The sequence below is a fragment of the Pongo pygmaeus genome, chromosome 1 (assembly GCF_028885625.2).
Source record: "Pongo pygmaeus isolate AG05252 chromosome 1, NHGRI_mPonPyg2-v2.0_pri, whole genome shotgun sequence".
In the NCBI taxonomy this organism is placed as follows: domain Eukaryota; kingdom Metazoa; phylum Chordata; class Mammalia; order Primates; family Hominidae; genus Pongo; species Pongo pygmaeus.
The window spans coordinates 98962974-99084869 of NC_072373.2; the positions used below are offsets into that span (position 1 = coordinate 98962974).

The 121896-nt window shown below is 44.0% G+C and overlaps 3 protein-coding genes across 11 annotated transcripts; 2 read left to right on the forward strand and 1 right to left on the reverse strand.

Annotated features, from left to right (window-relative positions):
- The first annotated feature begins 26481 nt into the window (after window positions 1-26481).
- Window positions 26482-83115, forward strand: POGZ (pogo transposable element derived with ZNF domain). 8 transcript variants are annotated; one of them, XM_063663422.1, is made up of 19 exons: window positions 26482-26849; window positions 43732-43856; window positions 44857-45015; window positions 55104-55279; window positions 56231-56339; window positions 57542-57832; window positions 57914-58132; window positions 60911-61017; window positions 61688-62025; window positions 62423-62577; window positions 73495-73595; window positions 74118-74264; window positions 77064-77198; window positions 77311-77483; window positions 77649-77789; window positions 78567-78623; window positions 78839-78951; window positions 79233-79257; window positions 79388-83115. In XM_063663422.1, the coding sequence occupies exons 2-19, from the start codon at window positions 43733-43735 to the stop codon at window positions 81048-81050; spliced, it is 4233 nt and encodes a 1410-aa protein (XP_063519492.1). In that variant the 5' UTR covers window positions 26482-26849; window position 43732; the 3' UTR covers window positions 81051-83115. The 8 variants fall into 8 exon arrangements, with proteins under 8 accessions (XP_063519492.1, XP_063519501.1, XP_063519502.1 ...); XM_063663431.1 differs by having other exon boundaries at window positions 57941-58132; XM_063663429.1 differs by lacking the exon at window positions 26482-26849 and adding an exon at window positions 31074-31919.
- Window positions 83116-83900: 785 nt separating this feature from the next.
- PSMB4 (proteasome 20S subunit beta 4) lies at window positions 83901-87079 on the reverse strand. Its single transcript, XM_054473999.2, has 7 exons — window positions 86110-87079; window positions 85649-85855; window positions 85245-85391; window positions 84988-85069; window positions 84478-84594; window positions 84203-84291; window positions 83901-84020 (listed from the first exon to the last, which is right to left on the reverse strand). Exons 1-7 carry the CDS (start codon window positions 86247-86249, stop codon window positions 84008-84010), a joined length of 795 nt encoding a protein of 264 aa, XP_054329974.1. The 5' UTR covers window positions 86250-87079; the 3' UTR covers window positions 83901-84007.
- A 26138-nt stretch (window positions 87080-113217) lies between these two features.
- Window positions 113218-121677, forward strand: SELENBP1 (selenium binding protein 1). Of its 2 annotated transcripts, XM_054474001.2 has the most exons (12): window positions 113218-113372; window positions 116201-116257; window positions 116416-116528; window positions 116782-116967; window positions 117653-117773; window positions 119064-119246; window positions 119515-119693; window positions 120123-120201; window positions 120285-120406; window positions 120688-120780; window positions 120937-121055; window positions 121276-121677. In XM_054474001.2, the coding sequence occupies exons 1-12, from the start codon at window positions 113369-113371 to the stop codon at window positions 121436-121438; spliced, it is 1419 nt and encodes a 472-aa protein (XP_054329976.1). In that variant the 5' UTR covers window positions 113218-113368; the 3' UTR covers window positions 121439-121677. The 2 variants fall into 2 exon arrangements, with proteins under 2 accessions (XP_054329976.1, XP_054329975.1); XM_054474000.2 differs by lacking the exon at window positions 113218-113372 and having other exon boundaries at window positions 116056-116257.
- Window positions 121678-121896: the final 219 nt, after the last annotated feature.

Below are 121896 nucleotides of genomic sequence, written 5' to 3' on the forward strand. Positions count from 1 at the left end.
GCTCCCATTAGTCAGTGAATTGACGTGGGATGACGATGATAAAAAGCAGAAACAACTGCTACAGCCAAAAAGAGCCTAAGAAGACACTATGAATAAATATAATGTGGTGTATCCTGGATGGGATCCTGGAATAGAAAAAGGATATGAAATTTAAAACTAAGGAAATCTGATAAAGTATGGTCTTCAGTTAATAATAATGTGTCATTATTGGTTCATTAACTGTGACAAATGTACCACACTAATGTAAGATGTTAATAATAGGAGAAACTGGTCAGACACGGTGGCTTACACCTGTAATCCCAGCACTTTGGGAGGCTGAGATGGGTGGATCACCTGAGGTCAGGAGTTCAAGACCAGGCTGCTCAACATGGTGAAACAATGTCTCTACTAAAAATACAAAAATTAGCCAGGCGTGGTGGCGGGTGCCTGTGATCCCAGCTACTTGGGAAGCTGAGGCAGGAGAATTGCTTGAATCTGGGAGGCGGAGGTTGCATTTAGCCGAGATTGCACCATTCCACTCCAACCTGAGAAACAAGAGAAAACCCCATCTAAAAACAAAAACAAAGTAACAGGAGAAACTGGGTTCTGGGTATATGAGAACCCTATGGACTATCTGTGCAACTTTTCTGTAAATCTGAAACTTTTTTTTTTTTTTTTTTTTTTTAGACAGAGTCTCTGTCACCCAGGCTGGAGTGCAGTGGCGTGATCTTGGCTCAGTGCAACTTCCACCTCCCAGGTTCAAGCAATTCTCCTGCCTCAGCCTCCCAAGTAGCTGAGTTTACAGATGTGCATCACCACACCTGGCTAATTTTTGCATTTTTAGTAGAGATGGGATTTCACCATGTTGACCAGGCTGGTCTCAGACTCTTGACCTCAGGTGATCCACCTGCCTCGGCCTGCCAAAGTGCTGGGATTACAGGCGTGAGCTGCCTGAAACTATTCTTTTTTTTTTTTGAGACGCAGTTTCACTCTTGTTGCCCAGGCTGGAGTGCAATGGCGCGATCTCAGCTCACTGCAACCTCCACCTCCCAGGTTCAAGCGATTCTCCTGCCTCAGCCTCCCGAGTAGCTGGGATTACAGGTGCACACCACCACAGCCGGCTAATTTTTTGTATTTTTAGTAGAGACGGGGTTTCACCATGACCAGGCTGGTCTTGAACTCCTGACCTCAGGTGATCCTCCCGCCTTGGCCTCCCAGAGTGCTGGGATTACAGGTGTGAGCCACCATGCCCAGCCCTGAAACTATTCTTAAATCATTCATTAAAGCCTGCAGTCACGATGGCCCACTCCTGTAGTCCCAGCTACTTGGGAAGCTGAGGCAGGACCATCCCTCGAACACCAGTGTTCCAGGCTGTAGTGAGCTATTAGCATGACTGTGAATAGCCACTGCACTCCACGCTGGGCAACATAGTGAGACCCTGTCTCTAAAAATAAATAAATAAATAAGCAATAAACACTAATGAATTATTGATTCTGAAACTTTGGCTCCCTAAACTCACCAGGAAGAACCTATCACTGGGAGGATCCCTGCTGGAGAAGCCTGGTAAGGACACTACTATTATTCCCTAGAAACCTTGGGGTTCCTTTTGATGACTTCCTCTCCCACGTCCTCTATATCTAAGCTGTCATTAAGGGCTGTTGATTGAAATTTAAAATATCCTTCATCTACAGTTTTCAGTTTATAAAACTAAAAGCTTACTTTCTTTTTTTTTTTTTTTTTTTTGAGATGGAGTCTCGCTCTGTCGCCCAGGCTGGAGTGCAGTGATGCGATCTCGGCTCACTGTAACGTCTGCCTCCCAGGTTCAAGTGATTATCCTGCCTCAGCCTCCCAAATAGCTGAGATTACAGGCGTGTGCCACCGCACCCAGCTAATTTTTTGTATTTTTAGTAGAGATGGGGTTTCCCTATGTTGGCAAGGCTGGTCTTGAACTCCTGACCTCAAGTGATCTGCTTGCCTCAGCCTCCCAAAGTGCTGGGATTACAGGCATGAGCCACCACGCCTGGCCTAAAAGCTTTATTTCTGTATAGGGAAAAATGCTGCAAATAAAATCAAAAGATTCATAAGTCATGGGTGTTATTTATAATTCATATGATAAGCATAGGGCTAATTGCATTAATTTAGATAAAGAAATATTAGGGCCAGGCTTAGTGGCTCACATCTATAATCCCTATGCTCCAGGAGGTCAAGGAGCTCAAGACCAGCCTGGGCAACATAGTGAGACCCCGTCTCTACAAAATAAAATGTTTTTAATAAGCTGGCATAGTGGTGAGCACCTGTAGTTCTAGCTACTTGGAAGGCTGAACTGGGAGGATCACTTGAACCCAGAACTTGAGGTTACAGTGAGCTATAACTGCATCACTGCACTCCAGCCTGGGCAACAGAGCAAGACCGTCTCCAAAAATAAAAATGAAAAAAGAAATAGTAAAGACAAACAACCTAATAAGGAAATGAACAAAGGATAAAAACAGGCAGTTCACAAAAAGAAAACAAGAAAATGACCAAATACATAGGGAAAATGTTCACACATACTAAATAGATGCAAATTAAATAGATGTAAATTATAGGCCGGGGGCAGTGGCTCAAGCCTGTAACCCCAGCACTTTGGGAGGCTGAGGCAGGAGGATCACTTGAACCCAGGAGTTCAAGACCAGCCTGGGCAACATAGCAAGACTCTATAAAAAGTTTTAAAATTAGCTGGATATGGTGATGCATACCTGTAGTCCCAGCTACTTGGGAGGCTGAGGTGGGAGGCTCCCTTGAGCCTGGAAGGTCAAGGCTGCAGTGAACGTGCCACTGCACTCCAGCCTGGGAGACAGACAAAGACCCTGCCTCAAAACAAAAAACAAAAAATTAAAATGACTACAAGATATCATTTTTTGCCTATCAGACTAGCAAATTTTTTAAGGTTTGGAAATTCCTGGAGTTGACAACCTGTGAGAAAATAGGCATTCTCAAATATTCTTTATAGGAGCAAAAATCAGTACAAACTTTTTGGAGAGCAACTATGCAGTAACTATTATTTGAAATACAATTATCAGCCAGGCACGGTGGCTCAGACCTATAATCTCAGCACTTTGGGAGGCTGAGGTGGGCAGATCACGAGGTCAAGAGATCGAGACCATCATAGCCAACTTGGTGAAACTCCGTGTCTACTAAAAATACAAAAATTAGCCGGGCATGGTGGCGGGCACCTGTAATCCCAGGTACTCAGGAGGCTGAGGCAGGAGAATCACTTGAACCCGGGAGATGGAGCTTGCCGTGAACTGAGATAGCGCCACTGCACTCCAGCCTGGACAACAGAGTGAGACTCCATCTCAAAAACAAACAAACAAACAAAACAAAACAAAAAAGCAGATATTCTGGCTAGGCTCAGTGGCTCACGCCTGTAATCCTAGGACTTTGGGAGGCCAAAGCAGGTGGATTGCTTGAGCTCAGGAGTTGGAGATCAGCTTGGGCAATGTGGCGAAACCCTGCCTCTACAAAAAATCTAAAAATTAGCCAAGTGTGGTGGCATGCACTTGTAGTCCCAGCTACTCAGGAGGCTGAGGTAGGAGGATCACTTGAGCCTGGAAGGTTGAGGCTGCAGTGAGCAAAGATCACACCACTATACTCCACCCTGGGTGACAAAGTGAGACCCTGCCCAAAAAAAAAAAAAAAAAGAAAGAAAGGAGGGAAGGAAGAAAGAAAGAAAGAAAAGAAAAGAAAAGAAAAGAAAAGAGGGAGGGAGGTAAGGGAGGAAGGAAGGAGGGAGGGAGGGAAAAAGGAAGGAAGGAAGGAGAGAGAGAAAGGAAGGAAGGAAGGAAGGAGAGAGAGAAAGGAAGGAAGGAAGGAAAAAAATGAAAGAATACTCAAGGTGCTTTCATGGTCATCCACAGACATGCAGAGAGCTGCAAAAGAAATTCTGCTGGGACTACAGGCACGTGCCACAACACCTGGCTAATTTTTGTATTTTTTGTAGAGATGGGATTTTGCCATGTAGCCCAGGCTGGCCTTGAACTCCTGGACTCAAGCAATCCATTCACTTCGGCCTTCCAAAGTACTGGGATTACAAGTGTGAGCCACTGTGACCACCCCAAACTTCCCTTTCATCATGTCATTTCCCTCTGAAAAATCTCAACAATTCTCCATTGCCTATTACAGCAAATCTAGCTTTCAAAGTCTTACATAATCAGGTCTCCACCTATGTCTCCCTACTCTCCAATTCCAGTCCTATTGGCTAGCATTCCTTCTCACTCTCCACCTTATCTGGCCCCAGCCATGCCAGTTGCTGCCTCCATACTTTTGCCTGTTGATCCTCAGATATGGGCCACACCTCTGTGGCTACTCAAATCCTACCAATTGTTCAGCTTCACTACTTCAGTGAAACCCTTCTTGATTTCTTTTTTTCTATAATTTTTTCCAATTATAAATTCTTATGAGGCTAAACCACAAGATGAATGTTTCACTTATATGTTACTTATAAATTATAACTGTAAATTTATAATTGTTTTGTATATATTTATTTAAAAGCACTTAAGCACTTACTATTACTATTTTAATTACTTTACAAATATTACCTCATTTGATTTTCATAATGACCTTACGAAGTATTATCATTTCCATTTTAAGTGAGGAAATCAAAGTGCAGAGATGTTAAGTAACTTGCCCAAGGTCATACAGTAAGTAGCAGGATTCACACTCTGACAGCGTGACTCTAGAATCATGCTCATAGTCATGCATGTAATAAGAATATACAATTCTGCCTTTTGATTGCTCAAATGGATTAATTATATGATGAGGTCCTTGGGAGGGGACTCCCATTTCTTCTCTTGAGAGCCTCATATCATGTATTTAAAAGTCTTATCAACTGCCTGGAGTTTTCTAGGTTTCATTTTCATGGGAGGCTGATACTTCTAGCTCTGGGAATGGACTTGCAATTAGGATGCTGGGCATTAAGCCAAGCATGGTTCCCTCGAATTTGCTAGCTGTCTCCTTTCTATTTGAATCCCCCATCTTTCTTCCATAGATGGGCCATGCCAAGCCCTTTGCTGACTTTAGTCCTCCCCTCTGGCTTCCCTCACTGATTGCCAGGAGCTCACAGTGAGTCTATGGCCACGAGAGGGCGAGATGGACCTCAGTGCCTCCATTGGGAAGACTCACCCAGTTACACAAGAGCAAAAGGCAGTATTTCATTTACCCATCCCAGCTCTAGTCCCTCCACCCTGCAGTTGACCCACATTGAGTCCTTCCCAGGTACAATGGGGAAATGCACAGTTTTAAAAGTCAGACGGCTCTGGGTTTGAATCTTGGCCCTACCACTTACTATGTCACCACTTAAATTACTAAAGCTTTCTGAGCTATAACAGGCCTCTGAATATGATTGTGTTATTGCAAATACAATAATGGCTAACACTGAGCACTTACCATGTGGCAAACACAATTCTGAATACTTTACCTACATGAACTTGTCCAATCTTCACAGCTCTAGAGGAGATGCTATATTGTCTTCATTTTACAGATGGGGAAATTGAGGCACAGAAAGGTGAAGTAACTTACCTAATGACACATAGCTAGTAAGGTGTAATCTGGCCAATTTTTGTAGAACTGTCATGAAGATAAAAAGAAGTATATGTATAAAATACCTAAAATATGGAGGTACTCTGTTAATATTCCCCTTGTATTAATTAGGATTTGGTTTGGCTTCATAAAACAGAAAATTTGGCTGGGCACGGGGGCTCATGCTTGTAATCCCAGCACTTTGGGAGGCTGAGGCAGGTGAATCACCTGAGGTCAGGAGTTCAAGACCAGCCTGACCAACATGGTGAAACCCCATCTCCACAAAAAAAAAAAAATAGCTGGGCATGGTGGTATACACCTGTTGTCCCAGCCACAGGGGAGGCCGAGGCAGAAGGAGCCCTTGAGCCCAGGTGGTCAAAACTGTTCGCACCACTCTACTCCAGCTTATATTTCTCGCCATTAGACTATGAGTAAATGAGGCCTGAGAACATTTTCTTTTTTTTTCTTTTTTTTTTTGAGACAGAGTCTCACCCTGCTGCCCAGGCTGGAGTGCAATGGTGTGATCTCAGCTCACTGCAACCTCCACCTCCCAGGTTCAAGCAATTCTCGTACCTCAGCCTCCCGAATAGCTGGGATTACAGGCACACCACCATGCTCAGCTAATTTTTTGTATTTTTAGTAGAGAAGGAATTTCGCCATTTTGCCCAGGCTGGCCTTGAACTCCTGAGCTCAGACAATCCGCCTGCCTTGGCCTCCCAAAGTGCTAGGATTACAGGCGTGAGCCACCGTGCCCAGCCTGAGGACATGTTTTTATTGGTGTGTCTCAAGTGTGTCATGTGGTTTCTGGCCAATAATTGATACTCAGTGAATAGTTGTCAGGTAATAAATGAATTGTTTTCAACTTTTAGACTATCAGGAGAGTAGAGACTCTCTTTCTTGTCTATCCCCTGTCTAACAATAAAAGGTTTGAGAAAGGCCAGCGCAGTGGCTCACGCCTGTAATCTCAGCACTTTGGGAGGCCGAGACAGGCCCAAACTCCTGGGCCCAAGTGATCCTCCCGCCTCAGCCTCCCAAAGTGCTGGGATTACAGGCATGATCCACTGTGCCCAGCCTAGAGATAGCTATTCTTTACCCAACAATTATGATGCTTGTGGGGGAAGGGGTGCTTCACCAAACAAAGGAGAATCAAGAAAGTTCACAAATGAAGAAACATTAAATGGAGAGCTAAAAGACTAGTGGGAATAAACCCAGTGAGGACTCACAAGTCCAAGGCAAGGAAGCGTGGCAGTGTATGGAGTGCTAAGGGGGTGGTGAGGAGGTCTGCAAGACTAGGGCATGGAATGCCCATGGCACAGTGGGGAGGCGAGGCCCAGGAGGTGGCAAGGGACTAGATTGTGAATGGTCTTACACGCTTTCTATAACAAAAGTTTAACTCAATCCTGTAAGTGATATGGAACTATTGAAGAGTAACATGGTGAGAGTCACAGGCTAGATGGAGGTGGAGGATGTGAAGTTAGCGGTAGGGACCCCTGTTATGAGGCTACTTTGATGCTTAAGTAGGAAATGGTAAACTAAGGCATGGTGGGGAGGATAGAAAGAAAAGCCAGAATGTGAGAGAAATGAGCACAGTAAATACAGACAACATTTGTCCTCCTGGCTTTTGCAGCCAAAGCCCTCTGGATGGTAACTAACGCCAGCAGCTGGCAGTCTTCTCCAGGCTGGATGAAAGTAGCACGGATATACCTCCTGCAGCTCAACCTCCCCTTGGGCACTTAGTCCTCTCTCTTCCATTTCACACATTATGCTGTGCTTGTGAGTGTGCAAGCTCAGCATGCCACAGACTTCTAGCGTTCACCAACGTCTGTGTTCTTCTCTTTTCCCATTTCATATAGCTAGATCACATTTCCAGTTTCTGCTATAGTTAGATGTGACCATGAGATTGAGTTCTAGCAGAATATGAAAGAATGTAACATATACTAGTGCTTCTCAAACCGTATGTGGTGAGGAACAAGATTTTTTTCCTTGTAATGCATTATGGGCCAACATTTTTGTAAAATACGCCAAAAATTAGTTACTGGAACTACAAAATAAAATAAAGACACTAAAAAACAAAGCCCAAATTGCTTTTTCAATTTTTTTTTTTTTTAGACAGGGTCTCGCTCTGTCACCCAGGCTGGAGTGTAGTGGCGTGATCTCAGCTTACTGCAACCTCTGCCTCCCAGGCTCAAGCCTCTGGAGTAGCTGGGACTATAGGCATGTGCCACCATGCCTGGCTAATTATTATTATTATTTTTTTTTGAGACAGAGTCTCGCTCTGTCGCTCAGGTTGGAGTGCAATGGTGTGATCTTGGCTCATTGTTTTTTTTTTGTTTTTTTTTTGTTTTTTTTTTGTTTTTTGAGATGGAGTTTCACTCTGTCACCCAGGCTGGAGTGCAGTGGCACGATCTTGGCTCACTGCAGCCTCCAGCCTCCGGGTTCAAATGATTCTCCTTCCTCAGCCTCCTGAGTAGCTGGGACTACAGGTGCCTGCCACCGTGCCCAGCTAATTTTTTGTATTTTTTTTTTTAGTAGAGACGGGGTTTCACCATCTTGGCAAGGCTGGTCTTGAACTCCTGACCTCGTGATCCACCTGCCTCAGCCTCCCAAAGTGCTGGGATTACAGGCATGAGCCACTGTGCCCGGCCAGTCTTGACTCATTGTAACCTCTGCTTCCCTTGTTCAAGCCATTCTCCTGCCTCACCCTCCCAAGTAGCTGGGATTACAGGTGCTTGCCACCATGCCCGGCTAATTTTTGTATTTTTAGTAGAGACTGGGTTTCACCATGCTGGTCAGGCTGGTCTCTAACTTCCTGAACTCAAGCAACGCACCAGCCTCAGCCTCCCAAAGTGCTGGGATTACAGGCATGAACCACCGCGCCTGGTCAGAGCCACCGTGCCCAGCCAAAATGTTTATATTTTTTGTAGAGATGGGGTTTTGCCATGTTGTCCAGGCTGGTCTTGAATTCCTGAGCTCAGGTGATCTGCCCTCCTTGGCCTCCCAACGTGCTAGGATTACAAGCGTGAGCCACTGCACCCAACCAAGAATTTTTAGTGAAGAATTTCCGAAATTGAGACTTTGGTAGAAGAGAAATCAAGGTAGCAGGGCCCTGTCCCACTGGCCAGATGGCTTTGGTGACCAAGAAGACCTAAACTCCTGATAGCCATCTCCTCCTATCCAGTAGTAGCAGGATACTTAGCAGGACTGGGGTTAAACCTTCCTTGCCTTCAAGTTTGTTCTCTCCAATATTAGCAGGTCCAACTTAGTCTTCAGTGATTTGAAATAGCATCTCTGACATCCTTTTTCAGAAACAGTAATGGGGGAAATATTTTGGACCAAGCTGAGGTACTGTCCATAGGAAAGTAAGAAATTTTTTCCAACTAAGGCAGGCCTGAATCAATTGCTTTTTTTTTTTTTTTTCTTTTTTTGCCTGCTCCCCTTTTTTTTATTTTTAAAGTCAGGGTCTCATCATGTTTCTCAGGCTGGCCTTGAATTCCTGGGCTTAATCAATCCTCTTGCCTCGGCCTCCCAAAGTGTTGGGATTACAGGTGTGACCCACCATGCCCATCCAATCAACTGCTTTTAAATAAAATTGTAAAATGGTGCAGAATTAGATAGAAACAATGTTGAAAATCCTATAATTTAGAACAGTAAAAACTGTCTTTTGATTATCTGACTTTTTTTTTTGAGAAAGAGTCTCGTTCTGTCACCCAGGCTGGAGTGGAGTGGTGCAATCTTGGCTCACTGCAACCTCCACATCCTGGATTCAAAAGATTCTCCTGCTTTAGTATCCCAAGTAGCTGGGATTACAGGTGCCTGTCACCACGCCCAGCTAATTTTCGTATTTTTAATAGAGATGGGGTTTTCACCATGTTGGCCAGGTTGGTCTCAAACTCCTGACCTTAGGTGATCTACCCGCCTCAGCCTCCCAAAGTGCTGGGATTACAAGCATGAGCCACCACACCTAGTCAAGATTACCTGACTTTTTAAGCTGAATGATGAAGAATCATAAACAGAGAAAAAGAAAAAAGGAAATTTAATTGACTTTTTACATTACCATAGGGGAAAAAATTACCCTGTTTACAGATTTGGTTCTGTGGCCAGATCATATTTAAGGGAAGAGTTAATTAATTAATTTATTTATTTATTTATTTATTTATTTGAGTTGGAGTCTCACTCTGTCGCCCAGGCTGCAGTGCAGTGATGCAGTCTCGGCTCACTGCAACCTCTGCCTCCCAGGTTCAAGCAATTCTCCTGCCTCAGCCTCCTGAGTAGCTGGGATTACAGGCACCCACCACCACGCCCGGCTAATTTTTGTATTTTTAGGAGGGACGGGGTTTCACCATATTGGCCAGGCTGGTCTCTTGGCCAGGCTGGTCTCGAACTCCTGACCTTGTGATTTACCCACCTCAGCCTCCCAAAGTGCTGGGATTATAGGCATGAGCCACCACGCCCGGTGGGAAGAATTATTTAATATAATGTTCTCTTAGTCCCTGCTTTTCAAGTTGTACTTAATTTCCAGGCCCCTTCCAAGAAAAAGGTGATGAATTTTGGGTAAGGTGGTTGCCCTCAACTCTTAAAATTGTCAATGCTGTTCTCTGTGCTGCTCCTGTCTTTTCCTCTGATTGCACTGTTTGTTAACACAGTTTGAAACATTTCATCTATCATGTTTGCCTCATTTCTGGGGGTTCTGAATCAGAGTCTTTTAGTGTTGATTCCTGAGAACTAAAGGTCTTTTAAATTCTTGTTGTCTTCTTAATATCAGGGCATCTATTTCCTTTGTCATAAAAACTTTATGACCCTTTACCAATGGTGAGTTCAATTTTTTTTCCTTATATTCTTATAGTCCGAAGGCAGCAAGTTCAGTTTTTTATGTTTTTTAAAAATATAAAATGTTAATTGTAAAAAAAAAAAAGAAAATTAAGCCATATATATAAAGTCTCACTCTGACACCCAGGCTGGAGTACAGTGGCGTGATCTCAGCTCACTGCAACCTCCACCTCCCGGGATCACTGTCTCAGCCTCTTTAGTAGCTGGGATTACGGGTGGCTGCCACCATGCCCAGCTAATTTTTGTAATTTTAGTAGAGACGAGGTTTCACCATGTTGGCCAAGCTGGTCTCGAACTCCTGGCCTCAAGGGATCTGCCTGCCTCGGCCTTCTAAAGTGCTGGGATTACAGGCATGAGCCACCGCACCCAGCCCCAATTTTTAAATTTTAGATTCAACAGACAATTACTGTATCAAAATTGCTATAAAACTTTTTTTTTTTTTGAGATGAAGTTTTGATATTGTTGCCCAGTCTAGAGTACAGTGGCGTGATCTTGGCTCACTGCAACCTGCGTCTCCTGGGTTCAAAGCGACTCTCCTGCCTCAGCCTCCTGAGTACCTGGTACTACAGGCACACACCACCATGCCCAACTAATTTTGTATTTTTAGTAGAGACGGGGTTTCACCATGTTGGCCAAGCTGGTCTTGAACGCCTGACCTCAAGTGATCCGCCTGCCTCGGCCTCCCAAAGTGCTGGGATTACAGGCGTGAGCCACCACGCCTGGCCCCAGATTGCTATAAAGCTTTCTAAAGGTTTACTTTCCATTTCTATTCTTACATTGTCAAGTACCAGTAACAAACTATTTGCAAACCAACACCAATCTGTGGAGCCCATTTCGAGGGATATACCCTACTTCTAGGCCCATAAAAGTTTCCCACATATGCTCTTCCATGCCTTTTGCATGGCAGGCCTTCATATCCTGAATTCCTGAAATAGCTGTATGGAGGAGAAGTGCCCTGCCACCCAAAGGGCAAGAAATAAATGTCTATTGTATCTGAGTCATTATTCTTTTTTCTTGTTTCTTTTTTTAGAAACAGAGTCTTGCTCTGTCACCTAGACTGGAGTGCAGTGGCACGCTCTCAGCTCACTGTAACCTCAACCTCCTGGGTTCAAGTGATTCTCCTGCCTCAGCTTCCCGAGTAGCTGGGATTACGGGTGCCAGCCACCATGCCAGCTATTTTTTTTGGATTTTTAGTAGAGACGGGGGTTTCACCATGCTGGCCAGGCTGGTTTCAAACTCCTGACCTCAAGTGATCCTCCCACTTTGGCTTCCCAAAGTGCTGGGATTACAGGCGTGAGCCACCATGCCTGGGCAAGCCATTATTCTTATTTGGGTCTATTTGTTATAGCAATTAGTCTACCCTAACTAATATAACATGCTGCTACTGTTTCTTTCACAAGAGTAATTCTATTCAGAAAGAGCTCAGTAAATCTCTGAAGTGAGAGATTAAGAACAAGCTGTTGGAATGGAATGTGGTAAACAGGCTCTGGATGTTCACAGAGCAATGGTCAAAGCTAGGAAAAATGTTTCAGCATGGGTGGCACCTTAATACTAAAGTGTTTCTGTAGTTGGTTTAAGTCTGCAGAGTCTCATTTCAAGATGAGATTCCATTTGGGAAAACATTGGAAGGCTTCTCTTAGATTAAAATGGTACAGAAGAAGATGTATATGGAGCTGTCTTGTATGCAGTATCTGCTCAACAAATGTTAGTGGATTCTGAATGTGAATGCCCAAGCCTTACCGGAGGGAGGCCCTCCCTTGGGCCAGACCTGGGATTGGGGGAGGGGGGGCAGGGGGGGGTCTTTTCTCCAGAGACATATTTTCTAGGCTAAAATCCTCCCTCATTTGTTTTGTATTGGTGCTACTGTGCCTTGGCAGCAAGAAGTCCTTCTTGAATTGTAACTTCCTTTCTTCCTTCTGTAATTTCAGGATGTCTCCTTGCTCTCAGCGGAGGTAGAAGGAGTGCTGGCACCTGGCAGAGTTGTCTATGTCAGAGACAGAAACAGAAAGATGAGTACACAGAGGGTCATAAATCCACCTTCTCAGAACTAAAAGGAAACAGCCCATATGGCTAGATTGGCTGTTTTTTCAAGGAAGAGAACTGGTCCTCCAAAGGAAATGTGTTAAGTTAAGGAAACTGCTTGCTCTCAGCACTTCCAAAAGTTTATTTAATTAGGTATTTCATTTATTTATTGACCTCCATAGACACTGAATAATTAACTTGCCTCACTGCTCTACTGCCAGGAGGCAGAAATTTGCCTCAGAGAGGAAGGGCTGTGGTGAGAGCCTGGGTTCTTCTGACTTGTTTCAAATCACCACCACATGACCCTTTCTAAGTGACTGCACCATTTTCTCCCTATAAAATGTGAAGGGGATTGTTTTCCTCCTTCTGGGAAACTATATGCATTTTTCTAAAGAAGCTCTCCAACCTACAAAAAAAGTTAACTGAAGACCATGCTGAAGTAAAAAGTATCTTAATTTAATCCTGATAAAAGGTCAAGTTTTTTTGTTTTTGTTTTTGTTTTTTGACAGAGTCTCACTCTGTCACTCAGGCTGGAGTGCAGTGGTGTGATCTTGGCTCACTGCAACCTCTGTCTCCCAGGTTCAAGTGATTCTCCTGCCTCAGCCTCCTCAGTAGCTAGGACTACAGGTGTGCACCACCACACCTGGCTAATTTTTGTATTTTTAGTGGAGATGGGTTTTCACCATGTCGGCCAGGCCAGTGTGGTCTTGAACTCCTGACCTCAAGTGATCCACCCACCTTGGCCTCCCAAAGTGCTGGAATTATAGGTGTGACCCACCGTGCCTGGCCAAGCTCTTTTTATTATTTTTATTTTTATTTATGTATTTATTTATTTTGAAATGGAGTCTCGCTCTTGTCCCCCAGGCTGGAGTGCAATGGTGCAATCTCGGCTCACTGCAACCACCACCTCCTGGGTTCAAGCTATTCTCCTGCCTCAGCCTCTTGAGTAGCTGAGATTACAGGCCCCTGCCACCACGCCTGGCTAATTTTTGTATTTTAAGTAGAGACAGGTTTTCACCATGCTGGCCAGGCTGGTCTCGAACTCCTGACCTCAGGTGATCCGCCCACCTTGGCCTCCCAAAGTGCTGGGATTACAGGCGTGAGCCACAGTGCCCGGTGCTCTTTTGATTTTTAAATGAAGAACTTGGAACTCAGAAGTAAATAATTAAAGAATGAATTCCTAAATCTATTTAAATTCTATATTAAAATAAACTAAAGCAGGAAGGAGAGAAAGTAAAGATGGAAGAAAAAAATGGAAAGCAAGTGAGAAGGAAGAAAGAAAAAAGAAATTCAGATGATAAGAGACTGATAGGTGATAAGAGGAAGGAGCTGGGGAGGAAAGTAAGAGGCAGAAAAAAGAGAGTGAAAGGAAGAAACGAGGAGAACTAAACTCAGTGAGCAGAACTTTTGGGCTGGGCGCTTTATGTACATCATCTCACATTTGTCCAATGTGTTCATCATATATTTAAGGTTTTAAACAGAGGAATGACCTGATCTGATGGGCGTTTTTAAAAGTTCACTTTATCTGCAAACAGGGGCAGGGATAGATGCAGGTAGACAATTTCGGAAGCTGTTGTGCAAGTCTAGGAGAGAGATAATCTGGCTTAGATTAGAGTCGTGGCAGGCAGGATGCAGAGAAGCAGAGAGAAATATGAGATTTTAGGAGGAAAAACTGGAGGAACTAAGCCCCTTTTATATGCTTTCATTGTATGATGAGTGTACTTTTCTCATCACAGCCTTTATTACATTTAATTAAAATTATCTAGTCTGGGTAACATGATGAAAACCTATCTCTATAAAAATTAGTTGGACATGGTGGTGCCCGCCTGTAGTCCTAGCTGCTGGGGTGAGGAGTTGGGGAGGTTAGGTGGGAGGATTGCTTGAGCCCAGGAGGTGGAGGCTGCACTAAGCCTCTGCACTCCGGCCTGGGAGAGTGAGAATTTGTCTCAAATAAAAATAAAAAAAAAGAAATTATCTGTTTACCTGTTTACAAATTACACATCTGTATTTCTCTCTAGACATGGACTGCCCAGTATGGTAACCATTAATCACATGTAGTTTTTGAGTACCTGAAATGTGGCTAGTGCAATGTGAGATTTGCTGTAAGTAAATTCGAGAAACTTAATTCAAAACAAAGAATGTAAAATAATTTCTTAATAATTTCTAGTGGCTCACGCCTGTAATCCCTGCACTTCGGGAGGCCAAGGCAGGTGGATCGCGTGAGTCCAGGAGTTGGAGACCATTCTGGGCAACATGGGAAATCCCGTCTCTACAAAAAATTAGCTGGTGGCAAATGCCTGTGGTCTCAGCTACTCAGGAGGCTGAGGTGGGAGGAGCATCTGAGCCCAGAAGGTTGAGGGTGCAGTGAACCATGATTGTGTTACTGCACTCCAGCCTGGGTGACAGAGTGAGACCCTGTCTCAAGAAAAAAACAAAAAACACCAAAAAACAACAATAAAACTATATTAATTACATATTAGGATAATATTTTAGATATATTTTTAGATATATTTGGTGAAATAAACTATATTAATATTATTAACATTAATTTTATCCATTTCTTTTTAATTTTTTAATGTGGCTACTAGAAAATTTTAAATTATATATGTGGCTCTCATTACATTCCTATGGAATGGCACTGTTACAGACTATAAGAACTGAGGAAACTCTTAACACCTTGTACTCAATAAATACACATTAAGTGAATAAATAAATTGCACTGTACTCAATAAGTACACATTAAGTGAATAAATAAATTGCAATCAGCCAGGGCACATTCAATTTCTGACTACAGGTATACATTAATGATATCTTTTCACTTCAATGTTGCTATTTTCATAAAACAGAATGTACTTTCTGTACCAGCTAGACTCAAACATTCCCCAAAATCTGGCCAAAAATTTTAGAGTACTTCCACAATTCATCTACAAATGTCTCTACAGGGATATTTGTTTTCTTATAGATATAGTTCACTTTCAGATAAGTTACTTGCTCTAGAAATGGCGTGGCATAGATATAGCATGATAACTGAGAACCATCTTAAGGCGTGCATTCTAAAAGCAAAAGCTAAAACGTGAAACAATACCTACACATCAAAATCAGTGAAGCTCTTCCAAAATTGTGACTTCATTTTCACCAAATAGTTCCACACCTCGTGAAAGTCTGTGCTTCTACTGAGCTCATGGTGCTTAAGCAAAAGGAAATAAGTCCAGTGCCTGGCTGACTCAGTTGTCACGGCCAGTTCTCATCTGAACACCTGCATGTCTTAGAACACATCAGCACTGCTCTCGTATTACTCTCCTGCAGCTTTACATATCCTGTGCTCAGCTATCACATCACATCAGTAAGAAAGTACACACTTAGAGTCAGTAGGGGTCTGGCATGTTGTATCTCTCCGAACCCTGTTAATTAATTCTCTAAAGTCTTCAATCTAAGGAAACAGCTCAGTAAATCTCTTCAACAAGTTTCCACCATTTAGCCGTCTGACAGCATTAAAATAAACTAGATCTTCATGTTCTGCTTCAGCCTTTTCCAAGCATACTAAAAACTGAATATGGCCAAGGGCAGACACACAAGAAACCCAGCCTCAATGCCTCCATCAAATCATGTGATTTGCAGAGCTCCCAGCACACATTTTCCTAATGAATGATGTAATGGAAGCTGGGGCCCCCTAATCGCTTTTGACGTGAATAACTTGAATAACATGTAGAAGTCTTTCTTCCCATGATCTGTGTCAAGTGAGCTTAGCTTTTCCATACTTAGACAAACTTCTGAAGTTCCATCTTGACAAGAGGTTAGGCCCTACTAGCTAATTAGGCACACTTTTTCCCCTGAAAATTTTAAGCGGTCCACAATCCAAGGTCAAGGGAGCCTGCATCTGGTAAAAGGGCTGCAGGAGGGACACTTCCACACAAAGCTTCACTGATGAAATCACTGTGCTAGTGTCCCCATCCTGGTCTTTTCTCTGTGTATACCACAGTATGGGACATGGCACCTTCATTCATTCAACCAATACTTCTTAGTGTTCGCCATGTGCAAAGCCCTTTGGAAGATATCAAGATAAATAATACTAACAGCTATCATTTAATGAGCCTCTTACATCCTAGATCCTTTTAAATGCACAACACCAAAAGGAGATTAACTCCCTTTCGCTGAAGAATAAAACTGGGTCCCTATATTTAAGGAGTTTATATTTACAAAGATTTCTGATATATAGCATGGTACAGACTATGTGTATATGAAATCCTAACTGCTGTTTGTAATGAAATTAACAAGTACATCAGATTGTTTAATTTGCAGTACTCAACAGCATTCTGATCTAAGCACTTCCCAAATGTTTTTTGACAAGGCCAACTAGGAGACAGTGACAGGTTGTTTTCTATCTACACTAAGAACACAGCAAAAAAATACTTAACATGCATGCGCAATAGAGCAAAATTTCCTAAATCTTAATAAAGAGAAGCTCGTAAATTACTTGCCACTGAAATTTTTTAAATAATCTGAATTAAACCTGGGCTGAGCTAGGTATAATTTTACCCACTTGAAGCAGGGACAGCATGTGTTAGAATGAAGTAAAACAAAAACTCCAAGTCATCACCTACAGAAATGTTCATCACTCACCAGGGTGATGTTTTGGGGAGTAGGCCTCCATTTAGCAAAATTACTAGCACACCAAAATCTTATTCTGGTGTCAAGTGAGACCACAAGCCAGAGCCTGGGAGCCTGATCTTGGACCCTGTTAAAATGTTATTTACATCTAAATTAATTTGAGAGAGAAAAAGAAAGTCGGAAAAACTATATTTTAAATATCACATTTTTTTTTCCTCCAGGTCACTTCATTTTCTGCACTCCTACTATGGCTCCCTGAACTCAGTCTGAGGCCAAGAGATCATGATGACAAAAGAGAAACGATCAATAAGAAAAGGCGGCTCCTGAAAACCCAAGCCCAGGCGAGGGTTCAGGAGACCTCGAATCCCACCCTCCGGAGCCTCGCCGCTCCCTCCCGGGTTGCGGGCGCCAGCAGAGGAGCGCAGGGCGGACACTGCCCTTTTCTGGACTTCGGGGCTCTTCACCGCCACTTCCCAGTGTCTCCTGCCGCCCCGCGGCCTCCACACCAACGCGCCGCAGGCCCCCGCGCCTTCGCGGCTCCAGCTGTCCCTTCCCGGTATACCCACCCACCCGCACGTCCAACGCCCTTTTTTCCCCCCCGAAAAGTTTCTAGACGGTAGGGACTATTTTCTTCTAATGTAACCTTCCACCAAACTGGAGGGAAAAGTTACCCGAGGCCAGAGAAGGGCTGGGGACGTGGGAGGGACTCACAAGAGCCCTGGTTCTAAAAACAGAGGTCTCTTTCCATGAAAGTGAGTAACTGGGCCCCCAAGCCAGAGTTTTGTTTGTTGGATTAATTGGTCAAGGTGCACGTTGAAGCTAAATATCTTAAATGGAGATTTTTTAAAAATGGATATAAAATAGACTCCACTAGACAAATGGTTCTTGTCTTCAGACCTTGCAGTTCTTTCTATTGATTCTCATGTTATCTGTCCCTCCCTACTCCGGGCTCCCACGTCATGAGGTTCACGTATAGGGAAATCCAGGTCACTTGAGAATGATGACTTCATAAACCCTAGAGGAAGAAGTCAAATCTAGAAACTGCTCTTTGAGGCAGTTTGCTGAATTCTGTTCTGTATTCTGGAAAGGTAAGCTAACCCGCAGAAATAGTTAATGATTGGGATAATCCACTAGACCTTCTTTTTCAAACTGTGGGTGGCAACATCAGTTTGACAAGCAGTATTAAGAAGGAAGGAGAGGACGGAATGAAGGAAGAAAGGGCTGGGCACAGTGGCCCAAACTGTAATCCCTGTGCTTTGGGAGGCCGAGGCAGGGCGATCACTTGAGGCCCCAGGTTGGAGACCAGACTGGGCAACATAGGGAGATCCCATCTCTACAAATAAAAATAAAATTAGCCGGGTGTGGTGGTGCACTTCTGTGGTCCCAGCTACTCCAGAGTCTGAGGCAGGAGGATTGCATGAGCCCAGGAGTTCGAGGCTGCAGTGAGGCATGTTTTATAAGCCACTGCACTCCAGCCTGGGCAACAGAGCAAGACACTGTCTCAAAAAAAAAAAAAAAAAAAAGGTTGTAATAAGAGAATAGAAAGCTATCACGTAGTGAATATCAGTAGTCTTTCATGCAATCTGAATCATGAAAAAGTACTGTGTGTTTGTGTGTAGCTAGTCAAGATGTAGAAAATGCTTGTTACTGTGGGTGGCTGTCAAAAAATGTTTAAAAACCACTGTGCTAGGCAGTGGAAATTTTTAAGGATGCTTAGATTGGAAAGGTTGAAAAGTCATCTAATTTATTCCTCTATACTTAGTATTTCATTTTAAGAATAGTACAGACTTTAATTACCTTTCTTGCTTATCATCTCATCTCAACATTTCCTACTAGTGATTTGTGAATAATTTGTCTCTTTAAAGCTATTATTTCAGTAAAGAAAGCTATAACTTAAAATACAAAGGCAATTCTGCCAAGTTCCCTTTTTTTCTATGGCTCTTCTATCCTGTCCCCTGGGCAGTGGACATATTACAAATGTGCCTGAAAAATCTGCCTCCAGCGGAGTCCCAGAGAAATCTGAGTTGCTGGAATATCATGTCATCAGATACCCCCATGGATCTATTTTACTTTATTTTAAAATTTGAATTTTTATTTGTCTTTTTTCCCCTTATTATTTATTTCTAAAATTTTATCCACCCATATAGGTTATATGAAAGCCTGAAGGTCTTTTTTGTTTTGTTTTGTTTTGTTTTGAGATGGAGTCTTGCTCTGTTGCCCAGGCTGGAGTGCAGTGGTGCAATCTCAGCTCACTGCAACCTCTGCGTCCTGGGTTCAAGCAATTCTCCTGTCTCAGACTCCTTAGTAGCTGGGATTACAGGCGCACACCACCACGCCCGGCTAATTTTTGTATTTTCAGTAAAGATGGGGTTTCACCATTTTGGTCAAGCTGTTCTTGTTTTTGTATTTTTAGTAGAGACGGGATTTCGCCATAATGGCCACGCTAGTCTTGAACTCCTGACCTCAAGTGATCCACCCACCTCGGCCTCCCAAAGTGCTGGGATTACAGGTGTGATCCACCGTGACTGGCCAGAAGCATCTCGTCCACTGGGGTTCAGGAACAAGCCCAGAAACAGGATTCAAGTCTGAACGTGCTTGCAAAATGTTGTGTATATGTATAAATGTGCATTTTTCTGGGGGAGATAATTCATAGCTTTTATAGAGATTTTTGAGGGGGTCATGATGCAGAAAAGTTTAAGACTGACTTTTCTAGGCTAGGAATAAGATCTCTGAATAGGAGAAACAGAGATCAGAGCCTGCCAGGGAGCAAAGTGCGTAGGAAAGAGAAAACTTGTATTCACACCTGATGCACAGCACTTATACACACAGCTACATTTACGTGAAAACTGAGAAATGAAAATTATTTCCTGGATGAACGAAAGTTAAATCATTTCCTCCTATAAAATGATTTTAAACTGGTGAATCGTGGCACTCTCACATTGTCAGTTTTTATTACCTTTATGTTTCAGGTAACAGAAAAGGCATTAAAAATGGATGATCTTTTGCTGTCATGGGAGATGGCCCCTTTGCCACCTCTAACTCCTGTTGTACATATTCAGTAATAAGAGAAGACCCAAACGGACCTGACCACTTATCTACACCAGAAACCTTTAAAAAATTTAATCCTGGCCAACATAATGAAACCCCATCTCTACTAAAAATACAAAAATTAGCCGGGCATGGTGGCGGGCACCTGTAATATCAGCTACTCGGGAGGCTGAGGCAGGAGAATCACTTGAACCCAGGAGGCGGAGGCTGCAGTGAGCCGAGATCGGACCACTGCACTCCAGCCTGGGCAACAAAGCAAGACTGTCTCAAAAAAAAAAAAAAAATTAATTCTGAATGATACCTCAGTCTTCTCATCTCTAAAACAATGATATTAATCCTCATGTCCTTCAAAAAAATGAATTGGAAAAGCTATTTACAGTCCACAGTTGCATTCTGAAAATTATCCATGACTATAATAAAATATAAACACTGTTAAATTTAAAAAGAATGTATGCTAGAGGAAAAGGAACTTTTTATTACATTTTACTCTGCAATCCACGATCAGGAACAAGTCATATATCAAGCATGTCTATAAAATAGTCCAATTTATTTTGCCATGAAGCTTTGTGGAGTCAATTTAATTACTTGATAATCATACCTGATCAACTCCATAGCAACAACCTAGATTAGAGAAGTATAGCTTTGCTTCTGGGTATCTCTTTAAAATATTAATTTAATTCAAAGTTAAACTAAATCATTACCTCCTAGGAAACCATGCAGCAACTCACAGTGAGGTCTTGATGACGATAACATTGCTGCTCATGCATTTCTTATGAAATATATTTTGAAGACAGAGATCTTAATTGCTTCTTACTGAAAGCTAATGAGGAATTCTTCCTTTAGAAACCCAGTCTGAGAACTTCCTCAGGCTTTTTCTCACCTCCTGTGTCTCCACGAAAGTCCCTAACTCTTCTAAACATAAGAAGGTAGCAAATAATATTCCTAAATAAAATCCAGCCACAGCTGTTAACTCCCCCATTTTTTTATTTGACATTGGTCAAATGTAAATCTCCACTTGCCCTTTATTTCATGGCAATTTGCCTGTCAACTTAAGTACCTCAATGTTTTCCTTTCCACCACACATGCTGACTTACACACATGCTGAATCCCAGGCTCAGTGCAATCAGCTATCCATCTTTTCCACCTGGGAGCTGCTTAGATGGTAAAAATGTCTGTTTCTCTCTTACGTTTTCCGAAATGAGTAGCTCTCTTTGAGGTCCCAGCTTTGACAATCCTAAGTGTGCATTACAGAGAGTGGGATACCCATTTCTGTGTGGTTTTTTTTTTTTTTTTTTTTTTTTTTTTTGAGATGAAGTCTCTCACTGTGGCCCGGGATGCTATGCAGTGGTGTGATCTCGGCTTGCTGCAGCCTTCGCTTCCCAGGTTCAAGTGATTCTCCTGTCTCAGCCTCCCAGGTAGCTGGGATTACAGGCATGCACCACCACACCCAGCTAATTTTTTGTATTTTTAGTAGAGATGTGGTTTCACTATTTTGGTCAGGCTGGTCTGAAACTCCTGACCTTGTGATCTGCCCTCCTCAGCCTCCCGAAGTGTTGGGATTACAGGTGTGAGCCATCGTGTTTGGCTGTTACCCATTTCTTAAAGAAATCTGGCATTATCTCCAACAAAGCTTATTTCTGCCTGGACTAACCTCACCATCTGAGCCTCCCTACTCCCCGCTCAAACACATACCAATCAACCTCACGCTAAACCTGAACAGTAAGTGATTAGGTCTGCATTTTAGCAAAATGATGCCACCGAGGGCATCCATGACTCAATGCTTTTGAAGACATGCTGAAATCATTTGTCTCTCTTCTTTGACATTCTCCAAGCTACAGGTGGTTCCAATTTTCTTTTGTGTGTTTTGTTGTTGTTGTTGTTTGTTTGTTTGTTTTTTGATGGAGTTTCACTCTTCTTGCCCAGGCTGGAGTGCAATGGTGCAATCCTGGCTCACTGCAACCTCCACCTCCTGGATTCAAGTGATTCTCCTGCTTCAGCCTCCCAAATAGCTGGGATTACAGGCGCATGCCACCATGCCTGGCTAATTTTTTGTATTTTTAGTAGAGATGGGGTTTCACCATCTACTAAAGACCTTTGGCCAGGCTGGTCTTGAACTCCTGACCTCAGGTGATCTGCCTGCCTCGGCCTCCCAAAGTGCTGGGATTACTGGCATGAGCCACCGTGCCCAGACCCAATTTTCAACTCATGGCAGAAACCGTAAGCCAAGGAAGCAAATAAGTATTTCCATAAACTGTAGAAAAGAAACACTCTCCAGCTATGTAACTGAAAAGCTCAGCTTGGGACATCCATTAACCTTTAACTTTCTTTCTTAGAAAAAGTTTCTAAGTTGGCTACTGAAGACTGGGATAATTTTTAGGAGTACCACTATTAGGGTCCAATTTCTTCAACATATCAGACTGGATTGGCTTTCAGATTCTTCCCCAGTATGTTATAGAGGCACATACGAGTTGATTTCTAAGGATCTGATTCAGGTTATTTGTCCTACTACTTGGGTTTCCCATCATCATCAAGATGGTTCAAACCATTATCCAGATGGTCCAAAAGAGAGACCAAAGCTATCAGTTCTGTTACTTCACTCTGGAAACCTGTGTTTTAGCTGAAGAGAGCAAAATGTTCCAACACTGTCCAAATTAATATGGGCATTCTCTCTTTAGCACAGGGAATACGTTTCTGGAAATAGAAGTGTTAACTGTATAGTGTCTTTTGAAGTGCTGCACCAGTGTTGTAAGGTGGCAGTTTCCTTGAAATCCTCTGAAGGTATAAAATGTCTTTGCTCATCATTTCCATTTTTTTTTTTTTTTTGAGACAGAGTCTCACTCTGTCACCCAGCCTGGAGTGAAGTGGTGTGATCTCGGCTCACTGCAACCTCCACCTCCCGGGTTCAAGCGATTCTTCTGCCTCAGCCTCCTGAGTAGCTGGGACTACAGGCATGTGCCACCATGCCTGGCTAATTTGTATGTTTTTAGTAGAGATGGGGTTTCACTATGTTGGCCAGGCTGGTCTCAAACTCCTGATCTTGTAATCCACCCACTTCGGCCTCCCAAAGTGCTGGGATTACAGGCATGAGCCACCACGCCTGGCCAGGATAGCTTTTACAACGTCAAAAGACACTCCATTCCCTAATTGCCTGTTGATCTTTACCCTCTGTTTCCTCACCCATTTCCTCAAAGTTACCTCCAGATCCTGCAAAACTCTGACTTTTACATTCAGCATGATAGTCTTTCTCTATTTCTTGGTGGCAGGCACAGCACCATCACTCATTTTGTTGGGCATTATGGGTCAAAACTGTCTCCCAGGGCACAAACTAAATGACAGAAAAATAGGTTAGAGAGGAGTAAATAACACACCACAGAACTCAATCACCTGAAGCAGCAGCTTCACAACTCCCATCCTGGTCCAAGCTACCATCATCTCTCGCCTGGATTACTGCAATAGCCTTCTATCTGGTCTCACTGCATCTGCCCTTGCCTCTACTAGTTATTCTTCACAAGCAGCCACAGTGATCCTTTAAAAACGTGAGTCAGGCCGTGTCACTACTTGGTTTATGATCCTCCAGCAGCTTCATTTTCACTACAGGTAAAACCTAAACTTTGCTTCACTTTCTTCGGGTCTTTGCCCAAATGTCACCTTAACAAGGACTTCTTCAACCACCCCACATAAAATAGCAATTTCTCCACCCCCATGTCTGCACCACACTCCTAATTCCCCTATCCTGCCCTTTACCCTTCATAGCACCTATCACCATTTCATATAATCCATATTTATTTACATAATGTATATCAGATTGCATTTTCCAAGATGGCCACAACAAGATTTCCCTTTCCGCACACTTTCTTACAATGTGACATTTCCACTATTCCCGTTGAGAGTTGGGGATCTATGCTCTCCATCCTGCAACTGTAATCGAAGTAACACTATGTGACCTCTGAGACTAGGTCACGATCTCTGTCCGGTCCTTTTGGGGCACTCAGTCTTGGAACTCAGCCACTATGATATCAGGAAGCCCAGGCTACACGGAGAAGCCACTTGTAAATGGTCTGCCAACAACCCCAGCTGCGGTCCAAGCCAACAGTCGACCTCAACTTCCAGACATGTAAGGAAGCTTTTGAAATTACTTCAGCCCTAGCCACTGCATACGAGACTCCAAGTGAGAACTGTTTAGCTGAACCTAATTACCTCCCAGAACCATGAGAGATAATGAAATTGTTGTTTTAGGCCACTAAGTTCGGGGTCATTTGTTATTTAACAATAGATAATAGAACAATTTGTTTATGTGTATATTTTATGTCTCTTTCCCTCTAGATTGTAAATCCCATAAATTCAGGTATTTGTTGTTGTTGTTGCTGCTGTATTCCCAGCACCTAAAACAGTGCCTAGTACATGTACTCAATAATTTTTTTTTTTTTTTTTTTTGAGACAGGATCTTGCTCTGTCCCTCCCAGGCTAGAGTGCAGCAGTGTCATCATAGCTCACTGCAGTCTCAAACTCCTGGCCTCAAGTGATCCTCCCAAGTCTTCCAAGTAGCTAGGAATACCACAACCAGCTAATGAAAAAAAATTTTTTGGGCCGGGCACGGTGGCTTACTCCTGTAATCCCAGCGCTTTGGGAGACGGGGGCGGGCGGATCACGAGGTCAGGAGTTTGAGACCAGCCTGCTTGGTGAAACCCCATCTCTACTAAAAATACAAAAAATTAGCCAGGCATCGTGGCGCGCGCCTGTAGTCCCAGCTACTCAGGAGGCTGAGGCAGGAGAATTGCTTGAACCCAGCAGGCGGAGGTTGCAGTGAGCCGAGATCGCGCCACTTCACTCCAGCCTGGGCGACAGAGTGAGACTCTGTTTAAAAAAAAATTTTTTTTTTTTTTTGTAGAGATGGGATGCTGCTAAGTTGCCCAGGCTGGCCTCAGACTGCTGTGATCCTCCTCCCTTGGCCTTCCAAAGTGTTGGGATTACAGGTGTTAGCCACCATGCCCAGCCCCCAATAAATATTTATTGAATGAATGAATGGATGCATGATCCATTTTCAATAAAGCATGCTAATGGTTATTGGTCAACGGTATATGGCATAGTCTGCGCTAGATCTCACTGGCTGGGAGAATAAATTGACAGAGATGGGAAAATATGTTGGAATTTTTCAAAGGTTAATAACAATATACATAATGTAAATATAACATATAAAATGAATTATAGTAATTACACGACAGCATAAAATAGGATTTGAGTTTCATGTAGTCTTTTGGTGATTGATCCCATAATCCTAATATGGGCTTCTCCAGATCAGGTCTGGAAAGTCTTCCCAAGTATTTTCAGAAGGATTAGTGATTCTTCTCATTCAAATAATGAAGTCCTTCCTAAGCATCCTACACTAGTGGAAATCACTCACATGGTTTTGGTATGAAATGGAATGAAACTGGGTGGTGGCAGTGTGTGTGTGTGTGTGTGCACATGTGCACACTCACACGGACAGGTGCATACAATTTGGAATGCCTACTTCCACTGCCTATTGTCAGTCTGGTGGTTTAAATGAAGTGTGTATATAAAGAGCATGAATAAACATAGTTCTGGATTTCCCCTTTCTGCACCAAGTACCTTGATTTCACATTTGGTTTGAAGCAAATATTTGTGTATTGCTTAAATAGCAAACATTTTCAAATATTCAAGGAAAATATTACATTTTTATAATCTCAGAAAGCAATAAAGGACAAAATTTCTTAGCTACCTGAAAAGAGGTAGTTTTTGTTTGGGGAAGAATAAACAGGTGGATGGTTGTTTGAGTGGACTAACCAATTTCTTTGAGCCAACCCATCTCAGCCTTGATTGGAGCAAAAAGCATAAGGATGTGGAGCGTGTGGTTTCTTAGAACTGGGGATCTCTGCTGAATCTACTCACAATGGGAGCAAAGCAGTTTCCATCACAATAATCGCTTTAACAATCGTGTGCCACTTCCTTCCAGGATCCAGAAGGGCTTGAGGATCAAAATGGCTTTTAAAAGTTCTTCACTTAAACAAGGCCACAGCCACAAGGCTACTTGGCCGAGTGTCTCTTGAGAAAGAGTGAGTGCCATTTTGTTCTTTGTTCCAATGACAGTTGTTGGTGCCACTGGGCCTCACCACCTGGCCTGTGTCATGAAGTCTCCCTCTTGACTGGGTCTAAGCCTTGAGTGGAAAGTGGGGGAGCCTCCCAACACTTCCTTGGAAACTCTAGGCAAGTAAATTGGGGAATATTTTCTTTGGGAGTCTCATTTTTTCACCAAAATTTAGATATAGCTTCTGAAGCTAATTATTCTTTTTTCATTATAAAAAATGTTTTCCTTTATTTATTTATTTGCAGGCCCAGCCAAACTTGACTAGAAAAGAAGCCCGGGTAGGAGTTTGGATGAGCCCATGACGCGAAGCGCGCTCCGACCAATTGGGAGGCCGTGAAAAAGGGGAGGGCGGAAGTGACGAGCCGTATCCCTCCGCGGGGCGAGAGGGTCGGTGGGGGGAGTCGGCGTCTCTCTCCCCCGCGCCAGCTCCCGTACACGGAGCCGCATTCCTTGGCCCCCCCACCCCCTCCCTCGGGGCCCCCCCCGCCCCCCTCGGGAAAAAAATCCACCCCAAATCACTCGAACCCGAGGGAGGCTTCCTTTCACCCTTGGGGAGACGAGCTTTCAACGGTTACCTCTTCTTCGCCTCCCCCCAAGCCCCCGTCCCCTCCCCTGCTCCCACCCCCTTCTGGCGCCGGGTGTAAGGTCCCTTTAAGGCGACGGCGCCTTCCTTGGGTCAGACTACCGGCGGCGACGACCACGGGAGGTGAGTGAGCGAGCGAGCCTTCTCTCTCCCCACCCCCTGCTCCCGGGGGTTCCGTTATCTTTTCGCTCGGCGAGCCGTTCAGAGGCGAGACAATGAGAGGGGGATGGGGCCGGTACGCGCAGGGGTGGGGGCGGGGGGCCGGCGGTGCGCGCCCCCGCCCACCGCGAGTGGCGGCGCGGCCCGCGGCAGGGGCGGCCGCGGGGTAGGGCGCGCGAGCGCGAGTGTGTGTGCGTGCGCCCCGGGCCGCGAGAGCCGCGCGAAGGGCCGGTGGCGGAGGCCCCTGCCTACCGGCTGGCCGGCCGCCCCCGCCCCCCGGCGCCCGCCGCGGCGCGCGCGCGCGCACTCGCGCCCCACGGCCCCGCACACAGCCCGACGTCCACACGCACGCTCGGCGCGAGGCGTCTCGGAGGAGTGGGCGGCGCGGGCGCGGGCGGTGGCCCGCTGGGGAAGGGGCGGGGGCGCGGGCGGCGGCGAGACGGCGGGGCGCGGCGGGAGGGGCCGGCGAGGGGGCGAGGCCGTGCGGCGGAGGGGGCGGGCGGCGGCGGCGGCGGCGGAGCGGCCCCTGGGGGTGGGGGTGCGCGGCGCTCCCCGCCCCGTCCCCGCTCCGAGGAGTGGGGCGCTCGCTTTGAGCGGGAGGAGGAAAATAAGTGATTGCTGAGCCGATCCCTTATGTAATTTCTGCTTGGTCTAATAGTACATCCTAAGCCTCAGTGCACTGCAGCTAGTTTACGAAATCTCCTCCCTCGGTCCCCAAATTTCTTTTGGGATGGCGCCGTGATTTATAAAATGGAATGGGGCGGGGAATCTATTTTCTGGTGATTATGTCCTGCCGCGGTGGGCGCCATGTTTATCCCGGGGACTATTTTCTTTAGATTCTTGGCACCTTTTGCAAAGGAGTACTGTCATTGATCTACTTGCTTTCCGTCTTTCTGCGTGTTGTTCTTATTTCCTTCCTCTCCAGATGGGGGATTCTCCCAAACTGCTAGTAGCACTTGTCTTAGACATTCTTAGTTCAGAAAAAGGTAGTGCTGATGAGTCCTCAGAGTCATTTAGTGGCCAGTCTCATTTTCGAAATGGAAACTAAGATGCAGTTGGAGACGGCGTAGCCCGTCCTCCAAGCCCGTAGACACCTCTTACCGTAGCTCAAAACTCCACAGAAATGGGGTTTTACTTTTTTTTTTTTTTTGAGACGAAGTTTCACTCTTGTCGCCCAGGCTGGTGTGCAGTGGCACGGTCTCTGCTCACTGCAACCTCCGCCTGTCGGGTTCCAGTGATTCTCCTGCCTCAGCCTTCCTAATAGCTGGGATTACAGGCATGTGCCACCACGCCCGGCTAATTTTTGTATTTTTAGTAGGGACGAGGTTTCACCATGTTGGCCAGGCTGGTCTTGAACGGCTGACCTCAGGTGATCCGCCTGCCTTGGCCTCCCAAAGTGCTGGGATTACAGGCGTGAGCCACCGCGCTCCTGGCCAGGGTTTTACTTCTGTAGGCATTTACCCAACTAGAGGAAAGGGAAACAGAGGGGGCAGGGAGGGCTGCTCTTTGGCAAACGATTTATTTTGAGACACCATTGTTCAGGGTCTGAGAGCTTGAACTGTGAATTCGAACTGTTAGCACAATCGTTCTCAACTTCGGGGTGCATAAAAAGTAACTTGAAGGTGGTTAAACGTACAATTTGGGGGGCCTCATCCCCCAAATGAATGGAGCAGAGGGGGGGGTTGTCATCTTTGCATTTTCAAATGAGCAGTCCTGCGGCTGAGACTGATTAATGTAACCACTACATTGAAAATTACTGGTCTGACATAAAAGTGTTCAAGATGTTGAAACAAGTGACACCTTGTGCCCTTGATTTCATTCCCTTTTCCATAGCTGTGTTGGTGGTGTATCTCAAACTAAAGGAGGTAACGGAATGGACTCTTGGGACGAACGTGATTTAGAGTTTCCACTCCCATCTTGAACTAGTGGCATAATGTAGGAAAGCAGTTCTCAAAGTGTGGACAGATGACCCATGGGGATCTCCTCTTACCCTTTCAGGGGAGCCTCAAGGTCATAACTATTTTCAAAATAATAGTAAGATGCTATTTGTTGTTTTCACTGATACACTGATGGTTCGAAAGCAAGGCTGGGTAAAACTACTGGCGGTACCTTAGCACAAAGCAAGTCGGTGGCACCAAACTACTTACTTGAGAATGCCCTTGAAGCAGTAAAATTCATTATTCTGTTTTTATTTTTTTGAGACGGAGTTTTGCTCTGTCGCCCAGGGTGGAGTGCAGTGGCACTATCTCGGCTCACTGCAATCTCTTCCTCCCTGGTTGTATTTTTAGTAGAGACGGTGTTTCGCCATGTTGGCCAGGCTGGTCTCGAACTCCTGACCTCAGGCGATCCACCTGCCTCGGCCTCCCAAAGTGCTGGGATTACAGGCATGAGCCACCGTGCCCGGCCTATTATTATTAAGTCTTAGCTTTTGACTACATGTCTTTTTAATTTTTAAGAATTTGTGATGAAATAAACATGGATAAAGCATTTGTGCTGCCTACGGAGGTGTGATTGTTGTCATGAGGGAAAAGCATTTGTGAGATTGGATTGTGAGTGGCTTATTTCATGGAGTAGCATTTTTACTTGAAAGAACGACTGGTAGACTATGGTTTTTCACACTTAGTATTTGGCGGATTTCTTGAAAATGAAGTGAGCTTGTCACTTTTAGGAAAACAATTGACAGTATTTATTACCAGTGATAAAATTTGGGTGAAAATTAGAATTTTTAAAAAGTTGACAGCTGGAGTTTGACAGCTTCCTAGTACTTAAAAGACTTTCCTTATGATATCAGTGGTTAAGGACTGCAATATTTAAAAATGTTGTATAATGAAATATGTTATTTGGAAGATGGGCATAACTTAGTAAATCTATATTTTGCAAATGACCAATGCATGATGTTGCAAAATCAAGCAAAGGTAAAAGATCTTTTGAAAATACCAGATAAAGCAATGGATTTGAACAGTAAAAAAGTGAATTGATGTGGTTTCAGATTCCAAAATGTTACTATCCTTTAAGAAACTACTATTTGGCCTAGCGTGGTGGCTCACTCCTGTAATCCCAGCACTTTGGGAGGCCAAGGCGGAAGGATCGTGTGAGCTCAGGAGTTGGAGTTGAGCCTGGTCAACATAGTGAGACCCTGTCTCTATTTATTAAAAAAAAAAAAAAAAAAAAGAAACTACCATTTGTTGAGTTTTAGTATTTACCAAACACAGTTATCTGAAAAGGTTATTAAAATACTTCTCCCTTTTCCCACTAGATTTTCATTATATACTTAACCGAAACGACATATAGCAACAGACTGAATGCAGAAGTAACTGTGAGAATCCAACCATCTTTTATCAACTTAGACATAAAAGAGATTTGCAAAATGCAAAACAGCGTTACTTTTCTCACTTTTTGGAGGGAAAGTATTTTTTGTTGAAATGTTATTTATGTTAACTTGTAATGGGCTAGTCCTAAAATACATTGATAAATATTAAATTTTAAAATTTTGAATGTGGTAAATGTGGAAAGATAAAATTCACATAAACAAAAGATCTTTGGCGTCTTCAATAATTTTAAGAGTCAAAAAAATGAGAATCATTCGGTCAGTCCTATGTTTCTGCTCTTTACATCATTCATATCTAACTCCCTTGAGGAACTTTGGGAGAATTTATAAATAGTTGAAATTGATGGAAGAGGCAGTGACCTGGGGAAGAATTCTAAAGCAAAAGCTTGCTTTGAATCCTAACTGGGATATTTACTAACTGTAACCTTGAGGAAGTTGCTCTAAACCACTGTTTTGACCTTATCTGTAAAATACAAACTTTAGAGCTGGTTGATTACAAATCCTACAGCTGGTTAATGCCTTTGTCATAATATCAATATGGTAACATTTTGATAGATTCTTTGGTATTCTTGTTTGTGGTATTAAGCCATATCCACAAAAACTTGTCTTTTTTTTTTTGAAGTGGAGTCTCGCTGTATTGCCCAGGCTGGAGTGTAATGGCGCAATCTCGGCTCACTGCACCCTCTGCCTCCCGGGTTCAAGCGATTCTCCCCCTTCAGCTTCCTCAGTAGCTGGGATTACAGGCACGCGCCACCACACCTGGGTAATTTTTGTATTTTTCTAGAGATGGGGTTTCACCATGTTGGTCAGGCTGGTCTCAAACTCCTGACCTCTTGATCCACCCGCCTTGGCCTCCCAAAGTGCTGGGATTACAGGTGTGAGCCACCGCGCCCAACTGAAAAACATATTTTTATATGTAACCAAGGGGAGGAGAGCAGAAGAGAGACACTAACCTATTGCTAGGTTTTAGCAGAGTTAAAAGAAATTGAAAGCATAGAAATGGAATTTAGGCAACACACAACTGTCATCGAAGAAAAGCTTTCCATCATAGTATAGATATTTTTCTTGGGAAAGGGACTCCTGAATATTGAACCCCTTTAAAAAAGAGAACTTGTTGCTTACTTTACTTGTTTTAGTAAAGAGCACAGAACTAAATATTTGGGTGTTTCTTGATACAGGATTGGCTACCAGACAAGAAGAAAGTATTTTGAGTTTGGAAATTTTAGGTTATTAAGACTACTTAAAACTCTTATGATTCTTACACGTGAGGTACAACAACAGTTAGATGTTGTGAGGGACAAAATGGGCTGTGCAAAAGATTGGATAAATAAAAGCTTATTACATGTTTAACTATAGTTTTATACACAGATTAAGTATTCAGCCCTATAGGTTTTCTGGTATTAGTCCTTTTTAGAGCCAAAAATTGAGGTAACTTGAAAACATAATTACCAGTTATGTTGAGGATTATCATTGTTTATTTTTCACCCTGGAACAAGAAAGTGGTATTCTTAAAATGTTTGTTTTCTATAAAATATTTTTCCTGTTCCAAATGTTCTTTTTATGTTGATTTTTGGGCAGGTATGTACTGGCAGTAAATTGAAAACGTTAGATACCAAATTCTTCATTTCTGAATTCTTCATTCTTCATTTGTGGACTTTACAGCTATGAAAGAACAAGACAAAGGAATTCAGAGCCTCAAGAACCAAGTATGTCAGGATAGTTGTAGAAAACAGATCTTTTTCTCATTTTCTTTGAGATGAAGATAGGCAACATTTGCTGCCCATTAAATACCTTAAAAGTATATAGGTGTATCTGCGGGATTCTTTTTGCTGCTTTTAAATAGTACATTGTTTTAAAAGATCTGTTGTTATCTTGCCTTTACAATTATATAGACTTTTATTGACCAGCTGATCATATAGGGCCTTAGTATAAAGTAGACTACCATATTCGCCAGGATTTAAGAAATAATCCCCTTCCCTCCAGGAGGGTATCTATCTGGTACTCCCATATTATGGATTGAAGGATGAGACAAGAAACTGAGTATTGCTAATAGTTCTGTGTGAGCCTGCAGTGTTAAGTAAAACCTATTGAGTGCACAAAAAAATAATGTTACAATTACTACAAAATAGAGAAACCACCTAGGTTACCAAGATGTCAAATAATGGATTAATGGAAGAAAGTAATGTACCTCCTTAGTAGCCTACATAATCCACCTTAATTTGTTATTTGTTATTTAACTATTTTGCTATGTCTTAAGAAATGTATATTAAGTGAAAATGGATGCATAAAAATAAAAAAAGAGAAATGTATATACAAGGTACATGAAAATTGGTCCTGGGAATAAATCAAGAAATTCAGCCAACAAGGCTACCAGTTATTTAGCAAATACCAAAGAGATACGGCAGAATGTAGCAGTACAGAATATCACAGCTAAGATATGAGTAGGTAGTTCCACTCCCTTCTACCCCACCTCAGTTTTTATTAAAATTTCACGCATGTGAAAAGGGGGAAAGAGGCTGGGCGCAGCGGCTCGCACCTGTAACCGAAGCACTTTGGGGGGCCAAGGTGGGCGGATCACGAGGTCAGGAGTTCAAGACCAGCCTGACCAACATGGTGAAACCCGTCTCTACTAAAAATACAAAAATTAGCCAGGCATTGTGGCGCATGCCTGTAATCCCAGCTACTCTGGAGGCTGAGGCAGGAAAATCGCTCGAACCTGGGAGGCGGAGGTTGCAGTGAGCCAAGATCACTCCAGCCTGGGCAACTGAGGGAGACTCCGTCACAAAAAAAAAAAGAAAAAAGAAAAGGGTGAAAGAATTCTGCAAGGAACACTTTAACTATCCACCACCTAGACAGAATGATGTTTTTTTTTTAAGACAGTCTCGCCCTGTTTCCTAGACTAGAGTGCAGTGGCGCCATCGGCTCACTGCAACCTCTGCCTCCCGGATTCAAGCGATTATCCTGCCTCAGCCTCCCGAGTAGCTGGGACTACAGGCACCAGCCACCACGCACGGCTAATTTTTGTATTTTTAGTAGAGACGAGGTTTCACTGTGTTGGCCAGGCTGGTCTCGGACTCCTGTCCTTGTGATCCACCTGCATCGGCCTCCCAAAGTGCTGGGATTACAGGCGTAAGCCACTGCACCTGGTGACAGGATAATTTTTAATGTTTTGGCACATGCCAAATATTTTTTGAAAGTTGGCATACTAGTATCTATAAGAAAATATCAAAATAGCCCACCTGTAGTGACAACTACTTGGGAGACTGAGGCAGGAGGATCACCTGAGCCCAGGAGGTTGAGGCTGCAATAAGCCATGATTGTGCCACTGCATTCCAGCCTGGGGGATAGAATGACACCCTGTCTCAAAAAAAAAGCCAAATATCTATGTATTTGCTTAACCCCTTGAAAGTCACTCTAAAGATATTTCTATTAAATATTTTGTGCATTTCCTAGGAATAAATACATTCTCCTACATGAATATAATATGATTATACTTTCTTTTTAAAAATTTTTTAGAGGGATCAGTTCTGTTTCCCAGATTGGTCTTGAACTCCTGGCCTTAAGTAATCCTACCACTTCGGCCTGCCACCACGCCCGGCCATCACTGACTTTACTTTTTTTTTTTTTTTTTTTGAGACGGAGTTTCACTCTTGTTGCCCAGGCTGGAGTGCAATTGCACCATCTCGGCTCACTGCAACCTCCACCTCCCGGGTTCAAGCGATTCTCCTGTCTCAGCCTCCCGAGTAGCTGGGATTACAGGTGCCCACCACCACGCCCGGCTAATTTTTGTATTTTTAGTAGAGACTGGGTTTCATCATATTGGTCAGGCTGGTCTCGAACTCCTGATCTCAGGTGATCCACCTGCCTTGGCCTCCTGAAGTGCTGTGATTACAGGCATGAGCCACCGCATCCAGCCGAACATTGACATTTTTAAAGAGACTATATTAGTTTTATAGAATGTTCCATATTCTGCATTTGATTATTTCCTTCTAGAGTGTCCCACCTTCTGGATTTATCTCATTCTTTCTTTGTGGTGATACTTAATTTGTTCTTTTATTGCTGTATTTCTTGTAAACGCAAAGTTATATTTAAATAATGGATTTGGGCCGGGTGCGGTGCCTCACATCTGTAATCCCAGCACTTTGGGAGACTGAGGCAGGTGGATCACCTGAGGTCAGGAGTTCAAGACCAGCCTGACCAACATGATGAAACCCGATCTCTACTAAAAGTACAAAATTAACCAGGCATGGTAACGCACGCCTGTAATTACAGTTCCTTGAGAGGCTGAAGCAAGAGAATCGCTTGAACCCAGGAGGTGAAGGTTGCAGTGAGCTGAGATTGCGCCATTAGGCTCCAGCCTGGGCTACAAGAGTGAAACTCCATCTCAAAAAATTAAAAAAAAAAAAAAAGTTAAATTAAAATAAATAAATAATTGATTTGATTCAGGTTAAATATTATTGTCAGTAATACTTCATATATTGTTTTTGGTTTTTCTTGTTTATTTGTTTGCAAAAAAATGCCATAGACAAAACAGCTGCTAACTAATGTGAATTATTAGTCAATAGTTTATTGGTTAATGTTTTTCTTTTTTTTTTCCCCTTTGAGACAGTCTCCTGCCTCAGCCTCCCGAGTAGCTGAGATTACAGGCGTGTGCCACCACACCTGGCTAATTTTTGTATTTTTTTTTTTCAGTAGAGACGGGGTTTCACCACGTCTCTGGTCACGGTCATGGCCAGGCTGGTTTCAAACTCCTGACCTCAAGTGATCCACCCACCTCGGCCTCCCAAAGTGCTGGGATTACAGGCATGAGCCACTGCACCAGGCCTGGCTAATGTTTTTCTATTTAAACATATTAAGATCCTAACCTTTGGCTTTTGAGATACAGAGCTACTGTAACTTTTAAGTTCAACCATAAATAAGATTTTTGAGGAAGAACATAGAAATAGGTTTCCATTTTGTCACTTTGAGGCACTGCTCTCTGCAAAAATGATTTGGAAGTTGAAGAAGCTAGAAGAGTTTATATGTAGCAAAAGTAACCTGTAGAGGAATTGTAAAGGGGCCACAACTAGAAAAAATTTAGAACTGGGGAGGCTGGGCATGACTGCTCATGCCTGTAAAACCCAGCACTTTGGGAGACCAAGGCAAGCAGATCACTTGAGTCCAGAAGTTCAAGACCAGCCTGGGCAATATGGCAAAACTCTATAGAAAATACAAAAATTAACCAGGCGTGGTAGCACATGCCTGTAGTCCCAGCTACTTGGGGGGCTGAGACAGGAGGATTGCTTGAGCCCAGGAGGTCCAGGCTGCAGTGAGTTGAGATCACGCCACTGTACTACAGCCCAGGCGACAAAGACCCTGTGACCTAAAAGTTGTCAGATGAATATGAAGATAAAATCAAGTTCCTGGCTGGGTGCTGTGGCTCATACTTGTAATCCTAGCACTTTGGGGAGGCCAAGGAGGGTGGATCACCTGAAGTCAGGAGTTCAAGACCAGCCTGGCCAATATGGTGAAAACCCATCTCTACTAAAAATACAAAAACTAGCCGGCCGTGGTGGCGGGCACCCGTAGTCCCAGCTACTTGGGAGACTGAAACAGGAGAATTACTTGTACCCGGTAGGTGGAGGTTGCAGTGAGCCGAGATCGTGCCTCTGCACTCCAGCCTGGGCGACAGAGCAAGACTCCGTCTCAAAAAAAAAAAAAAAAAAATCAAGTTTCACAGGTAGGTGATTATAGGATGAAACAGACTAGGTATATATGGGTTTTATAAAATTTTTTTTAATGTATAAGATATAACCATTTGAATAATTCATAAGAACCTTGTTCTGCTCTGTTGCAGAGTTTTTGAGATGGAGTCTCGCAGTGTCTCCCAGGCTGGAGTGCAGTGGTGCAGTCTGCAAGCTGCATCTCCCAGGTTCATGCCATTCTCCTGCCTCAGCCTCCCGAGTAGCTGGGATTACAGGCGCCCGCCACCACGCCTGGCCAATTTTTTGTATTTTTAATAGAGACGGGGTTTCACCGTGTTAGCCAGGATGGTCTTGATCTCCTGACCTCATGATCTGCCCGCCTCGGCCTCCCAAAGTGTTGGGATTACAGGCGTGAGCCACTGTGCCTGGCCTGAGAGGACAAATATTTTTAAAAAGAAATGATAGTTCTTTATGTATAGAATGTGGGATGATTTTTAAAAATTGCCCTCGTTTTCAGAACGTGTATTCAGTTTGATCAGTGATTTTCAGTCTTGGCACTATTGACATTTAGGGTCAGATAATCTCCAGGCTATCCTATGCATTGTAGGATGTTTTGTAGCACTCCTGGCCACTACCCACTAGATAGGTCAGTAACACCTCTCCTCACCCCCACCCTGGTTGTGACTACCAAAAATGTCTCTAGACATTGCCAAATGCCCTCTGGGGGGCAAACTTGACCTCTGATAAAATTCACTGTCAGTTATGAAGATTCCTTAATTATTTATTTATGTCTTTTATGAACTAGGGTTCCCTTTATGTAAGCTAGGTACAGGTGTCGAATGAATCCCTTCTGCAGATGTAGTGTATAGCTTGGGCGGTGCCTGATATATGTTGGAGAACACTGGAATATGATGAAATATTTTAGCACTATTGGGAATTTAATTGAAGCTTAGAAATGAGCTCTTGTTTTGAAAGTAAAGGTGTAGGCTTTCTGCTGTATCTAAATCTCTGTTTTCCACCTCTGCCACTACCCCCTCATGCATTTGCTTGAAAAAGATCCTTACTAGCTTAGGAATAGTTGAGAATTTTGTTTGAAATGTTTGACATGATCTGTCTATATCTTGTGTTCAAGGAAAGATAGTTTTGCTTGCATGTTTGTTTGTTTTTGAGAACAGGGTCTTGCACTCCAACAGGGTCTTGCCCAGGTTGGAGTGCAGTGGCTCGATCACAGCTCACTTCAGCCTCCACCTCCTGGACTTAAAGAGATTCTCCCACCTCAGCCTGTTGAGTAGCTGGGACTACAGATGTGCATGCCACCAACACCCTGCTAATTTTTCTATTTTTTATAGAGATGAGATTTCACCAAGTTGCCCAGGCTGGTCTCGAACCTCTGGGCTCAAACAATTAGGGCTCAAGCAGTTCTCCCACCTCAGCCTCCTGAAGTGGTGGGATTACAGGCAAAGAAAAGATAGTCTGGAAAAGTTACTTGCTAAAAGGCTTGATTAAACGAAATGTGTCCTCTTTGTTAGCCTTTGATTGTTTGATTATATTTTTCTTAAAATGTATCTTTTTAAAATAATTTTTAAAAAATTTTAATAGAGATGAGGTTTCTCTATGTTGCACAAGCTGGTCTCGAACTCCTGAACTCAGGTGATCCTCTCGCCTCAGCCTCCCGAAGTGCTAGGATTACAGATGTGAGCCACCACACCCGGCCAAAATTTCTTAACTACATATAAATTCTCTTAATGATTTAGGTATTTTGTTAGGGGAATACATACAGTCAGGATAGGATAAGAGGGGAAGTAATGGGTGGTTTAATAAATATATGACAAACATTTCAAGTAAAAATTTCAGGAGAAAGATTTTTTTTTAGGTTTCTAAGAAATATATTTGTGGATGTGGAATTTTTCTGTCAGATGACGTTAAGAGCAAAGTTGAAGATAACTAATACTTGGGGATTCATAGGGAGGTAATTTTTTATTTAAAATGAGCGAGAAGGACCCTAGCCTTTTATTGTGGTCTTGGAAACTCATTCCCCACCAGTATCATTCCTTGAAGAAATGGTTGGTTCTAGGTCTGGGGCAGGAAATGTATGAGATGAGCTGAAACATCTTGACTATCAGCAAAGATTTTATGAAACGATACTAGGGTTGTGTCAGAAGGACTCAGCAGCCAACTGAAGACGTTCCCACTGGCCAAAATAGGACACATTGAGTATCTCTAAAGATAACTGCATGGATCAAAACACATCAAAAGCTGGGCACAGTGGCTCATACCTGTAATCCCAGCACTTTGGGAATCCGAGGCAGGTGTGTTGCTTGAGTCCAGGAGTTTGAGACCAGCCTGGGAAACGTGGTAAGACCCCCTCTCTATAAAAAAAAAAAATACAAAAAATTAGCCAGACATGGTGGCTCTTGGTTATCCCAAGAGTTAGTTAGCTCTTTGTCCGAAGAGTTACTCAAGAGGTTGAGGTGGGAGGATTGCTTGAGCCTGGGAGGTCGAGGTTGCAGTGAGCTGAGATTGTGCCACTGTACTGCAGCCTGGATGACACCACATCTTACCAAAAAAAAAAAAAAGAGAGAAAAAAGAAATTGGGATGGTGACTAGATATTTGATATTAAGGGATTATCAAATTTTTAGGCATGTAATGGCAATACAATTTTTTTGTTTTTAAGATGGAGTCTTACTCTTGTCCAAGCTGGAGTGCAGTGGCGCAATCTTGGTTCACTGCAACCTCCGCCTCCTGGGTTCAAGCAATTCTCCAGTCTCAGCCTCCTGAGTAGCTGGAATTACACACCTGGCTAATTTTTGTATTTTTAGTAGAGACAGGGTTTCACCATGTTGGCCAGGCTGGTCTCAAACTCCTCACCTCATGTGATCCGCCCGCCTTAGCCTCCCAAAGTGCTAGGATTACAGGCTTGAGCCACCGCACCCAGCCATGCAATTTTTTTAAACTATAGTCTTTAAAGTCCTTGTCTTTTAGAGCTACATACAAAAATATTTATGAATATGATGTTTTAGAGATTTGTTTCAATATAATACAGAGAAGTGGGGGCATAAATGAAGGAATCCATTTTGAGTTGATAATTTTTGAAACTGAGTGACGAATACATGTCTTAACTTTTTTATTCAGTTAAAATTTGTATCTCATTAAAATTAGCAGAAAAAGAACCACTACAATTTTGATTCAGAGACTCGTAGTTGTAGTATGAAAATTTGCCTCTTCACTTGGTTGCAGTATGATTCCCAAATTTACTGCCCATCCAAGTTTTCCTTTTTTTTTTTTTTGAGACGGAGTCTTGCTCTGTCGCCCAGGCTAGAGTGCAGTGGCATGATCTCAGCTCACTGCAACCTCCACCTCTCGGGTTCAAGCGATTCTCCTGCCTCAGTCTCCTGAGTAGCTGGGATTACAGGCATGTGCCACCACACCTGGCTAATTTTTGTATTTTTAGTAGAGATGGGGTTTCACTGTGTTGGCCAGGCTAGTCTCGAACTCTCAACCTCAGGTGATCCCCCCAACCCCAGCCTCCCAAAGTGTTGGGATTACAGGCGTGAGCCACCGCGCCCGGCCGTTTTCCTCTTGATGTAGCACTGTATTCACTATGGGCTGGCTTTTAATATCTGAAATTCACATTTTTATTTGGCAGTTTTGAAATAAATAATGAGAAATTAAAATGCCCCTTAAGGATTACATTTCAACATAATTTTTTTAGTGTGATAAGTATCCAGTCCTTCATAGCAAGAAATTAGGGAAGAGGGAATAAAATTCGTTGTTTTTTTTTTTTTTTCCCCTCATGAGGAAGATTTGGTATGGAAGGAGGTTAAATGTGTGGAACGATAGTTTGGGAAGATGTTTTTTTTTTTTTTTGAGGAGGGCACATTTTCAGAATCTGGATATACATGTTAACACTACATATTTAGTAATTCCTGTTTTCTTTGTTCAAAAATAGTTGAAAGGGTGTCCTTGCCATGATCGGGGCTAAAAAAAAAAAAAAGTTGAAGGGAGACTGTATGCCATGGATCACTTGAAAGACCACAGAGAATGGTGGTGTTTCTTGAGAATCTTGGTAGAAATATTAAATACTGCATTTTATTATGTTAGTATAAGATTTCCTTTTGATAACTAGAAAACTACAAGAAGGATCTAAATTTGTATTTTCTATTTTTGGTTTGCTGAGTATTTACATTAGGTTGATATCTCTGTTGTATCATATTTTTGACCCTGAGTTATAGATGCTGAAAGTGAAAGGAATTGATCACATCCTGAGATAGCAGAGTGTAGGTCAGAATCAAGGACAGTTTTGAAAAATTTGGCTTCAGTGTCTTTCAGAGATGCTTTGTGTATAGGTCTGTGAAATATGTTCAATCAGCAGACCTAATATTTTCTGAGTTGACAAGCCTTATTAGCTAACTCCATCTTCTATGTTGTTAAAAAAAAAAAAACATGAAAAATATTTCCCCATAAGTTGGATTTTCTTTTTTTTCTTTCATTTTTTTTTCTTTTTTTTTTTTTTTGAGACAGAGTCTGGCTTCTGCTGCCCAGGCTGGAGTGCAGTGGCGTGATCTTGGCTCACTGCAACCTCTGCCTCCTGGGTTCAAGCGATTCTCCTGCCTCAGCTTCCTGAGTAACTAGGATTACAGGCATGTGCCAGCACGTCCGGCTAATTTTTGTATTTTTAGTAGAGGTGGGGTTTCACCATGTTGGCCAGGCTGGTCTGGAACTCCTGACCTCAGATGATCCGTCGGCATCCCAAAGTGTTGAGATTACAGATGTGAGCCACTGTGTCTGGCCAAGTTGGATTTTCTTTTCATTTTGAGTCTTTTAATTTACATTGGATATCTTGGCAGTACTCATACCTAAGGAGAAGAGATATTTTTCTCACTTGATTAAAAAGTAGTTAGGACATAAACATCTTTCTTTGCCGTCTTTTCAGATCTACCCTTTTCGGTTATTTCCATTTGGTTTTTATTTTATTTTGTAGGGATGGGGTATTGCTCTCCAGCTCTCCAGCTCAGGCTGGAGTGCAGTGGCACCACTGCAGTTACTGTAACCTCGAGCTCACTGTAACCTCGAACTCCTGGGCTCAAGTGATCCTCGATCCTCCTACCTCATCCTCCCTAGTAGCTGGGACCACTGGTGTGTGCCGCACACCTGGCTAATTTTTAAAAAAATTTTGTAGAGATGGAGTCTTGCTATGCTACCCAAGCTGGAGTTCTTTCCATTTCTCTCAAAAGGTCAAATGGAAGAAATTTCAATATTCTTATTAAAATTCATTGCTTTATAAAATAAAGAACTGAAACTCTTAAGGTATTATAAATACTTAAGATAAAAGAACACCCTTTTGGATATGCTATTAAAATAACCACAGGCATGACATTGAAAACCAAAATTTGTATTCTGATAGCTCTTCATATTCCAAAGCAAAGTTTTCATATGTATGGAGAGTTTGCTTGTAAGTGGTCAGGACAAAAGTAGGTCCTTGAAAACCATCGGCAGAGGTTATTATCCGCAGTTTATATTCATTCTGCTGGGTGTTGGATATTTGCACATTAATTATCTGTTGACTCTAAGCTCTCAAAGTTATACAGCAAAGAACAATGGAATAAAATCAAGTATTTAAGGAAAAAGTTTTTGAAAATATCATATTTTGTAGTGGAATTAGACTGGAAAACAAAGGCATGTGTTGTCTTTGTCTCAAAGAATACCTGTGATACGGATTTGATTTCTTTTTAATTCAGTTTCTGGCTTAGTATTGTCTTCATATAATTAAGCCTGAAAATAAGAGAATTTAAGTAAGTTGATCCCTTAGCTCTTTTTCTTTCCTCACCCCCTTTGTGGCTTTGGTTTAGAAAGACAGAAATAATTAAAATAGAAGATTAAAGACCAGTTAGAATCCAGTTAAGCACTTTACCCATTAAAACCTAGACTGCCCCTGGCTATAGCTGACTCACTGGGGCACTGCAAGATTATTTTCAATTTTCAAGGGAAACAATGCCATCTGTTGGGCATCTTGCAAACTGCTACTGTCAGGTTGTATGGCCCTAACTAAATACTCAATAAACAGAATGGTTAGGTTGGTTGTTTGGTTTTGGTTTTCGCTTATGGATATAGCAGCAGAATTACTAAGACACTAAGGACACTTAGAGCCTTTGCAGTAAAGGCTTTGTTTGAACATTGAGCAGTAATAGTACTCCCGTTCCAACACAAAGAAACTGACCCTTAGTAAACTGTTATTGGAGGGCAGAATAGCAATAACTCTTTGTTTGCAATGCAGAGATACAGACTTTATTTATTTATTTTTATTTTATTTTATTTTTTTTTGAGGTGGAGTTTTGCTGTTGTTGCCCAGGCTGGAGTGCAGTGGCATGAATTGTGGCTCATTGCAACCTCCACTTCCCATGTGCAAGTGATTCTCCAGCCTCAGCCTCCCGAGTAGCTGGGATTACAGGCATGCACCACCACGCCCGGCTAATTTTGTATTTTTAGTAGAGATGGGGTTTCTCCATGTTGGTCAGGCTGATCTCGAACTCCCGATCTCAGGTGATCCGACCTCAGGTGATCCACCCACCTTGGCCTCCCAAAGTGCTGGGATTACAGCGTGAGCCACTGCACCCGGCTCAGACTTTAATTTTTTAAAGGGACATGTAATTTAGGCAGTGTTTTCAAATTAAGGGTTGACTCCAAAATCATAGTGGAATGGCCTCCAGGATTTCCTAGACTAGACGTACAAGGTAGTAGTAGGACTGGGACTAGAGTGTGACAAGTGAGGTTCTCATCTTAGATGCAAAATTTAAAGGAGTACAGAGAGGTTCAGTAATCATAATAAATGCATTTTAATGCATCATTTTGAAAGATCAATATTAATGCAGAACAATCCGTAATGAACAGAATATCTATTTTAAATAAAGACTGAATGCGATCCTGCGCTTGCTTGACTCGCCTCACTGTCCTCATCCTAACCCTGGCCCTGGGTATTACACATTAAACTTTTTGTTGTTGTTGTTGTTTATGAGATGGAGTCTCTATTGCCCAGGCTGGAGTGCAGTAGTGCCATCTTGGCTCACTGCAACCTCTGCTGCCTGGGGTTCAAGCAGTTCTCCCTGCCTCAGCCTCCCAAGTAGCTGGGATTACAGGCACCTGCCAGCGTGCCCGGCTAATTGTTGTGTTTTTAGTAGAGATGGGGTTTCACCATCTTGGCCAGGCTGGTCTTGAACTCCTGACCTCGTGATCCACCCACTTCAGCCTACCAAAATGCCGGGATTACAAGCATAAGCCACTGTGCCTGGCCTAAACTTTTATAATCCTAATTTTTTTTTTTTTTTTTTTTTGAGACAGAGTCTCACTCCGTCCCCCAGGCTGGAGTGCAGTGCTGTGATCTCGACTCCCTGCAACCTCCGCCTCCTGGATTCAAATGATTCTCGTGCCTCAGCCTCCCAAGTAGCTGGAATTACAGGGGCGCACTGCCATGCCTGGCTAATTTTTGTATTTTGAGTAGAGACAGAGTTTTGCCATGTTGGCCAGTCTGGTTCTCTAACTCCCAACCTCAGGTGATCCACCTCCCTCGGCTTCCCAAAATGTTGGGATTACAGGCGGGAGCCACAATGCCCGGCCTGTAACCCTAATTATTAAATAATTTGCTGTGGAATGGATTCTAATATTCAATAATAAAAGTTGTAATTCTGAACCTTTGGAAATGGAGGAAGGCTAGAGGATATGATAAAGGAGCCCAAGGAGGTAGGTTACCAATGGAGTCAAAGTTCTGATTTCATATTTGGTATAAAGCAATATCTCCTATTTTTAGGCCCATATCTTATTTGAATGTTTTTCTTGTAGCATGGCGGACACCGACCTGTTCATGGAATGTGAGGAGGAGGAGTTGGAGCCATGGCAGAAAATCAGTGATGTCATTGAGGACTCTGTAGTTGAAGATTATAATTCAGTGGATAAAACTACCACAGGTAACAAAAGCTCTTCTGATCTTAGATGGTTTAAATAAATTAAATTGAGTGGTATTTTGGTTAACAAAGTGTGAGATGGAAAAGGACTTTAAGAATCCAGGGAGACCTCATTGTGGCACTCACTGGTGCTACCTTTTTTCCCATGCTCTAGTCTGTGAAAACCTCAGTTTCCTCATCCATATAGCTAGAAACTATATATTTAATTCATCGAAAACATTGGAAGGTTGGATTAACCAGTGTTTATCAAATATCTAGCAGTCTTCTTACTAAAAGATGTATGAACAAGAATTCAAAGTGGTGGTGTGTGTGTGTGTGTCAGTGCTCATTTATGTACCCAGTCAAAAATAGGTTCCCATAGTCTTGTTTTTTTGTTTTATTTTGTTTTACTTGAACTTGGTTTCCTTTGTGAGTGGAGTAGAAATTGCCTTGTGTCTGCCTTCATTGACAGTTTACAAATTTAGGCTTGTTAGCTTTTCTTTCATAAAGGTGATACTGCTGGGTCAAATTCTAGATTGCCCTGAATTCAGAAAATGGGTGGTAGTTCTTTTGCTCCCCTAAATTGTACCAGTTGCTCTTTATTTTTATCTTTCCTGTCTTGAGACCTGAAGATGGCATTGGTTTAGGCTGAAATAGGGCACAGTTCAGGGTCTTTTGGATGGCTTAATATGCATGATTATGAATACCACTAGTGGTAATAATAAACCTTTGAGTCCTAGAGGTTTGCTAGTGCCATGTAAGCAAAGATTAAAATCCCAGTTCAGTGGGCTCAGTGATGTAACTTAATTAACCAGGAGATGTGAGACAAAGAAGAAGGGATTGTGTTTAAATGGTGGACTAAGGGTTGAGTAGGAGGAGAAATCACATGAACAGTTGGATTTATGAAACAGGAAACTTTTTGGCTATAGAGACCCACAACAAGATGGAAAGGGAAGATTAGAGCAGTATCCTTTAGTGTCATCTGTCCCTGTCTCCAAGTGACTATGCCTCCCCTTCCCCACAGTTTCTGTGAGCCAGCAGCCAGTCTCGGCTCCAGTGCCCATCGCTGCCCATGCTTCTGTTGCTGGGCACCTCTCTACATCCACCACCGTTAGTAGCAGCGGGGCACAGAACAGCGACAGTACAAAGAAGACTCTTGTCACACTAATTGCCAACAACAATGGTAAGTGGGATATTGGGAAATAATAATCCTGGGCTAGAGGGGTGAAAGAATAAAAAAGGTCTCAGGGATAGCCATACCTGTTTAGTTAGGTACCGATGTAGTTCTACTAGTTGGAAAATGAATTTAGTAATGATTCTCTGATATGGAAGTGATTTCTGTAGATGGTGCTGTTCCTTCTAAGTTAGTGCTGACTCGATACTGGTGTTTCAAGTGAGAGAGCAGTAGATTCTTGCTACTGGTAATTTCTCGGAGAGAAAATGTCAACCCAGAATTCCTAACTGTCAAGCTTTTTTTGTTTGTTTGGTTGGTTGTTTTTGTTTCTTTAATGAGAAAAATTCCATTAGTTTGGTAAGAATTTTCCCAGGGCAGTTCTGTATTTTCTCTGGCAGATTCATTTGTTTATTGGTTCCTGAGTATGGAAGATAGGATAGAGTTGTTGTCTACATGAAAGAAATGGTGAAAGACTAGTGTTTTTAGTGTATTTTATTTTATTTTTTTAATAGGCTATATAGTATTGGTTTCTATTTAATTTCTGATGTCTATTTCTACACTACTAAGATGAGTTGTTGACCAGTTATGTTTCAAGATTCGTAACTGAAGTAGGCACTTTCATAGAGTCATTGCATTGCTGCAAGGGACTTTATTTTTTAATTATTTTATTTCCTTTAAAACTAAAACAGCTTTAGTACTACAAAAATAATATATGCATTGTAGAAAAACTATAAAGTAAAAAAAAAAAATCAAAAGGAAGAAAAAATGTTTAACCATAATCCCACCACCTGAAGATAACTGATGGTTACTTTTATTCTGTACGTATATTTATTTTAATATACATCTATATGTTATATGTGGTGATTTTCTTTTTACAAAAAAAGATTATACAAGTTGTACATTACTCTGCCTGCCTTTTCCCCTTAATAGTGAATATCTTATTTTAATAAATAGTCATCTATAACATTTTTGATGACTGACTGTATTTCCCATTATTTGATTAACTTATTAACAATGGGTTGTAAGAGGGTATATTGCTATTTTAAAGAGCTTCAGTGAACATTCCTATCTCTGTACCTTTTCTCGCATTGTTAATTAGTTCTGCAAATATATTTCTGAAACAAATTGTTGGCTCAAATGTCATCACAGTTTTTAAGAATTGTGATCAGTATTGTTCCTGGATTGGCCATCTAGAAATGTTGTGTCAGTTTATATTGCTGTTAGAAGAGAGTATGGTTTTTAATTTGGGAATGTAACCATTTATATATGCATTCCCCTATTGTTGAACATTTATTAGGGTCCCCATCCTTTGTGATTACAAATGATGCTGTGGTGAATGTTTTCAGGCATGTGTCTTTGCCCACTGTGTAAAACATATTTGCAATATAAAGTCTTAGAGGTGAGATTTTCTGGATCAGGTGTTTATAATTTGATAGACATTGTCAAGTTGTCCTACTAGGTTGCTCTAAATAAGTGCCCACCAGTAGCTCTTTCCCCGCATTGTTGCCAACTTTAGGTATTATCAAACTTTAAAACCTCCATGATTTCCAAAGGTTTTCAGTATTTGGGTACTGAAACTATGATGATTTTATGGGGAATCTTTAGACTTCTAAAAAACTTATAAATGGGGTCCCTTGTATACGTAAAGATGGGGAACCATTTATGTAAAGATTTCTATTATTTTACAGATGTGGAAACTGAGGCCTAGAGAGTCTAAATAATTTGCTTTAGTTATAAGTAATGATAGTTGCTAAGTGACTAAACTGTATTTGAATTTTCTGGACTTCAAAGCTTTCGGGATTTCCACTGTATTATATTGCTTTCCTGTGTATTTCTTTTTTTTTTTTAAGCCAGTCAAATTTAGCAGTGGGGGAGTTGTATACCAACTTTAGTGACACTAAGGTTTATAAGTTCTGATAACCCACTACCACAGGACTAGTCCTATGTGTCTCTTAAACTGTTAAAGTTCTGTTAGCAACCAGCTTACCTAACCTTTTCTTTGATCCCAGGGTTCCAAGGCCCATACTGAGATGGCTGTGCATCTTTTTTTTTTTTTTTTTTTTTCCCCCCGAGACGGGATCTCGCTTTGTCACCCAGGCTGGAGTGCAGTGGTATGAACACAGCTCACTGCAGCCTCAACCTCTGTGGCTCAGCAATCCTCCCATCTCAGCCCCACAAGTAGCTGGGACTACAAGCACATGCCACCATGCCTGGCTAACTTTTGTAATTTTTGTAGAGTCAGGGTTTCACCATGTTGCCCAGGCTGGTCTCAAACTCCCAAGCTCAAGCGATCCTCCCTCCTTGGCCTCCCAAAGTGCTGGGATTACAGGCATGAGTGAGCCACCATGCCAGGCCAGCTGAGCATCTTATGACATGCTGAGATGACCTAGTCTCCTTGACTCCTTGAATGTACCCTTGATTCTTGAGCCTGCCTATGGCCAGTGTACTAATTTTTTCTAAAAAATATAAATTGACTTTATTTACTTCAAAAGCCTCTAATATTTAAATTAAAATGTTAAGCCATAACCCATGTTCATGAAAAAAAGAAGACAGTGGGTATAGACTGGTAAGTAACCACAGTCTTGTGTATTCCAAAAAAAATTCATCCATAGATAAGCATAAATTAATTGCAATTGTCTAATTTATTTCACTTTATATATCTATATAAAAAATACATACAGTTCTGTAAGTTTTTTCATCAGATACTCTTGTTTTTTCTTTTTTGTTTTTTTTGAGATGGAGTCTCCCTCTGTCACTCAGGCTGGAGTGCAGTGGTGTGATCTTGGCCCACTGCAACCTCCACTTCCCGGGTTCAAGTAATTCTCTTGCCTCAGCCTCCTGAGTAGCTGGGATTACAGGCATGCACCACCATGCCTGGCTAAGTTTTTTGTGATTTTAGTAGAGATGGGGTTTCACAGTGTTGACCAGGCTGGTCTTGAACTCCTGACCTCAGGTGATTTGCCCACCTTGGCCTCCGAAAGTGCTGCGATTACAGGCATGAGCCACCACGCCCAGCCTAGGAACTCTTGAAATGCTAGTCCAACTTTAAGGATATGGCTTTAGAATAAAGTGAATGAGAAATATTGCCTCTTACAACCCAGTTTCCCTTTAAGCCTTCAGTTTAATTGTATTGATATATTATCTGCTTACTACATTAGTAACATAGCAAATGAGAAATAACATTTGTTTTTTTTGAGACAAAGTCTCACTCCGTCACCCAGGGTGGAGTGCAGTGGTGCAATCTTGGCTCACTGCAACCTCCGTCTCCCTGGTTCAAGCGATTCTTATGCCTCACCCACCCTAGTAGCTGGGATTACAGGCATGCGCCACCATGCTTGGCTAATTTCTGTATTTTTAGTAGAGACGGAGTTTCACCATGTTGGCCAGGCTGGTCTCAATTTCCTGACCTCAAGTGATCCACCCACCACGGCTTCTCAAAGTTCTGGGATTACAGGCATGAGCCACTGCTCCCCGCCAGCAAATGAGAATAATTTTTAAACAATTCAGTATTGTTTCACTTAGTGTACTTTAAAAAGTTTAGAAATTTAAAATTTAAAAAAAATTTGTGGTCTCAGAAGAGGGAAAGATTTCTTAAACCAAATACAAAAACAGAGCTAACCATAAAGGGTAAAACTGATAAATAGAACATTAAAGATGTGATTAAAAAAAACACACACACACGGAGAAGACAAACCACAAACTGGAAGGTGTTTGTGGCATGTATTACTTTTTTTTTTTTTTTTTTTGAGACGGAGTCTGTACTCCAGCCTGCTTTGTTGCCCAGGCTGGAGTACAGTGGCGTGATCTCAGCTCACTGCAGCCTCTGCCTCCCAAGTTTAAATGGTTCTTGTGCCTCAGTCTCCCGAGTAGCTGGGACTACAGGTGCCTGCCACCACACCCGGCTAACTTTTGTATTTTTAGCAGAGACAGTGTGTCACCATGTTGGCCAGGCTGGTCTCAAACTCCTGACCTCAAGTAATCTGCCTGTCTTGGCCTACCAAAGTGCTGAGATTACAGACATGAGCCACCTCACCTGGCCCTCGAAAAGTTAAACATAGAGTTACCATATGACCCAGCAGTTCTCCTCCTAGCTGTATACCCAAGAGAATGGAAAACGTATGTTCACATAAAAATTTGTGCACTAATGTTCATAGCAGTATCATTTGTCATAGCTAAAAGTAAAAACAACATGTGTCCATAAATTAATGGATAAACAAAATGTAATATATGTACACAATGGAATATTATTAGCCCATAAAAAGGAATGAAATACTGATACATTCTATAACATAGATGAACCTTGAAAACATAATGCTGAGAAAGAAGCCAGACATACAAAATTAGCCAGGTGTGGTGGTACATGCCTGCAATCCCAGCTATCAGGGAGGCTGAGGCAGGAGAATTGTTTGAACTCAGGAGGCGGAGGTTGCTGTGAGCTGAGATCGCACCACTGCACTCCAGCCTGGGCAACAAGAGGAAAACTCTGTCTCAAAAAAAAGAAAGAAAAAAGAAAGAAGCCAAACACAAAAGGTCACATATTATATGATTCCATCTATATGAAATGTCTTAAATAGGCAAGTCCACAGAGAGAGAAATTAGATTTGTGGTTGCCAGGGGCTGGGAGGAGAAAAGAATGGGGAATAATTGCTAGGGGAAATGAGGTTTCTTTTGAGGGCGATGAAAATGTTCTGGATCTAGGCCGGGTGCGGTGGCTCACGCCTGTAATCCTAGCACTTTGGGAAGCCGAGGCAGGCGGATCACCTGAGGTCAGGAGTTCGAGACCAGCCTGGCTAACATAGTGAAACCCCGTTTCTACTAAAAATATGAAAAACTAGCCGAGCATGGTGGCATGTGCCTGTAATCCCAGCTACTTGGGAGGCTGAAGCAGGAGAATTGCTTGAACCTGGGAGGCGGAGGTTACAGTGAGCTGAGATCGCACCACTGCACTCCAGCCTGGGCAACAAGAGCGAAACTCCATCTCAAAAAAAAAGAATAGAAAAGAAAATGTTCTGGAACTAAATAATGATGATGATGGTTGCACAACCTTGGGAATATACAAAAAAAAATCACTGAATTGTGTATTTTAAATGGGCAGTATGTGGATTATATCTCAAAGCTGGGTTTGGTTTTTTGTGTGTGTTTTGTTTTTAAGGAAGTATCAAGGCTGGGGTGTGTGGCTCATACCTGTAATCCCAGACTTTGGGAGGCCGAGGTGAGCAGAACATTTGAGGTCAGGAGTTCGAGACCAGCCTGACCAACATGGTGAAACCCCATCTCTATTAAAAATACAAAAAAATTAGCTGAGTGTGATGGCACTTACCTGTAGTCCCAGCTACTTGGGAGGTTGAGGCAGGAGAATCGCTGGAACCTGAGAGGTGGAGGTTGCAGTGAGCTGAGATCACGCTACTGCACTCCAACTTGGGCAACAGAGCAAGACTCCATCTCAAAAAAAAGAAAAAGTGTCAGGAATAAAATTTTGGAATATTTTTACTATTCTGTTTGATGTTCTTTAGAATTTACTACTCAGTATTTTAAAATTATTCCTGTAGTTCTGACTGATCTTATGTTTGCATAGGAAAGAAACATTATGAGGTGAAATAAACTATTGCTTAATTCTGAGCTGTGAATGATGTGAATTTAATGTTATAAATTTCTTACAGTATAACTAATTATGGTTTTCAATTCCTATTGTATTTAGCCCTCTATTTCTGGGCTTTAAGGGTATGGAAGTAAACTTAAAAGAATGAAGGAAGGCTGGGTGCGGTGGCTCACGCCTATAATCCTAGCAGTTTGGGAGGCTGAGGCGGGCGGATCGCCTGAGGTCAGAAGTTTGAGACCAGCATGGCCAAATAGTGAAACCCTGTCTCTATTAAAAACTACAAAAATTAGCTGGGCATAGTGGTGGGCATATATTCCTAGCTACTTGGGAGGCTGAGCAGGAGAATCACTTGAACCTAGGAGGCAGAGGTTGCAGTGAGCTGAGGTCACACCATTCCAGCCTGGGTGACAGAGCAAAACTCCTTGTGGAAAAAAAAAAAAAAAAGAAAGAATGCATGAAGGAAAAAAATCAAGAGAGAGCAAACTTAGAGGGAGAAAGTTAGTTGCATAATTCTTTGATTTTTTTTTTTTTTTTTTTTTGATAATGTGCAAGGCGGGCAGATCGCAAGGTCAGGAGATCGAGACCATCCTGGCCAACGTGGTAAAACCCTGTCTCTACTAAAATACAAAAAAATTAGCTGGGTGTGGTGGCATGTGCCTGTAGTCCCAGCTACTTGGGAGGCTGAGGCAGGGGAATCACTTGAACCCAGGAGGCAGAGGTGGCAGTGAGCCGAGATTGCGCCATTGCACTCCAGCCTGGTGACAGAGCAAGACTCTGTCTCAAAAAATAATGTGCTTGATACCATATGACGTCTGAAGTACAGAAGAAAACTCATGGAATTAATTGTCAATGAGGTGGATTGTTTTGTTTCATTTGTTTCTTAGGTTTTCTTTGTTTTGTTCAAGATGGGTTCTCACTTTGTCACCCAGGCTGGAGTGCAGTAGTGGCACGAACACAGCTAGCTCATGCACCCTCCACCTCCCAGGCTCAAACGATCCTCCCACCTCGGCCCCCCAAGTAGCTGGGACTACAGGCGCACACCACCATGCCTGGCTATTTTTCATTTTTTATTTTTGAGACTGAGACTCACACTGTTGCCCAGACTGGAGTGCAGTGGCACAATCTTGGCTCACTGAAGACCCCACCTGGGTTCAAGCAATTGTCATGCCTCAGTCACTCAAGCAGCTGGGATTACAGGCATATGCCACCATGCCCAGCTATTTTTAGTAGAGATGGGGGTTTCACCATGATGGCCAGGCTGGTCTCGAACTCTTGACCTCAAGTGATCTGCCTGCCTTGGCCTCCCAAAGTGCTGACATTATAGGCATAAGCCACCACGCCCGGCCTTGTTTTGTTTTTGAGATGGGGGTCTCACTGTGTTGTCCAGGCTGGACTCAAACTCCTAGGCTCAAGTGATCCACCTGCTTCAGCCTCTCAAATAGTGGGACTACAGGTGCATACCACTGCTCTAGGCTGGATAATCCTTTTAAAGGCTTTTTTTTTAAAGCACCGGAATTGTGATTGCCTGTTTCATCCTCTGGAAATAGAACCTTGTAAGACACTTGAATTGTCAGAATTCCTTTGAGCAAAGATTGCAGAAATCATTAAAATGCTTCTAAATAAGTAAGTATAATTTACCCAGTCTGACTTTGCATAGTCTGGCTTTTGCTTTCCATTGCATTGTGAATCTAATCTGGTCTTAGAAAACCACTTTTTGATTGTACCGTATTTTTGGAAAAATTCTTTTTTTTTTTTTCTTGAGACGGAGTTTCGCTCTTATTGCTCAGACTGGAGTGCAGTGGCGCGATCTCGGCTCAACGCAACCTCTGCCTCCTGGGTTCAAGCAGTTCTCTTGTCTCAGCCTCCCGAATAGCTGGGATTACAGGCATTCGCCACTACACCTGGCTAATTTTGTTATTTTTAGTAGAGACGGGGTTTCTCCATGTTGGTCAGGCTGGTCTCAAACTCCTGACCTCAGGTGATCCACCCACCTCGGCCTCCCAAAATGCTGGGATTACACGCATGAGCCACCTTGCCCAGCCTTTTTGGAAGAATTCTAACAGTCCACCAAAATTTAAACTTGACCCTGATATAAGACAAAATACTTGCAGAAAATGCTGTTAAAATTCTTTACAATGGTATTTACGGGTTTCATGGAAACCTGGTCTGTCTTTAAGAGACTTGCTAATGCTGACTGATTTCACATAAATGCAAAAAGCCTCCATCTTTCCCTTCTTGTATTTAATTGGGATGTTGAGCTAGTAATTATCTTAAGAATTTTTAGAATTAGGATAAATAAGAGATAATTTATTTTCTTTTGTCCTAGCAGTTAAAATAATGACTAGAAAATATAGACTTTTGCTTAGTCAATATTTTTCAACCATAAATTTCAAAAGGATAGAAAGAGATGGTTGGAGAACCTATAGATTAAAAGACTTGAGTTATGTTCATCAGTTGCACTTTGCAAACATTTTGTAACTGGATTCAGACAAATTATTTAAAAAATACAAACAAGTAAATTTGAATTTCGACTGGGTATTTGATATTGAATAATTATTATAATGTTCAGGAGTTATGTTGGTATGATTCTTTTATCTTTTTTTGAAGTTCTTATGTAGGAGATATATTTTGAAATACTTATAGATGATATGATCTAGAACTTGTTTTAAAGTGATAGGGGAACTAGTAAGTATGTAGGAGGTATAGATGAAATAAGACTTGCCATACATTGATAATTATTGAAGCAGGGTGGTGGTTACATAGGGGTTCACTGTAGCGTTCTCTTTTTATGTATGTTTTAACTTCTCCATAATAAAACATTTAAAAATTTTTAAAACCCACCATAGATAAATTGCCAGTATAGTTTAACATGGATAGAACTTGCTGGAATTTTCTGTTTTATTTATCTATCTGCCTCTACAATCACTAGTCTTCTGGCTCAGTAACTGAGGGTCTAGTCTACTGATGAGCTCTCAGTTTCTGAGAGTATGAGATAAGCCACTGTTGGCCCATTAGTAGCCACCTACATACTTATTCCTTTGGTGGTCTAGCTTTGTAGTTAACTGTGGTGATATAACCTGCCAAGTGGAACATACATTTCAGAGGGGCCCATCCCATTCTGGTGATTTTAGGTAAAAAGTTGAGGCCATATTTTGCTTGACTCTTTGGTTTTTTGTTTCTTGTTGTTGTTGTTGTTGTTGTTGTTTTGAGACAGAGCCTTGCTCTGTCGCCAGGCTGGAGTGCAGTGGCACAATGTTGGCTCACTGCAACCTCCGCCTCCCTGGTTCAAGCAGTTCTCCTGCCTCAGCTTCCCAAGTAGCTGGAATTACAGGTGTGCGCCACCATGCCCGGCTAATTTTTGTATTTTTAGTAGAGACGGGTTTTGCCATGTTGGCCAGGCTGGTCTTGAGCTCCTGGCCTCAAGTGATGTGCCTGCCTTGGCCTCCCAAAATACTGAGATTAGAGGTATGAGCCACCATGCCTGACCTGCTTGACTCTTTGGCTTAGGTATATTGGCTCTCTGAAATTTTCTATCTGGTTTGAGTATTCTTTGTAAATCAGGAAACTTAGTATTGGTTTTTTCACCAAATGTCATGAAATAGGGGACTTAAAAATATTTATAAAATTTTCTCACAAATGAAAAGAATTTAAGATATTTCAATAATAAATAGCCCAGTTTATTAATATTTATTCATGAATGAATCATTATCTTCTGAAATCATGTTATTTTTACTTGGTGTGTGTTAGTTTTTGTCCAGGTCTTCTGTTTATCAGCCCTGATGACATAAAGAGAAAGGCTACAGTAGGTAGCCTGTCAGTCTCTGGGTTCCCAGTGGTTGCTTAAAGAATCTTGCATTTCTCAGATTTAACTTACTAGGAAGAGAAACCATTCCTTAGATTCTGTGTACTTGCTGAATTAATGTTTGTTGATGAATATTCTTTTTAAAAAATTAAGGGGGATTAGCTAATATTATATTCTAATAAAATAGGTTTTACCTAGTTAAAATATGGAAAAAAACATATTTTGTTCTGCTGATTTGGTGGGGGAGATTATGTGTGGTCACTTAAATCATGAGAGTCAGGGTGCTAGCCACATAGAATTCTAATGTGTCTTTCATCCCCAGTTAAGACTTATGGGTGAAGTGTTAGTGAACCTCCCCTCCCCATCTGTTTTTCTGTTAGTTGTAGATTTGGGTGAAGCTTAAATTTGTGGTGAGTTTGGTCACATTAAACCTGAGATGAGTGGCAGTCTTGGATATTTTGGCATATAGGACACCATTTCTGTTTCTAATAAAATGTGGATTTGTACTTGGGAGGCTGAGGTGGAAGAATCGCCTGAGCCCAGAAAGTTGAGGCTGCAGTGAGCTGTGACTGTGCCACTGTGCTCCAGCCTGGGTGACAGAGTGAGACCCTGTATCAAATAAAATAAAATAAAGTAAAATGTGGGTTTAACATTGTTTCTAACATTCCTTTTTTTTTTTCTTCCTTTACCCTTTAGCTGGCAATCCTTTGGTCCAGCAAGGTGGACAGCCACTCATCCTGACCCAGAATCCAGCCCCAGGTCTGGGCACAATGGTTACTCAACCAGTATTGAGGCCTGTTCAGGTCATGCAGAATGCCAATCATGTGACTAGTTCCCCTGTGGCCTCACAACCAATATTTATCACTACGCAGGTGAGTAGGACTCTGAATTCCAAGGTTGCTAGAGGAGAGAAAGACTATAAACCTCTGAAAGCTCTGACTTAGGGTCTTTGGCATCATTAGAAGTGGTTCTAAGTCTTGTCTTTTGACCTGGCTTTCTCATTTACTGTTCTGTAATTTGATGCCGACTGTGGAAAGCCCAGCATAGCATGGCTGGGTAATATCTTCTTTAAACCCCTTAGAAGTTTATTAAGTGATTTGATTAAAGTCTAGGCAGAAATTATTGGGAAAGCTTGGATTAGGAAGCCTTAACGCTTGGCTCTTGAGGCTTTTCACCCTTTGCTTGGACTGCTCCTTTTCACATGGGGTGAGTTAGTTAACTTTTGGAGATGTGTATATGTAATTGGTGGAGTTCATGGAGACCTTTGGGAGACAAGGAAGATGACTTATTTGATATATAATGTGTTGAATTGAAGTTGAAAGCCTAATTCTGAATATGGATTCTAAAGGCAAATGTTTCTCTTTGCCTGTGGCTTCCTGAGTTGTAAATTCTTATGAATTTGCCAAAGGTTTATGGCCTGAAGTAGACTGGGAACAATTTCTTAGGATTGTTTGTATGTTGAATCACTCCAGTGAACATTGCTCTTCCCCCCGCCCCCCACCCCCACTTCTGTTCATTTAGCACTTTAGGGAGCCAGTCTGTTGATGAGGTTTTTTTAAGCCGATGCTCTCTTAAGTCAGGAAATAGGTTTTCATTTTTGCTCATGTGTACCAAAGCTTGTTCTCTAATTTTGATATTTTGTCGCTCAAAAGTTTGCCAGAATTTCCTAAATTTTTCCATCTCAGTCATTTGAAAGCTCTAATTCTAGAGAAAGAACCACTAAGTAAGAGTATGGGAATTTATTTTTGGATGTGGGTCATACTACAATCTTTGTTAGTGTTAATTGGTCTCCATGTTAAAGATCATTTTGCTTTTTAATACAGGGATTTCCTGTAAGGAATGTCCGGCCTGTACAAAATGCAATGAATCAGGTTGGGATTGTGCTGAACGTACAGCAAGGCCAAACGGTTAGACCAATTACACTAGTTCCAGGTAAGGAAAAATGTCTATCCATTTGGAATAAACCGGCATCCAGAAGATTTGTTTTTATTGTTCTAAATATCCTAAGTCATTTAGTAAGTATATTTAAAGAAAATCTAAAAATATAAAAATATTAATGATTTAAGCCCAATTTAAAAAAATCTGTTTCTAACCTTTGGCCAGGGTGGTGGTTTTATTTATTTCTGTTTAACTTTTCACCACCCTTCATCAAGTAATAAAACAGAGTTTACAGTCATTTTTCTGTAACTGGTGTTTAGTCAGCTATTAAGACTATGTTATTAATGCAAACTCATAAATTCTACACTCCTTACACATCTCCTCATTTGCACGGTGGGATTATAAACTTTGTTTTAATTTTATAGCATAGATTTTAGATGTAAACAAATGACATTCCCTTTATGGATAAATACTGTCAATGACTAGCTAGTATTTTTTTTTTTTAAGATTCTGCTAGATAGTATATTTTTTTTAAGATTCTGAGAAGGATAATTTTTTAAAATCTTAGAATTTTCCATTGCTCTATTTAGCATGTATAAGTTTACTACAATTCACACCAAAAAAGAGTATCTTAATTTAGCTATTTGTAAGGGTACTTCTGTAGCTTGTCTTCCTAAGGTTTTGTTTTTTGTTCTCATAGCCCACGGGGGTTTTTGGCCCTCAGTCTGACCAGCTTACTCTGGTATTTCTTTATTTTTCTCAGTGGAATTGTCTACAGTTGAGCCAGGAGACATTCCTCTTTGGGACATCCTAGTAGAATGGCATAGTCTGTCTTCTGAGTTGATAGAAGAGGATGGAAGACTCCTTTAGTACTCTGAGAAAGACTGATTTCTTTTTTCAGGACCAGGTTTGCCATTTGGCCTATATACACCCATATTGCCTCCCACTCTTTTCTTCTAGTACCGAGGTCAAGCCACTGATTGTATTCTTAGAATTAAAAAGGCAGTGTGGTAAGGTGTTTTAGGAGGAGTTGATGGGAGTCTTATTTAACTTAATGTTTTTAGGCTGCCCAGGCTAATTTATTTTGTCAACATGGACACCTTGTGCTTTCTTAGTCTTTAGAATCTATACTACTCTTGGAAACCTCTGATGATCATCCATCAGTTTGGGGAAATAATCTTTCCAGTAAAGGCAGGGAGAATGTGTTATAGGTGAGCTCACTGACCAAGATCTGGTACTTTGTCTCTCTTTTAAAGCCCCAGGTACCCAGTTTGTTAAGCCGACAGTTGGAGTTCCACAAGTGTTCTCCCAGATGACCCCTGTGAGGCCAGGCTCCACAATGCCTGTGAGGCCCACCACCAACACCTTCACCACCGTCATCCCGGCCACTCTTACCATTCGAAGCACCGTCCCACAGTCCCAGTCCCAGCAGACCAAGTCCACTCCCAGCACTTCCACCACTCCCACTGCCACACAGCCAACCTCACTGGGGCAACTAGCTGTTCAGTCTCCAGGCCAGTCAAACCAGACCACGAATCCCAAGCTAGGTAAGGCTTGGGAAGAGGAGATGGCAGAGCTAGGATGGGATGGTGGGTGGAGAACAGATGATTATCACTTGGTCATCGTAGCTCCCTCCTTCCCCTCTCCACCTGCAGTGAGCATTGCCAGCTTTGTCACTGTGAAGCGACCTGGTGTTACAGGCGAAAATAGCAATGAAGTGGCCAAATTGGTGAATACTCTTAACACCATCCCTTCCCTGGGCCAGAGTCCTGGGCCAGTGGTGGTGTCCAACAACAGCTCTGCTCATGGCTCTCAAAGAACCAGTGGACCTGAGTCTTCAATGAAAGGTACAATAACCTGAAAGACCCTGAGCAGCCAGTCATTCAAAAACATTAATAAAGTGTTTGTTGTATCAGAGCTTTATACTCAGAAATAGAAAAATAATAAAATATAGCTGCGGTAGTTTGTTCTTACAGAAACTTTAGTAAGGAGAAAGCCACTTACAAAAAGTGTAACTGAATTAGCTCCAAGAAATTCTGTGTGTAATTGTGCTTTGGAGATTAGTGAAATTGATTGATCAGAGATGGGTGAGATAATGAAAGATAACTTCATGGAAGAGATGGATTTCTGAGCAAGGTTTTAAAGTTGGGATTTGGTAGCGAGATCTTCAGGTTGAGAATGATGAGCATGAGGGTTTTCAATGGTCTAGAGCAGGGGTCGGCAAATGTTTTCTGTAAAGGGCCTGGTAGTAAAGTTGTAGGCTTTGTGCACGATATATAGCCTCTGTTGCAGCTATTAACTGTGCTGTTGTGGTGTGGAAGCAGCCATAGATACATAAACGAATGAGCATGGCTATGCTCCACTAAAAACTATTTATGGACTCTGAAATTTAAGTTTCATAAAATTTTCATGTGTCGAAAAATTTTATTCTTTTATTTAAACCATTTAAAAATAAAAGTCGCAAGGTATAGTGGCTCACACCTCATCCCAGCATTATGGGAGGCCAAGGCGGGAGGATCACTTGAGCCTGGGAGTTTGAGACCAGCCTGGGCAACATGGTGACAGCCCATCTCTACAAAAAAAAAAAAAAAAAAAAAAAAAGATTAGCCAGGCGTGGTGGTGTATTTCTGCAGTCCTCGCTACTCAGGAGTCTGAGGTGAGAGGATGGCTTGGGCTTGAACCTAGAAGGTTGAGCCTGCAGTGAGCCATGATCATGCCATTGCAACAGAAGGAGACCCTGTCTCAAAAAAAAAGTAAAAACCTTTAAAAAATGGTGTTGGGAAAACTAGATATCCATGTCCAAAAAAATGAAGTTGGATCTTACCTTACAATAAATATAAAAATTAAGTCAAAATGGATCAAAGACCTAAATGAACTAAAACTATAAGACTCTTAGAAAAATCATAGGACAAAAAGCTTCATGATACTGGATTTGACAGTGATTACTATTTCTTGGATATGACACCAAAAGCATACACAAGAAAAGAAAAAAATGGGTAAATTAAATTATATCAAATTTTAAAACTTTTGTGCAGGATGTTATCAACACAGTGAAAAGGGAAGCCACAGAATGGGAGAAAATATTTGCAAATTATATATCTAATAAGGGGTTAATATCCAGAATATATAAAGAATTTGTCCAGTTCAACAACAAAAAAACTCCCAAACAACCTTTTTAAAAAATAGACAAAGGACTGGTTGGGCATGGTGGTTCACGCCTGTAATCCCAGCACTTTGAGAGGCCGAGGCAGGTGGATCACGAGGTCAGGAGTTCAAGACCAGCCTGACCAATAATGGTGAAACCCCGTCTCCACTAAAAATACAAAAATTAGCCAGGCGTGGTGGTGTGTGCCTGTATTCCCAGCTACTCAGGAGGCTGAGACAGGAGAATTGCTTGAACCTAGAAGGCAGAGGTTGTGGTGAGCTGAGATCGTGCCACTGTATTCCAGCCTGGGCAACAGAGCAAGACCCCATCTCAAAAAAAAAAAAAAAAAAGGTAGGAAAGTAGGCAAAGGACTGAACAGACCTTTCTCCAAAGAAAGTTATAGCCAATAAGCTCATGAAAAGGTGCTAAGTGTTATTAATCATTATGGAAATGCAAATCAAAACCACAATGAGGTACCGTCTCACTCCCATTAGGATGGCTACTATCAAAGAACCATAAAATAACAAATATTGTTGAGGATGTGGAGAAAGCAGAACCCTTACGCACTGTTGGTGGAAATGTAAAATGATGCAGCCACTTTGGAAACAGTATGGTGGTTCCTCAAAAAGTTAAAAATGATAGAATTGTTGTATGCTCCAGGAATTCCACTTCTATACCCAAAAGAATTGAAAGCAGGGACTAGAACAGGTATTTGTACACCTATGTTCATTGCAACATTATTCACAATAGCTGAAAGGTGAAAGCAACACAGAGGTCCATCAGCTGATAAAGGGATAAATAAAATGTGGTATTCACATACAATGGTATATTGTTCAGGCTTAAGAAAGGAAATTCTGCTACAACGTGCTACAACATCGTTGAACCTTGAGGACATTATGCTAAAGTAAAATAGGCTAGTCACAAAAGGACAAGTACCATATGATTCCACTTACTTGAGGTACCTAGAGTAGTCAAATTCATAGAGACAAAGTTGAATTGTGGTTGCCGGGGTGGAGGCGAGGGGAGAATGGTGAGGAGTTTTTTATTGGATATAGCTTCAGTTCTGCAAGATTAAAAAAAACAAAAACCTTAACAAAAAAATCACATACAAATTATTCTTAGCTTATGGGCCAAACAGAAACTGGTAGCTGGGCTGGATTTGATCTGTGCGCTGTGGTTTGCTGACCCCTGGCCTAGAGTTAGAACAATAAAAGGAAGCCTCAAACATAGTGATCTTGAGCCCAGGGAGGTCAAGGCTGCAGTGAGCTGTGGTCGTGCCACTGCACTCCAGCCTGGGCAACAGACTGAGAGACCCTGTCTCAAAAAAAAAACAAAAACAAACAAAAAACCATAGTGATCTCTCATGCTTGCTTACCCTTTTATATACTTCTCAGGGAGTGTTTGACCTTTTCCCAAAAGGTTAGTAATCTTTTTCCAGTGTCATTGTATTAATCTTATCAATTCTTCTCACTTCTTCCAGTGACCTCTTCCATCCCAGTATTTGACCTCCAGGATGGTGGACGGAAAATATGTCCACGGTGTAATGCTCAATTTCGTGTTACTGAAGCTTTGAGAGGTCACATGTGTGTAAGTGATATCACCTGTGATCCAGCTTAAGTGGCTTCTGCCATTTACCTTCATTAATATTGGAAGCTTGTAAAGCAGGGGCTCTAAAATGACTGAAGCTTTTTAAAGGGTTACTGTTTCTCTTGGTCTGTTTTTAGAAGAGCTGTGTACTTTGGAATGTGATGGGATGCATTTAAAGACCCTCAAATAGATCAGTACATATGTGATCTTACTTTCTTAGCGTGGTAGATTTTGAAACGACACAGGAGAACAGGTTTATAGATAATAAGGACTCAAACCATATTGGCCTCAGTTCATTTTCTGTTAATTGTGTCATTGGATGAATCGGGAGCTCTTATTTCCGTTTTTTAGCTTTATTTTTTGGTATTAGTCCAGATAAAAGGGTTGGAACTTCTTTTTTGCCAGGGAGCTCAGAGCCAAGTTATACTAATGATTAAGGGACCTAAGACAGGCAGGAGGGAGAAGTACAAAGTATAGTGCTTGGGTGGCATATGGCTGTGGATATACTCTAGAAAAGGAGTGAAACTTGGAAACACTAAAAAACTGAAGGGTGAAAGCTGAATGAGAATGCCTGAAACCAAACCGTTAACAAGGAATGATAGTGAAGTTAAGGAATTAGCACATTCTAGCCCCCAGGATAACCAGAATGATCAGATGTCTTTCTTTATAGTACTGTTGCCCAGAAATGGTTGAATACCAGAAGAAAGGAAAGTCCCTGGATTCAGAACCCAGTGTCCCATCAGCAGCAAAGCCGCCATCCCCTGAGAAAACAGCTCCTGTTGCTTCCACACCCTCTTCTACGCCTATTCCTGCTCTGTCACCACCTACCAAAGTACCAGAGCCAAATGAGAACGTGGGTGATGCCGTCCAGACCAAACTCATTATGCTTGTAGATGACTTCTACTATGGACGGGATGGTGGCAAAGTAGCCCAGCTCACAAATTTCCCTAAGGTCGCCACATCTTTCCGATGCCCACATTGTACCAAAAGGCTAAAAAACAATATTCGGTAAGTGTTGAAGAGCCTTGGAAGTTACCTTGGACAAGAGAAGACTTACATTTTCTTATATATTTTAAGTCTTTCTCTTTGGAGAATGGACCTAACTACTATGCAGTCTTGCTGGGGTTATCGTTAAATCAATAACTAGGACTATAGAAGGAGATATTGTGGTAATAAACAAAAGGTAACTGGATCGAGTAAGGGAAAGCAGTGTATCTCGTTTCACGTAACTCTCTTAGTTGCAAGAACTCATTATCTTTCTGGGCTCAGAAAAGGATATCCCAAACAGGAATTCTGGGGAATGGAGGGGAGCAGATAATGTTTGTTCTGTGATTTTACCGTTATATTTCTAAAAGGCTACCGATTTTTTATGTTTTCTGTGCTTTCTCTTTGTGCTTTATTACAGATTCATGAACCATATGAAACACCACGTAGAACTCGATCAGCAGAACGGTGAGGTAGATGGTCACACTATCTGCCAGCACTGTTACCGCCAGTTTTCCACTCCCTTCCAGCTTCAGTGCCACTTGGAAAATGTTCATAGTCCCTATGAATCTACTAGTAAGTTTGGAAACTCTTAAACTCTAGGGGAATATACCTTGCTATTCACTCATTGAATGGCGCTTCGGGGAGCCCATTATATTTATTTACATGGGGTAACAGTGTAGAGGAAGTACTTTTCATATTTGTAGCCAGTTCTTCATTCACCTTGTTTTTTTTTTTTTTTTTACAAACCTGACTTTTATTTTGTTCAAGCATGGATTGAGTTCAGTGTTAGATCCTGAATTATTAGGGGACTTGATTCAGAACCACTGTAGAAAAACAAATGTAATGAATTTCTTAGGTCTCTTTATAGAAAGAACAGTCATCTATTTGCTCCTCCACTTTAGTTAATACCCTGATAGGTTTTATGTAGGCTAAAAGATAATATTGTGAAGTACTTTATCATTAAGACATTGCTTTCAATGAAATATAAGATGAGCTGGAGTGTTTTCTACACTGTACATTTTATAGTTGTAGACTGGACATAAGCTCAAAGAAATTAAGTAGAATAAAAGATAATATGGCCGGGCACGGTGGCTCACGCCTGTAATCCCAACACTTTGGGAGGCCAAAGTGGGCAGATCACCTGAGGTCAGGAATTCGAGACCAGCCCGGCCAACATGGCAAAGCCCCATCTCTACTAAAAATGCAAAAATTAGCTGGGCGTGGTGGCGGACACCTGTAAACCCAGCTACTTGGGAGGCTGAGGCAGGAGAATCGCTTGAACCCGGGAGGCGGAGGTTGCAGTGAGCTGAGATCATGCCATTGCACTCCAGTCTGGGCAACAAGAGCAAAACTCCATCTCCAAAAAAAAACAAGATAATATTATGAAGTACTTTATCATTAAGACAGTGCTTTCAAGGAAATATAAGGTGAGCTGGAATGTTTTCTACACTGTACATTTTATAGATAGATGTAGGCTGAACATAAACTCAAAGAAATTGAGTCATTTGCTTATGAGCATACACCTCTAAATACACCTCTACTAAGGAGACATAGTGAGGATTTAAGCCCAGTATTGAGAATACTTCTCATGTCCTTTATGGGATTTCCAGTTTTGTTGTAAAGACAAAAATTATGTAAATATAGGAAAATGTGAGAACAAGATAGTATATTATAAACATAGACATTTTAAGATATCATTGATAGGTGAAATACTTCAGAGAAGGGAAAAAATCCTTGTGACTAGGTTTCCAAGAAAGTCGTCCTTAAATTTAAGAAAGGTTTAGACGGATGGAGAGTAGTAAGAAAAGCTTTCAGGTGATTGAAAACAGCATGATCAAAAGCATAGAAGACATATGCATATTATCTGGATGCATTTGCTGCAAGTAAAAATCCTTAACTAAAAATGAATTAAACAACAAGGACTGGGTATGGTGGCTCACACCTGTAATCCCAGCACTTTGGGAGGCTTAGGTGGGTGGATCAGTTGAGGCCAGGGGAGACCAGCCTGGCCAACATGGCAAAACCCCATCTCTACTAAAAATACAAAAATTCGCTGGCTGTGGTGGTGCACGCAGGTAATCCCAACTACTCAGAAGGCCAAGGCATGAGAATCACTTGATCCCAGGAGGTGGAGGTTGCAGTGAGCTGAGATCCCACCACTGCACTCCATCCTGGATGACAGAGCGAGTCTCTGTCTCAAAACAAAAGAAAACAATAAGAATATCTGTTACATCATTTAACTGAGAGATACAGAAATGGATTCTTCAGCCTAGAACTTGACTGCCCTGCTGTTTTTCAACAATTCTCTTGTCTCTGGCTCATAGCAGGGTGGCTATATAAGTGTCAGGCACTATGTCCAGACAAAAAATTGTTAGACAAAGAAGAGATGTTATCTTCCCATCTTTCTTTCTTGAATCTGTTTTCTTATGAGTGAGAATTGCTTTCCTTTTATATCTCTTTGACCATTTATTGGCAAGGGAAATGGGATTGACATTAGTGGCTTACACTAACACTAGGCAGTAGAAATATGCAAGCTTCATGAGTAATTTTAATTTTTTTCACTTTAAATACAGTAGCGCTCCCTTACCCTCAATTTTAGTCTCAGTCAATCACAGTCCAAAACTAGGTGAGTGCAGTACAATAAGATTATTGAGAGAGACACCACATTCACATAACTTCTATTACAGTATATTGTTATAATTGTCCTTTTATGTATGTTTTTTTAATTGTTAATCTCTTTGCCTAATTTATAAATTAAACTTTATCATAGGTGTGTGTGTGTGTGTGTGTGTATATATATATATATATATATAAAACATGGTCTGTATAGGGTTCAATACTATCTGAGGTTTCATTCATGCACTGGGGGTCTTGGAACGTATATTTCCCATTGGCAAAGGGGGTCTACTGTAAAGTTTAAAAAAACAGGCAAAATTAATTTTAACGGCATATTTTATTCAGTATATTAAAAATATTTCAACATGAATTCAAAATTTAAAATTAATGAGATATTTGTCATTTTTTCCTCCATTAAAAAACAGATCTTTTGAAATACAAATCTAAATTGGGTTTGAGCTTACCACATTTTAAGTGTTCACTAGATACATGTTGCTGGTGCCACCATATTAGACAGTGGAACTTTGGACTAATCATTTGGGAGTAGAATGTATATTAGAATCAACCGGGCCAGGTGCAGTGGTTCACACCTATAATCTCAACACTTTGAGAGGCCGAGGCAGGCAGATTGAGCTTAGGAGTTCGAGACCAGCCTGGGCATCATGGAGAAACCCCATCTCTACAACAAGAATACAAAAATTGGGTGTGGTGGCGCACGCCTATGGTCCTAGCTACTCAGGAGGTAGAGGTGGGAGGATTGCTTGAACCCAGTAGGTCAAGGCTAGAGTGAACCATGATCACGCCACTGCACTCCAGCTTGGATAACAGAGCAAGACTCTGTCTCAAAAAAAAAGAATCAATGGTGACACTGCAGTGTAGTGCCAGGGTAGCCAGCTTGGTCTAGAATAGGACTCAAGATTCTTCACTGTCAGTAATGTGAAGCCAGAGTAACTCATCCATACCTCTCAGTGAAAACACCAGTTTTCTGAGACAACAGGGTCTTCCTCTGCCACCCAGGCTGGGGTGCAGTGGTGCAATCTTAGCTCACTGCAGCCTCGAACCCCTGGGCTCAAGCAATCCTCCCACCTCAGCCTCCTGAGTAGCTGGGACTGTAGGCGTACGCCACCACACCCAGCTAATTTATTCCTTTTCTTGGGGGTAGAGACAGGGTCTTGCTGTGTTGCCCAGGCTGGGCACCTAACTCATTTTTATGCGTAATATGGTGGGTGGATTTTGTTATTCCGAAATTCCACAAATAATAAAATTACACAGAGGGAAGATAAGTTTTTCCTTATGGAAAAGAAGCAGACAATGTAGACCCTCATTGATCTTTTTTCTCTTGGTTTCCCTGACTTTAATTTTTGGGTCTCTTATGACAAAATTTTATACTTACCAAAATCACCTTTCCTTAGTATATATCAATTTTATCCTTGCTGTCTTTCGTAACTTCCTTTTTTGCACCCTTGACAGATCTGGCATGAAAGTAGTTTTTTTTTTTTTTTTTTTTTTTTTTTTTTTTTTGAGACAGGGTCTCTCTGTTAGCCAAGCTGGAGTGCAGTGGCACAGTCTTGGCTTACTGCAACCTCCACTTCCCAGGCTAAGGTGATCCTCCCAACTCAGCCTCCTGAATAGCTGGTACTACAGACGCATGCCACTACGCCCAGCTAATTTTGGGGGTTTCTTGTTTTGGGGGGTGTTTTTTGTAGAGATGGGGTTTTGCCATGCTGCCCAGGCTGGTCTCAAATTATTGAGCTCGAGCAATCCACCCACCTCGGCCTCAAAGTGCTGTGATTACTGGTGTGAGCCACAGTGCTCGGCTTTTTTTTTGGGAGACAGTCGCTCTGTCACCTAGGCTGGAGTGCAGTGGTGCAATCTTGGCTCTCTGCAACCTCCACCTCCTAGGTTCAAGCAATTATTGTGCCTCAGTCTCCCAAGTTCCTGGGATTACATGCATGTGCCATCATGCCCAGTTAATTTTTTTGTTTATTTTTAGTAGAGATGGGGTTTTGCCGTGTCTTTCAGGCTGGTCTCAAACTCCTGGCCTTAAATGATATACCTGCATCGGCCTCCCAAAGTGCTGGGATTATAGGCATGAGCCAGCATGCCTGGTTGAAAGTAACTTTTTTGCTTTTTTTTTTTTTTTTTTTTTTTTTTTGAGACAGAGCTTCATTCTTTCACCCATGCTGGAGTACAGTGGCATAATCTCGGCTCACTGCCACCTCCGACTTCTAGTTTCAAGCGATTCTCCTGGCTCAGCTTCTCAACTAGCTGGGATTACAGGCGCCCACCACCATGCCCGGCTAATTTTTTTGTATTTTTAGTAGAGACGGGGTTTCAGCATGTTAGCCAGGCTGGTCTCAAACTCCTGACCTCATGATCCACCCACCTTAGCTTCCCAAAGTGCTAGGATTACAGGCATGAGCCACCGTGCCCAGCCCGAAAGTAGCTTTTTCAAAAAAAAGAATTGATGCATAATAGGTGTACATGGTTTAGGGATGCCTGTGATAATCTAATATACATTCATATAATCTGTAAAAATTAATGTACTTGGAATATTCATCACTCTGTGTGTTTATGCTAGAAACATTCAAATTATTCTCTTCTAGCTATTTTAAAATGTACAACAGGTTATTGTAAACTATAGTCACCCTACTGATCTACTAGGTCTTATTTCTTCTTTCAAACCATATATTTGTACCTGTTGATCAGCTTCTCTTCAACTCCCTACTTCCCTACTCTTCCCAGCCTCTGGTAACCACCATTCTACTCTCTCTTCATGAGATCTACTTTTTTTAGCTCCCACATATGAGTGGGAACATGTGATATTTGTCTTTTTGTGCTTGGCTTACTTCACTTAACATTAATGACTTCCAGTTCTAACCATGTGCTGCATGACAGAATTTCATTCTTTTTTATGGCTGTAATATTCCACTGGGTATATATACCACATCTTTTTTTTTTTTGAGAAGGAGTCTTGCTATGTTGCTCAGGCTGGGGTGCGGTGGTGCAATCTTGGCTCACCACAACCTCCACCTCCTGGGTTAAAGTGATTCTCCTGCCTTAGCCTCCCGAGTAGCTGGGATTACAGGCACGCACCACCACGCCTGGCTAATTTTTTTGTATTTTTTTAGTAGAGGCAGGGTTTTACCATGTTGGTCAGGCTGGTCTGAAACTCCTGATCTCATGAGCCACTGTGCCCAGCCTCCACATCTTCTTTATTCGTTCATCTGTTGATGGGCACTTAGGTTGATTCTGTATTTTGCCTATTGTGAACTGTGCAGCAATAAACATGGGAGTGCAGATACCTTTTCAAAAAGTAGCTTATTTTTACATGCTAATATTTTGGGGGATTTTTTTCCTTTTGTTTTCTGAATTGTTTATTAATTGTAGACATCATATTTTTCTCCTAAGTATTTTAATATGTAGCTCTAAAAAATAAGGCTTTTTTTTTTTTTTTTTTTTTTTTTTTTGGTATATGGCCACAGTACCTTTGTTAAGATCTAATAGGCCGGCGCAGTGGCTCACGCCTGTAATCCCAGCACTTTGGGAGCCTGAGGCGGACAGATCACCTAAGGTCAGGAGTTCAAGACCAGCCTGGCCAACGTGGTGAAAACCTGTCTATACTAAAAATACAAAAAATCAGTTGGGCATGGTGGTGCACACTTGTAATCCCAGCTGCTTGGGAGGCTGAGGCAGGAGAATTGCTTGAACCTGGGAGGCGGAGGTTGCAGTGAGCTGAGATCCCACCATTGCACTCCAGCTTGGGCAGCAAGAGTGAAACGCTGTCTCAAAAAAAAAAAAAAGAGGGCCGGGCGCAGAGCCTTATGCATGTAATCCCAGCACTTTGGGAGGCCGAGGCGGGTGGATCACGAGGTCAGGAGATCGAGACCATCCCAGACAACATGGTGAAACCCCGTCTCTACTAAAATACAAAAAGTTAGCCGTGTGGTGGCATGCGCCTCTAATCCCAGCTACTCGGGAGGCTTAGGCAGGAGAATAATACTTGAACCCGGGAGGAAGGTTGCAGTGAGCTGAGATCGCACCATCGCACTTCACCCTGGCGACAGAGCAAGACTCTGTCTCAAAAAAAAAAAAAAAAAAAGATCTAACAGAATTAATCAGAAATCCTTAATAACATTGAATACCTAGTTTATTTAAAAATTTTCTGAGTTGTCCCCAGAATATCAGTGGATCATTATATTTAATTGTGATAACAGTATCATCTTAACATTACAGGCCAAGGCATGGTGACTCATGCCTCTAATCCTAGCACTTTGGGAGGCCAAGGCATGAGGATTGCTTGAGCCCAGGAGTTTGAGAACAGCCTGGGGAACATAGTGAGACCTTATCTCTATCTCTGTTTTTGTTTTGTTTTGTTTTGTTTTTTTAATTAGCCAGGTGTGGTGGCATGTGCCTGTAGCCCCAGCTGCTCAAGAGGCTGAGGTGGGAGGATTGTTTGAGCCCAGCAAGTCGAGCCAGCAGTGAGATATGATCACACCACTGCTCTCCAGCCTGGGTGACAGAGTAAGACCCTATCTCAAAAAAAAGAAGACCAAAAAATGCATTACATTTTTATTCACACTTGTTTAAGAGCAGTGCAGTGACTTGAAGGAGCTTATATGGCCCTAGGGTTCTTTTCATAAGTTTGTCTAATGCTGATTCTTAGTCTTTTTTGAGACAGAATCTCACTCTGTCACCCAGGCTGGAATGCAGTGACGCAATCACAGCTCACTGCAACTTAACGCCTCCCGGGTTCAGGCAGTTCTCCTGCCTCATCCTTCCAAGTAGCTGGGACTACAGGCATGTGCCATCACACCCGGATAATTTTTGTATTTTTAGTAGAGACTGAGTTTCACCATGTTGGCCAGGCTGGTCTCAAACTCCTAGCCTCAAGTGAGCCACCCGCTTTGGCCTCCCAGAGTGCTGGGATTACAGGCGTGAGCCACCGCACTCTGTATGATGCATAGTCTTTTCTTTTTTCTTTCTTTTTCTTTTTTTTTTTTTTTTTTTTTTTTTTGAGATGGAGTTTCGCTCTTGTCACCCAGGCTGGTGTGCAGTGGCACAGTCTCAGCTCACTGCAACCTCCGCTTCCCAGGTTCAAGCAATTCTCCTGCCTCAGCCTCCCGAGTAGCTGGGATTACTGGCATGTACCACCACACCCGGCTAATTTTTGTATTTTTAGTAGAGGCGGGGTTTCGCCATGTTGGCTAGGCTGGTCTTGAACTTCTGACTTCAGATGATCCACCCGCCTCTGCCTCCCAAAGTGCTGAGATTACAGGCGTGAGCCACCGCACCCGGCCCTGATTCATAGTCTTTTTATATTTATGTCTAATACAGAAATCTTAACCTGCTTGGTGGTGAGGTGTCCTGTGAGCCCCTTGAAATTACATATAAACTTTGCCTGTGTTTGTGCATTTTTCAAGGGAGAGGTTGCATAGCTTTTGTTAGTGTCAGATTTGGGACTAAAAAATGGTTAAGACTATTAGTTATTATTCCTATTTTCCATAGTGGCTATCTTAAGGTACATTTCTTCAAATATTCTTTTTTTTTTTTTTTTTTTTTTTTTGAGACAGAATCTCGCTCTTTTGCCCAGGCTGGAGTGCAGTGGTGCAATCTCGGCTCACTGCAAGCTCTGCCTCCTGGGTTCATGCCATTCTCCTGCCTCAGCCTCCCTAGTAGCTGGGACTACAGGCGCCCACCACCACACCCAGCTAATTTTTTTTGCATTTTTAGTAGAGATGGGGTTTTACCGTGTTAGCCAGGATAGAATGGTCTCGATCTCCTGAACTCATGATCCACCTGCCTCGGCCTCCCAAAGTGCTGGGATTACAGGCGTGAGCCACCGCACCCAGCCCATTTCTTCAAATATTTTAACATTTTTCCTCCTGGCATCGTTACCTCCACCTCCTGAGCATCTCATTAAAGGTAACAGATGTAGGTTATTCTAATCTTTCAAAAAATCTTGTGTTAGTGGAAAGGAGAAAGTTTGAGGAAGAAATAGGATTGAGAGAAGGATTCTTTAAGGAGCTTAATCATGTTTAGGAATCGGAGCCTGTCAGGGGTGGGGAAGATTCAAGACAGGGAAAACGAATGGACAAAATCTTGGAATACATGGCATGATGAGGTTGGATGAGCCTTAGGAAGGTACAAGAGATCTATCCTTCCATAGTTTGGAAAACAAGCAGCAGAAGTTACAGTTGTTCATGCCTATTTCCTCAAAGTAGGAGATTGTGTATTGTGTTAGGTTTTAAGGAGGGAATGAGGGTGATGGTGCTCAGAGGGACAGTGTTAGGATAGCCACTATGGAGAATCAGTTCATTCTCCCTCTTGAATCTTTTTCTGTATTAGCTCCTTCCCCTGTAGAACTGATGTGTCAAAGGTTACCAGAGGTCTCTTAAATCCCCTTATATTTGAGTTCCTACCTCACTAGTTTTCTTGAGATAACACAATGTAAATCTTTTTTTTCTTTTTTTTGAGGGAGTTTCGCTCTTGTTGCCCAGGCTGGAGTGTAGTGGCGCCATCTTGGCTCACCACAGCCTCTGCCTCCCAGGTTCAAGCAAATCTCTTGCCTCAGCCTCCCAAGTAGCTGGGACTACAGGCATGCATTACTATGCCCAGCTGATTTTGTATTTTTAGTAGAGACGGGGTTTCTCCATGTTGGTCAGGCTGGTCTTGAACTCCCAACCTCAGGTGATCCACCTGCCTTGGCCTCCCAAGATGTTGGGATTACAGGCGTGAGCCACTGCGCCCAGCCAACACATGTAAATCTTAACATGCTTGTACATTAGAAATTGCTTAATAAGTGTTTTTATTATTGATGTTGTGTGACAGCTGTGAAAATAGAGCTGATAAATAGGTTATAGGAGAAAGATTAAATGAGATTGCCTAGGGAAAACGTAGACTAAGAAAGGCCTGGACAAAAGATTGCTTAAAGGTGTTCTAGAAAAGAAAAATGAAAGAGGTAAACAAATCAGGGGGTGGGTGGAAAAGAGATAATATTCTTATGTTGCTAGTTAACTGTTTCCCAAACATGTGGTTAACTTTCATACCTAACTTTCATACCTACTTGCCTTTCCTCCTGCTTTTCTCTTGGTCCTCTCTCTGGCTGGCTGAGCCCCATTCTTCTTTGACAGTTCAGCTTTTATATGTTATTATAGCTTTTCCTCATTCCTTTATGCAGAATTTCTTATTTATCCATGTCCTCATAGCACCTAATGTACCTCTAGACAGTGTTTCTAAATGGAGTTGCAGACCTCTTTGAGAATAAATATGAAATGTGTGAATCCTCTTCCTAGAAAAATCTACATTTTACTCTTTTGCAAATAATTTCAGAGAAAACCTGGATTCCTAGAGGCCTGTTCCATAGACCCCAGATTAAGAACCCCTGGCTTTTGTTTATTTGTTTGTTTTACTTTAAAAAATTACTTGGCTAGGCACAGTGGCTCATACCTGTAATTCTGGCACTTTGGGAGGCTGAGATGGGAGGATTGCTTGAGCTTGGGAGGTCAGGGTTGCAGTGAGCCATGATTGAGCCACTGCACTCTAGCCTGGGAGACAGAATGAGACTCTGTCTCAAAACAAAAACAAAAATCCAGGGTTCTAGGTAGTTAAAAAAAAAAAAAAGAATTATTTCAACTTTATTCATATTTCTTTGCCTGGGGTGTAGCGGGCTGGGGGCAGGGGGAGGTTAGACATTGTCCAGTAAATGCCCAAGGCTTTAAGCTTCCAGTTTTCATATTTGCAAAAACTTGAAACTAATTCCATTAAAGTGAGAAAAATGTAAATAATCTCTCTTTTTGCCATACTGTATAATTCAAAATATGTAGCAGTTAAAAATCCTACCAAAATTGGCCGGTGCACTGGCTCACACCTGTAATTCTACCACTTTGGGAGACTGAAGTGGATTGACAAAAGGATTGCTTGAGGCCAGGAGTTTCCGACCAGCCTGGGCAACATGGCGAGACCCTGTCCCTACAAAAAAAATTTTTTTTAATTACTTGGGCATGGTGGTGCGCCACTGTAGTCCTAGCTACTCGGAAAGCTGAAACAGGAGGCTTGCTTGAACTCAAAGGATAGTCCTAGCTACTCAGGAGGCTGTGGTGAGCTATGATCATGCTCCAGCCTGAGCAACAGAGTGAGATTCTGTCTCTTAAAAAAAAAAAAAAAAAAAAGGCCAGGCACGGTGGCTCACACCTGTAATCCCAGCACTTTGGGAGGCTGAGACAGGTAGATCACCTGAGGTCAGGAGTTCGAGACCAGCCTGGCGAACATGAAATTACCAAAAATTGTCTCAAAAGTTTGACAAAATTGTTAATTTGTGTCATAAAATTTTATCAAAATTTTTTTCTCATAAGCTTGACAAAATGGACAATTTCAAAGAGAGTAGGATGTATTGGAGGCCAGCTGATTAGCAGTGGGAAATCATATGGGCTAGTACCAAGTTTTTGCCTTATTATAAGAATAGAAAAGTGACAGTTCCTGCATGCAGTTTGAAATAATGGTGACAGAATGCAGGCTTTGGAGTCCGAGATAGTGCCTAAATTTTGAGCTCAGGAAGAAATGGGGAAAGGAAAAAGGGAAATAGTGGTAAGCCAGGAGGATGCTGAATTAGGTTAGAGTTGATGATAGAATAACCAATTTAAAATGTCTTATAGATAAGATCTAGAACGAAGCTTTGGTAAGAAGTCTGAGCTACATACATAAGATTATCAGCAACACAAATGTTAAGGTGGAGCCATTTAAAGAAAGAACAGAAGGGACCTATGATTTACTGATTGTTGAAAATCAAAGGAGTCAGAGAAAATAAAGATTGTGAGTCAGCAGGACTTTCGTCTTATTTTCAAGTGGATTTATTGATTACTTTTCTTCTTACAGCCAAGTGCAAGATCTGTGAGTGGGCGTTTGAAAGTGAGCCACTATTTCTCCAGCATATGAAGGATACTCATAAGCCTGGAGAGATGCCTTATGTTTGCCAGGTATTGCCTTTTTCTCCAGGGAGTTTTAGCAGTTTTGCTCTCAGGAAGAATAAAAAGAATCTACTAATGAATATTGCTGAACACCTACTGCATACACTCAGTTTAGGAACTCTGAGTAGGTACAGAAGAAATAGTAAACACAGTTTATCTTCAGGGTTTCCATGCAGGAGAAAAACATAAAAGAACATGTCCACAAGTAGACTAGCCAGGGAACATGTGCATATTCTAAGGGAGTGTCTGTCTCCTGAACGTACCCTTTGGAAATTGACAGAAGAGGCTTTATTTTTCTTAGTTAGAGAACATGGATTATTCTTAGACTTTCTGTCCCTTCCTATTTTTAAAGTAATAGCTAAATCTATCACAAACATAGCCCAGCATTACAAAGTCAGGAAAATAATTTGATTTCTATGCATTTGGGAAAACTTTTTTTTTATTTAAAAATTTTTGTTGCTACCTTTTTTTTTAAGGCCTCTCAGTTGTTCACTTCATTCTTAGCCTTATTTTCCCTCTTATGTGACTCAGGTGTGTCAATATCGCTCCTCACTCTACTCTGAGGTAGATGTCCATTTTCGGATGATCCATGAGGATACCCGGCATCTGCTCTGCCCTTATTGCCTGAAGGTCTTCAAAAATGGCAATGCATTCCAACAGCATTACATGAGGCACCAGGTACTAGGCACCAAGCAATTCCCATATTCTCTTGGTTTTTTTTTTTTTTTTTAAACATGGATGCTGGGGCCAGGGCTGAGCTAGGCAAATAATTTGAGCAGAGATTATAATATGCATATGTTTGCAGAAATGTATTGAATTCACTTAATGTGCCATGTACTAGTCTAGATGCTAGAGATTTAGTAGTAAACAAGGCAAACAATACAATAAAGCATGAAGAGTACTGTGTTGGGGAAAGTATAGGATATAGAAAATCACATAGCTATTCTGGTTGCCTAGTAAGGCTTCCAGAAAGAAGTGTTGTTCAATATCTGAGGGATGAATAAGAATGAGCCAGATGAAATAAGACGAAGAACAATGTGCCCAAGACACAAAGCAAGATTGTGGAGGTTCAAGAAATTGAGAGAGATTCAGTTGTAGGGTGTAAGAGACAGAGGGGTTGGAAGTTAGGCAGGGACAGATCATGGAGGATCTTTTAAGCCATGAAAAGAATTCACTGGGAAGCACTAAAGGGGTTTTAAGCCCTGGAGTGATATGTTCAGATTTAGTTAAGATTTTATACTTCCTGCACTGTGGAGAATGGATTAAAGGAGATTGAGACTACAGTTAGGGAAACTAGCTAGAAGGCTCTTTTCAGTAGTTTAGGTGAGAGATGATAGTGGCTATTGGCTTTTGAAATAAAGAAAAAGAGGGTAGAGTTGAGAGATATTCAGAAGATTTGTGATATTTATGATGTAGAGATGGATTAGGTGAAGGTAGCAATGCAGTAGTTAAGAATAGTGCCTAAGATTCTGTCTTGGGCGGTTGGGTGAATGAGGGAACTATTTGCTGAAATAGAAACAATAGAGAAAGTATATTTGTGAGGGGGAGATCATGAGTTTGGATATTGTAAGTTAGCAGTATCTGTGGATGTCAAATGTAGCTGTTGGACAATAGATCTGAAGCCTGTGAGAGAACTCTGGGTTGTAGAAAAGATTTAGGAATCAGCGTTATATAAATCCTGTAGATTTTAAACTTAAATGCCATGGGCCCCCCAACCCTGTTGAGAATAAGAGAAGGCTTAGGATATTTGAAGTCTTTTATCTATAAAGAAACCACCATAGTACTAGGAGGAAAACCAGAAGAGTCTTGACCTTAAGGAAACTGGGGAGAAGAAAGTGTTTTAAAGAAGAGGGTATGATCAAAATGTCATATGTTACAGGAAGGTGTCAAGCAACTAGAGACTTAGAAACAGGCCTTTAATTTAGCAACATTGATGAGAGCCATTTTGTTGGTTGGTAGGGTAGAAGTCAGATTTCAGCAGAACAAATGAATGAGAGGTAAGGAAATGAAGACGATGTATTTAAAGAAGTTTATTTATAAAAAGGGAGGACCCAGGGTAGGTAAATCCAGAGGAAGAAGTGGCAAAGAAGAGTTTTGTGTTGCTTTTATTTTCTTTATAAGATGAAAAGCTATGACTTCATTTTAAAATACTACAAGAAGAGAGCCACTAGAGGAGAGTGAAAGGTATGTAAGAGAGGGTTCAAAATGGAGAATAAGATGGGTGCATGTGTGCTTAATAGTCACATACATATGCACACAAACATACGCACCCTATTACACTCATAGTCTCCTTTGCACAGTAGTGACTGCTGATCGTCTACCACAACTGTGTTTCCAAATAGGGGCATGGAAATTGTCTCTTAGCCTGAGCTTACAGAGCTTTGTTATCCTACTAAAGAAAATCATAGACATGGGTTCTATTTTTGAAGGACTTCAATACTAGGCAGACTGAATCCTCAAAATGGTCTCACCAGGAGACATATCTGTATATACTGATGTGTTAAGTGGGAAAACAGCAAGGTATAGACAAGTGCTATCATTTGTGTTAAAAGGAGTAAAAGAAGAGGGCTGAGGTGGGAGGATCACTTGAGCCCAGGAGGTGGAGTCCAGCCTGGGCAACATGGTGAGACAACATCTCTACAAAAAGGAAAGAGAAAAAAGTGGGAGCCAGGCACAGTGGTGCACGCCTGTAATCCCAACACTTTGGGAGGCCAAGGTGGGTAGATCACTTGAGCCCAGGAGTTGAAGACCAGCCTGAGCAACATGGTGACACAACATGGTCTCTACAAAAAAATACAAAAAGTAGCCGGATGTGGTGGCACGTGCCTGTAGTCCCAGCTACTTGGGACGTGCAGTGAGCTATGAACATGCCACTGCACTCCAGCCTGGGCTACAGAGAGAGACCCTGTCTCAAAAAAAGGGGGTGGGGCAGGTAATGATTGGATATGAATGTATTTGTGATAACAGTTACATGTGTAGACTGCCCACGAAAGCATACTCAGGAAACTGGTAATAAGTTGTTTGTATGGAAGGGGACTGAGTGTCAGAGTTGAAAGCAAAGTTGGAAGAGTATAGAAAAAAAAGTATGACTTTTCTTTACTATGTACATTGTCCTTTTTTAAAAAAAGAAGAATGAAGAATGTCCAGGAGAATGTCCAGTTGTCAGCAGTGTAAAGACATAATACAAATAAAGGTTACATCACTCATTAAAATTGTTAAAACAAGTCAGGAAAGGATGATTTGAGAACTTAGTCATCCTGGACTAGAATCCATCTTTCTTTGAGATCATGGGAGGTGATGATGCTCAATGGTAGGTTTTGTGGTCATGTTGCATATTTCTTTCTTACTCTCTTAAATTATCAACAGAAAGGTGGGAAGAATGATATGGTTGACATTGATCTGCTTTCTCCTCAAAAAAGAAAATTTATTAGGAACCTTTAAGGGATTTTGTCTCTTTTTTTCCCTCCCCCACTTCAGAAGAGAAATGTTTATCACTGCAACAAATGCCGGCTGCAGTTTCTCTTTGCCAAGGACAAAATTGAACACAAGCTTCAACACCATAAAACCTTCCGTAAACCCAAGCAGCTGGAGGGCTTGAAACCAGGCACCAAGGTAAAGAGTTTGCCAGTGTCTTTTATAGGCCCAGGGAGGGAGGAATAGAGATTTTCAGTATTCTGAAATTTAGTGTGGGTGATGTCTCATTGTTACTTCCCTTGGTTCTCAGGTGACAATCCGGGCTTCCCGAGGGCAGCCACGAACTGTTCCTGTATCCTCTAATGATACACCTCCCAGCGCCTTGCAGGAGGCAGCACCGCTGACCTCCTCAATGGACCCTCTGCCTGTCTTCCTTTATCCCCCTGTCCAGCGCAGCATCCAGAAGAGAGCTGTTAGGAAAATGTCAGCGCCTTCTTCTAAGTGCTGGGCGGGTGGGGACTGGGTGGCCAGGATTATTCCTGATACACACTGCAATCTGGTAGCTTTTTAGCAGGGTTTGTTGTCTGAAAATCCTACATTTTGGGGACCCCTGAGGCAGTAATGAGAATTCTTTTTTTTTCCCCACAGGAGTGTCATGGGCCGGCAGACATGCCTGGAGTGCAGCTTCGAGATCCCAGACTTCCCTAATCATTTCCCTACTTACGTACACTGCTCTCTGTGTCGCTATAGCACCTGCTGCTCCCGAGCTTATGCCAACCACATGATCAAGTAAGTTTCAGCTTGAGAGTTTAGATTCTTTTTCTTCTTTTTTTTTTTTTTTTTTTGGAGACAGGGTCTCACTCTGTCCCCTAGGCTTGAGTGCAATAGCACGATCTTGGCTCACTGCAACCTCTGCCTCCTGGGTTCAAATGATTCTCCTGTCTCAGCCTCCCAAGTAGCTGGGATTACAGGTGTGCACTACCATGCCTGGCTGATTTTTTTGTATTTTTAGTAGAGACGGGGTTTCACCGTCTTGGCCAGGCTGGTCTCAAACTCCTGAGCTCAGGTGATCCACCCGCCTCAGCCTCCTAAAGTGCTGGGATTACAGGCATGAGCCGCTGCGCCTGGCCCCAGCCAGATTCTTGAGCACTCATTTCATTTTCTCCCCTGCTTCTAATATGTTTCCTCCTTCAACTCTTAGAGCTATTTGTTCTTCTCTCCTAGCAGAGTGAGAGGCTTTGTTTTTTCAGTTTTGATGGTCTGTGCTCTAATTTCATAGGGCCTTGCTATTCAAGTACCAGTAGTATTAGGTGGGAGCTTGTTAGAAATGCTGACTGTCAGCCTCACCCTAGGCATACTGAATCAGAATGTGAATTTTAATAGATCCTCAGGTGACTTGTATGCATATTTACGTTTAAGAAGCATGGTGACAGGAAAACTGGCTTAGGTTGAGATTAGGGTGCACTGAAGAAGCGTCTGTTTTGTTGGGGGCATTGTCACTGGCTGGTGATCTCTAGCTTAGCCAGCAGCACTCCATAACTCATACCACTTCTTTGTCTTTCTCAGCAATCATGTTCCACGGAAGAGCCCCAAGTATTTGGCTTTGTTTAAAAATTCTGTGAGGTAAGAAAAAACTTATTGGCAGCATCTTAATTTTTCAGGTTTTTACATTAATTAATTTTCAGGTTTTTCATTATTTGGAGAGGTGGTTATGTGAGTTAATTTCAGAAAAAGGAGAAAGTGGGAGGGCATTCCTTTTCTTTCTTAAGCCTCAAAGCTTAATGGTCTCAAGTGTCACTGCTGTATTTGTCTTACATAGTCTCAATTCTCTTTTTTAGTGGAATCAAGCTGGCCTGCACTTCATGTACCTTTGTTACCTCTGTGGGCGATGCTATGGCCAAGCATTTGGTATTCAACCCCTCTCACAGATCCAGCAGCATCCTGCCACGGGGTAAGTGGGAGAGATGGGGATTAGTTGAGCAAGGGGAGGAAAAAAGATACAGGTTTGTACTGTATGCATCAGGAGCATACCTACCTGGCCTCACTCATTCACTGTTGAGATGTCCTGTACCAAATTAGAAACCTTCCGACCTGAAGTTTATATTAAAACTGGTAAAGTTGGTCACTGTGAACAGCGTATTTGTATGTATTAAGTTGAAATCCCGGGGCACTGTCTTTGGAGGGCTTATTTTTTCACTGGGCTAACTTTTTTTATTGTTTCATTTTCCATAGGACTCACTTGGATAGCTCACTCAAGGTAACAAAAACTCAGCTCACAATTTCTGGTTTGCAGTGTGTTTACTCTTTGTTATTATTATCATATTATTATTTCAATTTCCTAGTTGAACTGAGATTTCTCCTCTTCTCTTTGCTCCTCACCCCTTTAGGCATGGCCAGACTCGTGACCGAGGGCATGACCGGAACGTGAAGAATATGTACCCTCCTCTTTCCTTCCCCACTAACAAAGCTGCCACTGTGAAATCTGCGGGGGCCACCCCAGCTGAGCCTGAAGAGCTACCAACTCCCTTAGCCCCTGCACTCCCATCACCAGCCTCAACTGCAACCCCACCACCAACCCCCACTCACTCGCAGCCTTCAGCCCTTCCACCGCTGGCTACAGAGGGAGCCGAATGTCTGAATGTTGATGATCAGGATGAAGGGAGCCCAGTCACCCAGGAACCTGAGCCAGCATCAGGTGGTGGTGGTAGTGGTGGGGTTGGCAAAAAGGAGCAGCTGTCTGTGAAGAAGCTTCGAGTAGTACTGTTTGCTCTATGCTGCAATACAGAACAGGCAGCTGAACACTTCCGAAATCCCCAGCGACGTATTCGCCGTTGGCTTCGACGTTTCCAGGCCTCCCAGGGGGAGAATCTAGAGGGCAAATATCTGAGCTTTGAGGCAGAAGAGAAACTGGCTGAGTGGGTGCTAACCCAGCGCGAACAACAGCTACCTGTAAATGAGGAGACCTTGTTCCAGAAGGCCACCAAAATAGGACGTTCTTTGGAAGGGGGGTTTAAGATCTCCTATGAGTGGGCTGTGCGTTTCATGCTGCGGCACCACCTGACTCCCCATGCCCGGCGAGCTGTGGCCCACACCCTACCTAAGGATGTAGCAGAGAATGCAGGACTCTTCATTGAATTTGTACAACGGCAGATTCACAACCAGGACTTACCCTTGTCTATGATTGTGGCTATTGATGAGATCTCTTTGTTCCTGGATACAGAGGTGCTGAGCAGTGATGATCGAAAGGAGAATGCCCTGCAGACAGTGGGCACAGGGGAACCTTGGTGTGATGTAGTCCTAGCCATTCTGGCAGATGGCACTGTCCTTCCCACCCTGGTTTTCTACAGAGGGCAGATGGATCAGCCTGCTAACATGCCAGACTCCATATTGCTAGAGGCAAAGGAGAGTGGCTACAGTGATGACGAGATCATGGAGCTGTGGTCAACTCGAGTGTGGCAGAAGCACACAGCTTGCCAGCGCAGCAAAGGCATGCTTGTGATGGACTGTCATCGCACTCACTTGTCAGAAGAGGTACTGGCTATGCTTAGTGCCTCTAGCACTTTGCCTGCAGTGGTCCCAGCAGGCTGTAGCTCCAAAATTCAGCCATTAGATGTATGCATCAAAAGAACTGTCAAGAACTTCCTGCATAAAAAATGGAAGGAACAGGCTCGGGAAATGGCAGATACTGCATGTGATTCTGATGTCCTGCTTCAGCTGGTGCTTGTCTGGCTGGGTGAAGTGCTAGGTGTCATTGGGGACTGTCCAGAGCTAGTTCAGCGCTCCTTCCTGGTGGCTAGTGTTCTGCCTGGCCCCGATGGCAACATTAACTCACCTACAAGAAATGCTGACATGCAGGAGGAGCTAATTGCCTCCCTAGAGGAGCAACTGAAGCTGAGTGGGGAACATTCTGAGTCTTCCACTCCACGACCCAGATCATCTCCTGAAGAGACAGTTGAGCCTGAAAGCCTTCACCAGCTCTTTGAGGGTGAAAGTGAGACCGAGTCTTTCTATGGCTTTGAAGAAGCTGACCTAGATCTGATGGAGATTTGAGTGTTGGGGTCATGAGGGGGTGTGGAGTGGGGGTGGGAACATGTGAGGGAGGGTAAAGGGGCTTAGGGAAAAGGGGGCATACCAGGTGGGGTATTTGGTTTATATTTTTTAATTTTACACCACCACTCCCCCCTGAGGTTGACTTACACTTCCCTGTGGATTTGTGGATTAATTAGGAAAACCAATAGTAATCACGTCTGAGCCAAGGAGCTGGCCCATTGGTCATTCACTTCTGCTAAAAACAGGTTTTTGTGACTTTTTTTTTAAATTTAAATCACTGTGTTTGGTATTTTTCTGACAAAATTAAGAAAAAGAAAAAAAATTATTTGTGGGCGAATGTTAAATTTTTTTGTTTCCCCTTTTACCTCAATTGTATCATAGTACTTCTGGGTTTTTTTGTTTGTTTTATTGTGTGGCCAATGTCTTTGGGCATGATGCTATCTAATTGTCAATGTGAGAACATTTCTGAAGATGGGAAAGACAAATTATGTAGCTCACAAACTGGTTTATTATATATATGGATAAAAAACTTTTTTCATTGTGGTCTTAACACTTTTATATAAAAATGAAAATGGAAAAAAAGTCCCACTGAACTCTCTCTTCCTTCTCCTTTTCTTTCCTTCCCTCTCCAGAGATGTTGGTTTCTACAGCAACCCTAGATATAAAATTGTGGCTTTAAAAATGCATGAAACCACCTTTATCCAGAATGAATAGATTTGTCTTTTCCTCACCACCTTCCCTCCAAAACATGACATAAACAATATTTTTTGCATTTGTGATCCTTGGCCCCTTTCCCCATTCTCACACCATCCATCCCTCTGGACAAAGGATCATACAGGTGTTATTAGCAAGCAAGAGGTACTGAGGCGATCAAACAGTTTTAGGGTGGAAGCCATTCCCAGTTTGAGTCTTCATCCTGTAAGCCCCCAGGGGCGGTCCCTGCTTTATTGAACTTCATCCTGTTAGAAGGAGAGCATGCCTGTTTAAGGGATTACTGGTCCTACAGCCAGGAGCTAATTGTTCAAGAAGTGTTGAACTTTAAAAAGACAAGACCACTTGTTGAAATCCAGCGTGCTCTGTGGCTTTCCCCTATTTCTCTTAATACTTAGGGAAGAATCTGACAGGAAGAAGCAGCGCACAGGGGTGTGCACAAAGAAAATGACATGAATCTTTATTTTTCACTGCCAGCTTCAAGGAAAAAAATTTTTTCTACAATTTGCATGAGGGATTTTTTTAATTGTATGTACTCATGGTTGTAAACCAAAACGTACTGTACCGTACAGAGAAAAGGAGCAAAAAACCAAGTCTTCTGTTTATCCTGAGGCTTTCAACAATGTTCCCCTCCTGTGAGCCAAGGAGGCAACCTGCACAAGCTTGTAAATGGTTCGTCTTTAAAATGTACATAAGTGGAACATTTAATAAAATGAGGGGAAATGGATTTATAAACTTGTTTTTTTTCTAGGTGACCCTGTTTAATAGGCTTTCACAGACTGGGGAATGCTCAAGATGTGATGGGCCTGGTGGTACAGGTGTGACATTTGTCACCACCCATTTCTCCCACCCCACCCTGCTTTTTTGTTTTTTCATCCCCCAGCACACTATAATATAGTGAACTGGAAAAGTCCCTTCCAGAAACAGCTTGGCCAGCTTTGTGAACCCTTGACATCTGAAAACAACTAAGGATCCATCTGGGCTTCTCTTCCCCAGCTTTTTGCCTGATGCCATTTTATTGACTATGGACTTTGAAGTCAGCCTTTGCCTTTGAGAAAGTTCAAGAACTATGGTTGGTCACATCTATCTACAACAACCTAATCCTACTCTTTGGTAGTCTCTGCAGCAGCCACAGCCTTAGCAGAGCTGGGGTTCCTGTCTTCTGCACACGATTGACTTTCTTGATGGGTAATTTTTTTTAAGATCATAATACCAACAGTGGATCAGCTGGGTTTTGGCCAGGAAGTTGTCTTTGTGGACTCTGCCTGCATGGCTTAGTAGTAGAAGGAAATTTTTTTTTGGTTTTGTTTTTTATAATTCAGTTTAATCAATAAACATGTATTTATTGACTGTTTTCTGTGTTGAGACTGAATGTGTGGAGGTTTCAGATTGAAAGCTCATTGTTTGGCTTTACAAGTTTGTTACGGACAATGCAAATGGAGAGATGGTTTTATTTTTTCCTTCAGTCCTCTCACTGAATTTCTATACTTTGAATTTGCTGCCTATATTTTCTTTCTCAATAAGTTTGGAGAGGATATGTGTCAGAATCGCCTACAGTGTTCATTTTAAAAATTCAAGCTAAGCATGATGGCTCATGCCGTAATCCCAGCACTTGGGAGGCTGAGGCAGGAGGTTGCTTGAGCCCAGAAATTCAAGGCTGCAGTAAGCTGTGATCATGCCACTGCACTCAAGCCTGGGCAACAGAATGAGACTTTTGTCTCTGAAATATTCAGGTTTAGAACCATTCCAGGGATGGCTAATGCCCCAGCTGACTTGAGGGCAACCTGATGCAGAACAGCTCTACTAGATTATCTTTAAAGTGGTATTTTAATGAAAACCACAGCCAACATTAAGAAATCTGTATTCTTTTGATAATCCAGTGCAGTGGAGGAAGATTTGGGAGGAGGATTTGAACACAAAAGCCAGTTAGCACACAAAAATTAAGTCTGGCTTCTACAGGAAGCTCTGCTTCTAATACAGCTCCAAATGACACTAGTGTGTCTTTCTGTATTGTGCAGAGAATTGTGTATGTGCTGCAAGACCCTAAGGGTTCTCCGACCAGGGAGGGAGATGGCACATGGCAGTACTCAGCAGTTTTGCACTTGGTGTGACCCAGTCAGACAAAAACCACTCAGCAAGCATTTTGAAGAATTTATTTACTTTACAAAAGAAGAGTCTATCTTTGAACCAGCCAAGTTCAAAGTTAAAAGTAGGGCAACTTCAGTTCTGGATAATGCATCTGTATTTCATTCAAAGCCACTAAAAAAGACAGAATAATAAAATTGTGAAGCGTAAAGGGATCAATTCCTAAAAATAGCTGTACCGTCCAACCAAAACTCTCCACCCAGAGAATATTCCTGGGTGAGCCTCCCAGAAAAGCCCAGCTTAGTGTAAGCCAAAGACCTCCCAAATCTGTCATCAATTTTTTCCGTATTATTCACCTGATCATGTGGGCAATATCCCAGTTGGTCTCTGCAGACAATGGTCCCTCTATTTCAACACCTTTTTCGGTTACAGTGGCGATTTGAAACTGGAAGAAAGCAGAGCATTCAATAATGCCCACCACTTAAGTCCTTAAATGAAAAGTCAGGTGGAGGTCTTCCCCAATGTGAAAATAGGAGTCACACAAGTAAGGCAATCTGTCCTTCAAAGCATAGAGACCCAGGGATTGCAAGGATCCAGAGCCCGCCAATTAGGTTCCCAGCACATCCCTCACCCGGTTGTAAGAACGGGCATCTCGGTAGTACAGCACTCGCATGCAGCGTTCTACTAGGTCGCGGGCCTCGGTCTGGCTCAGCACTGGCTGCTTCTCCAGAACTTCTCGCAGCAGAGGCTAGGGAGATTGGGGGGAAACCATGGGAGATATTGGGCTGAATAACAGGCTAGTTGTCTCAAATCTATGGTATAAAAAGCATTAAAGAGTGAAAAGATGACATTCTACCTCTTGCCTCACCAGAATGAACTCTGCTTACAAAATAAGCTAAAGAGCCACTTCAAGAAGTTCTAGGGTGTCCTTTCTTTGCATGTCTACTGACTCCCAGACATGTCATCTTGTCACTAGAATCAGTGTCAACACCTACAGCCCCCAGACTACAAAGAAAACCATCTGCCCAGTAATAGCGATCCCAGCCCATCCCACATATCAGAATTTCAGGAGAAAAGCAGACAAATACTAATCCATCTCCTTTTGTCTTCCCTTTCCCCCACCTCTAGACATACTACTTACCTGAGCCAAGTATGCACCATAACCAGTGGCCAGCGAAGGGGCTTCATAGGCTACACCAAGCATGTCCACATAACCGAGGAAGCTAACAGGACACAATGGGTCAAAACTCATTTCACCTTAGGTTCATCTTAGCTGAAGAAGGGGACCATGGGGTCTGAGTTAAAGTGGGATTCACTTGGGGAGAAGAGACAGAAGAGATACTACACAGGTACTAGGTTGGGTGGTAAAGGAAATAAGTTATTTGCATTCATATGAACCTCTCTCCATCAGCATAGCCTCCGATGACCATGGTGTTCCACAAAGGGTTCATCTTCGAGCGCCGGCTGTACATGGCCCTGGTCAGCCATGAATGAATAGCTCTAGGACTATAGCTGTGTCCATCTCCCAGAAGCTCCTCATCAATCCTTAAAAGGAATTGGTTGTGAGAAAAGGGAGAGAATTAAGTCGGGGTCTCCACCCATCCCCAAAAGAAGTTACCACACCTCCCCCCATTTTACACCACCTAATGCCAAAAACTTTATTGCAAACACAGATCGCCCACCTCCAACAACTCTCCCAGTCCCCCGCTGCAACAAGTCCCCCCATCCCATCGAAGGGAATAAAAAACAGGGGACTCCCCTCTCTACTTGGGAACCACTCTCCTGTTCTCTGGATGACTTACACCATCTGGCCGAGAACTTGCTTCAAATACTGGAAATCAGCGTAGTCCCCAGAGGCACCCAGCATGGTACTGTTGTTGACTCGCATAATGCGAGAGATGTTGCGGAAACGAGCCAAGGAGCCGTAGGATCCCAGCATGTCTGCGGCAATTACCACTCCGCCCTCGAACTTAACGCCGAGGACTGAGGTCCCGGTCACCATGGGGTTCCTAAAGAGTGAGGCCGGTGGGAGCTGAGAGGGGGGATGGCCTGCGCCCTCTTTCCGCGCACTGAGCTCCGCTTCTGATTTTCTATAATTCCTTCCAATTATTCTGCATTCTCCAGGACTCCGCACCCCCCAGCTCCCCTGCCGTTCGCGCTCCCCCGGGGTCCCCGCCTCACCTTCCCGGGCTCTCAAAACCGGCCGGCAGCACCAGGCCCCATGGTCCCGCCCGCTACGCAAGCGAAAGCGCCGAGAACTTACTGGGTCCGCGTGATTGGACCTCTGTAAAGTGCAGACGCCGGATCCATGAAGGAATCGGAAGTGGACGGAATGCGGTAAAACTGTCCTGGGGCCGGACCCCCCGCCCAAAGTCCGGACCGCGACCCCAAAAGCGCTTCCATCTTAGTCACGGTAGCAGAAAAAATGAAAGCGCTTGCGCCAACGGAAGCGGAAGTGATCCTTCAGTGTTATTTCTTTCTTTTTCCTGTAGGCGACTTCCGGCAGCCATGTTGATGAGGTCGTAGCTGAACGTGCAGTAATCCTAGGTGGCGACCGAGACAGGGAGTTGAAATTGCCCAACATGGCTTCGCATCGCATCTCCGTAGAGTTTGGACCAGATCACAGCGTTCTAACAAAAGATTCAAGGAGGACGGAGGCATGAAGGTGGGGTGGGGAGGTGGCCACTTAAAGACGCTGATCCTGAGTGAGACGTCACAATTTTTTTTTTTTTTTTTTTGAGACGGAGTCTCGCTCTGTCCCCCAGGCTGGAGTGCAGTGGCGCGATCTCGGCTCACTGCAACCTCTGCCTCCCAGATTCAAGCGATTCTCATGCGTTAGCCTACCGAGTAGCTGGGATTACAGGCGCCTGCCACCACGCCTGGCTAATTTTTTGTATTTTTGCTAGAGACGGGGTTTCACCATGTTGGCCAGGCTGGTCTCGAACTCCAGATCTCAGGTGATCCGCCTGCCTCGGACTCCCAAAGTGCTGGGATTACAGGAGTAAGTCGCCTCGCCCGGCTGAGAAGTCACAATTCTCATGTTCCTTTTGGATCATTATCAAAAAGCCCACATGAAAATATCAGTGAACACAGGATCTCTTACATCTGTACTCCTCAGAGCAGCCCCATGTGGCAGGCGTTATTCGACCCATTTCGTAAATAGGAAACCGAGGCTTGCGGTGTAGTGATTTACCCAGTCACACAGCCGATAACGGTAGAACTGAATCTTGAAGCTAGAATAAAAAAAGGAATCAGGGCCGGGTGCGGTGGCTCATGCCTGTAATCCCAGAACTTTGGGAGGCCAAGACGGGAGGATCACTTGAACCCAGGAATTCAAGACCAGCCTCGGCAACATGGTGAGACCTCATCTCCACAAAACAAAACAAAACAAAAAATTAGCCAGGCCTGTAATTCCAGCTACTTGGGAGGGTGAGGTGTGAGAATCGCCTCGAGGAGGTTGCAGTGAGCCGAGGTAGTGCCACTGCACTCCAGCCTGGGCAACAGAGTGAGACCCTGTCACAAAAAAAAAAAAAAAAAAAGGATACACTTGTGTATACTCTTTGTGTATACCGTGTGGGGTGTGATAGCTCAGGTGGATCAAGCACTCTCTGTGGGACCTTAGACAAGTCTGAAAGTTTCCTTATTGTCAAGGGCCCTTGCCCACCTCTAAAGAAGCAGAAAAATTCCACTGGAAGTGCAGGGGTGAAACTAAATTCCAGGGGTTTCTTTCTCAATGTAACTCCATAGCAGGGGCTGGAAACAGTGCCTTGAATCAAACTGGTGAATTTTGTCAAAGATAAACAAAGCCGAACACTAAAGTGGAAAGGACAGATTTCAATCAGTAATAACTACTGCAATAAGGAAAAAGAGTTCAGCATGAACTGAACTCAACTGCAATTTGTATGCAAGTAATGGGTATTTTATAGGGAAAATGAGGTTAGGGGATGGTGAGACAGAGGGTCAGTAGAGTCAGGGAAGTGAACATTTACAGAATTAGTCAATGTAAATGTGCTTAGGTCAATGATGTCTGCTAGCTGGCAATTATGGAAGTTAGGATTCCATCCTCCCACAGAGACTGGTGAGGATACTGTCCTCAACACTGTCCTTAGGTGTCTTTTGTTTGTTTGTTTTTTGAGACAAGGTCTGGCCCTGTCACCCAGGCTGGAGTGCAGTGGCATGATCTCGGCTCACTGCGACCCTTGCCTCCCCGGCTTCAGCGATCCTCCAGCTGCAACCTCTCGAGTAGCTGGGGACTACAGGTGCCAACCCGGCTAATTTTTGTTTTTGTTTTTTTTCTTTTTTTCTTATTTTGAGAGGGAGTCTCTCTCTGTTGCGCAGGCTGGAGTGCAGTGGCACGATCTCAACTCAAAGCAACCTCCGCCTCCCTGGTTCAAGCGATTCTCCAGCCTCAGGCTCCTCAGTAGCTGGGATTACGGGGTGCACAACCATGCCCAGCTAATTTGTTGTTGTTGTTGTTGTTGTTGTTGTATTTTTAGTAGAGACGGGGTCTCATCACATTGGCCAGGTTGGTCTCGTACTCCTGACCTCAGGTAATCCTCTCACCCCAGCCTCCCAAAGTGGTGGGATTACAGGCGTGAGACACCACGACCAGCCTAATTTTTGTATTTTTTTGTAGAGACCGGGGGAGATCTCACCATGTTGCCCAGGCTAGTTTCAAACTCCTGAGCTCAAGAAATCTGCCCACCGCAGGCCGGGCGCAGTGGCTCACGCCTATAATCCCAGGACTTTGGGAGACTTAGACGGGCGGATCACCTGAGGTCAGGAGTTCGAGACCAGCATGGCCAACGTGATGAAACCCCGTCTCTACAAAAAATACAAAAATTAGCCAGGTGTGGTGGCACACGCCTGTAATCCCAGCAACTTGGGAGGCTGAGGCAGGAGATTTGTTTGAACCCAGGAGACAGAGGTTGCAGTGAGCCAAGATTAAACCACTGCACTCCAGCCTGAGTGACAGAACTAACGAAATGCTGTCTCAAAAAAAGGAAAGAAAAGAAAGCAAAGAAAGAAAGGAAAGGAAAGGAAGAAGGAAGGAAAGGAAGAAGGAAGGAAAGAAAGAAAGGAAAGAGAGAGAGACAGGAAGGAAAGAAGGAAGGAAAGAGAGAGGGAGGGAGGGAAAGGAAAGGAAGGAAAGGAAGAAAGAAAGAGAAAGAGAGAAAGAAAGCTGCCCACCCAAAGTGCTGGGATTACAGGCGTGAGCCACTGTCCCTGGCCTATTCTCAGGTATTGGCTGGAACAAAGTAAATTATTTTGGCAGCCTTGAGTTTTATCAGGCAGACACTTTAAGGCAGGAGAGGGTCACCTCAGGGATGTGACCCTGAGCTTTTAGAAGCTATGTTACCGGTGGGGTAATATAGCTATATATTTTATCTATATATAAAATAATTTTTTAAATGAGAGGATCCAGAGCCATCCAGCCTGAGAGTAGGATGTCAGAGAAAGCAAACTGCTAACTACTGATGATGCAATATTCAAAAGAAGGTGAGAACAAGACATAAGACATCTCGGCTCACTGCAACCTCCACCTCCCGGGTTCAAGCAATTCTCCTGCCTCAGGCTCCTGAGTAGCTGGGATTATAGGTGCCCACCACCATGCCTGGCTAATTTTTCTATTTTTGGTAGAGATGGAGTTTCACCATGTTGGCCAAGCTGGTCTCGAACTCCTGACTTCAGGTGATCTGCCCGCCTTGGCCTCCCAAAGTGCTGGGATTACAGGCGTAAGCCAACGTGCCCAGCCCACTACTCCACTTTTTAAGAGAATGGGATTTGAACCTTCAACTCCAATACAGTTAAGGATTCTTTCTTGACCTACTCAAGGTCTGATCCGGGGGACTAGAACAGAAAGATGAGAAAGAAAACATATCCAGTGTATCCATGGCTGCACTAGTATGTGAGGATCCCCTGAGGATTTTTGAAGTTTTATATCCTCTGTAATTCAATTCTGTAACACCTCTCATAGCATTCGTCATAACTTGGAAGACTGTCTGCCTTACTAAGCTAAAAGTTCCATAAAGGCAGGAACTGAGTCTGTCTTGCAAAGTGTCCTTTGATGCACAAAAGCTTTTAATTTTGATGTAGTCCTGTTTATTTTATTTTCTTGTCCTGACTTTGGTGTCATTTCCAGAAATCACTGCCAAATGCAACGTCATGAAGCTTTTCCCCTGTTCTAAGAGTTCAGTTTTAGCTGTTTAAATCTTTGATTCATTTTGAATTAATTTTTGTATTGCTGTAACTTCATTCTTTTGCATGTGGATATCCAGTTTTCCCACTACTGTTTCTTGAAAAGACTGTACTTTCCCCATTGAATAGTCTTGGCACCCTTGCCAAAACTCATTTGAGGCTGGGTGTGGTGGCTCACATCTGTAATTCCAGCACATTGGGAGGCCAAGGTAGAAGGATTGCTTGGGCTCAGGAGTTCAAGACCAGCCTGGGCAATATAGTGAGACCCTATGTCTACAAAAACATTAAAAATTAGCCAGGTGTGGTGGCATGTGCCTGTAGTCCCAGCTACTTGGGAGGCTGAGAGAGGAGGATTGCTTGAGCCCAGGAGTTTAAGGCTGCAATAAGCTATGATTGCACCACTGCACTCCAGCCTGGGCAACAGAGTGAGACCCTGTCTCAAAAACAAAAAAAAAAGCCCAAAACTCATTTGATCATGTATGTGAATGTTTATTTCTGGGCTCTCTATTCTATCCATTGGTCTGTATGTCTGTCTTTTTTTTTTTTTTTTTTTTTGAGACAGAGTCTCGCTCTGTCGCCCAGGCTGGAGTGCAGTGGTGCAGTCTCGGTGCACTGCAAGCTCTGCCTCCCGGGGTTCACGCCATTCCCCTGCCTCAGCCTCCCGAGTAGCTGGGACTACAGGCACCCACCCCTACGCCTGGCTAATTTTTTGTATTTTTTAGTAGAGACGGGGTTTCACCATGTTAGCCAGGATGGTCTCGATCTCCTGAACTCATGATCTTCCTGGCTTGGCTTCCCAAAGTGCTGGGATTATAGGTGTGAGCCACCGCGCCTGGCCAGTGTGTCTGTCTTTATGACAGTACCACACTGTTTTGATTACTGTAGCTTTGTCATAAGTTTTGACATCAGGAAATGTGAGACCTATAACTTTGTTCCTCTTCAAGATTGTTTTGGTAAAAGTGTCTTTCTTAAACTTTTATTTTTGTAGCATTTATCCTTTGGCACAGGTTGATAGTTATTTTCTTTTGGAACTTTTAATGTGTTATTTCATTGTCTCCTGGCTTCCATTGGTTTTTTTGTTTGTTTGTTTTTCGGTGTTTTTTTTTTTTTTTTTTTGAGACAGAGTCTTACTCTGTTGCCCAGGCTGGAGTGCAGTGGCACAATCTCAGCTCACTGCAACCTCCACCTCCTGAGTTCAAGCGATTCTCCTGCCTCAGCTTCCCAAGTAGCTGGGTTTACAGGTATGCACCACCACACCCAGCTGATTTTTGTATTTTTAATAGAGATGGGTTTTCATAATATTGGCCAGACTGGTCTCAAACTCCTGACCTCAGGTGATCTGCCTGCCTCAACCTCCCAAAGTACTAGGACTACAGGTGTGAGCCACTGCACCCAGCCAACTTCCATTGTTTTTGTTGAAAAGTTACCTGTTAGTCATATTGTTGTTTCTTTGAAGGTAATGTGGCTTTTTTTCCTCTGACTTCTTTAAGATGTTTAATAGTTTTTTTTGTTTGTTTGTTTGTTGTGTTTTTTTTTTTTTGAGATGGAGTTTTGCTCTGTTGCCCAGGCTGGAGTGCAATGACATGATCTTGGCTCACTGCAACCTCTGCCTCCCGGGTTCAAGCCATTCTCCTGCCTCTGCCTCCCCAGGTAGCTGGGATTACAGGCACACGCCACCATGACTGACTAATTTTTGTATTTTTAGTAGAGACGGGGTTCATGTTGGCCAGGCTGGTCTTGAACTCCTGACCTCAGGTAATCCACCTGCGTCAGCCTCCCAAAGTGCTGGGATTACAGGCATAAGCCACCACGCCTGGCCAGTGTTTAATAGTATTACTAGTATATTCTTAGGAATTGTTTTGTTTGTATCTGCCCTGCTTGGGTTTGCTGAGCTTCTTGACTCTGTGAGTTGATAGCTTTCATCAGTTTGGAAAATTATCTGGCCTCAGGGGCTATAAAAGGAAGATAAGAAAGAAAACATGTCCAGCTTATCCATAGCTGCGCTACTGTTTTTATCTCTTCTAATATTGCTTTTGCCCGATAATCTCTCTTCTCTCCTTTTGAGACTCCAAATGTATGTATGGTAGATATTTTAGCTTACCCCTAATCTTCCTCCTTTCTTTTTCTTTTTTATTCTTTTTTAAATCTCTGTCCTTCAGTTTGAGTATTTTCTACTGACCTGTCTTCAAGTTCACTAATCCTATGTTCTGCTGTACCCAATCTGCTATTAAACCTGTACACTGAGTTCTTAATTTCAGATTTTTTTCAGTTTCAATATGTTCATTTGACTTTTTTTATAGATTCCATTTCTCTGTTTAAATTATCCGTATTTTCATCTATATATTCATCATTTTCTCTATTTTCCTTTGCATGTTAATTGTAGTTATTTTACATTCTTGAATGCTAACTCTAATATCGGGATCATCTGTGGGTCTTCTTCTATTATCTTTTTTTTTTTTTAATTATGGTCACGTTTATTTTGTCTTTTGCAAGTTTTACAATTTTCTATTGTTTGCCAGAAATTATGAGTAAATATAGAGGAGCCATATCATATTATCTTCTACCAAAGAGAGTTTTCCCTTTTTTCTATGAGGCAGATAGAGTAAGGATCTGATCACTTCAATTCAATCTGAGATTAGACTGTGTCAGGACTGGGTTGCTGTTTCAGCCTGGTTCGTTCCCCCTTCTCACAACCTTTTGTTGTTGTTTTGAGATGGCCTTGCTCTGTTACCCAGACTAGAGTGCAGTGGTGCAATCATGGCTCACTGAAACCTCCACCTCCTGGGCTCAGGTGATCCTCCCACCTCAGCCTCCTGAGTAGCTGGGACCACAGGTGCATGCCATCATGCCTGGCTAACTTCTTTTCTTTTTCTTTTTTTTTTAAGAGATGGTGGTCTTACTATGTTGCCCAGGCTGGTTTTGAACTCCTAGACTCAAGCCATCCATCCACCTCAGCCTCCCAAAGTGCTGGGGTTACAGGTGTGAGCTACTGCGCCCAGCCTCTCACAACCTTTGAAAACTGGACAGGTATTCATCCTCTCTGCCCTGAAATACGGAATTATATTGAGCTAGCTCTCCAGGCTTCTACTTCCTGCAGACTCAAAATCTGGCAAATATCTTGAGGAGGAGAAGACCAGTTGAGTAATTGAGGCTCTTCTCCCTGCCCTGCCTCAGCAGATCTTCATTTTTTAATCAATAATTCCAGACCATAGGAGATTCAGTCTGCCTTTTAGGAGCTTTTAGCCTGACTCCAGGCTCCTGCACATTCCCAGTGTTCAGCAAATATTCCATAGGTAAAACTGGCCATAGTTAGAGGCCCCTTAAGTTTCCAACTTGCTTTCCATGACCACCAGAAACTTTTGGTGGTCTTCCTAAGGAGAGGCATTCTGTCTAGGTTAAACTCAATCCTAAGCATATACTCAACTCACCTCAGAAAAGTTCTCCCCTCTCTGAAATTTTAGTTCATCTAGTCCTCATTCCTTCCTCAGCCCTTTGGTGACATTGCTTAAAATAAGGCCAGGCACAGTAGCTCACGCCTATAATCCCAGCACTTTGGGAGGCCAAGGCTGGCAGATCATTTGATCCCAGCAGTTCAAGTTCAAGGCCAACATAATGGGACCTTATCTCTACAAAAAAAAAAATTTAATTAGCCAGACCTGGTGGTGTGCACCTGCAGTCCCAGCTACTCAGGAGACTGAGGTGGGAGGATGGCCTGCACTCAGGATGCCAAGGCTGCAGTGAGCCATGATGGCGCCATTGCACTCCAGCCTGGGTGGCAGAGCGAGACTCTGTCTCAAAAATAAGGAATAAAAATAAGGCCAGGCACAGTGACTCACACTTGTAATCCCAGCACTTTGGGAGGCCGAGGCGGGCAGATCATGAGGTCAAGAGATGGAGACCATCCTGGCCAACATGGTGAAAACCCATCTCTATTAAAAATACAAAAATTAGCTGGGCATGGTGGTGGGCACTTGTAATCCCAGCAACTCGGGAGGCTGAGGCAGGAGAATCGCTGCAACCAGGAGGTTGCAGTGAGCAGAGATCACGCCACTGCACTCCAGCCTGGCAACAGGGTGAGACTCCGTCTCAAAATAAATAAATAAATAAAAATAATAAAGTTGAAAAGAGTAAACACACATTCAGAACATATGTTATTCCCCTGAACCACTAGGCCTGGCCCACCCCGTTCTGAGCACCTGTTATACTGGGAAAGCTCACAACCAGGAATGCCCAGAAGATCAACAGTTTACACATCCAGTGCTGTACCCTCTGTTCCTCTGATGTTCTACCTTCAAGGGTTCACTGAACTGTGTAACTCCCAAGTTCTGGAATAGGGAGAGGAAATTTTGTGCTCAACCTCCACACCCTTCCCAGACCAGTGAACCTGTCTGATTATGGATATTCAGATTTTCCCCTAATCTGTGCTAAATCAAACAAATAAAATCAGAGACTGGCAATGAGAAGGGCAGTTCTAACATGCTTCCTGCCAAGATTATGCTCCAGAGTCATTGTCCTTTAGTCGGGGTAGAGTCAAGGTTTACACCTCTAGGCAAAGGTCACTGAGGTTTGAGGCAATGTTTAAGGCCTTGTGCAGTGGCTCATGCCTATAATCTCAGCACTTTGGGAGGCCAAGGCGGGCGGATCACCTGAGGTCAGGAGTTCAAAACCAGCCTGGCCAACATGATGAAATCTCATCTCTACTAAAAATACAAAAAATAGCCTGGTGTGATGGCGGGTGCCTGTAATCCCAGCTACTTAGGAGGCTGAGGCAGGAGAATCACTTGAAACCGGGAGGTGGAGGTTGCAGTGAGCCAAGATTGTGCCATTGCACTCCAGCCTGGGGAACAAGAGTGAAACTCTGTCTCAAAAAAAAAAAAAAAGAAAAGGAAAACAACTTGATAGCACCTAATAAAACTGAAAATTATACATGCTAAATTACCCAATAAACCTATAACATAGAGACACTCACATGTACATGTTAGGAAACATTCAAGCATGTTCATCAGAGCATTGTTTGTAATAGCAAAAAAATAGAAACAGTCTAAATGCTCATCAAGGGGGAGTAGATAAAATGCAGTATATTATCACAAAAGAATACTACAAGGTAGCTTAAAGGAAAGAACCTAACATATCAAACACATTGTTGAGTGAACCAGATAAACCACAGAATGACATATATGATATGGTACCATTTGTGCTAGTTTTGTGTTTAACACAGAAAACAACACTAAGAATGTGGGCGGAGCGGGGGGTGTGCGCGCAAAATTGACTCATGGTGGCAGTTGAAAATGAGTTTTATATAGTCTTACTTATAACGACACTCTGGGAAAAAAGTAAGGAACTTCTGAAACATTTTCCAGCAATAAAAAATAAATGAAAGCGACCGGGCGCGGTGGCTCATGCTTGTAATCCCGGCACTTTGGGAGGCCAAGGCGGGCGGATCACGAGGTCAGGAGATAGAGACCATCCTGGCTAACACAGTGAAACCACGTCTCTACTAAAAATACAAAAAATTATCCAGTGTGGTGGCGGGCTCCAGTAATCCCAGCTACTCAGGAGGCTGAGGCAGGAGAATGGCGAGAACACGGGAGGCGGAGCTTGCAGTGAGCCGAAATCACGCCACTGCACTCCAGCCTGGGCGACAGAGCGAGACTCCGTCTCAAAATAAATAAATCAAAATAAATGAAATCTGCCAATTATAATGGAATTAAAGCAGGAAGTAGGCTTTCCTGGAGAAAGGGGAGGAAGGGAGTAACTTGGTCCCTGGAGAGGGAAATGGTGGGTTGAGAGAGGTTATAATACCATTTTAGATTTTAGCATTACTATAAAATTTTTTTTTGACAGATGAGTTCTCACTATGTTGCCCAAGCTGGAGAGCAGTGGCTATTCACAGGCAAGATCCCTATGCCACTACACATGGCTTTGAGACTTTGAGAGAGACTCTGTTTGTTTGGAAGAAAGTACAAGAAGAGAATAGGAATTTCTACCTGGTAATCCAGAGAATTCTTTTGGCTCTTATTAAGGACCACCAAGGTGGTGCTCTATGAGGCTGCAGGGACCACAGCATTACTGAGCTTGGGGTGCCGCCTAATGCAGAGACAGCTTAGATGACAGCACCTAAGTCCCTTCAAATACCTGGAAAGCCTTCCCAAGAAGGACAGGTACGGCCGGGCGCTGTGGCTCACGCCTGTAATCCCAGCATGTTGGAAGGCTGAGGCGGACAGATCACAAGCTCAGGAGTTCAAGACCGCCCTGGCCAACATAGTGAAACCCCGTCTCTACTAAAAATAAAAAAAATAAAAAAATAAAAATTAGCCAGGCGTGGTGGTGGGCGCCTGTAGTCTCAGCTACTTGGGAGCCTGAGGCAGAAGAATCGCTTGAACCCAGAAGGCGGAGGTTGCAGTGAGCCGAGATTGCACCACTGCATTCCTGCCTGGGCTACCCAGCGAGACTTTGTCTCAATATTAATAATAATAATAATAAGGCTGGGCGTGGTGGCTCATGCCTGTAATTCCAGTACTTTGGGAGGCCGAGGTGGGCAGATCACCTGAGGTCAGGAGTTCGAGACCAGCCTGGCCAACATGGTGAAACCCCGTCTCTACTAAAAATACAAAAATTAGCCGGGCGTGGTGGCAGGTGCTTGTAATCCCAACTACTCGGTAGGCTGAGGCAGGAGAATCGCTTGAACCTGGGAGGCAGAGGTTGCAGTGAGCCGAGATGGCGCCATTGCACTCCAGCCTAGGCAACAAGAGCAAAACTCTCTCAAATGAATAAATATACAAAGTAAAAATTACCCAACTTCACTCTTTTCCCAAGTAACCTTCATTTGTATCTTGTTGTGTCTTTCTAGACTGTTTTTATCCACATGCAAACAGAATTGTTTATTTTTTGGAATGAAATCGTGTTATATACAGTTTGGCAGCCTGCTTTTTGCTCTCAAGTGTCTTGGCCCTCCTTCCCTGTATAGTCTACTTAACTTGTTGTAATTGCTTCACAATATTCCACAGCACAGATATATTATGAACTATTTAATCATTTTTTTTTTCTTTTTGAGACAGGGTCTCACTCTGTCACCCAGGCTGGAGTGTAGTGGTGCAATCCATGGCTCACTGCAGCCTCAACCTCCCGGGCTGAAGTGATCCTTCTGCCTCAGCCTACTGAGTAGCTGGGACCACAGGCTCGCATCACCATGCCTGGCTAATTTTTATTTATTTTATTTTATTTATTTATTCATTTATTTATTTATTTATTTTTGAGATGGAGTTTCGCTCTTGTTGCTCAGGCTGGAATGCAATGGCGCGATCTCGGCTCATTGCAACCTTCGCCTCCCAGGTTCAAGCAATTCTCCTGCCTCGGCCTCCTGAGTAGCTGGGATTACAGGCATGCGCCACCACGCCCGGCGCTAATTTTGTATTTTTTAGTAGAGACGGGGTTTCTCCATGTTGATCAGGCTGGTCTCAAACTCCTGATTCAGGTGATCCGCCCACCTTGGCCTCCCAAAGTGCTGGGATTACAGGTGTGAGCCACTGCGCCTGGTCTATTTTATTTTATTTTTGAGACAGGGTCTGGCTCTGTTGGCCGTGCTGCAGTGCAGTGGTGGGTCACGGCTCACTGCAATCTCCGCCTCCCAGAGGTTCAAGCCATCCTCCCACATCAGCCTCCCCAGTTGCTGGGACTACAGGCGCCCACCACCCAGCTAATTTTTATATGTTTTGTAGACATGGAGTCTCACCATTTTTCACAGGCTAGTCTCAAATTCCTGAGCTCAGGCAATCCGCCTCCCTTGACCTCCCAAGTGCTTTTTTTTTTTTTTTTTTTTTTTGAGACAGAGTTTTGCTCTGTCACCCAGGCTGGTGTGCAGTGGTGTGATCACAGTTCACTGCAGCCTCAACCTCCTGGGCTCAAGCGATCCTCCTTGCCCCAGCCTCCCAAGTAGCTGGGAGTACAGGTGTGCCACCATGCCAGACTAATTATTATTATTTTTTTTTTAGTAGAGACAAGGTCTTGTTATGTTGCCCATGCTGGTCTCCAACTCCTAGGCTAAAGCGATCCTCCTGCCTTGGATTCCCAAAATGTTGGGATTACAGGTGTGGGCCACTGGATGGCCTAACCATTCTCTTATTAATGAAAAGTTTTCTGTTTCCACTATTACAAATAATGCTGCAATGACAGTTATTTTTGTATATTTATGCACCTAAGTACTATAAAATAGAATCCTATAAGAGTTGAATTTTCAGTCAAAAAGTATGACATCTCATATTTTAAAAGTTACTAACAGCATTGCCCTCAAACAAGGGCACTTCAATGCATATGCCATTAATAATGCATGAGGGTTCTTCTCTCTCACCTTTCCAACATGAGATACTATCAACCTTTCTAACTTGTGCCCAACTAATAGGGCAGAAAAATTGTCTTGGTCTAAACTGGCTTGTTAATCTTGATTGTGCCTTCACAATTCCATTTTTTGTGATATCACAATGTTAGCTTGAAAACAGCTGTAGTGGGAGTATTTACACCACAGAAACTGGCAAATGCTACAAATTAAACACATACACATACAAACACACACAACACAGTAAGGAAGGAAATATAGGTAGAAATTCCTGTTCTCAGCTGGGTGTGGTGGGCCATGCCTGTAATCCCACCACTTTGGGAGGCCAACGCTGGTGGATCACCTGAGCTCAGGAGTTTGAGACCAGCCTGGCCAACATGGTGAAACCCCGTCTCTACCAAAAATACAAAAAAATTAAATGGCGTGGTGGCGGGCACTTGTAATCCCAGCTACTTGGGAGGTTGAGCCAGGAGAATTGCTTGAACCCCGAGGTGGAGGTTGCAATGAGCCTAGATCACACCCAGGCTGATCTCGAGACTCCGTCTCGAGAGGAAAAAATAAATAAATAAATAAATAAATTACTGTTCTCATTTTTTAAATTAAACTTTGTATTTTGAGATAATTGTAGGTTCCCATGAAGTTGTAAGAAATAACAGAAAGATTGCCCTTTACACAGTTTCTCTCAATTGATAACATCTTGCAAAACTATAGTACGTTATCACAACCAGGATACTGACATTGACACAGTCAAGATACAGAACATTTCCGTCACCACAAGGATCCCTTTTACAGCCACGTGCACTTCCTTCCCAACCCCACACCCCCTTAACTCCTGGCAACCAGTCTGTTCTCCATCTTTATAATGTTATCATTTCAAAAATGTCCTATAGCAATGGTCCCCAACCTTTTTGGCACCAGGGATGGGTTTCATGGAAGACAGTTTTTTCACAGATGCGGGGGATGGGGTGTGGTTTTGGGATGAAACTGTTCCACCTCAGATCATCAGGCATTAGATTCTCATAAGGAGTGTACAATACTCTCATAAGGAGTGTGCACAGTTCACAATAGGGTTTGAGCTCCTATGAGAATCTCATGTGGCTGCTGATCTGAGAGGAGGCAGAGCTCAGGCTGTAAAGGTCGCCTGAGGCCACATCCTGCTGTGCAGTCTGGTTCCTAACAGGCCACAGCCAGTAGTAGTCTGCATCCCGAGGGTTAGGGACCCCTGTTCTATAGGCTGGGCGTGGTGGCTCACGTATGTCATCCCAGCACTTTGGGAGGCTGAAGTAGGAGGATCACTTGCGCCCAGGAGTTTGAGACCAGCTTGGGCAACATAGCGAAACCCCAACTCTACAAAAAAAAATTTTTTTTTGAGACACGGTCTCACTCTGTCACTCAGGCTGGAGTGCAGTGGCGTGATCTCCGCTCCCTGCAACCTCCAAATCCTGGGTTCAAGCGATTCTCCTGCCTCAGCCTCCTGAGTAGCTGGGATTACAGGCATGTACCACCACACCTGGATAATTTTTGTATTTTTAGTAGAGATGGGGTTTCGCCATGTTGGCCAGGCTGGTCTCGAACTCCTGACCTTATGTTATTTGCCGCCTCAGCCTCCCAAAGTGCTGGGATTACAGGCGTGAGCCACTGTGCCCAGCCACCATCTCTACAAAAAAATTTTTAAAAACATTAGCTGAGTGTGGCGGCACTCACCTGTGGTCCCAGCTACTTGGAAGGCTGAGGCAGGAAGATCCCTTGAGCCCTGGAGGTTGAAGCTGCAGTGAGCCATGATCATGCCACTGCACTCCAGCCTGGACAACAGAGGAAGACTGTCTCAAAAAAAAAAAAAAAAGTTCTTTAGAAGGAATCATACAGTATGAAACCTCTTGATTAGGTTTCTTCACTCAGCATGATTCTCTGAAGATTCAGCCAGGTCACTGCATGTATCAATCATTCATTCGCTTTTATTGGTGAGTAATACACCATGCCCTGGACTTACTAGTTCATTTAATCATTCACACATTGAAGGGTATCTGGGGTTTTTCTTTCCAGTTTTTGGCTATTACAAATAAAACTGGCATAAACATTTCTGTACAGGGTTTTGTGTGTCCTAGTCTCATTTTCCCAACTGATCCTGAGGCTGTAGCTAGTATTTATGACTTGGTTCCCTTTTACTTCTCACTCCTTTGACTTAATAATAGGTAACATTTATAGAGTGTTTATTACATGCCAGAACTTGTCCTAAGTGCTTTACAAGTATTAACTCATTTAATTCTCAAAATTACCATTTGAGATATTAATTATTGTCATCTCGATTTTATAGATGTGCAAACTAACGTAAGGAAAGGCACACAGCCAGCAGTGTTAGCACACAGATTTGAACCCCAGCCAGTCTGGTACCAGAGCTCAACCTCTTAACCACTGTGTTAATACAGCCAGGACTGAAGATGGTTGGGGTTCTTTCCTCGTGGAGTGACCTAAACCTTTGCTCCTAGAGGACCTGAAGTCTTGGTTATCTCATGCTTTCATCTTCTGTTAACCTTAACTATTGGACATGATGGTACAAGATATTCCTGGGGGCTGCTCAGGGTTCCACCCATCCTCCTCCCTGGCCCTGCTGTGTAACAGCAACTCTTTTTCCTGTAAATCATCAAGATGTCAAGATTGATCACCACAGCTCACATCTTCTCCTCCTTTTCTGCCTGTTCACTCGGTGGCATAAGGAGCCCAGAAGAGCAAGGTAGCTGTTTCAGGTTCCAGTTCAGTGCTTATTTTTGCGGAAGAAAATCTCTGTGGGGCATCAAAGCTCCCACCTAGCAGAGCTCGGCATCATGGGACTGCGCGTGAAAATGTGAATGGGTCATCAGGTGCAATAGCGAGAGGCCCCACTTCCACTTCTACCTCTCTGATCCTGGGTCCATCATGAATTCCGGCTGAGAGAGAAATGCTGCTGCAGAATGGTTGCAGGTTCAGGGCATAAACTGCATTCTGTGGCCAGCACCCCAACCTCAGAAGGTTTTGCCATAATTGAGTCTCCCCTAAGGCCAGCTGCTTCTGAGGGACGAGGCACATGGTAAGATCCATGACTCCCGTGGGTTCACAGCATGGACTCTGAGCCATAGTGTCTGGGTTCAAATATGGACCTCACTACTCACAATTGACTTCAGGCAATTTATGAAACTTCTCTGTGACTTAGTTTCCTTATCTGTAAAATGGAGCTAATAATAGTGCCTAGCTCTATGTGTTTGCCGTGAAGATGGGTTAACACTTGCAGGACTCATCACACACTGGGTATCATTACCCGTCTTTCACTGTACAGTGAGACCCTTTGTCAGAAGTGGTAACTCAGTGTGGGGCACTGCAATAGTGTATGAGACACCCAGGATGTCTATAGATGGTAGTGGTGGCAGTATCGGGTCAGAGAAAGCAAATCCAAACCTAGAAATATGAAACTGCCTTCTAAAGAGAATGCATTTCTGCTCCCTCCATGTTGGCAGAGAGTAGTGGAAACAACCCTTCCCCAGGTGGTGGACTGTTGTGGTAGCTTCTGTGTCTTCAGCAGTGGCTCCAACTGGGTCTGACTCAGAAGGAGGAGGTCCATGCTGGCAAGGCCACGTGCAGCCTCTGCTCTGGCCACCACAACCTCTTTGTTCATGGAATATCTAGTGAGAAAACAATGACATCCACAGAACAGGTTCGCCTCACCCTCCATCATCACGAGCATCCTCCAGGGAGACGGCCTGCTGGTTGAATGGCTACACTAGACCCAAATGTTCTTGCATTCTGGGCTCTTCCTGTGAGGTCCATTCACAGGCCTTCTTCCCAAACCCCCTTTCACCAGCCCTTTGATTTTGTTCTATCCAAGTCTGTCCACCCAGCAAAGCATGGGCCCTGCTCTTGAGTCAGGGAAGACCCTCAGGCTGCGTCTCCTCCAAGGCAACGTGGCCAATGCAATGACAGTAACTTCGAAGGCTGTCTTTCAAAACGGCTTTATTATTTTTTTTTAAATAAAGAGGCATTTCTAATTATCTGCAATTTAATAAAAAGACCACTCATTTTCTTTCCTTTCTTCTTCCAGAGACAGGGTCTTGCTCTGTCACCCAGGCTGGCATGCAGTGGCGCCATCAGCTCACTGTAACCTCAAACTCCTGAGCTCAAGGAATCCCATGCATCAGCCTCCCAAATAGCTAGGACTACAGGTGTGCCCCACCATGCCTAGCTAATTTTTTTTTTTTTTTTTTTTAGAAATGCAGTCTCTCTGTGTTGCCTAGGCTGGTCTCAAACTCCTGACCTCAACTGACCCCCTGCCTTGGCATCCCAAAGCACTGGGATTACGGGAGTGAGCCACCACACCCAGCCTGAAAGTGAAAATCGTAAATAGAAAATTCTATGTTTAAAAACTTAACATTTTCAGCCGGGCACAGTGGCTCATGCCTATAATCCCAGCACTTTAGGAGGCCGAGGTGGGTGGATCACCTGAGGTCAGGAGTCCAAGACCAGCCTGGCCAACATAGTGAAACCCCACCTTTACTAAAAATACAAAAAATTAGCCAGGTGTGGTGGCACGAGCCTGTAATCCCAGCTACTTGGGAGGCTGATGCAGGATAATTGCTTGAACCTGGGAGGCAGAGGTTGCAGTGAGCCAAGATCACGCCATTGCACCCCAGCCTGGGCAACAAGAGCGAAACTCAAAAAACAAAACAAAAAAACACAAAACATTAAATTTACCATCTTAACCATTTTTAAGCGTATAGCTCAGTAGTGTTAAGTATTTCACACTGTTGTTCAACAGCTCTCTAGAACTTTCTCAGAAGGGTTGTATTGCTGCAACAACAACAACACAGTATATGTTAGGTTCTGGGTGCTCTTTGAAGAGCTTTATGTATATCATCATGCAATTTTCAAAACACCCTATAAGGGGAGTAGATATTTTATTTTCTCTCTTTTAGAGATGAGGAAACCGAGGTACAGAGAGGTTAAATTACTTGCCCAGATTCATAAAGCTAGTAACTGGTGGAAGTGGAATTCACACACACAGTCTGGTTCTAAAATTCTTGTTGTTAATCTCTTAATAATAGACCACTTCTGGCTGATGATGGTGTATGGTGGAGAGCCAGCCACCCGTAACCCAGCCTAGAATGTTTTTCTTCTCTGTAGTCTTCATGTATAACTTCTAAAGCTCTCAGGGCGGACTGAGGGGAGAGGGTATTGGCAAGACAGGGCTAGCCAGGAGACTCCGCAGCTTCTCTCTGCTGTTGGCAGCTTCACTCTCAGGGTTCTTTTCAGGCTCAACCCAGTTCTACTTAAGGATGAGGAGCTCCTGGGCTTGGTTCCTGGGCTAGCTAGGTGGATCAGGTAATCCCCAGTTCATAAGGAGGCTTGAGTCAAAGGCCACCTGGTGTCCCATCCTCTCATGTTTGGTTTCTCTTGGGACCCAGGAGCTCAGAAGAGGCTGTTTTTCAAGAGAACTGTTCTTTGCTGAAGTGGGCTGGGTTCAATCCTTTGGGGGGGTCACCCTGGGGACTCTCCTTCTGGCTCTTGCCTGCCTCATCCCATGGGTCACCCCAACTCACCAAGCATCACTGGATCTGCTCAACCATAAGGCCCCAGTGGCAGAAGTGGTTGCAGCCAGAGAGCCCTTTCTTGTCCTAGATCCCAATCAAAGGACACTGCCTCTGCCCCTCAAATTCTATGTGCTGCCATGGCACCACCAGCTGCGCTCGACCCTGGGAGCTTCTGCAGCATGGTGACCCACCTGCACACCAGCCTTCCCTGCAGCAACCAGAACCCACTCCCTACTTCCTTGTGTCGGAGTCCCCGGTGGGCACACCTGGCTGTGTCCAAGACCAAGTCACATGCTTGCTCCTAGCAACAAGGAGGCCTAAGTCCTGGGAAGGTGAGTATCTGGCCTTTTGCCTCCCACCTAATATAGAAAGGGCTGAATGTGCTGGCCAGCCACCCAAGCAACAAAACACAAAAGCATTCTGTCTGAAGGGGCTGTGAACTTATGTGCATAGAGGTCCCAGGCCAGAGCCTGAAGCTACTGCCTGGCTTCAGATCCTGGGCTCTGCTACTCACTAGCTGTGTAACTTTGCATGAGTTGCTTCCTCTTTCTATGCTGTAACTTCTTTATCTGTAAATTGGACGTAATGAAAATACCCACTTCATAGGGATGTTGTAAACCCTGTGTAAGTAAAGGCAGAACATGCAAAGAGCTCAGAGAAGTACCTGGCACATGGAAAGCTTTTATATGAGGTGGATGTGGTTCATTTATCTTTCTTTATCCCTAAGTGCTTCAAACAGTACCATGTATTTAATAAATGACAGCTGTTGTTATTTTTATTGTTACGGTTTGGGTATCCCTTATCCAAACTGCTTGGGACCAGAAGTGTTCCAGACTTCAGATTTTTTTCAGATTTTGGAATACATATATATATATTAAGATATCTTGGGGATGAGACCCAAGTCTAAATGCAAATTTATTTGTGTTTCATAAACACCTTATACACATAGCCTGAAGGTAACGTTATACAATATTTTAAATAATTTGTACATGAAACAAAGTCTTGACTGTGACCCAACACGTGAGGTCAGGCATGCAATTTGCTACCTGTGGTGTCACACTGGTGCTCAAAACATTTCAGATTTTGGAGCATTTTGGATTTCAGATTTTCAGATTAAGGATGCTCAACCTGTACCTATATCTTTTTTATTTTTTATTTTTTATTATTTTTTTTTTAGACAGAGTCTCCCTCTGTTGCCCCAGGCTGGAATGCAGTGGCGCAATTTTGGCTCGCTGCAACCTCCACCTCCCAGGTTCAAGTGATTCTCCTGCCTCAGCCTCCCGAGTAGCTGGGATTGCAGGTGTGTGCCACCACACCAGGCTAATTTTTATACTTTTAGTAGAGACAGGGTTTTGCTATGTTGGCCAGGCTGGTCTCGAACTCTTGACCTCAGGTGATCCACCTGCCTCGGCCTCCCAAAGTACTGGGATTAACAGGCGTGAGCCACTGCCTCAACCTGTACCTGTTTCTTGCCTACTTGTGCAGGTATTTCCATGGGATTGCATCCTTGAAGTGGAATTCCTAGGTAAAACAGTACGCACAGTTTAACTTTTGTGAGGTATTGACAAATTTTTTGTTAGTAAGGCACCAATTGACACTCTCATTAGTCCTAAATGAGTGGTCCCTTTGCCTCATAGTCTCACCAATACAAGATTTTAACCTTTAAATTTTTTGCCCATCTTATAGGCAAAAATGTTACTGTATTCTTTCACTGTTTCAATTGTTTACACATGTATTTCAAACTTAATATAAAATTTTAAAAATATGATTGATACATAATGTGAAAAATAAAAATTGCTCCCTGTAATCCAGTTCTTGAGGTAACCACTGTTAGCTACATTTGGCATGATAAGGGAAGCTTTATCTCTACAAATCCTTTTCTTTAGGTTTTTTTTTTTTTTTTTTTTTTTAGACAGAGTCTTGCTCTGTCGTCCAGGCTGGAGTGCAGTGGCGCGATCTCGGATCACTGCACCTCCTGGGTTCATGCCATTCTCCTGCCTCAGCCTGCCAAGAAGCTGGGACTACAGGCGCCTGCCACCACGCCCGGCTAATTTTTTTTTTTTTTTTTTTTTTGTATTTTTAGTAGAGACGGGGTTTCACCGTGTTACCCAGGATGGTCTCAATCTCCTGACCTCGTGATCCGCCCACCTCGGCCTCCCCAAGTCCTGGGATTACAGGAGTGAGCCACCACGCCCGGCCTTTTTTTTTTTTTTTTGAGACAGCGTCTCACTCTGCCACCCAGACTAGAGTGCAGTGGTGCAATCACAGCTCACTGCAGCCTCGACCTCCAGGGCTTAAACAATCTTCCAACCTCAGCACACATTCCCCGCCCCCGAAGTAGCTAGGACTACAGGAGCCTGCCAGGTCTAAACTGTTTTAATTTTTTGTAGACACAGAATCTCATTATGTTGCCCAGGCTGGTCACAAACCCCTGGGCTCAAGCAATCTGCCTGCCTCAGCCTCCCAAAATACTGGCGTCAATCATAAGCCAAATCCTTTTCTATGAACATATAGATGGATGAATAAATAAATAAATATAAATTTAACTAGTTAAAACTATATAGCTTAATTTTTATATAGTTTTAATTAAAATGAGGCTGGACACAGTGGCTCACGCCTGTAATCCCAGTACTTTGAGAGGCTGAGGCAGGCAGATCAAGACCAGCCTGGCCAACATGGCGAAACCCCGTCTCTACTAAAAATACAAAAAAATTAGCTGGGCTTGGTGGTACACGCCTATAATCTCAGCTACTTGGGAGGCTGAGGCAGGAGAATTGTTTGAACCCGGGAGGTGGAGGTTGCAGTGAGCCAAGATGGCACCACTGCACTCCAGCCTGGGTGACAGAGCGGGACTCTTGTCTCAAAAAATAAAAATAAAAATAAAATAAAATGAGATTATACTTTCTGGTTTCCCCCACCCCTCCACCGTATTTACTGATATCCTTCTGTGTTGGTATATAGAAAACTACACATTACCTGTGGTCCCAGCTATTCAGGAGGCTGAGGTGGGAGGATCACTCAAGCCCAGGAGTTTGAGTCCAGGCTGGACAACATAGCAAGACCCTCATCTCTTTAAAAAAAAAAAAAAAGGAAAGGAAACGAAAAAGAAGGGTCTGACTAGAACAGAAATTATGTATCTTGTTACACATTTAATGCACAGGAAGAAAAGATGAGGTGGGTTTGAAAACCAATTACGCAGACTAGAAGAGGTAGCAGCAACTTTGGTTACAAGGACACAGGTGACGCTTGCCATCACCAACACCCTCTCTACGGCCTTTCTCCTGTGCTTGGTGTTTCATACTATGGATGTTCCATAATATATTTCACCATTCTCCTATTGGTTGTTTCCAGCCTCTCACTATTAAGAACATTGTTGCAATGAACATACTATATTTATATATTTATGTACTTATTGATTTCCATAAGGTAGATCACTAGAAGTGGATTTCCATTTAAAATGTTGCTAGATGTTGCTAAATTTCCTTCTAAAAATGTTCCACCATTTTATAGTCTTGCCAATAGAATACGCCAGTGGCTCTTTTCCCCACACTCCTTCTGATCCTGAATACTATCAGTCTTTTGAAAATCATATCTTTTTGTTGCTTTAACCAGCATTTCTCTAATGGTTAATGAGACTGGGTATGTTTTCTTATGGTTATTAGCCATTTATATTGTATTTTCATATCCTTGGAATGTTTTTCTTTGTGTAATTTATCTTTTTCCAATTGATTTGTTAAAGATCACTGTATATTAGGAACAGCTATTATTTTCCGTTTAAGCCTTTTTAAACTTTGGTTTCTGAGCACCTTTTGAAAAGGTGAGAAAGGAAATCTGGGGCTCCCATATCCCACATAGCACCTTTAGCATTCCTGCACATGGACGTGACCCTGGGGAGATTGTAAAGGAAACCAGCTTGGTGGATATGATGTAAAAGAGACAGCAGATCCAGGATGGGCAGTGAAGCCCTTGCCCGGGCCTCCTCCCGATTCCATGTAGACCTGAGGCCATGTCTCCCAAAGTCTCTGGCCTCCTGTCCTTCTGGGACACTGGGAGAAGGATCCCCTACCTTCTTCTCAGGCAGCATTCAGGTGCTGAGGTGAGAAAGTGGAGGCCTGGGCTCCCCAAAGAAGGGGATTTGTTTCTGCCTGTCCTGAGCCTTAGTAGAGAAACTGTGACTCAGGGATATGACCCCAGGGACCAAAGATCCTTCCCGCCCCCAAATGGAAGGGCTTTTATTTTCCTTTGGAAATTTTATTTCAAGTATTGTAACATGTTCAAAATAGAAGCTTTATTAGGGGTTTGATGGCTTAATTTGGGCCATTAACCAAGACTGATGTAATTCTTTCTTCTCGGGACTCTTAAATGAATGGGTGCTAGCCAAGTGGGCCTCGTAAAGGTGGAGATTATTGCATGAAAGCCATTTTATGGCTCTTGTCTCAGTTCTTCTGGAGCCAGGCTTGGCATAGGAGAAAGGCCGTAGAGAGGGTGTTGGTGATGGCAAGCGTCACCTGTGTCCTTGTAACCAAAGTTGCTGCTACCTCTTCTAGTCTGCATAATTGGTTTTCAAACCCACCTCATCTTTTCTTCTTGTGCATTAAATGTGTAACAAGATACATAATTTCTGTCCTAGTCAGACCCTTCTTTTTCGTTTCCTTTCCTTTTTTTTTTTTTTTTAAAGAGATGAGGGTCTTGCTATGTTGTCCAGCCTGGACTCAAACTCCTGGGCTTGAGTGATCCTCCCACCTCAGCCTCCTGAATAGCTGGGACCACAGGTAATTTTTTTTTTTTTTTCATAGATACAGGGTCTCCCTATGTTGCTCAGGCTGGTCTTGAACTCCCTGGCTCAAGCAATCCTCTTGCCTCAGCCTTTCAAAGTGCTGGGATTACAGGAGTGAGCCACCATACCCAATTCAGAATTCCTATTTTAAAGAGATATATTCTGAAACATTAAAGCAATGTTTCAAAAAATTCATGGTGGAGGGAGGCTAGGAGGCATAACTGAAATAAAATGGCTTACAATTTTTTTTTTTTTTTTTTTTTTTAGATGGAGCCTCCTCTGTCGCCCAGGCTGGAGTGCAGTGGCATGATCACAGCTTGCTGCAGCCTCCACCTCCCAGGCTCAAGTGATCCTTCTCCTTAGCCTCCCGAGTAACTGAGACTGCAGGTGCACACCACCACACCTGGCTCATTTTTGTAATTTTTGTAGAGAAAGTGTTTCACTATGTTGCCCAGGCTGGTCTTGAACTCCTGAGCTCAAGGGATCCACCTGCCTCAGCCTCCCAAAGTGCTAGAATTACAGGTGTGAGCCACCTCACTGTTTATTATTCCTTCTCTTTAAGCGATAGAGGTAAAGTAGTCAAGACGATAACATTTGCTTTTTAAACACCTTCTGTCCCCAACTTTAGCATCTCCCTGGATATGATTAGGCCCCCAGCCACTCTCCAGTGCTGCCCACTGGGACGCATGCTTCTGATAAAACTGAGTGGCGCTGCAGTACTAGGAGCTTAAAGGGTTACCACTGCAGAGACATTCACTGTAGCTAGGAGGTGAGAAGAGGCCATCTGGTAGTAACACAAAGAAATAAACTGCTATTGGTGAAGTTTCAAGCATCAATGGCAGGCCAAAGGGAGGATATTTCTGAGTGGATTGGTAGTGGGGAGAAAGTCCTCCAAGTGGTTCTCAAATCATGCTTTTTATAGACAGCCCTGGCAGAGGGCGTTAAAAAAAATTATTTCAGCTGGGCGTGGTGGCTCACGCCTGTAATCCCAGCACTTTGGGAGGCCGAGGCAGGCAGATCACGAGGTCAGGAGATCGAGACCATCCTGGCTAACACGGTGAAACTCCGTCTCTACTAAAAATATGAAAAATTAGCCGGGCGTGGTGGCGGGCACCTGTAGTCCCAGCTACTCAAGAGGCTGAGGCAGGAGGATGGCGTGAACCTAGGACATGGAACATGCAGTGAGCCAAGATCTTGCCACTGCACTCTAGCCTGGGCGACAGAGTGAGGCTCCGTCTCAAAAAACAAAAATTATTTCTCTTCTCTGAGCCATGTTATCATCCTGAGCAGCAGGCTTTGAACTCACTGTCATTCAGAAACAGTGCATTAAGTGTGGGCAACGGAGTGAATTGGGAAAGCTCTGTTTCCTGAATGTAAGATGAAGAAGGAGGCATTTACAGGCCGGACACGGTGGCTCACGCCTGTAATCCCAGCACTTTGGGTGGCCAAGGCGGGCAGATCACGAGGTCAGGAGTTTGAGACCAGCCTGGCCATATGGTGAAACCCCATCTCTACTAAAAAGTACAAAAATTAGCTGGGCGTGGTAGCATGCACCTGTAGTCCCAGCTACTCAGAAGGTTGAGGCAGGAGAATCGCTGGAACCTGGGAGGCAGAGGTTGCAGTGAACGGAGATCACGCCACTGCACTCCAGCCTGGCGACAGAGGGAGACTCTGTCTCAAAAAAAAAAAAAAAGAAAGAAAAAGAAAAAGGCATTTAACCTCTCCAGCTGTGCCATGGGCAGAACCTGAGCTAATTGTTAGTGTGTAGGGCCCGGCATGGCGCCAGTCACCTCCAGTAGCAGGTTCTCAGTAAACGCTACTCCCTTCACATCTCCTACACACCCCTGAGGGTATGGAGTTGGTCTGTTAATATAAGGAGAAATGAGCAGAACAGGGCTCTGAAACTCTACTTAGCTGGTGAAAACCCCAACCTCTCCAGCCAGTCCTGCCTCAGACCTCCACAGGCTGCTACCTTTATGCCTTACAGGCATTTTGCACGTTTGTGCTTTTTGGTTTGTTTGTTTTAGTTCTTTTATACTGTTTGTTTGCATATAATTCTGTACCCATACATACCAAGCAACCCCACCTAATGCTGCGTCACCCCTACATTACCCTACTCCTTCATAGCACTTATCTGAAGTGATTTTATTTATTTGTATATTTGCATGATTATCAGTTATCTCCCCTAAAAAGTCATCTCCATGAAGGTAGCAACTTTGCCCTGTTCACCACTTTGTCTACCATATCTGGCTCAAAAGAGATGCTCCAGAGTAAAGGACAGGCAGCTGGGTGGGAGAGCTGTAGCTCAAAAACGACCAGGGCCAGTCCTTCTCCCCAGCATGGGCCCTCACTGTGGCCCTCACCTGCGCTGCATGTGACCTTCCATCCTTCCTTTCATCTTCCGTATCGTTTTTCTTTTAATATATGTATTTGAGCTTTTAGTTACAAAAGCAGTACTTATTATTTTTTTAAAAATCCAAAATTAACTTTGGGAGACCAAAGCAGATCACTTGAGCCCAAGAGCCTGAGACCAGCCTGGGCAACATAGTGAGACCCCCATCACTACAAAAAAAATTTAAAAATTATCCAGGTCAGCCAGGCACGGTGTCTCAGGCCTGTAATCCCAGCACTTTGGGAGGCTGAGGTGGGTGGATCACTTGAGGTCAGGAGTTCGAGACCAGCCTGTCCAACATGGTGAAACCCCATCTCTACTAAAAATACAAAAATGAGCCAGGTGTGGTGGTGGGCACCTGTAGTCCCAGCTACTCGGGAGGCTGAGGCAGGAGAATCGCCCCTCTACCTTTACTGCCTCCTTCTGTAGCCCAGATTAGGACAACTTCCCCAACCACCTTGCTGGCTATAGAGCAAGAGTTCAGGGAGAAAACCACAGGCAGAGGTAAGGGGTGCCATGGAGTTGCTGCAGAGACCAGCCAGGTCAGAGCTCAGGAGCATGAAAGAGGTAGTCAATGACAGACCACAACAAACAAAATAACAGCCTTTTTTTTTTAAGTTAATGACTCAATAATTTTTGATGAGAAGGTGGGGATAAGGTTTCTTTTTCTTTCAGATCTTGGGTGGCGGACTACCCCAAGCCAAGAAGCCGGCGAATAAGAGAGGAGGCAGGAGATGGAGACCTCAGGAGGAGGAAGAGGGGAGGGCCAGAGGGAAGGGTGAAGGCAGGGTGAGTGGAGGTAGCCAGGACAGGAGGAAGCTGGCAAAGACAAGGAAGCAGGCTTTGGGGCCTCCCCCGTGGGGCAGCTGCACATACAAGACTCTCTTTGATGCCTGGCAGGCTGATGGCACAATGGTGGGGATAATAGACGCAGGATGGAGCAAAGAGGGGTTGAGTGGCGCTGGGGATAAGAGAAGACCCTTGCCCTGGGCGGCCACGGGGAGTCTTCCTTGATGGGCACATGATCCCTCACTGATGGGAGCCAGGAAGACACCCAATGCACCAAGGCCCAGTTTTGCTCCCCTTCCCTCCACTCTGGTTTGGAAACCCTGTATTCTACTTGCAATCTCAAGCCCAGACTTTATTCTTTTTCCTAGCCAATAAAAACTTCACCCCAGAGCTTTTATCCAAAGAGTATGAATATCCGGAATAAGAGGGCAATCTTAGGGAAGAAGTGACCCTGGCCGATGGGCCCACAGTCCCATGTGCCCCTAAATGCCAAGAGACAGGTCCAAATACAAAGATGAGCATTTGGAGACACAGGAACACATACGTGCGCAGGCTTACACAAGCACACACAGTCACATAGCCACACACTACACATACACAAGCACTTATGCACATGTCCACACAGGCGTAGATACTCTGGCAGGCACATACTCACAGAGGCGCGCACACACACACACACACACACACACAGGCGTAGATACTCTGGCAGGCACATACAGAGGTGCACACACAGACACACAAATACACACAAGCACACTCACAGGCACATTCACACAGGTGGAAATTCACACACAGGCACAGATACGCACTCATGCAGGCACATGCACGAGCAACACGCAGGTATACAGGAACACACACATGCCCAGACACATAAATCCACACACATCCGGGCACCCACTAAAGAGCACGAGCTGGACAGGGGCGGCGGCTCACACCTGTAATCCCAGCACTCTGGGAAGCTGACACGGGTGGATCACCTGAGGTCAGGAGTTTGAGACCAGCCTGGCCAACATGGTGAAATCCCTTCTCTACTAAAAATACAAAATTGCCGGGCATGGTGGCGGGTGCCTGTAATCCCAGCTACTCAGGAGGATGAGGCAGGAGAATCGCTTGAACCCAGGAGGCGGAGGTTGCAGTGAGCTGAGATCGCACCACTGCACTCCAGCCTGGGCAAGAGTGAGACCCTGTCTCTAAATAAATAAATAAATAAATAAATAAAGCACAGGCTCCCACACATACACATTTAAACACATACACGCACACCCCATAATTCAAACACCAGTCACCCTAGGCCACTTGAGAGTATCCTGGCCAGCTGCCCTGAGTAGTTTACTCTGGGCTACAGCCCAGGCCCTCCTCCTTCTCTGCCCCACCCCCAGCTGGTTGAATAAATTCCTTCCCTTCGCTCCTTCCCCGGAACCGCGGCCTCTGACACCAGCACAGCAAATCCGCCAGGATCAAAGTGTACCAGTCAGCAGCATGGGTAAGGAGAGGGGTTTCCAATCAAACATTGCCTGCTCTGTCTGCCCCTAATTTGGAAGGCCCTCCTCCAGAAAATGCTAGAAAACCTGAGTGGGGAGCTGGGGAGGGAGTAGTGGACTCTGCTTCATTGTCCCCAGTCTGCACACCCCCTCCCACACCACCCTGCTGCATTTCCCAACTTAGCCAAACTTTCTGAGGAAGACGGGCAGAGGCACTGCTGGGAGATGGGATCCTGGGCCCTGAATTGGCTCCATCCAGCAGAGGCTGGGGCCAGGGTGACTTTCTGCAGCTGGGAAAATCAGATGGGGGCTCTTAGAAAACACCACGAGGTCCCTGGCCCTCACATAGGAGAGAGGTGATCCTGATTTCAGCCCTCGGCCAACTTTGTACTCCAGTGAGGTAGGGAGTCCAAAGTCTTTCTGTGCCCAGGTCACTCTCTAGCTACTCCACACAGCAAAGCTCTTTGGGAGGGAAATCAGAGATCCCTACGCTCTTTCACTGGGGACCTGTTTCAATGCCTCCCCCACCCCTAAATCCCCCTTGGCCCTGCTATTCCTCCGTCCGTAGGCTTCTGGGTGACAGGCTAAGAAGGAACTGAGGTTTGGTTGGGAGGTCCTTCCCCACTCAGGGCTGGCTCTTCCTGAGCTGGCAGAATGCCCAGCAGCCAGCCTGGCATGGAAAACCCACTTGAGCTTTCCATGAGTCCATCCCAAACCCAAAGCTGCTCCGAGACCTTGCTTCAGATGCTTCAGATGGGGGGTATTCCCCAGAAAGAGGAATGATGCTCCCTGGGGCTGCAGTGGCATGCCGGGCCTGACCCTAAGCAATGCTGGGGCTGGGGTTGCTGGGGTGTGGGGCGGGCCCGGGCTGCAGAGCGGGCAGCTCCTCCTCTGCACCTTTACTTCCCTCTCAGCTTCTCCCTAGCTTTGTAGTTTTTGTATCTCTGTCTTGATGTCTTGGAGTTTTTAAATCTCCTTTCCCTTCTGTATCCAGCAACCTCCTTCCCCACCCCCTGGCATCTGGTGCCAAGCCCCAACTTAGCAAGGTTGTGTAGCAGAACCAGTCTCCTTAACTCCTGCGAACCGGACCTCTCTCTCTCCCTGCCTCACCTCCAGCCCTCTCTCTGGGCATCAAGCACTCCCTGGCATTCTCCTCTCCTCTGGCACAGCCCTTCCCATATTTACATGGTAATTCATTTTTTTTTTTTTTAGTCAGAATTTCGCTCTTGTTGCCCAGGCTGGAGTGACTGCAGTGGCGCAATCTCGGCTCACTGCAGCCTCCGCCTCCCGGGTTCAAGTGATTCTCCTGCCTCAGCCTCCCAAGTAGCTGGGATTACAGGTGTATGCCACCACACCCGGGTAATTTTAGTATTTTTAATAGAGACAGCGTTTTGCCATGTTGGTGAGGCTGGTCTCAAACTCCTGACCTTAGGTGATTTTTCTGCCTCAGCCTCCCGAAGTGCTGGGATTGCAGGCATGAGCCACTGCACCCGGCCTAATTCACTTTTATGAAAGGACTTTGGAATACATTGTCTTATTTGTCCTCCATATCTACCTAGCGAAGTAGGTAGAATATCATTATTGCCCACTCTTCGTAAATGAAGAGGAGAAAATGGAGAAATGGGGCGTCAAACCTGGGACTTGAAACCAGGTTTCCAGACTCTGAACACTGTTGCTGCCTCTCAGCTTCCTAAGTCCCTTGGCTGCTGCGAGTGGGAGTCCCAGGCCCCAGGGGAGGCCCCACTCTGCCTACTCCTGGCTCCCCACTTGAGGCCCAGTTGTGAAGGCAGAGGCTGGACTGGCCACAGGACAAGGCAGGAGACAGGGCCCAGGCCTGTGGACTCCACTCCAGGGTTTCTTTCAGCCTGCCGCCCGCTCTGGGTTATTCTTTAGCCCCTGCTCCCCAGCAGGCCCCAAACTCTGATGCTGGGGTTCTGGTAGCTGTGATGTCCCAGCCCTACTGCACATCTGCTGACTTACATCCTGGAGATTAGCGTGGCCCCTCTTGCCAGACTTCAGAGATAGGGAGGGTTGCTCCCTACCTCTCTGGTGGGCAGGCCTCTGGGCTCTCCAGAGTTGGGCCAAACACCTTACTTTACCGATAAAGGAAGTGGGGCACACCCAGGGGTAGAAACCAGCCTGAGGACTTCCAGCTGGTATTAGCCCCAGACCCTCAGTTATGTAATCTAGCCCTTGGCTAGCAGCCTGGGATCAGGACCCAGGGGAGAGAAAAGCAGGAAGTGGCCTCCCCCTGATGTAGAAACATCTTGGTGAAGGGAGCTGAGCAGGCGCCACCCCCTCTCCCTGAGAGCGGCTCCTCAAGAACAGCCAAGGGTGCCTGGGCTTCGACCAGACAAACACAGAGCTGCACACCTACTGCATCCTCGTGTTTACTTCTGGTAAAAGCCCACTGTGAAATTCTTACCATCTCCATTTTACAGAGGATGCAGAAATTGAGGCTGAGGAGCTTCAGTACTTTGCCCAAGCTCCCCTGGCTAGTCAGTGGTGGGCTGGGGTTGGGCCCCAAGTCCGTGTCATATTCACTACACCACACGACCCCGGCTGCATCAGCCCTCCTCCCACCCTCCCGGGGCCCTGCTGGACTGTCTGTCCACCTTCAGGTCATGTGTCTCCAGCTCTTCCCTGCACAACCTCACCCTCCTCAGGGCTCTGAGGGGGCGGAGAGGACAGGCCACAGCAATGAGGCTGGAGTGGGGGCCTAGGCCAGCCGCACTGCCGTGGCCCGCTGGGATGTGTGCTGCAGGACGTGCGGAGGGAGCCTTCACCCTCCAGAGCGTGGCCCAGCCAATGCGCCCCATTGCTTCCACAGCTACGAAATGTGGAAATTGTGGACCCGGCTACTCCACGCCTCTGGAGGCCATGAAAGGTAATTGCCCATGGTCTGAGAGCCAGCGCCCTACTACTGATTCCACAGCTGGGGGTAGAGGGACTTCAGACCTAGCCCCCACCCTCTGGCACACCCAGCACTTCCCCTACCTTTCCTTCCCACCCTGCTGTCCCTGCTGCCTGCTTTCTACCCTGCAGGACCCAGGGAAGAGATCGTCTACCTGCCCTGCATTTACCGAAACACGGGCACTGAGGCCCCAGATTATCTGGCCACTGTGGATGTTGACCCCAAGTCTCCCCAGTATTGCCAGGTAAGGCGGGGCTTGGGCACCAGCTACTTTGAGACCGTAGCTGCCCTCATCCCTGGCCCTGGGGCCCCCCTTCCCAGCTCCATCCTTCTTGGCCCTCCCTGGTTACGGTTGTGCAGGCTCAACCTGGGACAAGGGGAGTGCTAAAATCCAGCCTGTGCCGTGCTTCCAAACCAAAATGGGTCCACAGGGGCGCCTCTTCCAAAAGTGGACAGAGGCGTGGCCTGGGAGAGTACCACCTCTCCCCGCATCCTAGGTCATCCACCGGCTGCCCATGCCCAACCTGAAGGACGAGCTGCATCACTCAGGATGGAACACCTGCAGCAGCTGCTTCGGTGACAGCACCAAGTCGCGCACCAAGCTGGTGCTGCCCAGTCTCATCTCCTCTCGCATCTATGTGGTGGATGTGGGCTCTGAGCCCCGGGCCCCAAAGCTGCACAAGGCATGTCCTCTGCCCTTGCCAGCTCAGTAGACCATAAGACATCTGCCACCCCAGGCAGTCTACGGGCAGGAAGCCAGACCTAAACCAGCAGCCTCCAGCTCTTACGCAGCAGCTGGCTCGGCAGCAGGGAGGGAGGTTGGACCTCAGAGCAGAGTCTACCCGGGTATTCTGGGTCATCACCCTCCAGCACGGTGACCAGAGCATGGGAGAAGAGGGACAAGGCTTCTTGTTTTACTCTGAGAGAGGGAGGGAGCCATTTATTCCCCCATGCAGTTAGGAGCTCAGGGCTTCTCTTAAAAACTCCGGTCCCTCCCAACACTTTGTTTAGTGCACTCTTGGTGCCAGGCATTTACTGTGTTGTCTACTGGTAATACAGAGTTGACACTGGTGTGGGCCAGCCCGGGAGGAGCTTATGGTTTCACAGGGCTGTGTGTGCCTTCAGAACACATGGGGAAAGTTCAGTGCTTTCTGCCTGGGGAGTTATTAGCAATCTCTCTGACTTTCCCTTGCTACTCTGTAGAAGTTACCAGACTGAATCTTTGTCATATTCCCACAGGGAGAGTTGTGTCCATGTTTTGAAGGAAAAGATGACAGAGTCAGCAGATAGAAGTAAAGGAGGTATGGAGGTTAAGAGCAGGGACTCCCAGTCCTGTATGATTCTGACACCATTCACCACCCCTTCCAGGTCATTGAGCCCAAGGACATCCATGCCAAGTGCGAACTGGCCTTTCTCCACACCAGCCACTGCCTGGCCAGCGGGGAGGTGATGATCAGCTCCCTGGGAGACGTCAAGGGCAATGGCAAAGGTACCTGCCAGCACTGTGTGCTCATGAAAACTTCCACAGCTGTGAAATGTGGGAAGCATTTTTCTGTGGGAGGAGCAGAATGGAAGGGGAGGGTTGGAATGACTTCCCAAGGAGAACCAGTGAGTTGGATCCCAGCCAGTATTTTAAATGTTAGCAAGTAACTTCAGTTTTGAATATTTCTATTAAGATGAGTCTTCACTGATGAATTCAGTTCAAAGTTATAGTCAAAACAGGCCAGGTGTTGTGCCTCACACCTCTAATCCCAGCACTTCAAGAGGCTGAGGCCGGCGGATCGCTTGAGCTCAGGAGTTCCAAATCAGCCTGGCCAACATGGTGAAACCCCATCTCTGTGTTGTCTGCTGATAATACAGAGTTGGCACTGGCAACTCTGCACTAAAAATATACAAATTAGCTGGGTGTGGCGGTGCAGGCCTATAATCCCCACTTCTCAAGAGGCTGAGGTAGGAGGATCACCCAAGCCTAGGCAGGTCAAGGCTGCAATGAGCTGTGATTGAACCACAGCAGTTCAGCATGGGCGTCAGAGTGAGACCCTATCTCAAAAAAGTGTAGTGAGCAGAATGGAGCTTAGACTCTGGGAGGAATCCCACTCCAAAAATGGGAGGCTGGACAAGAGAAATACCAGGTGCTGAGTCCCAGAAGATCTCGTGGGAGAAACATTTCCGCTGTGGTCTGAGAGAGAGATGAAGTTGACAAGAGACATGGGGCACTAGTGTAAAGGCCCCCCTGCCACCTGGCCATCTTTGAATACCTGGATGAGACCCTTTGGATGCCTGAATTTTTTATTTACTTTTTCTTTTCTTTTTCTTTCTTTTTTTTTTTTTTTTTTTTTTGAGATGGCGTCTCACTCTGTTGCCCAGGCTGGAGTGCAGTGGCACGATCTCAGCTCACTCCAACCTCCGCCTCACTGGTTCAAGAGATTCTCCTGCCTCAGCCTCCCGAGTAGCTGGGATTACAGGCATGTGACACCATGCCTGGGTAATTTTTTATATTTTTAATAGAGACAGAGTTTCACCATGTTGGCCAGGCTGATCCTGAACTCCTGACCTCAAGTGATCCACCTGTCTCAGTCTCCCCAAGTGCTGGGATTACCGGCATGAGCCACTCTGCACCCAGCCCTGGATGCCTGAATTTAAGGATCTGGCAAATCCAGCAGTGGAGGTGGAGGCAATGGGCTTACAGCCTCTTAGACATGCCTCGGGGAGAGGGCTGGAGGGTGGGGTTAGTGTCTCTACTCCTTCTGCCTGCCACCCTGCTTCCTTCCCTGTTCAGGGGGTTTTGTGCTGCTGGATGCGGAGACATTCGAGGTGAAGGGGACATGGGAGCGACGTGGGGGTGCTGCACCATTGGGCTATGACTTTTGGTACCAGCCCCGACACAATGTCATGATCAGCACTGAGTGGGCAGCTCCCAATGTCTTACGAGATGGCTTCAACCCCGCTGATGTGGAGGCTGGTGAGAATCCCCCCATGGGCCAGCAGGAGCCTTAGGCTCACATCCCCTTGCTTTCTGCTCCAAATCTCCCACCCCCGCACTTCCCTCCTGTGGCCCCAGAATCTAAGGGAGATGGCATAGGATGTACTGCATGCTCAGATTGCTCAAGCGTCCTCCTGATCCCGCCAATGCATTTCTTAACCTTCTGCCCTGATTGGTGGCCCAGTCTTTGCCCATGCCTTCCAACCCCTGATGCTGAGCCTATCCTCCGGCCCCACTCCCACCCCAGGACTGTACGGGAGCCACTTATATGTATGGGACTGGCAGCGCCATGAGATTGTGCAGACCCTGTCTCTAAAAGATGGGCTTATTCCCTTGGAGATCCGCTTCCTGCACAACCCAGACGCTGCCCAAGGCTTTGTGGGCTGCGCACTCAGCTCCACCATCCAGCGCTTCTACAAGAACGAGGTGACATACGCCCTCTGGCCCTCCCCTCCCAGTAGTCTTGTCAGCAGCTCTACCTAAGCAGGCTTCTGTAACGGTGCTCTCAGGCATCTCCAGGAACGAAAAAAAACGAGGCTGCATGCCCTGTCTCTCTTCTGTCAGTGCTAGGGCAACTTCTGCCTGAACCCTAACTGGCCGTATTTATTCATTCATTCAAAAACTACTTAGTGAATGTCTGTGCTAGGCACTGTGCTATGTTCTGGGAATACAGTGGTGAAGCAGACACAACCCCTGCCTCAAGGGGCTTGCATGGAGTTAGAGCCTGGTGGCAAGAAGGCCGGGCATCTATTCTCTCCCTCCCAGGTCTGGGCAACCCAGATATAACCCCCAGTCCCCAATTCTGATAGGCTCACCTCTCTGCCAGCTAACCTCACCCTCCACCCCTCAATGTAGGGAGGTACATGGTCAGTGGAGAAGGTGATCCAGGTGCCCCCCAAGAAAGTGAAGGGCTGGCTGCTGCCCGAAATGCCAGGTGAGTGCCTAGGGCATAGGAAAGTTGATTCTTGGCCTGGGAAACAAGAGTCCTTAAAGGCTCTACTCGTCCCCTGCCCACAGGCCTGATCACCGACATCCTGCTGTCCCTGGACGACCGCTTCCTGTACTTCAGCAACTGGCTGCACGGGGACCTGAGGCAGTATGACATCTCTGACCCACAGAGGCCCCGCCTCACAGGACAGGTGGGGACCCTGGCAGGAGGAGCAGAAGGGAAGGAAGGAGGGAGAAGAGAAGCTGGGGATGGGGTGGATGGTCTGAAGCAGCTGCAGGATGATGAGGGAGGTGCAGGAAAAGCAGACATGTGTGCTGTGGGACAGCGCAGGCCCAGGACTGTCCAGGCCAGGGATGGGCATGCAGAGCATGTCTGAAAGGAGAGAGGGATGCCAGCCAGGCAAGCTGCTCTTCCTGCAATGTTTGAGCCTTCCACTATGGTCCTCCTTATCCTCTGCACCTCCCCATCTAGCTCTTCGTCGGGGGCAGCATTGTTAAGGGAGGCCCCGTGCAAGTGCTGGAGGACCAGGAACTAAAGTCCCAGCCAGAGCCCCTGGTGGTCAAGGTAAGAGCCTCTCCCCCTACTTGCTGGACCCCTCAGACCCATGCTTGAGGAATATGCGGGGGAGCAGCTGAGCATACTCTTGGGGTTGGGGTGGTGCCTGGGGTGGTGCCTAGGATCTGTGTGTTACCCTGGGCTCTGACCTCTGGTTTTCCCAAGGGAAAACGGGTGGCCGGAGGCCCTCAGATGATCCAGCTCAGCCTAGATGGGAAGCGCCTCTACGTCACCACGTCGCTGTACAGTGCCTGGGACAAGCAGTTTTACCCTGATCTCATCAGGTGAGAAGCAGACACATGGGCTCACCTCCCCAGCCCTCCTCTTCCAGAGGGGTCATTTGGCTTTCTGAAGACTCCTCAAGGAGACCCCTGTACCCCACCACACAGATGGCCCATTGAGACCCTGGTCATTCCTCCTTCCTCAGGAGCCTTCCTCTAAAATCTTAGGGGAAGTGGGCAGCCACCTCTGACCTCTCCCTTACCCCGTTCCCTTTTCCACCAGGGAAGGCTCTGTGATGCTGCAGGTTGATGTAGACACAGTAAAAGGAGGGCTGAAGTTGAATCCCAACTTCCTGGTGGACTTCGGGAAGGAGCCCCTTGGCCCAGCCCTCGCCCATGAGCTCCGCTACCCTGGGGGTGATTGTAGCTCTGACATCTGGATTTGAACTCCACCCTCATCACCCACACTCCCTATTTTGGGCCCTCACTTCCTTGGGAACCTGGCTTCATTCTGCTCTCTCCTGGCACCCGACCCTTGGCAGCATGTACCACACAGCCAAGCTGAGACCATGGCAACGTGTTGAGTCATATCCATTTACTGACCACTGTTGCTTGTTGTTCACTGTGCTGCTTTTCCATGAGCTCTTGGAGGCACCAAGAAATAAACTGGTGACCCTGTCCTTCAGATGGCCTTGTCTTTGGGGTCCCAGGGCCTGTGTCTCCTCTTCTGCCTACCCTTTGTATCTTGCCCAAGAAAGGGCTAAAGAGGCCTCTGGGGGGGGTTATGGTAACTAGTTCACACCAGTGATTCCAACTGATGCTAATAATGCCAAAATCTCACTTTTATGGCCAGACAGAATCTGAAAATTTTGCGGGTGATTGTCACAAGGAGACCTGGGGGTAG

What these genes read in the sequence shown, in the direction of transcription:
- POGZ (XM_063663422.1), top strand. Translation starts at nt 43,733, where the DNA reads ATGGCGGACACCGACCTGTTCATGGAATGTGAGGAGGAGGAGTTGGAG. An exon ending in CTTTGAGAGGTCACATGTGT is followed by an intron (nt 61,018 to 61,687) that starts GTAAGTGATATC and finishes CTTTCTTTATAG; the next exon opens with TACTGTTGCCCAGAAATGGT. An exon ending in AGGCTAAAAAACAATATTCG is followed by an intron (nt 62,026 to 62,422) that starts GTAAGTGTTGAA and finishes GCTTTATTACAG; the next exon opens with ATTCATGAACCATATGAAAC.
- PSMB4 (XM_054473999.2), bottom strand. Translation starts at nt 86,249, where the DNA reads ATGGAAGCGCTTTTGGGGTCGCGGTCCGGACTTTGGGCGGGGGGTCCG. An exon ending in CAAGTTCTCGGCCAGATGGT is followed by an intron (nt 85,392 to 85,648) that starts GTAAGTCATCCA and finishes ATTCCTTTTAAG; the next exon opens with GATTGATGAGGAGCTTCTGG. An exon ending in GGCTATGCTGATGGAGAGAG is followed by an intron (nt 85,070 to 85,244) that starts GTTCATATGAAT and finishes GTGTCCTGTTAG; the next exon opens with CTTCCTCGGTTATGTGGACA.
- SELENBP1 (XM_054474000.2), top strand. Translation starts at nt 116,071, where the DNA reads ATGAGGCTGGAGTGGGGGCCTAGGCCAGCCGCACTGCCGTGGCCCGCT. An exon ending in GCCTCTGGAGGCCATGAAAG is followed by an intron (nt 116,258 to 116,415) that starts GTAATTGCCCAT and finishes TCTACCCTGCAG; the next exon opens with GACCCAGGGAAGAGATCGTC. An exon ending in CAGAGCCCCTGGTGGTCAAG is followed by an intron (nt 120,781 to 120,936) that starts GTAAGAGCCTCT and finishes GGTTTTCCCAAG; the next exon opens with GGAAAACGGGTGGCCGGAGG.